The sequence below is a fragment of the Tachyglossus aculeatus genome, chromosome 5 (genome assembly GCF_015852505.1).
Source record: "Tachyglossus aculeatus isolate mTacAcu1 chromosome 5, mTacAcu1.pri, whole genome shotgun sequence".
NCBI classification, from domain to species: Eukaryota; Metazoa; Chordata; class Mammalia; order Monotremata; family Tachyglossidae; genus Tachyglossus; species Tachyglossus aculeatus.
The window spans coordinates 35,542,586-35,686,764 of record NC_052070.1 but is presented as its reverse complement, the minus strand read 5'-3'; the positions used below and the strand labels follow the sequence as shown (position 1 = coordinate 35,686,764).

Below are 144,179 nucleotides of genomic sequence, written 5' to 3'. Positions count from 1 at the left end.
CTGATACCCAACCCCTTTGGGAGAGGAGCCCGGGGCCTCACCTGCAGACTCAGTCTTGCCTCCTGGGAACAGGGCAGAAGCGATAGGAACAGCTTGATGTTGTATTGAATGGGGAGCCCTGGGGGGGCACTGGGCTCTTGCTCCGATCCTGGAATTCCCGGCTGTGAGATCGTGGGCCAGCTGCTGGGCCTCTCCGAGCCTCAATCTCCTCCTGTGACGCTGACCGATAACTGAATGGAGAGAATAAAACATTCAGTCAATCGTTATTATTATCGTAGTGCTATAGACTGTAAGCTTGTCCTCTAGACTATATAATGATGATAATTGTGGTACTTGTTAAGCACTTACTATGTGCCAAGCCCTGCACTAAGTGCTGGAATGGATATAAGCAAATCGGGTTGGATACAGTCCCAGTAATAATAATAATAATAATGGTATTTGTTAAGCGCTTACTGGGTGCCAAGCACTGTTCTAAGTGCTGGGGTAGATACAACCTAATCAGGTTGTCCCACATGGGGCTCACAGTCTTAAATCCTCATTTTACAGATGAAGTCACTGAGGAACAGAGCGGTGAAGTGGCTTGCCCAAGGTCACACAGCAGACAAGTGGTGGAGTGGGAATTAGAACCCATGTCCTCTGATTCCCAAGCCTGTGCTGTTTCCACTACACAAGGCTGCTTCTCCATGTTAAGGTTAGGTAGGAGGGGGAAGCTGATTCATTCATTCAATTGTATTGATTGAGCGCTTACTGTGTGCAGAGCACTGTACCAAGCGCTTGGGAAGTACAAATCGGCAACATATAGAGACGGTCCCTACCCATCAATGGGCTCACAGTCTAGAAGGGGGAGACAGACAGCAAAACAAAACAAGTAGACAGGTGTCAATACCATCAGAATAAATAAAATTATAGCTATATACACATCATTAATAAAATAAATAGAGTAATAAATATATACAAATAGACACAAGTGCTGTGGGGAGGGAAAGGGGTAGGGTAGAGGGAGGGAGGGGAGCAATGAGGAGGGGAGGAAGAGGAGGAGAGAAAAAAGGAGGTCTCAGTCTGGGAAGGCCTCCTGGAGGAGGTGAGCTCTCAGTAAGGCTTTGAAGGGAGGAAGAGGGCTAGCTTGGCGGTTGTGTGGAGGGAGGGCATTCCAGGCCAGGGGGAGGATGTGGACTGGGGTTTAATGGCAGGACAAGTGAGAACGAGGCACAGTGAGGAGGTTAGCGGCAGGGGTGCAGAGGAAGCGGGCTGGGCTGGAGAAGGAGAGAAGGGTGGTGAGGTAAGAACGGGGCGAGGTGATGGAGAGCTTTGAAGCCAAGAGTGAGGAGTTTTTGCATGATTTGAAGGTTGATAGGCAACCATTACAGATTTTTGAGGAGGGGAGTGACATGCCCAGATCGTTTCTGTACAAAGATAATCTGGGCAGCAGAGTGAAGTATAGACTGAAATAGGGAGAGACAGGAGGATGGGAGATCAGAGAGGAGGCTGATGCAGTAATCCAGTCGGGATAGGATGAGAGATTGAACCAGCAAGGTAGCGGTTTGGATGGAGAGGAAAGGGCGGATCCTGGCGATATTGTGGAGGTGAAACAGGCAGGTTCTGGTGGCAGATTGGATGTGTGGGGTGAACGAGAGAGCGGAGTCGAGGATGACACCAAGGTTGCGGGCTTGTGAGATGGGAAAGATGGGAGTGCCGTCTGCAGTGACGGGAAAGTCAGGGAGAGGGCAGGGTTAGGGAGGGAAGATAAGGAGCTCAGTCTTGGACATACTGAGCTTTAGGAGGTGGGTGGACATCCAGGTGGAAATGTCCTGAAGGCAAGAGGAGATACGAGCCTGGAGGGAGGGAGAGAGAACAGGGTGGAGATGTAGATTTGGGTGTCATCAGTGTTGAGATGATAGTTGAAGCCGTGGGAGTGAATGAGTTTACCAAGGGAGTGAGTATAGATGGAGAACAGAAGGGGACCAAGAACTGACCCTTGAGGAACCCCTACAGTAAGGGGATGGGACGGGGAGGAGGAGCCCGTGAAGGAGACTGAGAATGAACGGCAGGAGAGTTAAGAGGAGAACCAGGAGAGGACAGAGCCTGTGAAGCCAAGGTTGGATTGCGTGTTGAGGAGAATGGAGTGGTCCACAGTGTTGAAGGCAGCTGAGAGGTCAAAGAGGATTAGAATAGAGTAGGAGCCATTGGATTTGGCAAGAAAGTGGTCATTGGTGACTTTGAGAGGACAGTTTTGGTGGAGTATAGGGGACGGAAGCCAGATTGGAGGGGGTCTAGGAGAGAGTTGGAGTTGAGGAGTTTGAGGCAGCGAGTGTAGATGACTTGTTCTAGGAGTTGGGAAAGGAAGGGTAGGAGGGAGATAGGGAATAACTAGAAAGGGCAGTGGGATCAAGAAAGGGGTTTTTAGGATGGGGGAGATGTGGGCATGTTTGAAGGCAGAGGTGAAGGAACCAGTGGAGAGTGAGCGGTTGAAGATGGAAGTTAAGGAGAGGAGGAGGGAAAGGCGAGAGTTTTCATAAGATGAGAGGGAATGGGGTCCAAAGCACAGGTGGATGGGGTGGTACTCGAGCGGAGGGAGGAGATCTCACCTGAAGATACTGCTGGGAAGAATGGGAAAGTAGTGGAGAGGGTTGAGAGTGGGGAAGATGGAGAAAGGGGAGGGGTGAGTTTGGGGAGCTCAGATCTGATGGTGTTAATTGAGATTGAGAAGCAGTATTGGTTGGTGGCTAGAGCAGCGATCTGAAAGTCAAAAGTAGAGTGGTTTAGTGGTGAGAGCCCGGGCTTGGGAATCAGAGGACGTGGGTTCCAATCCCGTCTCCACTACTTGTCTGCTGTGTGACCTTGGGCAAATCACTTCACTTCTCTGTGCCTCAGTTACCTCATCTGTAAAATGGGGATTAAGACTGTGAACCAGCTCAATGTGCGTTACGGACTGTGTCCAACCTGTTTAGCTTGTATTTACCCCAGCTCTTAGTAGTGCTTAGCACTTAACAAATACCATAAAAAATAAGAGAACCTTAAAGCCAATGGTAAGGAGATGGAAACCAGGACAGGAATATAGAAAGAGACTGATAATAATAATGGCATCTATTAAGTGCTTACTATGTGCAAAGCACAGTTCTAAGCGCTGGGGAGGTTACAAGGTGATCAGGTTGTCCCATGGGGTGTTCACAGTCTTCATCCCCATTTTCCAGATGAGGGAACTGAGGCCCAGAGAAGTTACGTGACTTGCCCAAAGTCATACAGCTGACAATTGGCAGAGCCAGGATTTGAACCCATGACCTCTGACTCCAGAGCCCATGCTCTTTTCACTGAGCCACGCTGCTTTTCTGACGGAATTAGGGCCAGAGAGACCTAGAGTATGAGAAGACATACTCATGGAGGGAGAGACAGGAAGAGCGGAGAAGGGATTTAAGAATGATAGAGATAGAGGCAGAGACACGGATGCAGAGATGAAGACCAAGAGAAAAAGAAAGCCACTGAGAGGCAGAGAAAGATAGACACACAGAGAGATAGGGAGAGAGGCTGATACTTGGAAACAAGGTCTTAGAACGACAGAATCCAAGAGAAAAAGAGATAAAGACAGAATTAAAGATCAAGAGAGTGAAAGGGACAGAGGCAAAGAAACAATCAGAAACCTAGGAAGACAGAAAAGAAATCTGGTAGGGCAAAATGGAGACAGAGTTGGAGCCATCTTCTGAAAAAGAAGTTGGTCAACTAATAATAATAATAATATTTGCTAAGTCCTTACTACGTGCCAAACACTGCACTAAGCACTGAGGTAGATGCAAGATCATCAGGTTGGACACAGTCCCTGTCCACATTCATTCATTCATTCAATCGTATTTATTGAGCACTTGCTGTGTGCAGAGCACTGTACTAAGTGCTTGGGAAGTACAAGTTGGCAACATATAGAGACGGCCATGGTCTAAGTAGGAGGGAATAGGATTTAATCCCCATTTTACGGATGAGGAAACTGAAGCACGGAAAAGTTAAGTAACTTTCCCAAGGCCCCAAAACAGACAAATGGTGGAGCCAGGATTAGAACCCAGCTGCTCTGACTCTCAAAGAGAGGGAAAGAGAATTTGGGAGAGGCTAAAAGAGATCAATCATTCAGTCATATTTATTGAGCGCTTACTGTGTGCACTGTACTAAGCGCTTGGGAAGTACAAGTTGGCAACATATAGAGACAGTCCCTACCCAACAGTGGGCTCACAGTCTCAAAGGGTGGGGAGGGGATCATCATCATCAATCGTATTTATTGAGCGCTTACTATGTGCAGAGCACTGTACTAAGCACTTGGGAAGTACAAATTGGCAACATATAGAGACAGTCCCTACCCAACAGTGGGCTCACAGTCTCAAAGGATCAAGGAACAGGGAGAGAAATGGAGACAGATGGAGAGGACAGCAAGGAAGCAGAACACAAGATGGAAACAGAAGCAGAAAAAGAAAGAACTGAAGAAGGGTGGGAGGCAGAGAGAATTTGGGGGGGAGGTTGAGAGAGAAAAAACACAGAGATGGAGAGACAAAGAGCAAGAAAGGGGCAGAGAAAAAGACCAAAGGCAGGCAGACAGAGAGATTACACCTACTCCACTCTGAACTCACCCGGTCCAGAGTCCAGAGGAGATGGCGTTGTCACCAGACGGAGAAGCAGAACATGAGCCCTACATGGCGCCCCAGAATGAACCCCCAAACTAGAGGAAGCCAGGGTTTATAGCCTCCTCTCCTGAGGGCTGCCTCAGCAGTAAGTCTCCACCCGGGAGCCCAGGGCTCCCCGAGCCTCCGTCATCACTGACAGCAACATCTCCAGTTCCCGCCCAACGTCTCCCACCCGGCAAGAGACCCTGACTCCCAGGGGTCCCTCCAATCAGCCTCTCTCCGCCTGCCGCTGAAGACCCCCCAACTTCCGTGGATATCCCAGTCTTCCCAGGCTGGGGATCTGTCCCCGCTATCCAGAAGTGACCGGGATCGGGAAAAGGATACAATCCAGGGGGCTGAAGGCCAGGACACCTCAGTTCTAGCCCTGGCTTTTTGTCAATCAGTCAGTCATCAATCAGTGGTATTTGTTGAGTCCTTACTGGGCATGGAGAACTATACTATGCTCTAGATTGTGAGCCCGCTGTTGGGTAGGGACCGTCTCTATATGTTGCCAACTTGCACTTCCCAAGCGCTTAGTACAGTGCTCTGCACACAGTAAGCACTCAATAAATACGACTGAATGAATGAATGAATGAACTATAGTAAACTCTAGGGAAGGTGCAGAACAATGAAGCTGGTAGACAGTAATAATAATAATAATTGTGGTATTTGTTAAGTGCCTACTTTATGCCAAGCCCTGGGGTGGACACAAGCCAGTCGGGGTGAACAGAATTCCTGCCCCACATGGGGCTCACATTCTTAATCCCCATTTTACAGATGAGGTAATTGAGGTCCAGAGAAGTGAAGTCACTTAATAATAATAATAGTAATGGTATTTGTTAAACACTTACTCTATGCCAGGCACTGTACTAAGTCCTGGGGTGGATGCAAGCAAATCGAGTTGGGCACATTCCCTGTCCCACGTGGGTCTCACAGTCTTAACCCCCATTTTACAGATGAGGCAATTGAGGTCCAGAAAAATGAAGTCACTTAAAAATAATAATAGTAATGGTATTTGTTAAACACTTACTATATGCCAGGCACTGTACTAAGCCCTGGGGTGGATGCAAGCAAATTGAGTTGGGCACAGTCCCTGTCCCACGTGGGTCTCACATTCTTAATCCCCATTTTACAGATGAGGTAATTGAGGTCCAGAGAAGTGAAGTCGCTTAATAGTAATAATAGTAATGTTATTTGTTAAACACTTACTATATGCCAGGCACTGTACTAAGTCATGGGGTGGAAGCAAGCAATCGAGTTGGGCACAGTCCCTGTCCCACGTGGGGCTCACAGTCTCAATCCTCATTTTACTGATGAGGTAACTGAGGCCCAGAGAAGTGAAGTGATTGCATTCATTCATTCAATCGCATTTGTTGAGCACTTACTATGTGCAGAGTACTGTTCTAAGCGCTTGGGAAGTCCAAGTTGGCAACATATAGAGATGGTCCCTACCCAACAGCGGGCTCACAATGATGTGCCCAAGGTCACACAGCAGACAAGTGGCAGGGTCAGGATTCAATCAATAAATCAATCAATCGTATTTATTGAGCACTTACTGTGTGCAGAGCACTCTACTAAGTGCTTGGGAAGTACAAGTTGGAAACATATAGAGACAGTCCCTACCCAACAGTGGGCTAACAGTCTAGAAGGGGGAGACAGAGAACAAAATCAAGCACGTTAACAAAATAAAATAAATAGAATAGATATGTACAAGTAAAATAAATAAATAGAGTAATAAAAGTAATATAACCCATGACCTGCTGTCTCCCAGACTCGTGCTCTATTCATTAAGCCGACAGCAGACATGTGGCAGAGCCGGGATTAGAACCCAGGACCTCCTGACCCCCAAGCCTGTACTCTATCCATGAAGTCACGCTGCTTCTCTTGGATTCGATCCCTTTCCGCAAGGAGTTTACAGATCAGAGGGGGAGATTCATTCATTCAGTCAATCGCATTTATTGAGCGCCTACTGTGTGCAGAGCACTGTACTAAGCGCTTGGGAAGTACAAGTTGGCAACATAGAGAGACGGTCCCCTACCCAACAGCGGGCTCACAGTCTAGAATGAATGAATGAGTACAGCCTAGGGAGAGGGACATGGAAATAAACTGAAGATAGAGGAAATGGCAGAGTATAAACACTTTGACTGCAAATCCCATGCAGGACAGGGACTCTGTCCACCAGTGCTCGGCACATTAGTGTTTAACAAATACCATAGTTATTTTAAAGACGTGTACATAAATGCTGTGGGGCTGAGAGTGAGGTAGCAAAGAGCATTTATTAAGCATTTACTATGTGCAGAGCACTGTGCGAAGCCCCGGAAAAAATACCCAGTTGGAAATTAAACATAGTCCTTGTCCCTCGGGGGAGTTAAAATTTAAAAATACCCAGGGGGTCTGAAGCAAGTGCATAGGAGAAGGAGAAGGGAGCAGGGGACGTCAGGAGGATTCATTCATTCACTTATTCAATCATATTTATTGAGCACTTACAGTGTGCAGAGCACTGTATTAAGTGCTTGGAAGAGGACAATATAACAATGAATAGAAACATTCCCTGCCCACTGGAAAATGAGATCATGACAGGAAAAGCACATTGGAAAAATCAAGGAGGGGGATATACATTCCAGGTTGTCCCACGGGGGGCTCACAGTCTTAATCCCCATTTTACAGATGTGGTAACTGAGGCCCAGTGAGGTTAAGTGACTTGCCCAAAGTCACACAGCTGACAAGCAGCGTGGCTCAGTGGAAAGAGCCCGGGCTTTGGAGTTAGAGGTCATGGGTTCAAATTCCGGCTCTGCCAGTTGTCAGCTGTGTGACTTTGGGCAAATCACTTAACTTCTCTGAGCCTCAGTTACCTCATCTGTAAAATGGGGATTCTCAGTTACCTCATCTGTAAAATGGGGATTAAGACTGTGAACCCCCTGTGGGACAACCTGATCACCTTGTAACCTCCCCAGCTCTTAGAACAGTGCTTTGCACAGAGTAAGCGCTTAATAAATGCCATTATTATTATTATTATTATTGTTCAATAGATTTTTTTCCTCCAACCCCTACCCCAAGACAGGTTTTGAGCATTGGTTAGAGAAGCAGCGTGGCTTAGTGGTAAGAACCCAGGCTTGGGAGTCAGAGATCATGGTTCAAATCCCGGCTCTGCCACTAGTCAGCTGTGTGACTTTGGGCAAGTCACTTCACTTCTCCGGGCCTCAGTTACCTCACCTGTATAATGGGGATGAGGACTGTGAGCCCCACGTGGGACAACCTCATCACCTTGTATCTACCCTTGCGCTTAGAACAGTGCTTGACACATAGTAAGCGCTTAACAAACACCATTATTATTATTAAGGGTTCTAATCTGGGCTCCCTCACGTCAGCTGTGTGACTTTAGGCAATAGGCAAGTCACTTCACTTCTCTGTGCCTCAGTTTCTTCATCTGTAAAATAGGGATTAAGCCTGTCAGCCCCACGTGGGACAACCTGATTACCTTGTATCTACCCTAGCGTTTAGAACAGCGCTTGGCACATAGTAAGAGCTTAACAAATGCCAACATTATTACTATTAGGGGCTCTGGAAGTTACTTTGAAGAACTACACTCTTTTCTTTCTCTCTCCCTCTTTTTCTCTCTCTCATTCCAGCCCCTGGAAAGCCTCAGAAACTATGGTAAGGAAAGGAGAGTCCGCTCTCTCTGTGAGGATTTGTCTGGGACTTGGAGATTGGGGGATGGATTAGATGACTGCTTGATAATAATTATTATTATTCAATCGTATTTATTGAGCGCTTACTGGGTGCAGAGCACTGTACTAAGCGCTTGAGAAGTACAAGATGGCAACATATAGAGATGGTCCCTACCCAACAGTGGGCTCACGGTCTAGAAACAGCAGGCTCACAGTTTAGTACGCACTAGAATAGATAGAAGTTAATCAGGTTGGACACAGTCCCTGTCCCACATGGAGTGAGCTCCACTCACTCCACTCTTAATCCCCATTTCACAGATGAGGTAACTGAGGCACAGGGAAGTTAAGTGACTTGCCCAAGGTCACACAGCAGACGTATGGCAGAGCTGGGATTAGAAACCCAGGGCCTTCAGACTTCCAGCCCCCTGTTCTATAATAATAATAATGGTATTTGTTAAGCACTTACTATGTGTCAAGCACTGTTCTAAGCACTGGGGTAGATACAGGGTAATCATCTTGTCCCACATGGGGCTCACACTTTTAATCCCCGTTTTCCAGATGAGGTAACAGAGGCGCAGAGAAGTTAAGTGACTTGCCCAAGATCACACAGCAGACATATGGCAGAGCCGGGATTAGAAACCCAGGGCCTTCTGACTTCCAGCCCCCTGTTCTATAACAATAATAATAATAATAATGGTATTTGTTAAGCACTTACTATGTGCCAAGCACTGGGGTAGATACAGGGTAATCATCTTGTCCCACATGGGGCTCACACTTTTCATCCCCATTTTCCAGATGAGGCACAGAGAAGTTAAGTGAGTTGCCCAAGGTCACACAGCAGACAAGAGACGGAGGCGGAATTAGAACTCACGTTCTCTATCTCCCAAGCCCATGCTCTTTCCGCTAAGCCGCACTGCTTCCCTTTTATCCACTAAGCCACTCTTCAGGCCCAACCATCCCAAGGGCAGCTGACCGGTGCCCCAACTGCGGAAGGGTTTTCCATCTCCAGCCTGGAAAACCACCAACGACCCCATAGCTGAAACCGCCATTCCTTCCTGGAGCTGGAAGTTTCCGGAGCCGGGGGAGTCCCTGAGCGGAGCCCTGAGGGCCTGGAATAGCAGACGGAGTGAGAGGGAATGGGCTTGACGTGGAGCGAGGTGACGAGGGGAATGATTAATTGTCTCCGAGCTGAGCCGAGCGGAAGATCTACCGATTCTCCCGCCAAGAGAGCTCATTACAGCCCGGTCGCCGAGGGGACCAGGAGATCCCAGACGTGGCCCACCTTGGGTCCCCACTGTAATAGTAATAATTGCGGTATTTGTGAAGTGCTTTCCATGTGCCACGCACTAGACTAAGCACTGTGGGAGATACAAGTTAATCAAGCACCGTACTAAGCGCCGGGGTAGATACAAGATCATCAGGTTGGACACTGTCTCTGTCCCACATGGAGCTCACCGTCGAAGTAAGAGGGTGAACGGCGTGGCTCAGGGGAAAGAGCCCGGGCTTTGAAGTCAGAGGTCATGGGTTCAAATCCCGGCACCGCCAAGTGTCAGCTGGGTGACTTTGGGCGAGTCGCTTCACTTCTCTAGGCCTCACTCACCTCATCTGTAAAATGGGGATTAAGACTGTGAGCCCCCTGTGGGAACAACCTGATCACCTTATCTATTTGTATTAATGTCTGTCTCCCCCTCTAGACCGTGAGCTCGTTGTTGGGTAGGGACCGTCTCTATATGTTGCCAACTTGGACTTCCCAAGCGCTTAGTACAGTGCTCCGCACACAGTAAGCGCTCAATAAATACGACTGAATGAATGACTCCCCGCAGCACATATGTATCTATCTGTATATATCTGTAATTGATTGTTTTATCTATTTGTATTAATGTCTGTCTCCCCCTCTAGACCGTGAGCTCCTTGTTGGGTAGGGACCGTCTTTATATGTTTCCAACTTGTACTTCCCAAGCGCTTAGTACAGTACTCCGCACACAGTAACCGCTCAATAAATACGACTGAATGAATGACTCCCCAAAGCACATATGTATCTGTATATATCTGTAATTAATTGTTTTATCTATTTGTATTAATGTCTGTCTCCCCCTCTAGACCGTGAGCTTGTTGTTGGGTAGGGACCGTCTCTATATGTTTCCAACTCGTACTTCCCAAGCGCTTAGTACAGTGCTCCGCACACAGTAAGCGCTCAATAAATACGATTGAATGAAAGTAGGACACAGCCCCTGTCCCACATAGGGATCCTGATCTAAGCTGGAAGGAGAATAATAGTAATAATTGTGGTATTTGTTAAGTGCTTACTATGTGCCAGGCACTGTACTGAGCACTGGGGTGGATACAAGCAAATCAATCAATCAATCGTATTTATTGAGCGCTTACTGTGTGCAGAGCACTGGACTAAGCGCTTGGGAAGTACAAGTTGGCAACATATAGAGACTGTCCCTACCCAACAGTGGGCTCACAGTCTAAAAGGGGGAGACAGAGAACAAAACCAAACATACTAACAAAATAAAATAAATAGAATAGATATGTACAAGTAAAATAAATAAATAAAGTAATAAATATGTACAAACCTGTTCAATCAATCAATCAATCAATCGTGTTTATTGAGCGCTTACTGTGTGCAGAGCACTGGACTAAGCACTTGGGAAGTACAAGTTGGCAACATATAGAGACAGTCTCTACCCAACAGTGGGCTCACAGTCTAAGAGGGGGAGACAGAGAACAAAACCAAACATACTAACAAAATAAAATAAATAGAATAGATATGTACAAGTAAAATAAATAAATAAATAGAGTAATAAATACGTACAAACATATATACATATATACAGGTGCTCTGGGGAAGGGAAGGAGGTAAGATGGGAGGGTTGGAGAGGGTTGGACACGGTCCTTGTCCCACAAGGGGCTCACAGTCCCAATCCCCATTGTACAGACAAGGTAACTGAAGCCCAGAGAAGTAAAGTGAGAGCAGCGTGGCTCAGTGGAAAGAGCCCGGGCTTTGGAGTCAGAGGTCATGGGTTCAAATCCCGGCTCTGCCAATTGTCAGCTGTGTGACTTTGGGTAAATCACTTAACTCTCTGTGCCTCAGTTACCTCATCTGTAAAATGGGGATTAAGACTGTGAGCCCCCCGTGGGACAACCTGATCACCTTGTAACCTCTCCGGCGCTTAGAACAGCGCTTCGCACAGAGTAAGCGCTTAATAAATGCTATCATTAAAGTGATTTCCCCAAGGTCATACGGCAGACTAGGGGCAGAGCTGGGATTAGAACCCACGACCTTCTGACTAGAAGAAAGAAAAGCAGTGTAGCACAGAGGAAAGAGCACGGGCCTGGGAGTAAGAACACTTGGGTTCTAATCTCGGCTCTGCTGCTTGTCTGCTGTGTCACCTCAGGCAAGTCACTTCACTTCTCTGGGCCTCAGTTACCCGGGTTGTAGAATGAGGATTCAATTCTATTCCCTCCTACCTAGTCAATTGTATTTGTTGAGCGCTTACTAGGTGCAGAGCATTGTACTAAGCGTTTGGGAGAGTGCAATACAACAGTATAATAGGCACATTCCCTCCCCACACAATCTTACAGTCTAGAGGGGGAGGAAAACATTAATATAAATAAATAAATTACGGATATGTACGTAAATGCTGAGGGGATAGACTGTGAGCCCCCTATGGGACAGGGACTGTGCCCAATCTCATGACCTTGTATAAATAATAATGTTGGTATTTGTTAAGCGCTTACTATGTGCGAAGCACTGTTCTAAGGGCTGGGAGGGAAGCGGCGTGACTCAGTGGAAAGAGCAAGGACTTTGGAGTCAGAGGTCATGGGTTCAAATCCCAGCTCCGCCAATTGTCAGCTGTGTGACTTTGGGCAAGTCACTTAACTTCTCTGGGCCTCAGTTACCTCATCTGTAAAATGGGGATTAAGACTGTGAGGCCCCCCGTGGGACAACCTGATCATCTTGTAGCCTCCCCAGCGCTTAGAACAGTGCTTTGCACATAGTAAGCACTTAATAAATGCCATTATTATTATTATTATTATTATTACAAGATGATCAGGTTATCCCACATGGGGCTCACAGTCTTAATCCCCATTTTCCAGATGAGGGAACTGAGGCAGAGAGAAGCGACTTGCCCAACATCACACAGCTGACAAGTGGTGGAGCCGGGATTAGAACCCATGACCTCTGACTCCCAAGCCCGGGCTCTTTCCACTGAGCCACGCTGCTTCTCACTGTACTAAGCACTTGGGACCGAAGGGTAGGGACCGTCTCTATATGTTGCCAACTTGTACTTCCCAAACGCTTAGTACAGTGCTCTGCACACAGTAAGTGCTCAATAAATAGACTATTAGCCCCATATGGGACAGGGACTGTGTCCAATCTGATGGCCTTGTATCTACGCCAGAACTTCAAACCGTCCTTGGCACACAGTAAGCTCAATTTTAGTTGCCATTTAAAAAAAAAAAGTATCCTCATTTTACAGCTGAGGATAGTGAGCCAGAGAGATGTGCTCAAGGTCATATGTCACAACTTCTCTGGGCCTCAGTTCCCTCATCTGTAAAATGGGGATGAAGACTGAGAGCCCCCCGTGGGACAACCTGATCACCTTGTAACCTCCCCAGTGCTTAGAGCAGTACTTTGCACATAGTAAGCACTTAATAAATGCCATTATTATTATTATTATTATTATATGGCAGGCAAGTGGCAGAGCCAGGATTAGAACCCAGGTCTCCTTTCTGCCTCCAAATCCAGTGCTTTCCGTTAGGTAGTGCTGCTCTTCTCCGGTCTCGCCCTCAGGCAAGTGGAGGCTCTCAAGACTGGGATTGTAGCCTGTGGACTGACTGGGTGAAAGAGGCTACTCTTATCAATCAATCGCATTTATTGAGCACTCACTTGGTGCATAGCACTGTAATAATAATAATAATAATAATAATAATGGCATTTATTAAGCACTTACTATTTGCAAAGCACTGTTCTAAGCGCTGGGGAGGTTACAAGGTGATCAGGTTGTCCCAAGGGGGGCCTCACAGTCTTAATCCCCATTTTCCAGATGAGGGAACTGAGGCACAGAGAAGTGAAGTGACTTGCCCAAAGTAACACAGCTGACGATTGGCAGAGTCGGGATTTGAACCCATGACCTCTGACTCCAAAACCCGGGCTCTTTCCACGGAGCCACGCTGTTTCTCACTGTACTAAGCACTTGGGACTGAAGGGTAGGGACCGTCTCTATATGTTGCCAACTTGTACTTCCCAAACGCTTAGTACAGTGCTCTGCACACAGTAAGTGCTCAATAAATACGATTAAATGAATGAATGAACAACGATTAGCAGACATGCTCCCTGTCCATGAAGCAGCGGGGCTCAAGTTAATTAGGTCAGACACAGCCCTAATCTCAAATACTAATAATACTGATTAGATTGCCTATATCTACTCCAGGGCTTAGCCCTGTGCTCTGCACATAGAACATGCTTAATAAATATTACCATATTAGTGGTAATAATCACGATAATAATAATAATTGTGGCATTTGTTAAGCCCTTACTTAGCAATGGGGTGGATACAAGAAAATCAGATGGGACACGGTCCCAAACGGAACTCACAGTCTTAATTCCCATTTTACAGATGAGGAAACTGAGGCACAAAGAAGTGAAGTGACTCGCCCAAGGTCACACAGCAGACAAGTGGTGGAGCCGGGATTAGAACCCAGGTCCCATATGTTGCCAACTTGTACTTCCCAAGTGCTTAGTACAGTGCTCTGCACACAGTAAGCGCTCAATAAATATGATTGATTGATTGATTGACTCCCAACAGTGATAGTAGTGGCCATAGCAGCAGCAGATTGTCAGTTTGTTCATTCATTCATTGATTCAATTATATTTATTGAGCACTTACTGTGTGCGGAGCACTGTACTAAGTGCTTGCAAAGTACAATTCAGCAACAAATAGACCACAATGGGCTCACAGTCTAGAATGGGGGAGACAGACATCCAAACAAGTAAACAGGCATCAGAGCACCGTTATAAATAGAATTATAGATCTATACATATCATTAATTAAAAAATAGAATTATAAGAATTTGTACATATATACATAAGTACTGTGGGGCGGGGAGCGGGTAGAGTGAAGGGAACGAGTCGGGGCAATGGGGAGAAGAGGGGGAGCAGAGGAAAAGGGGAGCTTAGTCTGGGAAGGCCTCCTGGAGGAGGTGAGTAGGGCTTGGAAGGGGGAAAGTGTGCTAGTTTGGTGGATTTGAGGAGGGAGGGCATTCCAGGAAAGAAGTAGGATGTGGGCCAGGGGTCGACAGTGGAATAGGCGAGAACGAGGCACGCTGAGAAGGTTAGCATCAGAGGAGTGGAGTGTGTGGGCTGGGATGGAGAAGGAGAGAAGGGAGGTGAGGTAAGAAGGGGGCAAGGTGATGGAAAGCTTTGAAGCCCAGAATGAGGAGTTTTTGCTTGATATGGAGGTTGATAGGCAACCACTGGAGATTTTTGAGGAGGGGAGTAACATGCCGAGAGCATTTCTGCACAGAGATGATCCGGGCAGCAGCGTGAAGTTATAGACTGAAGTGGGGAGAGACAGGAGGATGGGGGATCGGAGAAGAGGCTGATGCAGTAATCCAGTCGGGATAGGATGAGAGATTGAACTAACGTGGTAGAGGTTTGGATGGAGAGGAAAGGGCGGATCTTGGCGATGTTGTGAAGGTGAGACCGGCAGGTTTCGGTGACGGACTGAGTGTGTGGGATGAATGAGAGATCGGAGTCAAGGATGACACCAAGGTTGCGGGCTTGTGAGACGGGAAGGATGGTAGTGCCGTCCACGGTGATGGGAAAGTCAGGGAGAGGGCAGGGTTTGGGAGGGGAGATCAGGAGCTCAGTCATGGACATGCTGAGTTTTAGGGGGCAGGAGGACATCCAGGTGGAGATGTCCTGAAGGCAGGAGGAGATGCGAGCCTGGAGGCGGGGGAGAGAGAACAGGGGAGGAGAACAGTAGTAGTTGTAGCAGAGAAGCAGCGTGGCTCAGTGGAAAGAGCCCCACCTTTGGAGTCAGAGGTCATGGGTTCAAATCCCCGCTCCGCCAACTGTCAGCTGTGTGACTTTGGGCAAGTCACTTAACTTCTCTGTGCCTCAGTTACCTCATCTGTAAAATGGGGATGAAGACTGTGAGCCCCCTGTGGGACAGCCTGATCACCTTGTAACCTCCCCAGTGCTTAGAACAGTGCTTTGCACATAGTAAGCGCTTAACAAATACCATCATTATTAGTAGTAGTAGTAGTAGGGTTAGTAGTCACAGTAGTAGTAATAATAGTAGTAGCAGCAGTGGTATTTGGGACTGTTTACTGTTAAGGGTTGATTTTAGTTCTGCAAAGGTTACATTAGTTCTCCATTCGGGTGTATACACCTAGATTCATAAACATCTCCTTCCAATTAAGAGTCCCATGCCAGGCAGGGACTGTGTCTGACTTGATTAACTTGTATCCACCCCAGGGTTTAAGTACAGTGCTTGGCAGGTAGCAAGTACTTAACAATTAATAGTAGGAGTATTGTTATTATCATTCATTCATTCATTCATTCAAGAGCTTAGTACAGTGCTCTGCACATAGTAAGCGCTCAATAAATACGATTGATGATGATGATTCATTCAGTCGTATTTATTGAGCACTTACTGTGCGCAGAGCACTGTACTAAGCGCTTGGGAAGGACAAGTTGGCAACATATAGAGACGGTCCCTACCCAACAGCGGGCTCACAGTCTAGAAGTCTTCCAATTGTTTGTATTTCCCGACAGGGGCCCTAGGAAGAGTGCAGTTCTGCCCTGGGCATGACTTGGCAGCTGATCCCAATAAGTGGAAACTGAAGAATGTCAACGGATTCCCCAGAAGGGCCATGTCTGAACGCTCCCCTCCCTCCTCGGCCATCCTCGGACTGCCCCTGTATGGTAGTTTCCTCAGGGATGCATCAGAGTCCTTTGGCTGTTAAGAAATGTGAGGGTTTGGATGGGGCTGGTAGGTTCAATGGTCCTGCCCGGCTCTGCAGACTTCTAACATTACAGCATTCCAGTCGATCTTGCTCCTATCAGTATTTTCCAAGCTGTTCTTTCACTTGTTCCAGGAACGTACTGCATGTTCCCAATGTTCCGCCGCTGTGACGCTCCTGCTTTTCCCATTTTTAGGAGCTTCGATTCACACTCGGGGCCAGCTGCTCTGGCTTCAACTCGTCCCTGAGAAATGTTTGTTTCACCAAGCTTCGTCACACGGAAGTATCAGTTTAGCACCCGAGTTCTCCATGATACAACCAGGCTGTGCATCCTGGGGGCCTTTTCCCTATAAACTTCAATGGCATGTATTAAAGAGCCATTCTTGAACCTCAGAAAAGAAATTATTTTCTGTGTTAGAGTGGAAGTTCCTTCAGGACAGGAAAAATGTCACTTCCCAGACCGCAGCACAGTAAACAGTATCGAGTGCACGTTTGAAAAATGCTACTACTACTACTACATTTTGCAGGGATCAACATTACTAAATTATTGTATGATCTTTATTAAAGTTATTCAAAGCATAATAATAATAATAATAGTATTTGTTAAGTGCTTACTATGTGCCAAGCACTGTTCTAAGCACTGGGGGGATACAAGGTGATCAGATTGTCCCACGTGGGGCTCACAGTCTTAATTCCCATTTTACAGATGAGGGAACTGAGGCACAGAGAAGTTAAGTGACTTGCCCAAAGTCACACAGCTGACAGTTGGCAGAGCAGGGATTTGAACCCATGACCTCTGGCTCCAAAGCCCGGGCTTTTTCCACTGGGCCACGCTGCTTCTCTCCTGACATCACAATTACATCACATCACACGATGTTAATTATAATTGTTAATAAACAAATGAATTGACTGAATTGATTCTGTGACTGTGGTAGCAGTTTGCAACTTCAGGGAAGGATTCATTCCACTCAGCTGGAGTTGCAGCCTTCTTCTTTTCTTAAAGCATCTCGTAGCAGTCTAATTCTTTCCCAAATCTCTGCACACCTTCCAGCTCTTCTCTCCACTGACATCTTCTTCCATCGTATTTATAAATTCATCCACTTTCTTGAAAATTGAGTCAACTTTTATGCCCAAGATTTTAGTCAGTGGCAGAGAAAGCCTAGCTCCTTAGTCCATTTTAACATCTTGCTATAACGCATCGGATTTTTGAATTTCGATGAGGTCCTCATTGGATGATGATTCCTCCAAACGCGATGCAGTGAACTCGTCAATATCTGTGCCGTCCATTTCTAAACCAAACTGCCACCCCGGTTCGACAACCTCTTTGGTGATTTTGCTCCAGAGGGTCGCTTCTACGGCTTGAAAATCAGACAAAAGCTGTGGACACATCTTCCTTCGAGATCCATTTGTTGTTCCAGGTAGGGCTCACTCTCTTAATCCCCATTTTATAGTTGAGGTAACTGAGGCCCAGGGAAGTGAAGTGTTTTGCCCAAAGTCACACGGCAGACAGGCGGCCGAGCCGGGATTAGAACCCATGACCTTCTGACTCCCGAGCCTGTGCTCTATCCACTAAGCCCCGCTGTGAATGCCCTCATCTCTTCAGCTTGCATATCTGACTCCCCTGCACCCTCAGGGCAGAGAAGTATCATCTAGGGCAATTCTCTGCTCATAGGAGGGGAATAGGCAGAGGGCTGGGGGTGGCAAAGGAACTTTTAATTGCTGATTCGCTTCCTCTCTATTCCCTCCCCTGCTCCCGGAGCGGCCTTACCAGCCCCAGAGCTCAGGCCTTCACTGTAAACTTTCCACACAGACATTGCCCCCAAAGCCTAATGGGTCTCAAGCGGCTGCTTTCTCCCGGGGCCTCGTTACGCGGCCAGGATAAGTTGTCCCCGTCGGGCCGGGCCCTGCTCGGAGACCATTAGTCGGCTCCAGTACTTGCCACTGGAGAACTGTGTCATGCTCCTAAAAGCCCTGAGATCTCCAGCTTATTTTTGTTCTGCCCCCGAATCCCCAGATTCCCCGCCTCCGGCCAGTTCCTCAGGCCCCACACTGCTCTTCCCTGCTCCCAGTAGATGAAAATTAGACCTCTCCAAGCCTTCAACTGGTCGCGAGCGGAGGTCCGCGGGCCCGGCCAGCTCCGGCTCCGCTTCGGGAGAGGGTCGGGCTACTAGAGGAGCTCGGGGCATTGGGATCTTTTCCACTATGGACAGGGAACTCTAAGACACCCCCTCCAGCCAAAGCACGGACTCCCCACCACTTCTCTCCCCAAGCTACGAACGAAGCCAACGATGCACCAGTCCAAGAATCGACTCTAGACTACGTTGGGGATCGGCGGCTCCTGTGTTCCCATTCTTCGAGCACCTAGGGTCTGTTTCCTTTTAAATGATGGCTTTTATTAAGTGCTTACTCTGTGCAAAGCACTGTTCTAAGCGCTGGGGAGGTTACAAGGTGATCGGGTTGTCCCACGGGGGGCTCACAGTCTTAATCCCCATTTTACAGGTGAGGGAACTGAGGCCCAGAGAAGTGAAGTGACTTGCCCAAAGTCACCCAGCTGACAAGTGGTGGAGCCAGGATTTGAACCCATGACCTCTGACTCCAAAGCCCGGGCTCTTTCCACTGAGCCACGCTGTTAAGTTTTCCATGTGCCAAGCACTGTGCTAATTGCTGAGTTAGATACAAGGTAACCAATTAGGAAACAGTCCCTCTCCCACATGGTGCTCAGACTCTAAAGGGGAGGGAGAACAAATATTGACTCTCCACTTTATAGATGACGGAATTGAGGCACAGGGAAGTTAAGTGACTTGACCAAGGTCACATAAGAGGCAAGTGGCCCAGCTGGGATAGAATCCAGGTCTCCTTATTCCCAATCCCATGTTTATCCCATGCCGACTCCACTTTTGGACATTCGAGATTCAGTGGGCGCCCCCACATTAGGACGGTGTGGATTTGGGGGAGAAACATTTCCACGTTTCCCCTGTCCATCCCCTTCGACTTGAACTTGGGTCAACGTCCCTCTCAGCCTCCATCTTCCCAGGCAGAAGAATGAAAATCACTTCATCCGATTAGAGTCTGTTAATAGTCAGTCTAATTATTGAGCACTCACTAAGAGCTTGGAAGAGTCCAATTATAACAATTTAACGGACACATTCCCTGCTCACAACGAGCTTACAGTCCAGAGAACGAGCTTACGGTCTAGAGAAGGGCAGTGATTGTTCCTGCCATCCAAACGGCATGGCTTTCAAGAAACTGAGGCAGGGAATTGGAGAAAATAACTCATTACCTTCTTCCCTCAGGATCCAAAGTTTTAGCTCCTAGAGACAAGGGACCTGTTTTGAGAACAGAATACACCGGGTGACATGACCCCAATATTTGTTCTAATAATATCAACTGTGACATTTGCTTACTATGTGCCAAGGACTGTATTATCAATCAATCATATTAAGTGCTTGCTTTGGGCAGGGCACTGTACTAAGTGCTTGGGTGAGTACCATGTGAGAGTTGGAAGGCACATTCCCAGCCCACAGTGAGCTTACAGTCTAGAGAGGGAGGCAAACATTAATATAAATAAATTATGGATACGTAATAAGTGCTGTGAGACTGAGGGAGGGGTGAATGAAAATGCAAGGGAGACTCAGAAGGGAGTGGGAGAAGAGGAAATGAGGGCCTAAGTGGGTTATTCCCCTCTAGACTGTAAGTTCATTGTGGGCAGGGACTGTGTCTGTCATATTGTTATATTGTACTCTCCCAAAAGCTTAGAACACAGTAAGGTCTCAATAAATACAACTGAATGATTGACTGACTGGAAGGCCTCTTAGTGGAGATATGCTTTAAATAAGGCTTTGAAGGTGGGGAGAGTGAACGTCTGTTGGATATAATAATAATGGCATTTATTAAGCGCTTACTATGTGCAAAGCACTGTTCTAAGCGCTGGGGAGGTTACAAGGTGATCAGGTTGTCCCACGGGGGGGCTCACGGTCTTCATCCCCATTTAACAGACGAGGGAACTGAGGCGCAGAGAAGTGACTTGCCCAAAGTCACACAGCTGACAAGTAGCGGAGCTGGGGCTTGAACCCACGACCTCTGACTCCAAAGCCCAGGCTCTTTCCACTGAGCCACGCTGCTTCTCTGGCTATGAAGAGGAAGGAAGTTCCAGACCAGAGGAAGGATGTGGGCAAGGTGTCGACAGTGAGATCAATCATATTTATTGAGCGCTTACTGTGTGCAGAGCACTGTACTAAGCGCTTGGGAAGTACAAGAGCCCAGGGTATATGTTTGTACATATTTATTACTCTATTTATTTTATTTTGTTAATATGTTTTGTTCTCTGTCTCCCCCTTCTACACTGTGAGCCCACTGTTGGGTAGGGACCATCTCTATATGCTGCCAACTTGTACTTCCCAAGCGCTTAGTACAGTGCTCTGCACACAGTAAGCGCTCAATAAATACGATTGAATGAAAGGTTAGATCAGGGAGGGAAGGTGGAGGGGCCAAGGTGGCTGAGTGCTTTAAAGCTTACGGAACGGAGTTCTGTTTCGTGCAGAGGTGGATGAGCAACCAGTTTACGTTCTTCAGGAGTAGGGAAACGTGAACTGAACGTTTTGGGAGAGTATAATACAACAGAGCTGGTAGACCTGTTCCTGCTCACAGTCTAGAGGGGAAGACGTATTAGAATAAATTATGGATGTATACATAAGTGCTATGGGTCAGAGGGTGGGGGGAATATCAAATGCTTAAGGGGTACAGATCCAAGTGCATAGGCGACACAGAGGGGAAGGGAGCATAAGGGAATCACTGTTTGTTCATCGAAGGCGCGGACCTAAATGGGACAGATTCGGTGGGCAAGGAGGAGGAAAGAGAGGATGTTGGAAGATCCTACCTGGGAGTCATGTTGGGTATGTATGAAGAGGGAGGGCAAACCAGAGAGCTCACCCTGGCCCTCTCCGGCTAGATACGAACAGTGCTTTGCACACAGTAAGCGCTTAATAAATGCCATCATTATTATATCGATGGGCTCCGTCTCATTCCCTCCTCCTCCTAGACTGTGAGCCCACTGTTGGGTAGGGACCGTCTCTATATGTTGCCAACTTGTACTTCCCAAGTGATTACTACAGTGCTCTGCACACAGTAAGCGCTCAATAAATACGATTGAATGAATGAATGAGTGAGGCCCGGCCCTCCCCAGCTGACACCAGCAAGCCCCCCATCTCTTTCCCTCTTCCTGGGGCTGAGCCCTGACCTTGTCCGGCTGGACAGTATATATGTCTATACATATATGTATATGTATATGTATGTATATATGTTTGTACATTTTTTTTTACTCTATTTATTTATTTATTTTATTTGTACATATCTATTCATTTTATTTTGTTAGTATGTTTGGTTTTGTTCTCTGTCTCCCCCTTTTAGACTGTGAGCCCACTGTTGGGTAGGGACTGTATATGTTGCCAATTTGTACTTCCCAAGCGCTTAGTACAGTGCTCTGCACATAGTAAGCGCTCAATAAATACGATTGATGATGATGACGATGATGACAGTGGACGGGCCCCCCATTTTAATCCCTCCTCTTGGGGCTGAGGCCCGGCTTTCACAGCTGGACATCGACGGACACCCACCTCATTTCCTCCTCTCGGGAGTGAGGAGCTCATCCCGGCCCTCTCCAGCCAGATGTCGAGGCCCCGCTACTCAGCAGCCTTGGGAATTCTGTTCATCCAGCTGGAAGGCAGGCAGGGCGATGGGGAAATGCGTGGATGGCTTTATCAGGCCAGCGTTTGACCTGGAAGGGGTGGACTTTTCCGGCGCACCAGCTGGAGGATGGGAGGCTCAATCCAAGGAGTCACAAGGAGACCAATTCTCTCCAGAGAAGGGGACTGAAGGGAAGAAACAGAGGCAGCCCTAGTTTGGGGATAGTGGGGGAAGGTCTGTTTTCCTGGCACTTATTATTATTATGGTATTTGTAAAGTGCTTACTATGTGCCAGGCACTGTACTTAAGTGCTGGGGTGGATACAAGCAAATCAGGCTGCACACCGTCCCTGTCCCACATGGGGCTCATAGTCTCACTCCCCATTTTACAGAAGAGGTAACAGAGGCACAGAGAACTGAAGTAACTTGCCCAAGTTCACACAGCAGACAAGCGACGGAACCCGAATTAGAATCCATGACCTCCTGTCTTCCAAGCCCGTGCTTTCCTTTTCAAATCCACCAGACCACGGCTCTCCTCATCTTCAAAGCCCTCCTGAAATCCTGGCTCTTCCAGGAGGCCTTTCCCAACTAAGTTCCACCTTCCTAGGTCACATCCATCCAACGGTTGCTCTTACATTTGTACCCCCCTGCACTACTCTTCACTTCGTAGCAACTCACCCATGCGCATCTACCGATACTTTGCGCTCAACATCTTGTAGAGTGCAAGATCCTTCAGGGCAGGAATCGTGTCTAACAACCCTGTTGTAACGTACTTTCCTACTTAGTACAGTGCTCTGCATACATAAGTACTCGATACTATTTATCGATTGATTGGAGACCTATATATCTCATCTGTCTCCCCTGTTAGGACTGCAAGCTCCTGAAGGGCAGAGGCCACGTTCCTTAGCCACCTGTACTCTCCCGAGCCCTTCAGTCTTCTGCGCATAGGCACTCAATAATAATTACTGATTCATTGTAAATAACAATTATTGAATCTTCATAGATCTGCTCTGGAGCCGGTCTGTTGCAGTCATTTCATATCCCACATTACTACAGGACAGGGTAAGCGCTTAATAAATGCCATCATTATTATTATTACCAAAGACAACCCCCGCCCAAAGTCAATTATTCACGTTATCCACGCAATAAGACAGACCCACAAAGAACCCTAAACCCTACTTTGATAACAAAATGGAAACACAAAAAGCGGGCATTATATTCACCGTAAGATTTATTCTGAGCTCAGATTCACATGAGGAGAAGCAGATGGCATCACATTCAGCATTTCCTGCCCCCAAGGAACAGCTGGACTTCCCCTACCACGGCAAATCTTGGAGTCGCTTTAACCCTTGTCTGACGGAAATTCAATCCCGCTGCACTCCATCTCGAAAGGCCTAGTCGAATTACTCGTTGCCAAGACAGAGGCCTGACCTTACAGATGGAGTCCGAGTTACTTCTTCCGTGTTAAATGTAAATTCATACTGTTCAAATGACTGGACGGGGGCGGGGGGCACTTAATTACTGGCTACTTGAAAGAATACTACATCTGGTCTATATAACACTGTGAACTTATAAATGCAGGAATATACATCGTGGTCTTAAAAGGATGATAGGCCTACGGGTCTGTCCGAAGTGTCACGGCACACATTCCTCCAGGAGGGTGGAAGTGGCAGTTGCATCCACCCATCTGAGCTACTTTCGAGCAGAACCCCAAAGCATAAACGGTGCCATCCTGCCATCTGGTCTAGCAGCACTGGCACCCCAGGACTCTCGGAGGAACATTATCACGGTCACCTGCCTTACCATCTATCCTCCCGGCTGGTGATCACGTTCTGACATCGCAAACTTTTTCCTCTAATAAACCCATCGGGGACCGAAACATCCATTTCCCTGCTGGAGAGTAGGTGACGGAGTATCCACCGGGCTTCCCTTCCCGCCAGCTAATTTGTTCTACACGTGAATTCTCTAAGTACTAACAGACTATCCTTCCTTAACTAGGACCATTTCACCACAGGTGGCTATCGAGTGGACTACGAATATTCACAAGCCTCAGTCATTAAGACCGAAATGCGGAGCTGAATCCCCTTCATGCCATCACACCTCAAAGGGAGCAGGGGGAATAACACTGCTTATGACGCCAGTTAACGAGACCCATTGGACGAACAGAAGACGTTTTCCTCTGAAGTGGGCTGGGTGTGATTTAGCTGATTTATTACCCATGCTGAGATTTTCCCGACTTGCCAGGTCCTATCCATTGCCTGGGACTGGCCCCGAGTCAAACGTTGGAAGGAAGGAAACGAACGTGCTACAGAATCAAAGGGTGGGAGTGGGGAGGAGAGCGGGGCCAGGCTTTTATTAGCACCAAACTTCTCAGCCAGGTTCTCCTTCTTCCAGACACCCAGATTGGTTGAGAATGGGTACATCCTCCCCACATACCCGAGACAGAAAAGGAAGGGACTAACAATTAAGGAAGTTATTGGTCCAGCCAGATGCAGGAGCCTGGTTTCCTGCCATTCATTCCCAGGCTAATCGGAGACCGCTTCCCTGAGCAAGATGGGAGTCGGGGGAAAATCCTAGCACGTGGGTTGAAGCCGCTTAGAAGGGCCCTGTTCAGGAACCGTTTCCCTCCACATCGAGATACTTGCGGGATTCCTTTTCCCCAGCAAAATCCTATTCCCAACCCAGCGCCCCTCTGCCTCCTTTAATAGGCTTTCTCCCGCGTGTGAGTTTTTTGGTGCGTAATGAGGTTGGAGCTGTTACTGAAGCCTTTCCCACAGGCGGGGCATTTGTAGGGCCTCTCTCCGGTGTGGGTTCTCTGGTGTATGATAAGAACGGAGCTCCAGCTGAAGCCTTTCCCACAGACCGAACACTTATAGGGCCTCTCGCCGGTGTGGGCTCTCTGGTGCATGGCGAGGAACGAGCCCCGGCTGAAGCTCTTACCACACTGGAGGCACTCGTAGGGTTTCTCGCCCGTGTGCGTCCTCTGGTGCATAGCCAGCTGGGAGCCGCGGCTGAACCTCCGGCCGCACTGAGGGCACCCGTGCGGGCGCTCTCCCGTGTGCGTTCTCTGGTGCCTGAGGAAGTTGGAGCTGTAACTGAAGCTCTCCCCGCACTCCCGGCATTCGTAGGGCTTCTCTCCGGTGTGGACGCCCTGGTGGGCGATCAGGCTGGAGCTCTGGCTGAAGCTCTTGCCGCAGTCGCAGCACTTGTACGGCTTCTCGCCCAGGTGGGTCCGCTCGTGGGTGGTGAGGTTCGAACTGCGGCTGAAGGTCTTGCCGCACTCGCCGCACTGGTAAGGTTTCTCGCCCGTGTGAGTTCTCTGGTGGGTAATAAGTGCCGAGCTCTGACTGAACGAGCGCCCGCAGTCCGGGCATTTATAGGGCTTCTCTCCCGTGTGGGTCCTCTGGTGCCTGATGAAGTTGGAACTGTTGCCGAAGCTTTTCCCGCAGTCCGCACAGTTGTAGTATTTCTCGCCCGTATGAGAGAGCTGGTGTTTCATCAGGTGGGAACTCTGAGTGAAGCTCTTCCCACACTGGGAACATATATAGAGTTGCTCTCCCGTGAAAGTTTCCTGATGAACCGGGAGTTTCCTTCTGTCGCTCTCCTCGGGAGTGGATTTTCCCGGACTCTCCCCCACCAGCATTAACGGCTGACGTTCCGCACCACACTCAGAGTCTTTGCTCCAATAGGAATTCTGAGCAACGTCCCTGGAGGACCTTCCCATTAGCGTCCCGTGCGATTCCATTTCCTCGGAAATGTCCGGCTCTGTACGTTCCTCCTCATTCTCACTCCTGATCTCAAAACCTGAAAGAATTGATTTAAAAAAAATGCAGATATCACCCATCCCCTCTGCTGGAAAGGAATGAACTGCGTTAAGGAGAAACGGAAAAGTTATGATGGGGAATTGTGTCCTGCAAGAAGGGTCATAATTTTAATTTGGAGGAGGTTTGGGGACGGGAGGGGGGGCGAGGGAGAGACTGCCATGTGGAAAGAAGCTGAGGGTGATGCTTGGAGAGAATGGAATGAGTGGGGGAAGAAAAAGAGAAGACATTTCCACAGATAAAGGAGGCAGGGAACTCACGTGTAAATACTTAGACTTGGTGGAGAAGAAATGTGGTTTGTAGCTGAAGGGGGAGGTGCGGGAAAGAAACAGGAACTGGGGAAAAACCAGAGTTTTCAGATCCGTCTGAGTTAAGGGAACAAGTGAGATCAGTGGGAGAGTTGCCTGGTGACAGGAAAATGGGCACGAGCATTTTAAGGGGTCGCCACTACACGAACTGATGAACCCGACCACTAATCGTAAATTCAACAGCAAAACTTTCCATGTGAACTTTAATCCAGGCATGCGGATAAAGACAAACCTACTGGCCATGCCTCTTGTCAAGCCTCCCCATTCTCCAGCTTCCTGCCGACGCAGAGGTAGGGATCAGAGGCCGGCCGATAACGACCGGAGAGTTGGGGGAAGGGAGCGTGCGTGCACCTGTGGGAGCGATCCCCCCCAGCACCCCCTTCCCCATTCCTCCTCTGCTTCCGTAAAAGGCAAAGCAGTGGGAGGGGGCGGGTGGGATGGGAATGTGGCCACTTCAAAAGGGTACCGGGGAAGGAGGAAAGCGGCCATCCCTCTGGGCCCCCAGGGAAAATCTGTTACAGGAGGAATTGGACATCTTGGGTAAGCGGGAACTGGTACTCCTTAGTTTATAGCTTTATTTGCGACACTTTTTTTTTACTCACTCTGACTCGTCATCCAAATGGATTTGTCTCAGAATCATCAGCTTTTCAGATCCTGGTATCCCCGGGGGCCCTGCAGTAAGACCCTATTTAGCTTAGAAATGAGAACTCGGGACAGAGAGCCCAGAAAACTTGTCCACTTGGGAGACTGTAACTTCCTCCACTAGATTGAAAGCTCCTTTCGGGCCGGGAACCAACTCTATTACACTGTACTCTTCCCAAGCGCTCACTTCAGTGCTCCGTACACAGTGGGCACTCAATAAATACGGCTGATTGATTGAGCTCTGGGCCCAGGTGGGAATCCAAAAACACGAATGGGGTATTTAGCATTTGTGATCTGCTGGGGCGGGTCTGGACTCCGGGGAGTGCTGCCAATAGACGCCGACTCCCCAGCTGAGACCTGGGCTGAAATACCCAAATCAGGGTGGATAGGCAGAACGGGAGAGGTCTTGAGATTGTAGGGAGCTATTTCGAGCAATCAAGGAGATGGGGGGGGTGAGGGTGTAGAACTGGAGGAGAGGATGGCTGGGGTGGACAGTTGAACAGCCGAAGTTAGAAAGGAGTGCAGGTGGGAAACGGGTTCGACGGAAAAGGTGAGTTATTATATCGGTGTGATTTGTAAGAGCGGATGAGACCAGGGAAGGAGCAGCAGCAGAACAGGAAAATGACCCCGAAGCCAAGGCTAAGAACAGTCAACCCTCCATCCTGTAGGCCAGAATGACTTTGAGATTTAGGCCAGGGTCCACCACCTTGTTGTTTCTTCAAGAAAATAATCCAACGAAATGGCCTGAATAGACATTTTCCTAGGCAAAATTTGGGCTTGAAAATGCCAGGCGCTAGGAGAACAAAGGCATTTTCAGGTGCACAGACCAGACAGGGGTTCGGGATGTCCAAAGACAATTTGAAAGATCTCCAGAGTTGTGAGAAATTTGAAAGCCACCGATCTGATCTACCAGGAGGCTGCGGGACTGGGTTGGCAAGGAAGCCAACGTGGACTGATGGGATATACAAAGTAGGCAACAATACGTCACTTTGGTTCAAATTTCACTTTTAATGTAGAAATATAGGGTAGCGACCCCTGCATTTGCAACGCCGTGGTTGATGGTGTTTAAAGACTGTCACCAGCTCCTCACCTTTGTGGACTCCTCTCGGAATTTCCTCCTCACCGGAGCTCTGGGAACCCGAGATCCACGGTTCCTCCCCTCGCTCTAGCCAGGAGATCACGCTGGGTTTGGGAACTGTAAATCCTACTCAAGGGGAAGGAAACGGGACAGAGGTTAAAGAAGCGGTGTGGCCTAGTGGACAGAGCTGGGGCACGAGAGTCAAGAAGGACCTGGGTTCTAATCCCGCCTCCATCGTTTGTCTGCTGTGTGACTCTGGGCAAGTCACTTCGCTTCTCTAGGCCTCAGTTCCCTCGTCTGTAAAACGGGGATAAAGACTGGGAAATCCCAAGTGGGAAACCTGATTAGCTTGTACGTACCCCAGTGCTTAGCAAAGTGCCCAGTACTTAATACCATTAAAAAAGCAAAGTGCCCATTCCTTAACAAATACCATTAAAATAAAAAGGGTTAGGGCAAGACTTCTTCAACCCGGAGGTGAGCAAGGCCTCAGAAAAGCAATCAGTCTACTGATCCAAGAACCCCTTGAAGTTCATAAAACCAGTGCCGTTGGAAAGGGCATGTTTCCCTTCAATGCTTCCTTTGAAAAGGCAAAGACCTTCTCCTCATTTCCCATTCCTCCCCTCTGCCTCTGCTCTACTTCCCTTTCACCCCCAATCCCCAGGTCGGGGGGTTTTAGAGCGTGATTCCCAGAGCCAGAAGACAATAACAAGCCTCCTGAAGCCTCCCAGTTTCACGGTGGGGGCACACGGTTCACGATGTGTTAGTAGGTTGGGAATCCGCAATGGGAGCCTTTATCGGGAGCGGAGTTTCTCTGGGCTAATAAACAAGCTTTAAATCGGATCGTTCCTGGGTAAACAGGACCAGAATTCCTTCCATTTCAGCCCCAAAACAACCAGTTCATCATGAATACAGTCGAGTGGCAGCTCAGCTGGGGCTGCTTCAGATTGTGGATAAGAGAAACAGACCCCTGAAACGAGCTGGGAGGCAATTCCTGTGATTTTACCTGCTGAAACTGAAGGGAAGGGCGGGGGAGAATTTACTTCTCCGGTACCCTTATTCTTTACCGTTCAGCCCCTTGGCCCCGCCAACGGAGAGGCCAAGGAATTGGAATGATGGCCTTCAACCCTCTCTCGGGAAGGGAACGGAAAATAAGCCACAATTTGGCATTTATTTCTCTCCTGCCGAGGAAGAGGAACACGTCTCACATCGGCTCCGGGAGTCAATCTCAGAACTTCAAGGCACATTAAGGCACTGACACTCATGGAAGCAGTGAGGCCTAGTGGAAAGAGCACAGGTCTGGGAATCAGAGGATGTGGGTCTTAATCCCGGCTCTGCCACTTGTCTGCTGTGTGACCCTGGGCAAGTCACTTCACTTCTCTGTTTCACTTCTCACTTCAATTCACTTTTCAGTCTCCTCATCTGTAAAATGGGGATTAAGACTATGAGCCCTATGTGGGACAGGGACTGTACCCGACTCAATTATCCTATCAATTATGTGCCTGGCACATAGCAAGCGCTTAAATGCCACTATTATTATTACTATTACTATTATAGATCCCACAGTCTCTAATCTCTAGATGAATCAGTTCTTACCCAAAGTGACATCCCTATAGCAAGTCTTGGAACCGGGATCCAGGCGTCTCCACTCCTCCTGAGAAAGAGAAACACCCCCCAATCTTTAACCTTTAATTCATTCGGTCGTATTTATTGAGCGCTTACTGTGTGAAGAGCACTGTACTAAGCGCTTGAGAGGACACACTATCGCAATGAACAGCGACATTCCCTGCCCACAACGAGCTTGCAGTCTAGCGGGGGAGACAGACAATAATAAATAAATTACAACTATGAACATAAGTGCTGCGGGGTTGGAGGGGTGGGGAGAGGGGAGACACAGAAGGGAGCAGGAGAAGAGGAAAGGGGGGCATAGTCAGGGAAGGCCTCTTGGAGGAGATGTGCCTTCAATAAGGCTTTGAAGGGACGGGGGGAGAGTCACTATCTGCCGGATAGGATAATAAATGTTAGAGCCCTGTATCAAAGCTCCTGCTCAGTACCCGCTCCCCCAAGATGCCTCCTCTGTCCAGCTTAGGGCAGGTTTGTTAGGTCCCAGGAGAGATGTGATGGTGGTGCAATGGGATTGGTGAAGAGAGGTGAGTAGGGGGGAAAGAAAGACATGGACGAAAAGACGTAACCTACGGCATGTCATATTTCCCGGTGAAGAGTGAACTCCAAAGACAAAAGGAGGCATAGGCAAAGCACTGCAGGGAAGAGGGGATGAAACAGAACTTCATTCAGATACCGAGATTTAGGATGGGCACAGAGGGCCCGCAACTCACTTGAGATCTGGCCATAAAAAGGGACGTTGTCATCTCTTGGTCTTGGGCGCGCCTCAGCTTCCGAGGAGCAGGCAGGACTGAGAGAGGAGAAAGGACCCATTAGAGTTTACGGGTTCCTGGCACCATGCGGTTCCCCGAGGGCCAGAAGGGTCCTATCCCTCCCACATGGGTCACAGGGGGGTCCAGGAGAGCCCTTCTCTTACCCACTGTCAGGAAAACGAGACAAACCTATAAACATTGCCATTCTGACTTCACGCAGAGACGGTCTACACCTCACCCTTACCAAGGACCATGGATTTTTTTATGGTCTGTGTTAAGCCTTGCTACGTGCCAGGCACTGAGTAAGCACTGGGGTAGATACAAGATAATCAGGTTGGACACAAAGTCTGTCCCACGTGGGGCTCACGGTATTAATCTCCATTTTACAGGTGAGGGAACTGAGGCACAGAGAAGTTAAGTGACTTGTCTAAGGCCACACAGCAGACATACGACGGAGCCGGGATTAGGACCCAGGTCCTTCTGATGCGCAGGCCCATGCTCGATTCATCAGGCCCCACTGTTTCTCTACAGTCTCTGCAGAACTGCCCCCAGTCACGTCTCTATCGTGGGTCTACACTGCTAAATAGGTTGGCTTGTGGGCTGGGTTCGGCCCAGACAGAGGATAGGTGATGACAGCGAGTGTGACGGGTGTGACGTCCCATAGGCAACGCCTTGCAAATTTACACGCTACAAATTCCAGAAAGAGGCAGGGACAAACACACGCCCCAACCCTCTCCTCCCATCTCTCCGCAAAATCAGATAATAATAATGATGGCATTTGTAAAGCGCTTACTATATGTCAAGCACTGTTCTAAGCGCCAGGGTAGATACAGGCTAATCGGGCTGGATACAGTCCCTGTCCTAGGCTCATAGTCTTAATCCCCATTTACAGATGAGGTAACTGAGGACCAGAAAAGTTAGGTGACTTGTCCAAAGTCACACAGCAGACACACGGTGGAGCCGGGATTAAAATCCAGGGCCTTCCAAGGCCCGTGCTCTGTGTACTGGGCCGCGCTTCATAGTCAGCCCACGCCGACCGAAAGGATAATCAGTCTTGGGTCAGACAGGGGGGCTGGGTCCCCCAGATTTCAGCTCACGTGGGGTCCTGGAGGGCCCATCTTCTTGGAACTGCCTTTCCGAGCCTGAACCGAACCCCCCCCGTCTCCTCCTAGGGCTCTAGGCTCCTCACCGCTGTCCTCTTCCACCAGGGTCACCACCTCGTCGCTGCTCTCCGGACGGTGCTCCCGGATCCAGGTCTGGATCTCCGCAGGGAGGACGGTCAATAGCTGCTCCCGGGTGTGCATCTCCGGCCTGAGCCAGCGCCGACAGAGTTCCCGGAGCCGGCTGAGCGCCTCCCGGGGTCCGGCTGCCTCCCGGGAGCAGCCGGGGGCCGGGCCGCCCCCCTGCAAGAGGGAGTCCCGCTCACAGTCAGAGTCGCCGTCCTCCTCCGGCGTCGCGGCCGGTAGCTCTTCGTTCTCCCGCGGGGCTGTGGCGGCCACCTTCTGCTCTGTATCCATCTCCAGCTGACGCGAAGATCTGGGCTCGGGCGGGCAAATGCTCCTCTCCCTTGGGCATCCTCTTCCAGACCCAGGGAACGGAGAGGGGACTCTCCCTTGGAGCCCTGGGGAAAGGAAAGCTACACGAGAGTACGTGAAAATGCGGCTGGAGCACCAGAGGTGAGTACGCAAATTTAATTGGGTTTGCAGAGGACATCATTTCTAGTCCCACTCCTGGACGAGCCCAAATCAGCGAGGACAAATCCAGAAGACTCAATCGAAGGCATTCATTCAGGGCTGTAGGCAGAGCACTGAACTGAGCGCTTGGGAGAGAACGGTATAACAGGGTTGATAGACGCCATCCCTGCCCACAAGGACCTCTTTTAGACTGTGAGCCCACTGTTGGGTAGGGACCGTCTCTATATGTTGCCAGTTTGTACTTCCCAAGCGCTTAGTAAAGTGCTCTGCACATACTAAGCGCTCAATAAATACGATTGATGATGAAGGACCCTAGCGGGGGAGACAGACATTAAGCCGTCAGCTGTGTGACTTTGGACAAGTCACTTAACTTCTCTGGGCCTCAGTTCCCTCACCTGGAAAATGGGGATTAAGACCGTGAGCCCCCCGTGGGACAACCTGATCACCTTGTAACCTCCCCAGCGCTTAGAACGGTGCTTTGCACATAGTAAGCGCTTAATAACTGCCATTATTATTATTATTATTATTTAAAGGAATTACTGATATGTACATAAGTACTATGGGACTGTGGGGGGTGGATAAAGGGTACAAATCCAAGTGCAGGAAACGAAGGTACAAGAGATCCAGTCCCCCACCCCACAATTTTCACCAAATGATGCTCCTCTCCCTGTTCAGAGTCCTCCTACAAAGATACAGCCTTTTGCGGTATTTCCGGGGTGATCGCCACTCTCCTGGTCATACCATCATCATCATCAATCGTATTTATTGAGCGCTTACGGTGTGCAGAGCACTGTACTAAGCGCTTGGGAAGTACAAGTCGGCAACATATAGAGACAGTCCCTACCCAGCAGTGGGCTCACAGTCTAAAAGGGGGAGACAGAGAACGAAACCAAACGTACTAACAAAATAAAATAAATAGAATAGATATGCACCACCCAATCACCTCAGCACTCATATTTACCGGCCTATTTATTTATTCATTTACCTATTAATATCAAGCTCCTTACTGTAACTATGGAATACTGCTTCATTTATGTCCGTCTTCCCCGTTATACTGTAAGCTATTTGAGGGTGGGGATGATGATGTTGATGATAACGATAACGTTTGTTAAATGCTTAGCACGGGCCACATATTGTACTAAGTACTGAAATAGATACAAGGTAATCAGGTCACGCCGTCCCTGCCCTCCTTGGGGCTCATAGTCTAAGTGAGAGAACATCATCATCATCATCAATCGTATTTATTGAGCGCTTCCTGTGTGCAGAGCACTGTACTAAGCGCTTGGGAAGTACAAGTTGGCAACATATAGAGACAGTCCCTACCCAACAGTGGGCTCACAGTCTAAAAGGGGGAGAACAGGTATTTAACCTCACTTTACAGAAGAGGAAATTGACATAGACGGCCAATAGCCAGGCCAGAACTAGAACCCAGGTCCTCTGCCACCCGGGCCCATGCTCTTTCCACTGGGTCATACTACTTTTATTTCTCCTGAACGTCCCCTGAGCACCTATTACAGTGTTCAGCACTTGATAGGCGCTCAATAAATACTGTTGATATTTATCCCTACCTCAGGGGTCTTGGAGAAAGGGGAAAATGGCCCCCTAGCCATCTTCTGACATGTAAATCCAGTGCTCTGCCTGACCCCTCTCCATCGTCTCCCAAAGAAGGATGTTATCATCAACATTTTAAAGATTTTGCCTTCAAAAATCTGAAATGGTGAGCCAGCCAACTTTGGTTTTAGTACTGCAATCTCCCCTATTTTCAGGAGTAGCTAAAAGGGGAAGAACTGCATCAAGAAGTCGCCTCTCCCTAAACACCTCTCCCTCCTAGAGGATCAGTGGTTGGAAATATTATTTTATAAGTCCTAGCGTCCTGAGACGTTTACCCAGATCATGTCAGGGTTTGGGTGAGTCTTCTCTTTTTTATGGTATTTGCTAAGTGCTATGTTCCAGGCACTGCTGTGTGACCTTGGGCAAGTCACTTAACTTCTCTGAGCCTCAGTTCCCTCATCTGTAAAATGGGGATGAAGACTCAGCCCCACGTGGGACAACCTGATCACCTCGTATCCCCCTCAGCGCTTAGAACAGTGCTTTGCACAGAGTTAGCGCTTAACAAATGCCATCATTATTATCACCTGTCTACATGTTTTATTTTGTTGTCTGTCTCCCCCTTCTAGACTGTGAGCCCGCTGTTGGGTAGGGACCGTCTCTATATGTTGCCGACTCGTACTTCCCAAGCGCTTAGTACAGTGCTCTGCACACAGTAAGCACTCAATAAATATGATTGAATGAATTAATTAATGAGTACAAACTAATCAGGCTGGACACAGTCCAACATGGGCCTCACAGTCTTAATCCCCATTTTACAGATGAGGTAACTGAGGGGCTGAGAATCAATCAATCGTGATTATTGAGCACTTTGCGCAGCGCACTGTACTAAGTGCTTGGGAGAGCACAATACAACAGAATTGGCAGGCACACTCCCTGCCCACAACAAACTTACAGTCTAGAGGGGGAGACAGACATTAATAAGTAATCTATAACACATAATTTAAGGATATGTACACAAGACAAGTGAAGTCACTTGCCTAAGATCTCAGAGCAGACCAGTAGTGGGGCGGAATTGGAACCCGGGACCTTCTGACTCCCAAGCCTGAGCTCTAACCACTACGCCATGTTGCTCTTTCTCCCTTCAGTGTCCCACGCTTGGCTGTGAGCCCACTGTTGGGTAGGGACTGTCTCTATATGTTGCCAACTTGTACTTCCCAAGCGCTTAGTACAGTGCTCTGCACACAGTAAGCGCTCAATAAATACTACGGATTGATTGATTGACTGTCCAAATGTTCTCTGCTTTCTCTGAGATAGTTTAGGAGAGATTGTAGTGGCACAGATCCCTCCCTGGACAAGTTTAGATCAGTAAACCAAGACTCAACCTCCTTTTCCTCTCCTCATGGGTTTGTTCCCCCCTCTCACCACTTAATCATTTAAGAAAAAAAAAATCTGTTGGAGCCTCTCAGATTAAATGGCAGCACTCAAAAACACACCTCTGTTTCAAACTTGAGCAAAAAAGAATCCACAACAATATTTATTCAAAATTTGTCGAACTGAAAAAATATTTGGTTTGTTGAGAGGTCTAATTATACTGTGGGAAGAAGGGTATCCCCCAATCCCCACTGCTGCCGGCGCTTAGACTTGAGCCCAATATGGAACACGGATTGTGCCCACCCTCATTATCGTGTACCTATTCTGGAGCTTAGTACAGCGCTGGGCACAAAGTAAGCGCTTAACAAATAGCATTGCTATTATATTAACATATTAGCATCATTAGTAGAAGCAGCGCGGCTCAGTGGAAAGAGCACGGGCTTTGGAGTCAGAGTTCATGAGTTCAAATCCCGGCTCTGCCAATTAATAATAATAATAGCATTTATTAAGCGCTTACTACGTGCAAAGCACTGTTCTAAGCGCTGGGTTGTCAGCTGTGTGACTTTGGGCAAGTCACTTAACTGCTCTGGGCCTCAGTTCCCTCATCTGTAAAATGGGGATTAAGACTGTGAGCCCCCCCATGGGACAACCTGATCACCTTGTAACCTCCCCAGCGCTTAGAAGAGTGCTCTGCACATAGTAAGTGCTTAATAAATGCCATTATTATTATTATTCCCAAGTGCTTAGTACAGTGCTCTGCACACAGTAAGTGCTCAATTCATTCATTCATTCATTCAATCGTATTTATTGAGCGCTTACTGCGTGCAGAGCACTGTACTAAGCGCTTGGGAAGTACAAGTTGGCAACAGGTAGGGACAGTCCCTACTCAACAGTGGGCTCACAGTCATTCAATCATAGCTATTGAGCACCAGAGCTTAGAAGAGTGCTGTGCACATAGTAAGCACTCAATAAATGCCATCATTTATTTGCACACAGTAAGCGCTCGATAAATACGATTGAATGAATGAATAGTAGTCGTACTGCAAAAACAGGAAAAGTGATTTGGGATGCATCCAGCTAAAAGAGATTTGGCTATCACAAATCTGAGCACTATAAAATGACAAAATACGCTCTCAGCTCAAAGAGGGTTTATAATAAGGTGTTCAGTCCGCCAAGCTAGCTCTCTTCCTCCCTTCAAGGCCCTGCTGAGAGCTCACCTCCTCCAGGAGGCCTTCCCACACTGAGCCCCTTCCTTCCTCTCCCCCTCGTCCCCCTCTCCATCCCCCCCTTCTTACCTCCGTCCCTTCCCCACAGCACCTGTATGTATGCATATATGTTTGTACATATTTATTACTCTATTTATTTATTTATTTTACTTGTACATATCTATTCTATTTATTTTATTTTGTTAGTATGTTTGGTTTTGTTCTCTGTCTTCCCCTTTTAGACTGTGAGCCCACTGTTGGGTAGGGACTGTCTCTATATGTTGCCAATTTGTACTTCCCAAGCGCTTAGTACAGTGCTCTGCACATAGTAAGCGCTCAATAAATACGATTGATGATGATGATAAGGGCAGTTTAATAAGCTCTGGATTGCCTCCATCAGGTTTTCAAAGTAGTATGTTCCTGGGAGGAATTCTGGCTCCGGGCTACTGCGTCTGTTCATTCATTCATTCAGTCGTATCTATTGAGCGCTTACTGTGTGCAGAGCACTGTCCTAAGCGCTTGAGAAGTACAAGTTGGCAACAGATAGAGACGGTCCCTACCCGACAGTGGGCTCAGAGGCTCACAATCTGTTCTCTTGATCTTATGCCACGAGGCGCTTGGGAAGGAAGCAGCATAGCTTGGAACAATTTAAGGCTTTCGTGGGTCTTTAGTCCAAAGGGACTTCGCCATTCCCAAGAGTGATTCTTCCCTACTGTACTGGGAACATCTAGATCATCATCATCATCATCAATCGTATTTATTGAGCGCTTACTGTGTGCACAGCACTGGACTAAGCGCTTGGGAAGTCCAAGCTGGCAACACATAGAGACAACAGTGGGCTCACAGTCTAAAAGGGGGAGACAGAGAACAAAACCAAACATACTAACAAAATAAAATAAATAGAATAGATATGTACAAGTAAAATATATAGAGTAATAAATATGTACAAACATATATACATATATACAGGTGGTGTGGGGAAGGGAAGGAGGTAAGATGGGGGGATGGGGAGGGGGACGATGCCCGGCCCGAGCTGGGCACACGACTGTCTCTCCATCATCATCATCATCATCAATCGTATTTATTGAGCACTTACTGTGTGCAAAGCACTGTACTAAGCGCTTAGGAAGTACAAATTGGCAACATATAGAGACAGTCCCTACCCAACAGTGGGCTCACCAGTATCGCCAGGGGCTATGTTTAGTAGGAAGAGGCAGAGACAGCAGCAGGAGGGGCAGAAGCTGTGTTTGTGTGTGTATGTGTGTGTGTATGTGTGTGTAATAATAATAATAATAATAATGAGGGCATTTATTAAGGGCTTACTATGTGCAAAGCACTGTTCTAAGCGCTGGGGAGGTTACAAGGTGATCAGGTTGTCCCACGGGGGGCTCACGGTCTTCATCCCCATATTCCAGATGAGGTCACTGAGGCCCAGAGAAGTGAAGTGACTTGCCCAAAGTCACACAGCTGACAATTGGCAGAGCCGGGATTTGAACCCATGACCTCTGACTCCAAAGCCCGGGCTCTTTCCCACTGAGCCACGCTGCTTCTCTGTACTGGGGAAGGGGGTTCTCTGAAGATGACGGACTCCAGGAAAGCAGCGGCGCCTAGTGAATAAATCGTGGGTTCTAATCCCAGCTCTGCCGCTTGTCAGCTGTGTGACTGTGGGCAAGTCACTTCACTTCTCTGGGCCTCAGCTCCCTCATCTGGGAAATGGGGATGAAGACTGTGAGCCGCACATGGGACAACCTGATCGCCTTGTATCCTCCCCGGCGCTTAGAACAGTGCTTTGCACATAGCACTTAACAAATGCCATCATTATTATTATTAATAATCAATCAATCAATCGTATTTATTGAGCGCTTACTGTGTGCAGAACACTGTACTAAGCGCTTGGGAAGTACAATATGGCAACATATAGAGACAGTCCCTACCCAACAGTGGGCTCACAGTCTAAAAGTTCCCTCATCTGTAAAATGGGGATGAAGACTGTGAGCCCCTCGTGGGACAACCTGATTACCTTGTACCTACCCCAGCGCTTAGAACAGGGCTTTGCACATAGTAAGCGCTTAACAAATACCAACATTATTATTATTATTATTATTAAAAGGGCCTAGGAGCTAGAGGACCTGGGTTCTAATCCCAGCTTTGCTACTTACCGACTGCGTGACCTCGGGCAAGTCACTTAACTTCTCTGTGCCTCAATTTCCTCGACGGCAAAATGGGAATTCAGTACCTCTTCTCTCTTCTAGAGGATGGAAACTGTACCTGGCCTGACCTGTCTCTACAGTGCCTGACACGTAGTAAGTGCTTACCAAATACCATTTAAAAAATTAGGTAAATGCCCCGTTTGCTTAATGAACAGGGCAGTCCTAAGGGGTGCATCCTTTTTTTTTTTTAATGATGGGCGGTGGGGTGCCTAAGGGCGATCAGCAAATTTTACTTATACATATTTATTCTATTTATTTTATTCTGTTAATACGTTTTGTTTTGTTCTCTGTCTCCCCCTTCTAGACTGTGAGCCCGTTGTTGGGTAGGGACCGTCTCTATATGTTGCCAAATTGTACTTCCCAAGCGCTTAGTACAGTGCTCTGCACACAGTAAGCGCTCAATAAATACGAATGAATGAATGAATGAACCACCCCCCACTCATGCAAGGCTCGAGTCAAGGGCCACCGACGAAACTACGAGAGAAGCAGAATGGTGCGGTGGTTAGAGCACGGGCCTGGGAGTGCGAAGGTCACCCTCTAGACTGTGAGCTTGTTGTGGGCAGGGCATGTGTTTGATGTTATACTGTACTCTCCCAAGTGCTTAGTACAGTGCTTTGCACACAGTAAGCACTCAATATATATAAACAATAATAATAATGGGTTCTATTCCCGGCCTGCCACTTATCTGCTGCATGACCTTAGGCAAATTCATTCATTCAATCGTATTTACTGAGCACTTACTGTGTGCAGAGGACTTCCCAAGCGCTTAGTCCAGTGCTCTGCACACAGTAAGCGCTCAATAAATACGATTGAATGAATGAATGAATGCAGAACGCTGTACTAAGTGCTTGGGAAGTCCAAGTTGGCAACATCTAGAGACGGTCCCTACCCAACAGTGGGCTCACAGTCTAGAAGGGGGAGACAGAGAAGAAAACAAAACATATTAACCAAATAAAATAAATAGAATAAATATGTACAAATAAAACAGAGCAATAAATATGTACAAACATATATACATATATACAGGTGCTGTGGGGAGGGGAAGGTGGTAAGGTGGGGGGGAGGGGGAGGGAGCTCAGTCTGAAAATCATTTCACTTCTCTGTGCCTCGGTGACCTCATCTGTAAATTGGGGATTGCGACTGTGAGCCCCATGAGGGACAGGGACTGTATCCAACCTGATTTGCTTGTATTCACCCCAGCGCTTAGAACAGTGCCTGGCACAAAGTAAGCACTTAATAAATACCACTATCATCATTATTATTATTCACTACCATCATCATCATCATCATCATTATTATTATTAGAGAAGCAGTGTGGTATAGTAGGTAGAGCAGGGGCCTAATCCCGCCTCCGCCACTTATCTGCTGAGTGACCTTCTCTGGGCCTCAGTTCCCTCATCTGTAAAATGAGAATTAAGGCTGTGAGCCCCATGTGGGACAACCTGATCACCTTGTATCTACCCCCCGCCCTTATTCATTCAATCGTATTTATTGAGCGCTTACCGCGTGCAGAGCGCTGTACTAAGCGCTTGGAAAGTACAAGTTGGCAACATATAGAGACGGTCCCTACCCAACAGCGGGCTCACAGTCTAGAACAGCTTAAAACAGTGCTTGGCACATAGTAAGCGCTTCACAATGATCATAATTATTATTATTGCTCTTCGGCAGGCAGTTCTCGGCCAGCGCGGAAAATTGAGATTAGAGCTGAGGCCTCTGGAATAAGACCAGGAACAGGAAGGTCAGGAGAGAGGGAGAGGGAGGAAAGGCCAGCCTGGACCTCTCGGGAGGGAATTCGCAAGAGGTCTGGAGGAAGGGGGGATTTTTCTTTCAGTCATTCATTCATTAAGGCTTACTGGAAAGAGCACGTGCTTGGGAGTCAGAGGCCATGGGTTCTAATCCCAGCTCCATCACTTGTCTGCTGTGTGACCTTAGGCAAGTCACTTCACTTCTCTGTGCCTCAGTCCCCTCCTCCACGCTGTCCCTGCCCACCCCGGGCTTGCGGTCTAGAAGGCGGGGGGAAGACAGACGTCAGAACAGGTCAACGGGCATCAATATAGTGCTCTGCACACAGTGGGTGCTCAATAAATATGATGAGATAGATGAATGGATGGATAGACAGATGATAGATAATAATAATAATGGCATTTGTTATGCACTTACTATGTGCAAAGCACTGTTCTAAGCGCTGGGGGGGATACAAGGTGATGAGGTTGTCCCAGGTGGGGCTCATAGTCTTAATCCCCATTTTCCAGATGAGGTGGCTGAGGCCCAGAGAAGTGAAGTGACTTGCCTAAAGTCACACAGCTGACAAGTGGCAGAGCTGGGATTAGAACCCATGACCTCTGGCTCCCAAGCCCGTGCTCTTGCCACTGAGCCATGCTGCTTCTCAGATAATACAGATAATAGACAATATAGGTAGATAGATGATAGGTAGAGAGATTAGATAGATTAGACAGATAAATTTGATTGATTGATAGATATGTGATAGACAGATGATAGGTAGATTAGATAGATAGATGACAGAATAATAATAATAATAATGGCATTTATTAAGTGTTTACTATGTGCCAAGCACTGTTCTAAGCGCTGGGGAGATTACAAGGTGATCAGATGGTCCCACGGGGGGCTCACAGTCTTCATCCCCATTTTACAGATGAGGTAACTGAGGCGCAGAGAAGTGAAGTGACTTGCCCAAAGTCACACGGCTGACAATTGGCAGAGCCGGGATTTGAACCCCTGACCTCTGACTCCCAAGCCCGGGCTCTTTCCACTCAGGCACACTGCTTCTCCAATAGATATATAGATGGATGGATAGATGGATAGACTAGGATAGGATAGATAGGTGATAGAATAGACAGATAGATGATAGATAGATAAAATAGGTAGATGATAGATGAGATAGACATATATAGATTAGATAGATTGATTGATTGATTAGCGATAGGTGATAGATTAGATAGGTAGGTGATAGATAAGATAGATAGAGATAGATTAGAGATGGATTAGATAGATGATAGATAGGTGATAGATTAGATGATAGGTGATAGATTAGATAGATGATAGAATAGATAGATGATAGATGAGACCGACAGAGACAGATGAGATAGCTATAGATTAGATATATAGATTATATAGATTGATAGATTATAGATAGGTGATAGATTAGCTAGATAGATGATAGATAAAATAGATAGGTAAAATATAGAGTAGAAAGATGATGGAGAGGTGATAGATTAGATAGATAATTAGAACGATAGGTATATACAAATCAAAACCAGCAAGCAGACACAATCCCACCCAAGACAGACAGAGTGGGCGATAGATATAGATAGGTGATAGATTGGCCAGATAGATGATAGATAAAATAGATAGGTGATGGGTAGGTGATAGATTAGATAGATAGATGACAGATAGAACGATAGGTATATACAAATCGAAACAAGTAAGCAGACAATAGAGTAGACAGACGATAGATAGGTGATAGATTAGATAGATGACAGATAGAACAATAGGTATATACAAATCAAGTAACCAGACAGATTCCCACCCAAGACAGAGTGGGCGATGGATTATAGATAGGTGATAGATTGGCTAGATAGATAAAATAGATGATGGATAGATAGATTAGATAGATAGATGATAGATAGAACGATAGGTATATACAAATCAAAACCAGTAAGCAGACACATTCCCCCCAAGACAGACAGAATGGTCGATGGATTATAGATAAGTGATAGATTAGCTAGATACATAAAATAGAGTAGATGGATGATGGATAGGTGATAGATCAGATACAGATGATAGAATGATATATACAAATCCAAACCAGTAAGCAGACACATTCCCCCCCAAGACAGAATGGTCAATGGATTATAGATAGGTGACAGATTAGCTAGATAGATAAAACAGAGTAGATGGATGATGGATAGGTGATAGATTAGATAGATACATGATAGATAGAACGATATATACAAATCAAAACCAGTAAGCAGACACATTCCCCCCAAGACAGACAGAATGGTCGATGGATTATAGATAGGTGATAGATTCCCAGACTGAGCCCCTTCCTTCCTCTCCCCCTTGTCCCCCTCTCCATCCCCCTGATCTTACCTCCTTTCCTTCCCCACAGCACCTGTATATATGTACATATGTTTGTACATATTTATTACTCTATTTATTTATTTTGCTTGTACATATCTATTCTATTTATTTCATTTTGTTAATATGTTTGGTTTTGTTCTCTGTCTCCCCCTTCTAGACTGTGAGCCCACTGTTGGGTAGGGACTGTCTCTATATGTTGCCAATTGTACTTCCCAAGCGCCTAGTCCAGTGCTCTGCACACAGTCAGTGCTCAATAAATACGATTGACTGATTGATTGATTAGCTAGATAGATAAAATAGAGTAGATGGATGATGGATAGGTGATAGATTAGATAGATGGATGATAGATAGAATGATATATACAAATCCAAACCAGTAAGCAGACACATTCCCCCCCACGTCAGACAGAATGGTCGATGGATTATAGATAGGTGATAGATTAGCTAGAGTAGATGGATGATGGATAGGTGATAGATTAGATAGACAGATGATAGCTAGAACGATAGGTATATACAAATCCAAACCAGTTGGCAGACACATTCCCCCCCAAGACAGACAGAATGGTCGATGGATTATAGATAGGTGATAGATTAGCTAGATAGATAAAATAGAGTAGATGGATGATGGATAGGTGATAGATAGATGATAAATAGGACGGTATATACAAATCCAAACCAGTAAGCAGACACACTGCCCCCCCCAAGACAGACAGAATGGTCGATGGATTATAGATAGGTCATAGATTAGCTAGCTAGATAAAACAGAGTAGATGAATGATGGGTAATAGATTAGATAGATGATAGAACGATAGGTATACACAAATCCAAACCAGTAAGCAGATACATTACCCCCCAAGACAGACAGAATGGTCGATGGATTATAGATAGGTGATAGATTAGCTAGAGAGATAAAATAGAGTAGATGGATGATGGATAGGTGATAGATAGATGATAGAACGATAGGTATATACATACAGAAGCAGCGTGGCTCAGTGGAAAGAGCACGGGCTTTGGAGTCTAGAGGTTATGGGTTCAAATCCCAGCAAGTCACTTAACTTCTCTGTGTGACCTTGGACAAGTCACTTAACTTCTTTGAGCCTCAGTTACCTCATCTGTAAAATGGGGATTAAGACTGTGAGCCCCCCGTGGGACAAACTGATCACCTTGTATCCCCCTCAGCGCTTAGAACAGTGCTTTGCACATAGTAGGCGCTTAACAAATGCCATCATTATTATTATTATAATTATTATTATTATTATTATTATTATTCTCTGGGCCTCAGTGACCTCACCTGGAAAATGGGATTAAGACAGTGAGCCCCACGGGGGACAATCTGATCACCTTGTAACCTCCCCAGCGCTTAGAACAGTGCTTTGCACATAGTAAGCACTTAATAAATGTCATTATTATTATTCCCCCCCAAGACAGACAGAATGGTCGATGGATTATAGATAGGTGATAGATTAGCCAGCTAGATAAAATAGAGTAGATGGATAGGTGATAGATTAGATAGATAGATGATAGATAGGACGATATATACAAATCCAAACCAGTAAGCAGACACATTCACCCCCAAGACAGAATGGTCGATGGATTATAGATAGGTGATAGATTAGCTAAATAGATCAATCAATCAATCGTATTTATGGAGCGCTTACTGTGTGCAGAGCACTGGACTAAGCGCTTGGGAAGTCCAAGTTGGCAACATATAGAGACGGTCCCTACCCAACAGTGGGCTCACAGTCTAACAGATAGATAAAATAGAGTAGATGGATGATGGATAGGTGATAGATTAGATAGACAGATGATAGATAGAATGAAAGGTGGATACAAATCCAAACCAGTAAGCAAACACATTCCCCCCGCCCAAGACAGAATGGTCGATGGATTATAGATAGGTGATAGATTCATTCATTCATTCATTCCATCGTATTTATTGAGCGCTTACTGTGTGCAGAGCACTGTACTAAGCGCTTGGGAAGTACAATTTGGCAACATCTAGAGACGGTCCCTACCCAACAGTGGGCTCACAGTCTAGAAGGGGGAGACAGAGAACAAAACAAATTAACAGAATAAAATAGAATAAATATGTACAAGTAAAATAAATATGCACAAACATATATACATATGTACAGGTGCTGTGGGGAAGGAGGTAAGGCGGGGGGGGATGGAGAGGGGGAGGAGGGGGAGAGGAAGGAGGGGGCTCAGTCTGGGAATCTAATCAGATTAGCTAGATAGATCAATCAATCAATCGTATTTATCGAGCGCTTACTGTGTGCAGAGCACCGTACTAAGCGCTTGGGAAGTCCAAGTTGGCAACATCTAGAGGCAGTCCCTACCCAACAGTGGGCTCACAGGCCTCCCCACCCATCATCATCAATCGTATTTACTGAGCGCTCACTATGTGCAGAGCACTGTACTGGGCGCTTGGGAAGTACAAATTGACGTTTGTCAGCTGTGTGACCCTGGGCAGGTCACTTCCCTTCCCTGTGCCTCACTCCCCTCACCTGTAAAACGGGGATGAAGACTGCGAGCCCCCACCGTGGGCCAGCCTCATCCCCTTGCACTCCCCCCAGTCTTCATCCCCATTTTACAGATGAGGTCCCTGAGGCCCAGAGGCGAATAATAACAATAACAATTGTCGTTAGTATCATTATTAGTATTATTATTTATTATTATTATAAAATAGAGTAGATGGATGATGGATAGGTGATGGATAGATGATAAATAGGACGATATATACAAATCCAAAGTAAGCAGACATAATCCACCCCACCAAGACAAGAGAGTGGGCAGCTCTGAGGCGAAACCTCGCCACCTTCATCCTCGCGCGAGAGTTGGGGGGCTAGTGGGGGGCGGGGCGGGGTCGCCTCAGGCTGAGGGGTGGGGGGGGCGGCCTGCGGGGCCACCTGAGGGGCGAGTGGGCGACTAATTGTGGCGGGAAAACGGGGTGGGAGGGAGGGGGGGGGAGGGAACGGCCTGCGCGCGCTTCTCCCCTCAGCGCCTCACTCACCTCGCCCGCCGGGCCGCCGCTCCAATCCCCCACAATCCCCCGCTCCCCGCCGCAGGCCCCGCCCCTCCCCCGCCTCCATTGGCTCGCGCCCTCCCGCCCGGAGGGGGACCCTCCCCGCCTATTGGCTGGCGGCGCCCACGGATTCCCCCCCACCCGGCGGTCGGCTGAGGGGAGGCGGAGCGGGGCATTGTGGGAGTTGTAGTCCCCGCCCTGGGGCCGCATGGCGTCCCGCGCCGGGGGGCGGACTCGGATTCCCAGGGTGCCCTTCGCGGACGCGCGGGGCTAACGGTCTGAGAAGATGGGGGCGGGGGGGGGGAGGGGGATTAATCCTGAGGGACGGAACCTCCTCCCCCCGCCATCGCCACCACCATCACCAAAGTCTCCAGCTGTGGAGGCCGTTATAATAATAATAATGATAATAATAATGATAGTAATAATAATAATAATAAAATGATGGCATTTGTTAAGCGCCTACTGTGTGCAAAGCACCGTTCTAAACGCTTGAATGAGGTTGTCCCACGGGGGGCTCACAGTCTTCATCCCCATTTTGCAGATGAGGTCACTGAGGCCCTGAGAATAATAATAATAATAATAATAATAATAAAATAGTTAGTAGTAGTAGTAGTGATGGTAGTAGTAGTAGTAGTTTGGTCCTGAGGGACGGAATCTCCTCCCCCCGCCATCACCACCACCATGACCAAAGTCTCCAGCTGCGGAGGCCGTTATAATAATAACAATGATAATAATAATGATAGTAATAATAATAATAATAAAATGATGGCATTTGTTAAGCGCTTACTGTGTGCAAAGCACTGTTCTAAACGCTTGGATGAGGTTGTCCCACGGGGGGCTCACAGTCTTCACTCCCATTTTGCAGATGAGGTCACTGAGGCCCTGAGAATAATAATAATAATAATAATAATAATAATAATAATAATAATAATAATAATAATGATAGTTAGTAGTAGTAGTAGTGATGGTAGTAGTAGTAGTAGTTTGGTCCTGAGGGACGGAATCTCCTCCCCCCGCCATCACCACCACCATGACCAAAGTCTCCAGCTGCGGAGGCCGTTATAATAATAATAATGATAATAATAATAATAATAATAAAATGATGGCATTTGTTAAGCGCTTACTGTGTGCAAAGCACCGTTCTAAACGCTTGAATGAGGTTGTCCCACGGGGGGGCTCACAGTCTTCATCCCCATTTTACAGATGAGGTCACTGAGGCCCTGAGAATAATAATAATAATAATGATAGTTATTAGTAGTAGTAGTAGTATTTTGGCCCTGAGGGACGGAACCTCCTCCCCCCGCCATCACCACCACCATGACCAAAGTCTCCAGCTGTGGAGGCCGTTATAATAATAATAATGATAATAATAATAATAATAATAAAATGATGGCATTTGTTAAGCGCTTACTGTCTGCAAAGCACTGTTCTAAACGCTGACCCAGAGAATAATAATAATAATAGATTATGATTATTATTATTATTTTGGTCCTGAGGGAAGGAACCTCCTCCCCCCGCCATCACCACCACCATGACCAAAATCTCCAGCTGTGGAGGCCGTTATAATAATAATAATGATGATGATAATAATAATAATATGATGGCATTTGTTAAGCGCTTACTGTGTGCAAAGCACCGTTCTAAACGCTGGGGAGGTTTCAGGGTGATGAGGTTGTCCCACGGGGGGCTCACAGTCTTCATCCCCATTTTACAGATGAGGTCACTGAGGCCCAGAGAATAATAATAATAATAATTAGTAGTAGTAGTAGCTGTAGTAGTAGTAGTATTTTGGTCCTGAGGGACGGAACCTCCTCCCCCCGCCATCACCACCACCATGACCAAAGTCTCCAGCTGTGGAGGCCGTTATAATAATAATAATGATGGTAATAATAATAATAATAATAAAATGATGGCATTTGTTAAGCGCTTACTGTGTGCAAAGCACTGTTCTAAACGCTGGCCCAGAGAATAATAATAATAATAATAGTTATTATTATTATTTGTTATTATTGTTATTATTTTGGTCCTGAGGGACGGAACCTCCTCCCCCCGCCATCACCACCACCATGACCAAAGTCTCCAGCTGTGGGGGCAGTTATAATAATAATAATGATAATAATCATAATCATAATAAAATGATGGCATTTGTTAAGTGCTTACTGTGTGCAAAGCACTGTTCTAAACGCTGTCCCAGAGAATAATAATAATAATAACAGTTATTATGATTATTATTATTATTTTGGTCCTGAGGGACGGAACCTCCTCCCCCCGCCATCACCACCACCATAACCAAAGTCTCCAGCTGTGGAGGCCGTTATAAGAATAATAATAATAATAATAAACGATGGCATTTGTTAAGCGCTTACTGTGTGCAGTGCACTGTTCTAAACGCTGGCCCAGAGAATAATAATAATAATAGTAGTTATTATTATTATCATTATTATTATTTTGGTCCTAAGGGACGGAACCTCCTCCCCGCGCCATCACCACCACCAAAGTCTCCAGCTGTGGAGGCCGTTATAATAATAATAATGATGATGATGATAATAATAATAATAATAAAATGATGGCATTTCTTAAGCTCTTACTGTGTGGGAAGCACTGTTCTAAACGCTGGGGAGGTTTCAGTGTGATGAGGGTGTCCCACGGGGGGCTCACAGTCTTCATCCCCATTTTACAGATGAGGTCACTGAGGCCCAGAGAATAATAATAATAATAATAGTTAGTAGTAGTAGTATTTTGGTCCTGAGGGACGGAACCTCCTCCCCCCGCCATCACCACCACCATGACCAAAGTCTCCAGCTGTGGAGGCCGTTATAATAACAATAATGATAATAATCATAATCATAATAAAATGATGGCATTTGTTAAGCGCTTACTGTGTGCAAAGCACCGTTCTAAACGGTGGCCAAAAGAATAATAATAATAGTTATTATTATTATTATTTTGGTCCTGAGAGATGAAACCTCCTCCCCCCGCCATCACCACCACCATGACCAAAGTCTCCAGCTGTGGAGGCCGTTATAATAATAGTAATGATAATCATAATAATGAAATGATGGCATTTATTAAGCGCTTACTGTGTGCAAAGCACTGTTCTAAACGCTGGTCCAGAGAATAATAATAATAATAGTTGTTATTATTATTATTATTATTTTGGTCCTGAGGGACTGAACCTCCTCCCCCCGCCATCACCACCACCATGACCAAAGTCTCCAGCTGTGGAGGCCGTTATAATAATAATAATGATGATGATAATAATAATAAAATGATGGCATTTATTAAGCACTTACTGTGTGCAAAGCACTGTTTTAAACGCTGGGGAGGTTTCAGGGTGATGAGGTTGTCCCACGGGGGGCTCACAGTCTCCATCCCCATTTTACAGATGAGGTCACTGAGGCCCAGAGAATAATAATTAATACTTGTTATTATTATTATTATTTTGGTCCTGAGGGACGGAACTTCCTTCCCCCACCATCACCTCACCATGACCAAAATCTCCAGCTGTGGAGGCCGTTATAATAATAATAATGATAATAATAATAATAATAATAAAATGATGGCATTTGTTAAGTGCTTACTGTGTGCAAAGCACTGTTCTAAACGCTGGCCCAGAGAATATTATTATTATTATTATTATTATTATTATTATTAATTATTTTGATCCTGAGGGACGGAACCTCCTCCCCCCGCCATCACCACCACCATGACCAAAATCTCCAGCTGTGGAGGCCGTTATAATAATAATAATAATGATAATAATAATAATAATAATAATAATAATAATAATAAAATGATGGCGTTTGTTAAGCACTTACTGTGTTCAAAGCACTGTTCTAAGCCCTGGGGGGATACAAGGTGATCAGGTTGTCCCACAGTGGGCTCACAGTCTTCACCCCCATTTTACAGATGAGGGAACTGAGGCCCAGAGCATAATAATAATAATAATAATAATAATAATAATAATAATAAAATGATGGCATTTGTTAAGCGCTTACTGTGTGCAAAGCACTGTTATAAACACTGGGGAGCTTTCAGGGTGATGAGGTTGTCCCACAGGGGGGCTCACAGTCTTCATCCCCATTTTACAGATGAGGTAACTGAGGCACAGAGAATAATAATTGTTATTATTATAATAGTTATTATTATTTTGGTCCTGAGGGACAGAACCTCCTCCCCCTGCCATCACCACGACCATGACCAAAATCTCCAGCTGTGCAGGCCATTATAATAATAATGATGATGATGATGATGATAATAATAATAATAATAATAATAATAATAATAATAATAATAATAAAATGATGGCATTTGTTAAGTGCTGTGTTGAAAGCACTGTTCTAAGCGCTAGGGGTATACAAGGTGATCAGTTTGTCCCACAGGGGGCTCACAGTCTTCGCCCTCATTTTACAGATGAGGGAACTGAGGCCCAGAGAATAATAATGGTGGCATTTGTTAAATGCCTATTACGTGCCAAGCACTGTTCTAAGCGCTGGGGAAGATACAAGGCGATGAGGTTGTCCCACGGGGGGCTCACAGTCTTCACCCCCATTTTACAGATGAGGGAACTGAGGCCCAGAGAATGATAATGGTGGCATTTGTTAAATGCCTATAATAATAATAATAATGATAGCATTTATTAAACACTTACTATGTGCAAAGCACTGTTCTAAGCGCTGGGGGTTACAAGGTGATCAGGTTGTCCCACGGGGGGCTCCCGGTCTTCATCCCCATTTTGCAGATGAGGGAACTGAGGCCCAGAGAAGTGAAGTGACTTGCCCAAAGTCACCCAGCTGACAGTTGGCGGAGCCGGGATTTGAACCCATGACCTCTGACTCCAAAGCCCGGGCTCTTTCCACTGAGCCATGCTGCTTCTCCGTAGGCCGGACCCCAAAATCCTGATCACCTGGTGGTCACCTGATCACAAATAGACAAGCAGCGTGGCTTAATAATAATAATGATGGCATTTGTTAAGAGCTTACTATGTGCCAAGCACTGTTCTAAGCGCTGGTGGCAGGAGGGGGGGCATACAAGGTAATCAAGGTTGTCCTACGTGGGGCTCCCAGTCTTCATCCCCATTTTACAGATGAGGGAACTGAGACCCAGAGAAGTTAAGTGACCTGCCCAAAGTCAGACTGTAAGCCCGTTGTTAGGGACCGTCTCTATATGTTGCCAACTTGTACTTCCCAAGCGCTTAGTACAGTGCTCTGCACACAGTAAGCGCTCAATAAATACGATTGAATGAATGAGAATCCATGACCTCTGACTCCCAAGCCCGGGCTCTTTCCACTGAGCCACACTGCTGCTCCATCTGTAGCTGATCTGTAAGCGCTTAGTGAGCAGCGTGGCTCAGTGGAAAGAGCCCGGGCTTTGGAGTCAGAGGTCATGGGTTCGAATCCCGACTCCACCGCATGTCTGCTGTGTGATCTTGGGCAAGTCACTTCACTTCTCTGGGCCTCAGTTACCTCATCTGTAAAATGGGGATTAAGACTGTGAGCCCCCCGTGGGACAACCTGATCACCCTGTATCCTCCCCAGCGCTTAGAACAGTGCTTTGCACATAGTAAGCGCTTAACAAATGCCAATTATTATTATTATTATTCACTGCTCTGGTCCCTCAGTGACCTCATCTGGAAAATGGGGATGAAGACTGTGAGCCAACCTGATTACCTTGCGCTTAGAACAGTGCTTGGCACATTCATTCATTCAATCGTATTTATTAAGCGCTTACTGTGTGCAGAGCACTGTACTAAGCGCTTGGGAAGTACAAGTTGGCAACATATATAGACGGTCCCTACCCAACAACAGGCTCACAGTCTAGAAATGGTGGGGCTCACTAGCTTTTAAAAATCCACATTTATAACGTTGAAAATTTGAGAAACCTAGTTTTTTTTTTTCTTTTGCTATAAACGTTCTTTTTCAGGTTTAGTACAAAATCCAATCAACCCTAAGAAAACCTTGAAACACATGGATTAATCCACTTTCAAAAAATGCTCCATATTTTCTGTACAAGGTTTCACACTCAGGAACGTCGGGTGTAATTCAAAGGAATTTCTCTGCTTACCCTCCTCTTGTCTGAAACCCTCAGAAGCAGATGACTCCGGAAATTTTTTTTCAAACATTTACTATATTGTCTTCATCACAATTAATTTTCCAGGGTGAGTTCATTCATTCATTCATTCATTTGTATTTATTGAGCGCTTACTGTGTGCAGAGCACTGTACTAAGCGCTTGGGAAGTACAAGTTGGCAACATATAGAGACGGTCCCTACCCAACAACGGGCTCACAGTCTAGAAGGTGGGGGCTCACTAACTTTTAAAAATCCACTTTTATAACCTTGAAAATTTGAGTAACCTAGTTTTTTTTTTCTTTTGCTATAAACATTCTTTTTCAGGTTTAGTACAAAATCCAATCAACCCCAAGAAAACCTTGAAACACATGGATTAATCCACTTTCAAAAAATGCTCCATATTTTCTGTACAGGGTTTCACACTCAGGAACGTCAGGTATAATTCAAAGGAATTTCTCTGCTTACCCTCCTCTTGTCTGAAACCCTCAGAAGCAGGTGACTCCTGAAATTTTTTAAAAAACATTTACTATATTCAATTAATCAATCAATCGTATTTATTGAGCGCTTACTGTGTGCAGAGCACTGTATTAAGCGCTTGGGAAGTACAAGTTGGCAACATATAGAGACAGTCCCTACCCAACAGTGGGCTCACAGTCTAAAAGAGCCTTCATCACAATTAATTTTCCAGGGTGAGTTCATTCATTCATTCATTCGTATTTATTGAGCGCTTACTGTGTGCAGAGCACTGTACTAAGCGCTTGGGAAGTCCAAGTTGGCAACATCTAGAGCCCAACAGTGGGCTTATAGTCTAGAAGGGGGAGACAGACAACAAAACCAAACATATTAACAAAATATGAGGGAAATGAAATGGTGTAGAGACCCCAAGGAGGTAGGGAGATAGAGCTAGGTCAGTCGATCAATCAATGGCATTTATTGAGCAACTTACTGTGGGCTAAGCACTGTACTAGACTCTTGGGAGAGTACAGTATAATGGGGTTAGTAAACGTGAGCCCAGCCCTTAAGGAGCACAAGCCCACAAATCAATGGGGGAGACACAATTTCAAATAAATTACAGATAGGGGAGATGGATACGCACAAAATAATAATAATAATGGCATTTATTAAGCGCTTCCTATGTGCAAAGCACTGTTCTAAGCGCTGGGGAGGTTACCAGGTGATCAGGTTGTCCCATGGAGGGCTCCCAGTCTTCATCCCCATTTTCCAGATGAGGGAACTGAGGCCCAGAGGAGTGAAGCGACTTGCCCAAAGTCACACAGCTGACAGGCGGCGGAGCCGGGATTTGAACCCACGACCTCTGACTCCAAAGCCCGGGCTCTTTCCACTGAGCCACGCTGGGTACTGGTGTGAATACCAAGCGTTTAAGTGGTACAGATGTAAATACAGAGGGGAAGAGGGAAACATGGGTTGAGTTAGGGAAAGTTATTTTGTAATAATACTAATAATAATGATGGCATTTATTAAGTGCTTACTATGTGCAAAGCACTGTTCTAAGCGCTGGGGAGGTGACAAGGTGATCAGGTTGCCCCACGTGGGGCTCACAGTCTTAATCCCCATTTTACAGATGAGGTAACCGAGGCACAGAGAAGTGAAGTGACTTGCCCAAAGTCACACAGCTGACAATTGGTGGAGCCAATTGTAGGGGGTGTAGTTTTAAATAGAGCTTTGAAGGTGGAAAGAGAGGTGGTCTGTCGGACACGAAGAGAGAGGCAGTGAAGAGCTATACTTAATGGACGCTGAATAGTAAGCACTTAACAAATCCCATTATTATTATTATTGTTATTAGAGAAGCAGCGTGGCTCAGTGGAAAGAGCCCGGGCTTTGGAGTCAGAGGTCACGGGTTCAAATCCCAGCTCCGCCAATTGTCAGCTGTGTGACTTTGGGCAAATCACTTAACTTCTCTGGGCCTCAGTGGCCTCATCTGTAAAATGGGGATTAAGACTGTGAGCCCCACGTGGGACAACCTGATCACCTTGTATTCCCCCCCCCCAGTGCTTAGAACAGTGCTTGGCACAGAGTAAGTGCTTAACAAATACCATTATTATTATTATTATTATTATTATTGAAGACATTGTGGGCAGAACACTGTACTAAGTGCTTGGAAAGTACAGTTCAGCAGAAAAGAGGAACAATCCCTCCCCACACCAGGCTTACGGTCTAGAAGAGCAGCGTGGCTCAGTGGAAAGAGCATGGGTTTTGGAGTCAGAGGTCATGGGTTCAAATCCTGGCTCCGCCAATTGTCAGCTGTGTGACTTTGGGCAAGTCACTTCACTTCTCTGTGCCTCAGTTACCTCATCTGGAAAATGGGGATTAAGACTGTGAGCCCCACGTGGGAAAACCTGATCACCTTGTATCTCCCCCCCCCCCCCCAGTGCTTAGAACAGTGCTTGGCACAGAGTAAGCGCTTAACAAATACCATTATTATTATTATTATTATTATTATTATTATTGAAGACACTGTGGGCAGAACACTGTACTAAGCGCTTGGAAAGTACAATTCAGGAGAAAAGAGGCACAATCCCTCCCCACACCAGGTTTACGGTCTAGAAGAGCAGTGTGGCTCAGTGGAAAGAGCATGGGTTTTGGAGTCAGAGGTCATGGGTTCAAATCCTGGCTCTGCCACTTAACTGTGTGACTTTGGGCAAGTCACTTCACTTCTCTGTGCCTCAGTTCCCTCATCTGTAAAATGGGGATTAAGACTGTGAGCCCCCCGTGGGACAACCTGATGATGATGGTGGTATTTGTTAAGCACTTACTATGTGCAAAGCACTGTTCTAGGCGCTGGGGAGATTACAAGGTGATTGGGTTGACCCACATGGGGCTCACAGTATTAATCCCCGTTTTACAGATGAGGTAACTGAGGCCCAGAGAAGTGAAGTGACTTGTCCAAAGTCACACAGCTGACAATTGGCGGAGCCGGGATTTGAACCCATGACCTCTGACTCCAAAGCCCGGGCTCTTTCCACTGAGCCACGCTGCTTCTCTGATCACCTTGTAACCTCCCCAGCGCTTAGAACAGTGCTTTGCACATAGTAAGCGCTCTATAAATGCCATTATTATTATTAGAAGCGGGGGAGACAGACATCAAAACAAGTCAACCGGCATCATTATAGTGCTCTGCACACAGCAGGTGCTCAATAAATACGATTGAGAAGCAGCGTGACTCAGTGGGAAGAGCCCGGGCTCGGGAGTCAGAGGTCATGGGTTCTAATCCCACCCCACCCACTTAGCTGTGGGACTTTGGGCAAGTCACTTCACTTCTCTGGGCCTCAGTGGCCTCATCTGTCAAATGGGGATGAAGGCTGTGAGCTCCATGCGGGACAACCTGATCACCTGGTATCTACCCCTTGGCACATAGTACGTGCTTAACAAAGACTATCATTATTAGTATTAAATACCAACAATATTATTATTATTTAAAAGCTCATGCTGCTCACGATTGAAAATTAAAAGGAATAGAAGGTGGGAAGCTAGGGAGGCTCCCAGCTGACAGTCCGGGAAGAAGGAGAAGGCCCTGGGTTCTAATCCCCCATCTGCCACTTGTCTGCTATGTGACCTCAGTCAAGTCACTTAATAATACTAATGATGGCGTTTGTTAAGCGCTTACTATGTGCCAAGCACTGTTCTAAGCACTGGAGGAGATACAAAGTCATCAGGTTGTCCCATGCGGGACTCACAGTCTTCATCGCCATTTTGCAGATTCCTTCATTCATTCAATCGTATTTATTGAGCGCTTCCTGTGTGCAGAGCACTGTACTAAGCGCTTGGGAAGTCCAAGTTGGCAACATACAGAGATGGTCCCTACCCTGCAGCAGGCTCATAGTCTAGAAGGGGGAGGCGGACGACAAAACCTATTAACCAGATGAGGTCACTGAGGCACAGGGAAGTGAAGTGACTCGCCCAAGGTCACACAGCTGATCAGTGGCAGAGCCGGGATTAGAACCCACGACCTCTGACTTCCAAGCCCGGGCTCTTGTCACTAGGCCATGCTGCTTCTCGCTTCACTTCTCTGGGCTTCAGTCATCTCATCTGTAAAATGGGGATTAAAGCTTGTGAAGCCCAAAGGGGACAGGGACTGTGTCCATGCTGATTAGCTTCTACCTACCCCAGTGCTGAATACAGTGCCTGGCACATAGTAAGCGCTTAAATACCGCATTTTTTAAAAAAGGAGAGGGACACGGGGAAGGGAAAGGACAAGAGAAAAAGGCAACACTGGGTACCTGTTGAGGAGAAGCTCCGGGGCAGGATTCCGGGTGGGATTAGAGCAGGGACCAAGAGCAGGTGGGCCGCGGTTTTCCTCCTTTCCACATTCCCCGTCGCTGCTCCGAGACAGCCGGGATGGAGGCTGTAGGTAGCCGTAGGTGGATCCCGCCCTGGATGGGATTTTAGACTGTGAGCCCACTGTTGGGTAGGGACTGTCTCTGTATGTTGCCAATTTGTACTTCCCAAGCGCTTAGTACAGTGCTCTGCGCATAGTAAGCGCTCAATAAATACGATTGATGATGATGATGACGGTAGGCGAGGGCACCCACAGACCCAACTGGCTTCATAAAAGCCAGTATTAGACTGTGAGCCCACTGTTGGGTAGGGACTGTCTCTATACGTTGCCAACTTGGACTTCCCAAGCGCTTAGTACAGTGCTCTGCACACAGTAAGTGCTCAATAAATACGACTGATTGATTGATTGATTGATAAAAGAGCTGGATTCCAGAAGAGCAAATCCCAACCCTACAAATTATGGTATTTGTTAAGTACTTACTATGGGGGAGCACTTCCCCCCCGCCTTACGTCCTTCCCTTCCCGACAGCACCTGTATATATGTACATATGTGTGGCTCAGTGGAAAGGGCCTGGGCTTTGGAGTCAGAGGTCATGGGTTCAAATCCCAGCTCTGCCAAATGTCTGCTGTGTGACTTTGGGCAAGTCACTTAACTTCTCTGTGCCTCAGTTGCCTCATCTGTAAAATGGGGATTAAGATTGTGGGCCCCGCGTGGGACAGCCTGATCACCTTGTAACTTCCCCAGCACTTGGAACAGTGCTTTGCACATGGTAAGCGCTTAACAAATACCAACATTATTATTATTTATTACTCTATTTATTTTACTTGTACATATCTATTCTATTTATTTTATTTTGTTAATATATGTTTGGTTTTGTTCTCTCTCTCCCCCTTCTAGAGTGTGAGCCCACTGTTGGGTAGGGACCGTCTCTATATGTTGCCAACTTGGACTTCCCAAGCGCTTAGTACAGTGCTCTGCACACAGTAAGCGCTCAATAAATACGATTGACTGACTGATTGAGCACTTCCCCTCCGCCTTACCTCCTTCCCTTCCCCACAGCACCTGTATATATGTATATATGTTTGTATGGATTTATTACTCTATTTATTTATTTATCTTACTTGTACATATCTATTCTATTTATTTCATTTTGTTAGTATGTTTGGTTTGTTCTCTATCTCCCCTTCTAGACTGCGAGCCCACTGTTGGGTAGGGACCATCTCTATATGTTGCCAACTTGTATTTCCCAAGCGCTTAGTACAGTGCTCTGCACACAGTAAGCGCTCAATAAATACGACTGATTGATTGATTGATTGTCAGGCACTGTACTAAGACCTGAGGTGGATACAAGCAAATCAGGTTGGACACAGTCCCTGCCCCACACAGGGCTCCCAGTGAAGCAGCGTGGCTCGGTGGAAAGAGCCCGGGCTTTGGAGTCGGAGGTCATGGGTTCAAATCCCGACTTTGCCAATTGTCAACTGTGTGACAACTTCTCTGTGCGTCATTTTCCAAATGAGGATGAAGACTGTGAGCCCCCCATGGGACAACCTGATCACCTTGTAACCTCCCCAGCGCTTAGAACAGTGTTTTGCACATAGCAAGCCCTTAATAAATGCCATTATTATTATTATTTTCCAGATGAGGTGACTGAGGCACAGAGAAGTGACTTGCCCAAGGCCACACGACAGACAGGAGGTGGAGCCAGGATGAGAGCCCACGACCTCCTGATTTCCAGGCTTGTGTTCAAAGCGGAGGGAAAAGGCAAGCATGGCCTGTGTACCCAAATATCTGGCTTCCAGGTGAGAATGAGGCGCCAGGTTTTTAAAGCCCTTTCTGGGGAAGGAACTGTTGCCGTCTGTGGTGTGGACCCCAGGGCAAAGATGACCTTAGTAATAATAATAATAATAATGATGGTGTTTGTTAAGCACTTACTATGTGCAAAGCACTGTTCTAAGCGCTGGGGGGGGATACAATGTGATCAAGTTGCCCCACGTGGGGCTCCCAGTCTTAATCCCCATTTTTAAAGATGAGGTAATGGGCTCAGAGAAGTTAAGTGACTTGCCCAAGGTCACACAGCAGACTTGTGGTGGGGCCAGGATTCGAACCCATGACCTCTGACTCCAAAGCCCGTGCTCTTTCCACCGAGCCACGCTGCTTCACTGGGAGCAGCGTGACAAACACTTCTTAGTGGAATTCCACAGGGCAGGTTGGTCTTCCTATTGAAATGAAAGCTCCTTAATAATAATAATAATGGCATTTATTAAGTGCTTACTATGTGCAAAGCACTGTTCTAAGCGCCGGGGAGGTTACCAGGTGATCAGGTTGTCCCTCGGGGGGCTCACAGTCTTAATCCCCATTTTCCAGATGAGGGAACTGAGGCCCAGAGAAGTGAAGTGACTTGCCCAAAGTCACCCAGCTGACAATTGGCGGAGCCGGGATTTGAACCCATGACCTCTGACTCCAAAGCCCGGGCTCTTTCCACTGAGCTATGCCGCTCCTTCTGGGCAAGGAGCATCCCCCTCTAGACCGTTAGCTGGTTGCGGGCAGGGAACGTGTCTACCAACTCTGTTATATTATACTTTCCCAAGCTCTTAGTACAGTGCTCCGCACACAGTAGGAGCTCGATAAATATTTTTGATTGACAAGCGTGGCTCAGTGGAACGAGCCCGGGCTTTGGAGTCGGAGGTCACGGGTTCAAATCCCAGCTCCACCACTTGTCAGCTGGGTGACTTTGGGCAAGTCGCTTCACTTCTCTGGGCCTCAGTGACCTCATCTGTAAAATGGGGATGAAGACTGTGAACCCCCAGGGGGACAGCCTGATCACCTTGTAACCTTCCCAGCACTTAGAACAGTGCTTTGCACATAGTAAGTGCTTAATAAAGGCCATCATTGTTGTTGTTACTTCCAAGCTCCTTATAACACGCATTGCTCACAGTGGGTCCTCAGTAAAAACCACTACTTCAACTACTCCCTTTTTTTTAAGGAGGGGAAAGGAAGGTCTCCCCCTATAATAATTTATAATTTAATTTTGGTATTTGTTAACCGCTTACTATGTGCAAAGCACTGTTCTAAGCGCTGGAGGGGGATACAAGGTGACCAGGTTGTCCCATATGGGGCCTACAATCTTAATCCCCATTTTACAGATGAGGTAACTGAGGCCCAGAGAAGCAAAGTGACTTGCCCAAAGTCACCCAGCTGAAAAGCGGCGGAGCCGGGATTTGAACCCATGACCTCTGACTCCCAAGCCCGGGCTCTCTTCCACTGAGCCACACTGCTTCTTCCCCTCTGGACTGTAAGCTCGTCGTGGGCAGAGAATGGGCCTACCAACTCTGTGATATTGTTCGTTCATTCGTTAATTCATTCAGTCGCATTTATTGAGCACCTACTGTCTACCGAGCACTTGGGAGAGTATAACAATTGACACATTCCCTGCCCACAATGAGCTTACAGTCTAGAGGGGGAGACAGACATTAATATAAATTACAGATATGTACATTACAGATATGTACATAAGTGCTGTGGGGCTGGAAGGGGGGATGAATAAAGGGGGTATTCTGCACATAGTAAGCACTCAATTAATAATAATAATAATAATAATAATAATAATAATAATAATAATGGCATTTGTTAAGCGCTTACTATGTGCAGAGCACTGTTCTGAGCGCTGGGGGGGATCAAGTTGTCCCACGTGGGGCTCACAGTCTTAATCCCCATTTTACAGATGAGGTCACTGAGGCTCAGACTTGCCCAAGGTCACACAGCAGACGTGAATACGGCTGATTGATCTCCTCGGTCTTCACTTCTACATCCCCAATCTTGACTCTGATCCCTTTTTTCTCTAACGTGAATTTTGGATCCAAGCACCGCCCATCCTGTTTTGAGTCAAAGCCAGCAAAGGGGGAATCCTAGGAGTCACGTGATGGGTCAGAAATGGGAGCCAGATCAATCAATCAATCGTATTTATTGAGGGCTTACTATGTGCAGAGCACTGTACTAAGCGCTTGGGAAGTATAAGTTGGCAACATATAGGGACAGTCCCTACCCAACAGTGGGCTCACAGTCTAAAAGACTCGGGTCTTCTCGGGTCAAACTCGGGTTTAAAAAGAAGGCCAAAGGTCTTCTGGGTCTCCCTCCCAACTCCAGTTTCAAAAAAAACCTCTTCCTTCAAATCTCTTGCACATCCTGATTTTTAATAATAATAATAATAATGGCATTTATTAAGCACTTACTATGTGCAAAGCACTGTTCTAAGCGCTGGGGAGGTTACAAGGTGATCAGGTTGTCCCACGGGGGGCTCACACTTTAAATCGCCATTTTACAGATGAGGTAACTGAGGCCCGGAGAAGTGAAGTGACTTGCCCAAGGTCACCCAGCTGACAATTGGCGGAGCCGGGATTTGAACCCATGACCTCTGTCTCCAAAGCCCGGGCTCTTTCCACCGAGCCACGCTGTGGCATTTCAATCAATCAATCAATCATTTTTATTGAGTGCTTACTGTGTGCAGAGCACTGTACTAAGTGCTTGGGAAGTACAAGATGGCAATAGAGTAATAAATAATAAGAGAGTAACAGTACAGTGCTCTGCAGTATTTCATTCATTCAATCGTATTTATTGAGCGCTTACTGTGTGCAGAGCACTGTACTAAGCGCTTGGGAGGTCCAAGTTGGCACCATGTAGAGACGTTCCCTACCCGACGGCGGGCTCACAGTCTAGAAGGGGGAGACGGACAACCAAACAAAACATAGTAACAAAATAAAATAATTAGAATAAAGATGTACAAATAGAGTAATAAATAATAATAAATAGAGTAATAGTACAGTGCTCTGCACACAGTGAGCGCTCAATAGATACCGCCAACAGGTAGAAAATGGCCAGCCTGCCACTTTTATTCACCTACTGCATTTGTTAAGTGCTATGTGCAAAGCACTGTTCTAAGCAATAGTAAATGAATATGGTCAATCAGTGGCAGAGCACTATCCTAAGCCCTTGGGAGAGTACGCTACAACAGAGTCGGTAGACGTGTTCCCTGTCCACCAGGAGTTTACAGTCTAGAGGGGGAGACGGACATTAAAATCAATTAAGGGAGATGAAGGCTTAATTGGGTAGCACCTCTTGGTTGAGGATGTGATTTTAAAAAGGCTTTGGAAGTAGGAAGAGGGGGGGGTCTGTGTGGATGTACTAATAATCGTACTAATAATTGTGGTATCTGTTAAACGCTTCCCCACAGCACCTGTATATATGTTTGTACATATTTATTACTCTATTTATTTGACTTGTACCTATCTATTCTATTTATTTTATTTTGTTAGTATGTTTGGTTTTGTTCTCTGTCTCCCCCTTTTAGACTGTGAGCCCACTGTTGGGTAGGGACCGTCTCTATATGTTGCCAACTTGTACTTCCCAAGCGCTTAGTACAGTGCTCTGCACACAGTGAGCGCTCAATAAATGCGATTGATTGATTGATTGGTCATTAAAATAAAAACTAGGATCCATTTCCATTGGATTTCTTTTACTCTGAGGGAACTTTAATGTTTGTTGGCATTCCTGCCTCTGTTTGGAGGGGTCTTTCTACTTTGCCTCTGCTCTAGTAATTTAACTAGAAGCTTCAGGTTTTTAAAGTCCTTTTGGAGACTTAAAGGGACTTGATGATGATGATGGCATTTAAGCGCTTACTATGTGCAAAGCACTGTAGCACTCAACTCTAATTAACTTTGATTTCAGTGAAAGGTGCAGGCTGCAGCCTCCAATACTGGTTGCATTTGACAGAGACTTCATCATCATCATCAATCGTATTTATTGAGCGCTTACTATGTGCAGAGCACTGTACTAAGCGCTTGGGAAGTACAAATTGGCAACATATAGAGAGTCCCTATCCAACAGTGGGCTCACAGTCTAAAAGGGGGAGACAGAGAACAAAACCAAACATACTTCCTTTTATTTCTGGGTGGGCTATGCCTAAGCACTACGTCCCCCCACCACACTGAAGACATTTCAATGACTTAATAATGATGGCATTTATTAAGCGCTTACTGTGTGCCAAGCACTGTTCTAAGCGCTGGGGAGTTTACAAGGTGATCAGGTTGTCCCACGTGGGGCTCACAGTCTTCATCCCCATTTTACAGGTGAGGGAACTGAGGCACGGGGAAGTGAAGTGGCTTGCCCAAAGTCACACAGCTGACAAGTGGCGGAGCCGGGATTTGAACCGATGACCTCGGACTCCGAAGTCCGTGCTCTTTCCACTGAGCCACGCTGCTTCCAGTGTGGCCTCTAATGATATATAATGATAATGATATCATTATATGATCTAATATATATATATATCTATTATATATAGTATATATATATAAGCTATATACTATATATTATATATAGTATATATATAATAGATATATATCTAATGATGATATATATCATTCTGTATATATGTATATGTTTGTACATATTACTCTATTTATTTTACTTGTACATATCTATTCTATTTATTTTGTTAGTATGTTTGGTTTTGTTCTCTGTCTCCCCCTTTCAGACTGTGAGCCCACTATTGGGTAGGGACTGTCTCTATATGTTGCCAACTTGGACTTCCCAAGCGCTTAGTACAGTGCTTTGCACACAGTAATCGCTCAATAAATACGATTGATTGATTCTGCCCTACCGTATCACTTTCTCTCCAGGGGCTCCCTGTCCTCTCCCCCTGTGAGACTTATAAATGCTAGAAGACTGCAAGGTTTCCTTTTAGTCGTTGAATCCTTCCCCCCGCCCCATCAGCGCTCTTCCACAAACCCCTCTGTTCATTCATTCATTCAATCGTATTTATTGAGCGCGTACTGTGTGCAGAGCACCGTACTAAGCGCTTGGGAAGTACAAGTTGCCCCCGAGTCTGTGGTAACCCTACCTATAAACGAAGAAGGCTGTGGCTTTGGGTAACAAATCTTCGGTTGGCCATTCAACCGAAGGCAGATTCCGAATTTCCATTCATCAACAACCTCACTGACGAGAGTACACTCAGCCGGAGATGTATTCATTCATTCATTCATTCATTCAATCATATTTATTGAGCGCTTACTATGTGCAGAGCACTGTACTAAGCGCTTGGGAAGTACAAGTTGGCAACATATAGAGATGGTCCCTACCCAACAACAGGCTCACAGTCTAGAAGGGGGAGACAGACAACGAAACAAAAGATATAAACCAAATTGAATAAATATGTGTTCTCCAGACTGGGGTGGCTGCAACACAATTAAACCCACCCCTTCCGAGGGATTTTGTCTGATTTATGTAACTGTCTCCCTTGATCTACCATGCCCACCGTCCTCAAAATGCTGTGGGAAGAAGCAAGAGCCAAATTTAGGTTTTTGCCACAGTGAGGCCCATTCAGAAACGCCACCGATATTCCGAGTAAAGGGGTGAGATTTCGGTCAGAAAGCGACACTTCCCTAGGAGACATTCCTCTACTTGCCCAGCCAGGAATAGAACCCAGGCCTCCTGATTCCTAGACTCGTGCTCTTTTGCTGGACCTACAGAAGTGTAGGAAGAGGTGACTGGAGGGATGAATTATCTTCCCATTCCGAGTATCTCATTTTAGAGGTCTCCAATCCAGGGTTACCTTAACTTTTCATGGTATTTGTTAAAGGGCTTACCATTGTGGGACAACTTGATCACCTTGTATCCCCACCAGCGCTTAGAACAGTGCTCTGCACATAGTAAGTGCTTGACAAATGCCATCATTATTTATCATTATTTATTTATTTATTGTGTCAAGCACTGTTCTAAGCACTGGGATAGATATAAATCAATCAGATGGGACACAGTCCCTGTCCACGGTCTAAGTAAGAGGGAGAACAGGCATTAATTAGACTGTGAGCCCACTGTTAGGTAGGGACTGTCTCTATATGTTGCCAATTTGTACTTCCCAAGCGCTTAGTACAGTGCTCTGCACATAGTAAGCGCTCAATAAATACGATTGATGATTAAATCCCCATTTTGCAGTTGAGGAAACAGAGGCAGAGAGAAGCTGTGACTTACCCGAGATCCCACAGCAGGCAAATGGAAGAGTCAGGATTAGAACCCAGGTCCTCTGACTCCAAAGCAGGGGCTCTTTCCGCAAGGCTACACTACGTCCCCACGCTGCTTTGATTTCAAAGCAATAAGCCACGTTGATTTTGAAACCGAGCCCGTACCTACCGCTCCAAACTCTGTTCCCCTGAAGCCCTCACGATGCTTGCTGAGTTAGGAACGGATCCCCGAGGAGGCCAGCAGAGATTCCAGGATTGAGGAAGAGGGCATGAGAGTCAAAATGGGCTCTCCTGCAGCCCTTGTTCCACCCTACCTTCTCGAATCCCACTCCCCACCCTCATCCGTGGGACTTACAGGACAAGACAGGAGAACCAAACAGTATTTATTAAAGAACAACAGAAGAGAGTAATTGGTACTACCAGCATCTTAAGACCTGAGTGCATGCTCAGACGCAACTCAGCATTTCCCACCGCCCGGCCCAGGCAGCCTCGGGGCTCCTGGGAGCCGAGATCCTATCCAGGCAGAATTCCCCAAGGCAGAGACAGGGAGCAGGGAGCCTGGAAGGGGTCAGATGTGTCGGGCTCAGCCACTTTAGACCCCAGAAATGAAGACTCGTACCTAGTCCCGACAGATCCAGTCAGGCCCGCCTCGCTCCTGAGGGGATGTCCCGGCTGTGAGCCCGTGCTCGGCTCTGCCGGCGGCTTGGACGGGATACCCACGTAGGCGCTGTTTCCGTGCTCCCCTAGTACCTCACCCGAAGCTCCGGTTCCCGCCTGCCACGGAAGCCGTTTTAGGGCAGTCCGGTCACCGCCTCCGGGCCCATTAGGGACCCTTCGACCTTGACTTCCCGGACGGAGGCTGGACTCGACTCAGAGTCGACGGAATTCTCATCACGGATCTGTGGAAAAGCTAGTCTGTCAATGCGAGAAGGGGCCCGGTCGGGTGCCCACCCGGTGTGGCCCGTGAATAGAAAGTGGTCACAACTCCCTCCATCAAGTGGGACTACACCTCCACAGGACCCATGACCCACCTGGACGATAAACTGCCACGCTTCTTGAATTCCAATAACATCATTTACATCAAACCCCATCTCCCCTCTCTCTCTCCACTCAAAATCAGCCCCCGCTTCAGCAGAGGCTTAAGAACTGTGGTTAGACAACAGCGGGGAAACCCCCCAGCCTGGGCCTGCCTAACTGATCGAGCCTGCATCTCAAGATCCTCAAGAAAAACCTCCTTGAGCCCTCAGGAAGATTTCCAGGCACTTTCCCCACCCTTGAATAAGGCCCGATTGGGGGTTTAAAACCTAATTTGGACAAGTAACCTTTGGGGAAAAATATAATTTGGATTTTTTTTTAAGGTAGGGGGTGTTTTTAAGCTCCCAAAGGGGGAATGAGAGAGGAGGTGGGACAAGTGAGGGAGTCTCCTGCCAGAACACAAGATTTGGGGACCAAGACCCTACGTGAAGGAACTGATTATGGTGGGACAGGTTTGCTCAGTGATCCTCACCCGGGACGGTCCCTGCTTAATTGTGCTCACACTGGGGCACGGAACACAACAAGCAAACGTGTCTGGGTGCGCCACGCTGTGAAGTACACTCAGGACTCACAGGCAGCCCAAGTGACCCGGACAGACAGTCAACGCCATAGCGCTCTGACCCAGCGCTAGCCACTACGGTCTCCATCACCGCCCCCGTCTCACCCATGTACTTTTCATGACGTCCGTTGGGTCTGTCCACCTCGGGAAACACCTTCAGAGTGGCTCTTTGATCAGAAACCTCCAGCGCTGACGGCCTCGCCCCCGCGGGCATTTCCCGCCTTGCTAGAGCCCAGGCCTCCGATTCCCAGTGCCGGACTCTTTCCGCCAAGCCGAAAACGAGATTGGAGAGTCGCTCCGAGACAGGAGCAGCAGAAAAAGAGCCAGGGGCCCTAAACCTTGCAACCCTGCTACAGCAGCAGATGGTCTCCGCCTGCCCGCCGCCCGAGGCTTGCTCCTGTTGGCTCAGCCTTCGAGGTGGGAGGAAAGGGGAGAAGGAAAAAAAGAGGTGGGAGGGGGTAAGGGCGACCGGGAGGAGGAGGGGGCGAGGGAAGAAGGTGGGGCGGCGAGGCAAAGAGCAAAAAGCGAACAGAGCTCAAGGAAGTTCTGTGGTTAGAGGTATGATCAAGATGGGTTTGGGTTTAACCTGGTCGGTTAAAAAAAATGAATCAGGGGTAGAAGTCTGTGTAAAATCGCGTCAAACCTAAAAAAATCCATCCTCTACACCTACAGAGTGATGCACCCTAACTATCCAACATGCAGGCACTCCCGAACAATGTATTTCCCCTATCCCTAATCTATTTTCACATCTGTCTCCCGCCGTAGACGGTAAGCTCCTTGTCGGCAGGGATCGCGTCTACCAACTCTGTTGCGCTGCGCTTTCTCCCAAGCACTGAGTACAGTGCTCTGCACGCAGTGAGCGCTCAATAAATACCACTGATTGCTTAAAGTGGGCCCAGTGAACACACGACCTCCGCATACAGGTGCAGGAACTTCCCAGAAGCCTCTTCCTCCAATTTCCAAGAGCCAGCCAAAAAAAAGTCCGGGACTGGGCTAGGATCGGGTCTGGGACTCAGGCCAGGAGGCCGGGCCAGGCAGAGCTTGGTACTTTTTTCCTCTACGAAGTCCTAACGGGACACCAGAAATCCTTCGGCCGTTCGCCCTCCTCCCTCCCGCCCCTCCCAGGAGACCCAATTTGAAACCGTCTCCCCTCGACGTGGTTCTTCCCAACATCCCGTCGCCGCCTCCCCTCCGGCCTCCGAGGGTCCCCACTCCCGGAATGCGCCGGGAGTGCCGGGCGGGGGATGAAAGCCGCTTCCGTGCGCTCTCGGACCCTCCGGTCGCCGCCGAGAAGAAGCGCGGCGGTAACTGCCGCCTTCCCTCCCGTCGTCGAGGGTCCCCGCTCCCGACTCGGTCCCGCAGCCTCTCGGGCTCCTCCCCGAGCGCCGAGACTTGGGAAGCCCATCGCCCGGCTTCATCTGTGTTGCAGTTGAATGTTTCACCGCTCCTGATGCGTCTGCCTCCAGCCCCTCCTCTCCCCGTTTGAACTTTTCGACCGTCAGCCCCGCGAGGGACGGGGACCTTGCTTAATCCCCGCTGGGAATCCTCTCCCAGCACTTCGCACGGTGCTCCGCCTCCAGTAAGTGCTTAATAAATACTCCGTGAGCCCAGTTCTCTACTGGAAACTGAGGAATGCACCACACTGCCCCCGCGACGAGCAAAAAGAATGAAGGAGCCCAAAAGCACAGGGATCCGAACGGTACCGAGCCCCCAGTACCGGTCTCTGACCTTTCTCCAAGGAGCCCAAGACGTGACGGCCTGGTCTCCGGCCTCTTCCGCCTGGGAGAGCTCAGGGAGAGGCGGGGAGCTTTCGACTTGGAACCGAGGAGAAATCTAAGGCACAAAAAAGAGAGCGGGCTTCCAGAAACGAGGAAGGGCCCTCTCGAGCCTACCGGGGCCCCACAGTTTGCGAGTCGGGTTTAACCTCCAGGAAGCGGAGGGAAGAGCCCCGGTAAGCAATCCCTTCGCTGAGCGGCCGTCTCGATGAGGTAGGATGTGGATTTTCCCGCCGGTCCCTCTTCCCTTCACTTGGGAGCTCGGTAGGGCCTCTCGCTCGAGTGGGTCCTCTGGTGCCGGATGAGGTTGGAGCTCCGAGAGAAGTGCTTCCCGCACTCGGAGCACTTATAGGGCTTCTCCCCGGTGTGAGTCCGCTGGTGGGCCCCGAAGTTGGAGATGTCGCTGAAGGCCCGCCCGCACTCGTTGCACTTGTAGGGCCTCTCTCCGGTGTGGGTTCTGTGGTGCACCCCGAAGCTGGAGCTGTTGTTGAAGCTCTTGCCGCACTCGTAGCAGATGTAGCGGGCGGTATCCGTGTGGGTCCGCTGATGCATGGCCAGGGCCGAGCTCAGGCTGAAGCTCTTCTGACACACGCCGCAGCTGAACGGTTTCTCCTTCAGGTGGGTGCGCTGATGCAGGGTCAGGTCGGACCGCTGGCCGAAGCTCCTCTGACACTTGGAACAGCGGTAGCTCTTCTCCTCCAGGTGCGTCTTCTGGTGCCTGATGAGGTTGGAGCTGCGCGAGAAGCCCTGGCCGCACTCGGAGCACTTGTAAGGTCTCTCTCCCATGTGGATCCGCTGGTGGGTTCGCAGGTTGGAGGTGTTGGCGAACCTCTTGCCGCACTCGGGACAGGCGAACGGTTTTTCGGCCGGCGGGGGTGTCGGGCGGGCTAGCTGGTCCTCCGGGCCTCTTTCCTGAAGCAGCTTCTCCCATTTCTCCGCCGGGAGCACGCCCCACGGCCTTTCGGACCGGCTCTTTCTGTCGCGCTCGGCTTCCTTCTCAGAACGCTGGGGCGCATCCCCTTCGAACATGCCCCAGAGCATGCTGGGCAATTCCATCTCCTCCGAGATGACGTGCTTCGGGCTCTCCTCCGCCCCGCTCCACGTGTCCCAGCCTGAGAGGATGAACGGAAACAGCCAGCGTTAGCCATTTCCCGGCTCTAATCCCGGCTCCGCCGCGGGTGGTTCATTCATTCGTTCGTTCAATCGTATTCATTGAGCGCTTACTGTGCGCAGAGCACTGTACTAAGCGCTTGGGAAGTACACGTTGGCAACATATAGGGACGGTCCCTACCCAACAGTGGGCTCACAGTCTAGAAGTCCGGGTGGTTCTCCAGGCTTCGGTTGCCTCATCTGTAAACTGAGAACCCAGACAACCTTTGTTTCTACCCCAGTGCTTGATACAGAGCTGGGCACACAGAACATGTCTCCCCCTTTTAGACTGTGAGCCCACTGTTGGGTAGGGACTGTCTCTATATGTTGCCAATTTGTACTTCCCAAGCGCTTAGTACAGTGCTCTGCACATAGTAAGCGCTCAATAAATACGATTGATGATGATGATGCTGAACAATGGCATTTGTTCAGCACTTACTATGCGCCGGGCACTGTACTAAGCGCTGGGGGAGATACAAGGTAATTAGGTTGTCCCACATGGAGCTCACAGTCTTAATCCCCATTTTACAGAGGAGGTAAGTGAGGCACAGAAAAGTGAAGTCACTTGCCCACGGTCACGCAGCAGACAAGTGGTGGAGCCAGGCCTAGAACCCAGGTCCTTCTGACGCCCAGGCCGGCGGCTCTATCCGCTAGGCCACGCTGCTTTCCCGATACCCCGAATGTTATTCCCATGACGGAGAGGGAGAAAATCCCAGGAGAGAAAATCCCGGGAGGGAGAAGCCCAAGTTAAAGGACTAAGCTTTCACCCTGACAAATCTTCACGTCCTAGGGCTGACCTCCTAGGGAGCCCACTTGGTCCTCACCCGAGTGGACGCTGATCAGGCTCGCCTCCTTCTCGGAGTCCGGACGATCCGAGTCCCACTGCTCTTCCTCCGGCTTCACGAAGGCTGTGTCGTCATCCGGCCTGGGACTCGGAATTCGACTCCTGGGGACGGACACAGAGGAACGCTGTGGCTCTGGCCGGTTAGGGTGGCTCTCCCCAAGTTCAGAGGGAAAGGTGAACGGGACAAATCAATCAATCAATCGCATTTATTGAGCACTTACTGCGTGCAGGGCACTGTACTAAGTGCTTGGGAAGTACAAGCTGGCAAAGCAAGGACTCTCCAGAAGCCGAGGAGCTGCGAAATCCTCGCTGAAGAGGTTGGGCTGTCGTGTCCCTTCGGTGACTAGGAGTTGGGGGGACTGGGGAGCTTGTGGGGGACAACTGACCCAGCAGGGCCTAACGGCAACAATTCCACGATCCCGCGCGATCTCTCACTGAAGCGGGCTCTCCGGTGTCTACCGAGTTTTGAGCTACGATAGCAATTGACACACTTCTGCCCCCCGGGATCCCACAAAAGGAACGCGATTCTTATTTCCAGGGCCAGGGACCTGGTGTGAGTTTCCTAGGCCCGCGGGGGAGGGCTGAAGGGAGGAGAGGAAGGTGGGTGGTTGGGGAGGGAGCGAGGGGAGAAAAAAATGGGGAAAAAGGGAGGGAGGGGACAGATGGGAGAGCTCCGACAGAGTTTCCCCACAGCTTTCGAGGCTCAAACGGACTGAAGCCCGGCTCCGCCTGTCAGAAACCCAAGGACTTCTAATATGCTTACCCCAGGGGGCCAGGTTCTTGGAATTCAAATCCAACACTCCACTGTGGACTGTTTCCCGAGCCAGATCCAGACTCTGCCGCTCCTTCTGGGCAGAAGACTTGACCACACCTGCCCATATCGTCAATGTCTACAATGACAGTGAAGCACAAACTCTGACAACGAGGAATTGCAACGGACTTCGGAAATCACATCTCCTCTGGGAAGGCCTTCCCCGATTCGCTTCCCGTTTCCCCGTCCTTATTTCACGCTCTCAGCACCTCCGTATCACCCGAGGGCTTGAAATCTCACTCCCCCATCCCGATAGCCCTTCTGTACCCATCTTTATACTCTGTTGTTTTCCCTCACTTGTAGTAGTAGTGCCTGTCTCCCTGTTTAGATGAAAAGATCCTGAGGGCAGGAATCGTGCCTACTCTACTGTAAGCACTCAGTACATCGATCGGCTGATTGAGCTAACTGCAAAGCCATTCTGAAGCGGGGCGGCTCTTTTCACACAAAGCCGTGGGGAAATTCCCGAGAGCGACAGGAGGGATCCGAACAGAGTCAGGCTCCGCCACGGCAAACGCGACGGCACAGGAAAAGACAATCCTCGTGCGTGCCCCGTTCGGAAAGGGTCACGGGGGAGCCTCCGCGGGCGTATCCACACACCCGGATCAGATCCGCCCGCAGCTGGCACGTCCTCTTCGGACGCGGAGGACGAAGGGCGGCTGAACAAAAACACGGGATTAGTGACCGTTGTGCCAGAGGTGATTCCTCCACTCTGTCCCGAGAAAGAGCGGAAGCGGCAGTACGGAGAGGAACGGGGGTAGTCGGGCGGGAGGGACAGGGCTGTGCCAATCAACGAGCTTCCACCCCATCCCTGGTATCCGGTGGGAATCAGTCACGGCCCCTCGCACCCCTCCACTGAACACTCTAAAGCGGTAGGAGGCAAATACAAGCCACGGGCCAGATATGCCCCAACGACGATTCAATCCGGGCCGGTCCCTGAGCCTTCCGCTTCCGTCCCCAGCGGCTCCTACCCTGCTCTGTTCAGGGGGTTAGGACTCTCTCGGCCCGCCGTGACCCCGAGCTCGGGGGCGGGTGGGGTTTCGAACCGTCCACGGCCGGCTCGGAATCGGGAAGGATATCTCGGGGGTCAGAACCAGGGGCTGGCACCTCCGCAACCCCGCTCGTCCCCACTGGCCGGCTCCCAGCCCGTCGTTTATAAAAAAAAAAACGGTAAGTGGTCCACGGACCAGAGCAGTCGGCCATTCCCGGTCCCAGCCCGCTTCCCTCTTCCTTTCCCCGATCCGGGAAGCCGCTGGGGTGCCCTCCGTCGCCCACCTCTCCCCTCCGCCCGCCCCCCGGGGTCGTTTCCTGCTCCTCACCATCCTCCTCCTGTAGGATCTGGGGCAAATCCTCCACCACGGCGACCGCCTCCTCGCCGCTCAAGGGCCACTGCTCCCGGACGCAAGCCTGCAGCTTCCCGGGCAGGATGGTGAGGAACTGCTCGAGGACCAGCAGCTCCAGGATCTCGGCCTTGGTGTGCTTCTCGGGCCTCAGCCACTGACAGCAGAGCACGCGGAGCTGGCTCAGGGCCTCGTGGGGCCCCGCCAGCTCCCGGTAGCGCAGCTGTCGGAAGCGCAGGCGGGCGGCCTCCGGGCTAAGATCGTCCCACTCCCGGTCGGACTCCTGGTCCTCGGGGAGGCCCTCCATCAGGGCCCCGTGCCGGAGACCCCAAGCCGCAGCCTCTCCGAGGACGGCCGCCATGGCTCCGCGAAGGGATCGCCGGCAGATCCACGCAAGTCTGGGCTGGGAATTCCGGGAACGGCCCTTCCGCCTCTTCTCGCTGGGCACCGGGGCAACCTAGGGACGGACACAGACGTGACAGTGTAAACGGAACCGTGGCCTTCACTCCCTCCCCACGATGCCTCCCATCGCCATCAAACCTCGTTTTTTATTGTTGCTTTTTTAATCTAGTATGTCACGATGGGCCAGGAACTGTTTAAGGCGTTGGGGTAGTATAGGTTGGACACAGTCCCCATCCCACATGCGGCTCACAGTCTGAATCCCCATTTTACAGAGATGAGGGAACTGAGGCACAGAGAAGTGAAGTGACTGGCCCGGGGTCACACAGGAGGCGAGTGGCGGAGCCGAATTTGAAGCCGGCTCCTTCCTACTCCCAGGCCCGTGTTCCATCACCTAGGCCACGTTGCTTCTCGCTGTGGGCAGGGAGCGTGTCTACTCTCCCAAGCGCTTAGTTCAGTGCTCTGCACACAGTAAACGCTCAGTACATACCCCTAATTGACTGAGCGCCACTGGCAGTTTCTGGAGCACCAACTGTGGACACGAGGTGTTTGAGAATAATAATAACAATGATGATGGCATTTATTAAGCGCTTACTATGTGCAAAGCACTGTTCTAAGCGCTGGGGAGGTTACAAGGTGAGCAGATCATCCCACAGGGGGCTCACAGTCTAAATCCCCACGACGGACGCCTCCCAATGCCATTAAAGCTCGTTTTTTATTGTTTTACAGATGAGGGAACTGAGGCCCAGAGAAGTGAAGTGACTTGCCCAAAGTCACACAGCTGACAGTTGGCGGAGCCGGGATTTGAACCCATGACCCGACTCCAAAGCCCGGGCTCTTTCCACTGAGCCACGCTGCTTCTGCATGATAAAGGGAAAAAAAAGACACCAGCCCTGTCTTCGAGGAGCTTACGATCCAACGGAGGGGACAAAAAGAACCAAATTCACAATAGCCATCATATAAAGACAGGCATGGCCTAATGGAAAGAGCCCGGGCCTCTGAGTCCGATGACCTGGGTTCTCAGCCCAGCTCTGCCCCTTGCCTGCTGTGTGACCTCGGTCAAGTCACTTCACTTCTCTGGGCCTCAACTACCTCATCTGTAAAAATGGGGATTAAAGTCTCTTCTTTCTGAATTAGTCCAGCGCTTAGAACAGTGCTCCAGCGCTTAGAACAGTGCTCTGCACATAGTAAGCGCTTAACAAATGCCATCATTATTATTATTATTGCAGACCGGGAATCCCAAGTGGGACCAACTGTGTCCAACTTGATCCTCTTGTACCTATCCGAAGGCTCAGTTCAGAACTTTGCACAGAGAAAGCATTTAACAAGTACCATGAAAAACAGAGCGCTAACGGTAAAACAATTCACCGAGTGCTTACTATGGGCAGAGCGCTGTTCTAAGCGCTTGGGAAAGCCAGCCAGTCGAATTATCGAGCGCTTCCTGTGTGCAGAGCACTGTAATAAGCGCTGGGGAGACTACGACAATAAACAGACACATTCCCTGCCCTCAGCAAGCTTACGGTCTAGAGGGGGAGATGGACGTTAATAGAAATAAATACATTACAGATGTGTACGGGAGTGCTGTGGGGCTGGGAGGGGGGATGAATAGAGGGAAGAGTCAGACCGACGGAGAAGGGAGTGGAAGGAAAGGAAATGAGGGAAATGAGGGAAAGTCCCACATACCAGAGTGGGTAGACGTGATCCCTTGCCCACAAGGAGAAGTCTACAGACAAGTGAAGGATAAATCACGGAATACCTTTTGGAGGAGGTGAGAAAGGATGGGCCTTGGCAGATTGAAGCAGGGGAAAGGTGTGAGCAATGGATAATTGGCAGGAGCCAGGCGCGGTTGGGTGGTTTGTTTGGGAGGTGAGAGTCCAAACTGGGCCGTCCTTTGAAAAAGAGGAAGGAAAGAAATGACAGCCAATGGAGACCTTTGAAATTAATGGTTTCCCAGGCCCCAATCACATCTGTTGACATCAAATGATACTTATCTGGTCGCCTTTACTGTGGGGGGAAAAGAAAAATGAGGAAGGGTGGGTCCAAGATCTGGTTCCCAGGATGAGGATGAGATGGATGATGGTGGAATGAGCACAAAGCGTCGTAGGGAGTTAACTTCTAGCGGCAGCTCCTGAGGCAGACCAACCCTCGATTTCACCTATCTCACCGCCGACCTCTAGCCCACATCCTACCTCTGGCCTGGGATGCCCTCCCTCCTCAATCAATCAATCAATCAATCAATCGTATTTATTGAGCGCTTACTGTGTGCAGAGCACTGGACTAAGCGCTTGGGAAGTCCAAGTTGGCAACATATAGAGACAGTCCCAATCACAGTCTAAAAGGGGGATATCTGTCATATCTGACAGATAATTGCACTCCACCACTTCAAAGTCTCACTGAAGACACATCTCCTCCAAGAAGCTTTCCCCTCCCGCTCCTCAATCCCCGCTCCTCTTGGCCCCCTTCCCAACTTTCCCATCCTTCCCAGCAGTATCTCCAGAGGAGATCTCCTGCCTCCTCTCAAGTGCCACCCCCTCCACATGAGCATCGGACCCCATTCCTTCGCACCTTATAAAAACCCTCACCCTTCCTTAACTACCATCTTCAACCGCTCACTCTCCGATGGCTTCTTCCCCACTGCCTTCAAACATGCCCACAACTCCCCCATACTAAAAAAGCCCTCCCTTGACCCCACAGCCCCATCCAGTTATCGCCCCCATCTCCCTCCTACCCTTCCGCTCCAAATTCCTTGAGCAAGTCACCTACATTCACTGCCTCCAATTCCTCTTCTCCAACTCTTCTGTAGCCCCTCCAATCTGACTTCTGTCCCCTTCACTCCATTAAAACCACCCTCTCAAAGGTCACCAATGACCTCCTTCTTGCCAAAGCCAACGGCTCCTACTCCATCCTAATCCTCCTCAACCGCCTTCGACACTGTGGCCCACCCCCTTCTCCTCAACACGTTAATCCAACCTCGGCTTCACTGCCTCCGTCCTCTCCTGGTCCTCCTCTTATCTCTCCGGCCCTTCATTCTCAGTCTCCTTCGCGGGCTTCTCCTTCCCTTCCCACCTCCTAACTTTAGGGGTTCCTCAAGGGTCAGTTCTTGGTCCCCTTCTAGTCTCCATCTCCATTGGAGAACTCATTTGCTCCCACGGCTTCGACTATCATCCCTACGCGGATGACACCCAAGTCTACATGTCCGCCCCTGTTGTCCCTCCCTCCAGGCTCGCATCTCCTCCTGCCTTCAGGACGTCTCCACCTGGATGTCCTCCCGCCACTTAAAACTCAACATGTCCAAGACTGAGCTCCTTATCGTCCGTCCTCTCCCAAACTTTCCCGTCACCGTAGACGGCACAACCATCCTTCCCGTCTCCTTGACCCTCATCCTTGACTCCGCTCTCTCATTCACCCCACACATCCAATCCGTCACCAAATCCCGTCGGTCCCCCCTTCACGACGTCGCCAAGATCCGCCCTTTCCTCTCCATCCAAACCACTACCAACTGGATTACTGTACCAGACTCCTTTCTGACCTCCCAACCTCCCGCCTCTCCCCACTTCAGTCCATCCTTTACTCCGCTGCCGGGATTATCTTTCTACAGAAACGTTCAGGGAACGTCCCTTCTCCTCAAAAATCTTCAGCGGTTGCCTATCAACCACCATATCAAACAAAAACTCCTCACTATATTGCTTTAAAGCTCTCCATCACCTTGCCCCTTCTTACTCACCTCCCTTCTCTCCTACATCCCGCACACTTGGCTCCTCCGGTGCTAACCTTCTCCCCGTGCCTCGAACTCGCCGCCGGCCCCCGGCCCACGTCCTGCCTCTGTCCCGGAATTCCCTCCCTCCTCAAATCTTCCCGACCATCCCACTTCCCCCCTTCAAAGCCCTACTGAAGGCGCACTTCCTCCAGGAAGCCTTCCCAGACTAAGCCCCCTTTTCCTCAGCTCCTTCCTTTCAGAGGTGAATTGTGTGCACAGCACTGTATTAAGCGTTTGGGAGGGCCCAAGGCGACAATAAACAGGGACATTCCCTGTCCGCAATGAGCTTACAGTCTATTTATTTATTTATTTTACTTGTATGTACCTATTCTATTTTATTTTGCTAGCATGTTTGTTTTTGTACGTATTTATCACTCTATTTATTTTACTTGTACATATTTATTCTATTTTATTTATTTATTTTATTAGGTTTATATGTTTGGTTTTGTTCTCTGTCTCCCCCTTTTAGACTGTGAGCCCACTGTTGGGTAGGGACCGTCTCTAGATGTTGCCAGCTTGGACTTCCCAAGCGCTTAGTACAGTGCTCTGCACACAGGAAGCGCTCAATAAATACGATTGATTGATTGATTGATTAGAAGGGAGGAGAAAGACGCCAATACAAGTAATTAACATAAAATGGACTCTCCCAAGCGCTTAGTACAGTGCTCTGCACACGGGAAGCGCTCCATAAACCCCATGAATCCATTGTGGGCAGGAATGTGCCTGTCATATTGTTATACTGTAATAATAACAATAATAATGGCATTTATTAAGCGCTTACTATGTGCAAAGCGCTGTTCTAAGCGCTGGGGAGGTTACAAAGTGATCAGGTACTCTCCCAAGCGCTTAGCACAGTGCTCTGCACATCGGAAGCGCTCCATACACCCCATGAGCCCGTTGAGGACAGGAACGTGTCTGTCATATTGTTATACTGTAATAATAATAATAATGAGGCATTTATTAAGCACTTACTATGTGCAAAGCGCTGCTCTAAGCGCTGGGGAGGTTACAGAGTGATCAGGTGCTCTCCCAAGCGCTTAGCACAGTGCTCTGCACATCGGAAGCGCTCCATACACCCCATGAGCCCGTTGGGGGCAGGAATGTGTCTGCTATAGCGCACTCTCCCAAGCGCTTAGCACAGTGCTCTGCACACGGGAAGCGCTCCATAAACCCCATGAGCCCGTTGAGGGCAGGAATGTGCCTGTCATATTGTCATACTGTAATAATAACAATAATAATGAGGCATTTATTAAGCGCTTACTATGTGCAAAGCGCTGTTCTAAGCGCTGGGGAGGTTACAGAGTGATCAGGTGCTCTCCCAAGCGCTTAGCACAGTGCTCTGCACATCGGAAGCGCTCCATACACCCCATGAGCCCGTTGAGGGCAGGAATGTGTCTGTCATATTGTTATACTGTAATAACAACAATAATAATAATGAGGCATTTATTAAGTGCTTACTATGTGCAAAGCGCTGTTCTAAGCGCTGGGGAGGTTACAAAGTGATCAGGTGCTCTCCCAAGCGCTTAGCACAGTGCTCTGCACATCGGAAGCGCTCCATACACCCCATGAGCCCGTTGGGGGCAGGAATGTGTCTGCTATAGCGCACTCTCCCAAGCGCTTAGCACAGTGCTCTGCACACGGGAAGCGCTCCATAAACCCCATGAGCCCGTTGAGGGCAGGAATGTGCCTGTCATATTGTCATACTGTAATAATAATAATAATAATGAGGCATTTATTAAGCGCTTACTATGTGCAAAGCGCTGCTCTAAGCGCTGGGGAGGTTACAAAGTGATCAGGGGCTCTCCCAAGCGCTTAGCACAGTGCTGTGCACATCGGAAGCGCTCCATACCCCCCAGGAGCTATAGTGGACTCTCCCAAGGGCTTAGCACAGCGCTCTGCTCACCGCAAGTGCTCCACAAACCCCAGGGAGCCCATATTGTGGGCAGGGATGTGTCTGCTACACTGTCCCCTCCGGAGCGCTTAGCACAGTGCTCTGCACACTGGAAGCGCTCCACAAACCCCGGGAGCTCCAGTGGACTCTCCCAAGCGCTTAGCACAGCGCTCTGCACACAAACCCCAGGCGCTATAGTGGACTCTCCCGAGCGCTTAGCACAGTGCTCTGCACACCAGGGAAGCGCTCCACAAACCCCAGGAGCTCTAGTGGACTCTCCCCAGCGCTTAGCACAGCACTCTGCACACCGGAAGCGCTCCACAAACCCCGGGAGCTAGAGTAGACTCTCCCAAGCGCTTAGCACAGCGCTCTGCACACAAACCCCAGGAGCTCTAGTGGACTGTCCCAAGCGCTCTGCACACCGGGGAAGCGCTCCACAATCCCCCTGAGCTCGAGTGGACTCTCCCAAGCGCTTAGCACAGCGCTCTGCACAGCAGGGAAGCGCTCCACACACCCCAGGAGCTGTAGTGGACTCTCCCAAGCGCTCAGCACAGCGCTCTGCACACCGGGGAAGCGCTCCACAAACCTCAGGAGCTCCCTTGTCCTCTCCCAAGCGCTTAGCACAGCGCTGTGCACACCGGAAGCGCTCCACACACCCCAGGAGCTGTAGTGGACTCTCCCAAGCGCTCAGCACAGCGCTCTGCACACCAGGGAAGCGCTCCACAAACCCCAGGAGCTAGAGTGGACTCTCCCGAGCGCTTAGCACAGCAGGGAAGCGCTCCACAAACCCCATGAGCTCCCTTGTCCTCTCCCAAGCGCTTAGCACAGTGCTGTGCACACCGGAAGCGCTCCACAAACCCCAGGAGCTGTAGTGGACTCTCCCCAGCGCTCAGCACAGCGCTCTGCACACCAGGGAAGCGCTCCACACACCCCATAAGCTCTAGTGGACTCTCCCAAGCGCTTAGCACAGCAGGGAAGCGCTCCACAAACCCCAGGAGCTACCCTGTCCTCTCCCAAGCGCTTAGCACAGTGCTGTGCACACCGGAAACACTCCACAAACCCCAGGAGCTAGAGTGGACTCTCCCAAGCGCTTAGCACAGCGCTCTGCACACCAGGGAAGCGCTCCAATCAATCAATCAATCAATCGTATTTACTGAGCTATTATAGTGGACGGTCCCAAGCGCTTAGCACAGCGGTGTGCACGCCGTAAGCGCTCCACAAACCCCAGGAGCTGTAGTGGACTCTTCCAAGCGCTTAGCACAGCGCTCTGCACACCGGGGAAGCGCTCCACAAACCCCAGGAGCTGTAGTGGACTCTTCCAAGCGCTTAGCACAGCGCTCTGCACACCGGGGAAGCGCTCCACAAACCCCAGGAGCTGTAGTGGACTCTTCCAAGCGCTTAGCACAGCGCTCTGCACACCGGGGAAGCGCTCCACAAACCCCAGGAGCTCTAGTGGACTCTTCCAAGCGCTTAGCACAGTGCTATGCACACCGGGGAAGCGCTCCACAAACCCCAGGGGCTATAGTGGACTCTCCCGAGCGCTTAGCACAGCGCTCTGCACTCCAGGGAAGCGCTCCAATCAATCAATCGTATTTATTGAGCGCCTATAGTGGACTCTCCCAAGCGCTTAGCACAGCGCTCTGCACACCGGGGAAGTGCTCCACAAACCCAAGGAGCTATAGCGGACTCTCCCAAGCGCTTAGCACAGCGCTCTGCACACAAACCCCAGGAGCTGTAGTGGACTCTCCCAAGCGCTTAGCACAGCGCTCTGCACACCACGGAAGCGCTCCACACACCCCAGGAGCTGTAGTGGACTCTCCCAAGCGCTTAGCACAGCGCTCTGCACACCGGGGAAGCGCTCCACAAACCCCAGGAGCTCGAGTGGACTCTCCCAAGCGCTTAGCACAGCGCTCTGCACACAAACCCCAGGAGCTGGAGTGGACTCTCCCAGGCGCTTAGCACAATGCTCTGCACACAAACCCCAGGAGCTAGTGTGGACTCTCCCAAGCGCTTAGCACAGCGCTCTGCACACCGGGGAAGCGCTCCACAAACCCCAGGAGCTTCCTTGTCCTCTCCCAAGCGCTTAGCACAGCGCTCTGCACAGCAGGGAAGCGCTCCACAAACCCCATAAGCTCTAGTGGACTCTCCCAAGCGCTTAGCACAGCAGGGAAGCGCTCCACAAACCCCACGAGGTCTAGTGGACTGTCCCAAGCGCTTAGCACAGCGCTGTGCACACCGGAAGCGCTCCACACACCCCGTGAGCTGTAGTGGACTCTCCCAAGCGCTTAGCACAGTGCTGTGCACACCGGAAGCGCTCCACACACCCCAGGAGCTCCCTTGTCCTCTCCCCAGCGCTTAGCACAGTGCTGTGCACACCGGAAGCGCTCCACACACCCCGGGAGCTGTAGTGGACTCTCCCCAGCGCTCAGCACAGCGCTCTGCACAGCAGGGAAGCGCTCCACACACCCCAGGAGCTGTAGTGGACTCTCCCAAGCGCTTAGCACAGCACTCTGCACACAAACCCCAGGAGCTGTAGTGGACTCTCCCCAGCGCTCAGCACAGCGCTCTGCACAGCAGGGAAGCGCTCCACACACCCCAGGAGCTCCCTTGTCCTCTCCCCAGCGCTTAGCACAGTGCTGTGCACACCGGAAACACTCCACAAACCCCAGGAGCTGTAGTGGACTCTCCCAAGCGCTTAGCACAGCGCTCTGCACACCAGGGAAGCGCTCCACAAACCCCAGGAGCTGTAGTGGACTCTCCCAAGCGCTTAGCACAGTGCTGTGCACACCGGAAGCGCTCCACACACCCCAGGAGCTGTAGTGGACTCTCCCCAGCGCTCAGCACAGCGCTCTGCACAGCAGGGAAGCGCTCCACAAACCCCAGGAGCTACACTGTCCTCTCCCAAGCGCTTAGCACAGTGCTGTGCACACCGAAAGCGCTTCACAAACCCCAGGAGCTGTAGTGGACTCTCCCCAGCGCTTAGCACAGCGCTCTGCACACTAGGGAAGCGCTCCACAAACCCCAGGAGCTACACTGTCCTCTCCCAAGCACTTAGCACAGTGCTCTGCACACCAGGGAAGCGCTCCACACACCCCAGGAGCTCCCCTGTCCTCTCCCAAGCGCTCAGCACAGTGCTGTGCACACCGGAAGCGCTCCACACACCCCAGGAGCTGTAGTGGACTCTCCCCAGCGCTTAGCACAGCACTCTGCACAGCAGGGAAGCGCTCCACACACCCCAGGAGCTCCCTTGTCCTCTCCCCAACGCTCAGCACAGTGCTGTGCACACCGGAAGCGCTCCACACACCCCAGGAGCTATAGTGGACTCTCCCAAGCGCTTAGCACAGCGCTCTGCACAGCAGGGAAGCGCTCCACACACCCCAGGAGCTGTAGTGGACTCTCCCAAGCGCTTAGCACAGCGCTCTGCACACAAACCCCAGGGGCTGTAGTGGACTCTCCCCAGCGCTCAGCACAGCGCTCTGCACAGCAGGGAAGCGCTCCACACACCCCAGGAGCTCCCTTGTCCTCTCCCCAGCGCTTAGCACAGCGCTGTGCACACCAGGGAAGCGCTCCACACACCCCAGGAGCTATAGTGGACTCTCCCAAGCGCTTAGCACAGCGCTCTGCACAGCAGGGAAGCGCTCCACACACCCCAGGAGCTGTAGTGGACTCTCCCAAGCGCTCAGCACAGCGCTCTGCACAGCAGGGAAGCGCTCCACACACCCCAGGAGCTGTAATGGACTCTCCCCAGCGCTTAGCACAGCGCTCTGCACAGCAGGGAAGCGCTCCACACACCCCAGGAGCTGTAGTGGACTCTCCCAAGCGCTTAGCACAGCGCTCTGCACACAAACCCCAGGGGCTGTAGTGGACTCTCCCCAGCGCTCAGCACAGCGCTCTGCACAGCAGGGAAGCGCTCCACACACCCCAGGAGTTCCCTTGTCCTCTCCCCAGCGCTTAGCACAGCGCTCTGCACAGCAGGGAAGCGCTCCACACACCCCAGGAGCTGTAGTGGACTCTCCCAAGCGCTTAGCACAGCGCTCTGCACACAAACCCCAGGGGCTGTAGTGGACTCTCCCCAGCGCTCAGCACAGCGCTCTGCACAGCAGGGAAGCGCTCCACAAACCCCAGGAGCTACACTGTCCTCTCCCAAGCGCTTAGCACAGTGCTGTGCACACCGAAAGCGCTTCACAAACCCCAGGAGCTGTAGTGGACTCTCCCCAGCGCTTAGCACAGCGCTCTGCACACTAGGGAAGCGCTCCACAAACCCCAGGAGCTACACTGTCGTCTCCCAAGCGCTTAGCACAGTGCTCTGCACACCAGGGAAGCGCTCCACACACCCCAGGAGCTCCCCTGTCCTCTCCCAAGCGCTTAGCACAGTGCTGTGCACACCGGAAGCGCTCCACACACCCCAGGAGCTGTAGTGGACTCTCCCCAGCGCTTAGCACAGCACTCTGCACAGCAGGGAAGCGCTCCACACACCCCAGGAGCTCCCTTGTCCTCTCCCCAACGCTCAGCACAGTGCTGTGCACACCGGAAGCGCTCCACACACCCCAGGAGCTATAGTGGACTCTCCCAAGCGCTTAGCACAGCGCTCTGCACAGCAGGGAAGCGCTCCACACACCCCAGGAGCTGTAGTGGACCCTCCCAAGCGCTTAGCACAGCGCTCTGCACACACACCCCAGGGGCTGTAGTGGACTCTCCCCAGCGCTCAGCACAGCGCTCTGCACAGCAGGGAAGCGCTCCACACACCCCAGGAGCTCCCTTGTCCTCTCCCCAGCGCTTAGCACAGTGCTGTGCACACCGGAAACACTCCACAAACCCCAGGAGCTGTAGTGGACTCTCCCAAGCGCTTAGCACAGCGCTCTGCACACCAAGGAAGCGCTCCACAAACCCCAGGAGCTGTAGTGGACTCTCCCAAGCGCTTAGCACAGTGCTGTGCACACCGGAAGCGCTCCACACACCCCAGGAGCTGTAGTGGACTCTCCCCAGCGCTCAGCACAGCGCTCTGCACAGCAGGGAAGCGCTCCACACACCCCAGGAGCTCCCTTGTCCTCTCCCCAGCGCTTAGCACAGCGCTGTGCACACCGGAAGCGCTCCACAAACCCCAGGAGCTGTAGTGGACTCTCCCAAGCGCTTAGCACAGCGCTCTGCACACAAACCCCAGGGGCTGTAGTGGACTCTCCCCAGCGCTCAGCACAGCGCTCTGCACAGCAGGGAAGCGCTCCACACACCCCAGGAGCTCCCTTGTCCTCTCCCCAGCGCTTAGCACAGCGCTGTGCACACCGGAAGCGCTCCACACACCCCAGGAGCTGTAGTGGCCTCTCCCGAGCGCTTAGCACAGCGCTCTGCACACCGGAAGTGCTCCAGAAACACGACTGGAGGGATGGAGAGGATGGATGGAGGGATGGAGGGATGATTGATTGATGGGTCGTGGAGGGGGGGGAGGGGGGTGGGTAAGGACCACTCCCGCCCCTCCCCCCTCCCCCTCCGCGCGCACGCGCACAGCGCCTCGCGCAGCGCTCCGCGCAGCAGCTTAGCGCACTCACCGCAGGCGCCGCTCCTCCCGGAGACCGGACCAGCCCCGCCCCGAGGAAGAGCCCGCCCCTCCCCGCGCCCATTGGGCCGCGGCCGCGCGGGCGGGAGAGCCCCTCTCTCCCATTGGCCGCGGGGCCCGTCCGTCAGGCGGGGGGCGCCGCCGGGCGGCCAATCGGGTCCCGGTGACGTCAGGCGGAGGGCCGCCGCGGGGACTTCCGGCCCGGGGGACCCCGCTGCGCCCTCTAGCGGACCCCGCCGGCTTTTCCTGGGGGTTTTAACGGTATTAAGCGCTTACCGTTATCAATCAATCAATCGTATTTATTGAGCGCCTACTGTGTGCAGAGCACTGGACTAAGCGCTTGGGAAGTCCAAGTTGGCAACATAGAGAGACAGTCCCTACCCAACAGTGGGCTCACAGTCTAAAAGAGGGAGACAGAGAACAAAACCAAACATATTGTATTTATTGAGCGCTTACTGTTATCAATCAATCAATCGTATTTATTGAGCGCTTACTGTGTGCAGAGCACTGGACTAAGCGCTTGGGAAGTACAAGTTGGCAACATCTAGAGACAGTCCCTACCCAACAGTGGGCTCACAGTCTAAAAGAGGGAGACAGAGAACAAAACCAAACATATTGTATTTATTGAGCGCTTACTGTGTGCAGAGCACTGGACTAAGCGCTTGGGAAAGTCCAAGTTGGCAACATCTAGAGGCAGTCCCTACCCAACAGTGGGCTCACAGTCTAAAAGAGGGAGACGGAGAACAAAACCAAACATATTATATTTATTGAGCGCTTACTGTGTGCAGAGCACTGGACTAAGCGCTTGGGAAGTCCAAGTTGGCAACATACAGAGACAGTCCCTACCCAACAGTGGGCTCACAGTCTAAAAGGGGGAGACAGAGAACAAATCCAAACATATCGTATTCATTGAGCGCTTACTGTGTGCAGAGCACTGGACTAAGCGCTTGGGAAGTCCAAGTTGGCAACATATACAGACGGTCCCTACCCAACAGTGGGCTCACAGTCTAAAAGGGGGGAGACAGAGAACAAAACCAAACATACTAACAAAATAAAATGAATAGAATAGATAGGTACAAGTAAAATAAATGAATAAATAGAGTAATAAATCTGTACAAACATATATACATCTATACAGGTGCTGTGGGGAAGGGAAGGAGGTAAGATGGGGCGATGGAGAGGGGGACGAGGGGGAGAGGAAGGAAGCTTTATATGTTTATATAAACATATGTTTATATGTATATATGTTTGTGCATATTTGTTACTCTATTTATTTTACTTGTTTATTTTACTCGTACATATCTATTCTATTTATTTTATTTTGTTAGTACGTTTGGTTTTGTTCTCTGTCTCCCCCTTTTAGACTGTGAGCCCACTGTTGGGTAGGGACTGTCTCTAGATGTTGCCGACTTGGACTTCCCAAGTGCTTAGTCCAGTGCTCTGCACACAGTTAAGCGCTCGATAAATACGATTGATGATGATGATGAAGGGGTCCGTTAATAATAATAATGGACCCCGCCGGCTTTTTCTGGGTTTTTTAATGGTATTAAGCACTTACCGTTAATAATAATGATAATAATGATGATGGCATTTGTTAAGCGCTTACTATGTGCAGAGCGCTGCTCTATTGTTCATACATTCAACCGTATTTACTGAGCGCTTACTGTGTGCGGAGCACTGGACTAAACACTTGGGAAGTACAAGCTGGCAACATATAGAGATGGTCCCTACCCATCATTCGTTTATGCATTCATTCATTAATTCAATCGTATTTATTGAGCGCTTACTGTGTGCGGAGCACTGGACTAAGCGCTTGGGAAGTACAAGTTGGCAACATATAGAGATGGTCCCTACCCAACATTCATTTATTCATTCATTCAATCGTATTTACTGTGCACTTACTGTGTGCGGAGCACTGGACTAAACGCTTGGGAAGTACAAGTTGGCAACATATAGAGACGGTCCCTGCCCAACATTCATTTATTCATTCATTCATTCATTCATTTAATCGTATTTACTGAGCACTTACTGTGTGCAGAGCACTGGACTAAACGCTTGGGAAGTACAAGTTGGCAACATATAGAGATGGTCCCTACCCAACATTCATTTATTCATTCATTCATTCATTCATTCAATCAATCAATCAATCGTATTTATTGAGCGCTTACTGTGTGCAGAGCACTGGACTAAGCGCTTGGGAAGTACAAGCTGGCAACATATAGAGACAGTCCCTACCCAACAGTGGGCTCACAGTCTAGAAGGGGGAGATATTTATTGAGCACTTACTTTGTGCAGCGCACTGGACTAAACGCTTGGGAAGTGCAAGTTGGCACCATATAGAGATGGTCCCTACTCAACATTCATTTATTCATTCATTCATTCATTCATTCATTCAATCGTATTTACTGAGCGCTTACTGTGTGCAGAGCACTGTACTAAGCACTTGGGAAGTACAAGCTGGCAACATATAGAGACAGTCCCTACCCAACAGTGGGCTCACAGTCTAGAAGGGGGAGACAGACAACAAAACCAAACACATTAACAAAATAAAATAAATAGAATAGATAGGTACAAGTAAAATAAATAAATAAATAGAGTAATAAATATGTACAAACATATGTACATATATACAGATGCTCAGCATTCATTCAATCGTATTTATTGAGCGCTTACTGTATGCAGAGCACTGGACTAAGCGCTTGGGAAGTACAAGTTGGCAACATCCAGAGAAGGGGGAATCCGTGATCTGAAGACCGTGTCATCAAAGATAACACAGCATAGAGAAGAAAAACACAAATATTGTAATAGGAGGTGGAGGAAATTAGGGTGGGAATGAGCATTTCCAAGGCCACTAAGGGACATTTATTCATTCATTCAATCGTATTTATTGAGCGCTTACTGTGTGCGGAGCACTGGACTAAGCCCTTGGGAAGTACGAGTCGGCAACATCTAGAGATGGTCCCTACTCAACATTCATTTATTCATTCATTCATTCCATCGTATTTATTGAGCGCTTACTGTGTGCAGAGCACTGGACTAAGCACTTGAAAAGTACTAGTTGGCGACATTTAGAGACGGTCCCTACCCAACATCCATTTACTCATTCAATCATATTTATTGAGCGTTTACTGTGTGCGGAGCACTGGACTAAGCGCTTGGGAAGTATGAGTCGGCAACATATAGAGATGGTCCCTACCCAACATTCATTTATTCATTCATTCATTCAGTTGTATTTATTGAGCGCTTACTGTGTGCGGAGCACTGTACTAAGCGCTTGAAAAGGACAAGTTGGCAACATCTAGACACAGTCCTCACACAACATTCATTCATTCAATCGTATTTATTGAGTGCTTACTGTGTGCAGAGCACTGGACTAAGCGCTTGAAAAGTACAAGTTGGCAACATTTAGAGACAGTCCTTACACAACATTCATTCATTCAATCCTATTTATTGAGCGCTTACTGTGTGCAGAGCACTGGACTAAGAGCTTGGCAAGTACTTGTTGGCAACATATAGAGACGGTCCCTACCCAACATTCATTCATTCATTCATTCATTCATTCAATCGTATTTATTGAGCACTTACTGTGTGCAGAGCACTGGACTAAGCGCTGGGAAGTACAAGTTGGCAACATATGGAGACTGTCCCTACTCAACATTCATTCAATCGTATTTATTGAGCACTTACTGTGTGCAGAGCACTGTACTAAGCGCTTGGGAAGTACAAGTTGGCAACAGCTAGAGACGGTCCCTACCCAACATTCATTCATTCATTCATTCATTCATTCTATCGTATTTATTGAGCGCTTACTGTGTGCACAGCACTGTACTAAGCGCTTGGCAAGTACGAGTTGGCAACATATAGAGATGGTCCCTACCCAACATTCATTCAATCGTATTTATTGAGCGCTTACTGTGTGCAGAGCACTGTACTAAGCGCTAGGGAAGTACAAGTTGGCAACATATAGAGATGGTCCCTACCCAACATTCATTCATTCATTCATTCAATCGTATTTATTGAGCGCTGACTGTGTGCAGAGCACTGTCCTAAGCACTTGGAAAGTACAGTTGAGCATCAGAGACAATCCCTGCCCGCATTCCAATCCCGGCTCTGCCACTGGTCTGCTGTGTGACCTTGGGCAAGTCACTTCACTTCTCTGGGGCTCAGTTACTTCACCTGTACAATGGGGATTGAGACCGTGGGCCCCACGTGGGACAAAGACTGTGTCCAACTTGATGAAGCAGCGTGGTTCAGTGGAAAGAGCACGGGCTTGGGAGTCACGGGTCATGGGTTCGTATCCCGCCTCCCCCACATGTCTGCTGTGTGACCCTGGGCAAGTCACTTCACTTCTCTGTGCCTCAGTTCCCCCATCTGTAAAATGGGGATTAAGACTGTGAGCCCCACATGGGACAACCTCATCTCCTTGTATTCCCCCCAGTGCTTAGAATAGTTCTTTGCACGTAGTAAGCGCTTAACAAATACCAACATTATTATTATTATTTGCTTGTATCTGCCTCAGCGTTTAGTACAGTGCCTTTCACATAGTAAACACTTACCAAATACTATTATTATTATTATTATCATTACTTCTCCGGGTCTCAGTTCCCTCATCTGTAAAATGGGGATTGAGACTGTGAGGCCCCTAAGGGACATTTATTCATTCATTCAAGTGTATTTATTGAGCGCTTACTGTGTACAGAGCACTGCACCAATCAATCAATCAATCAATCGTATTTATTGAGCGCTTACTGTGTGCAGAGCACTGTACCAAGCACTTGGGAAGTACAAGTCGACAACATCTAGAGATGGTGCCTACCCACCAACGGGCTCACAGTCTAGAAGGGGGAGACAGACAACAAAACAAAACATGTGGACAGGTGTCAAGTCGTCAGAACAAATAGAATTAAAGCTAAATGTGCATCATTAACAAAATAAATAGCATAGTCAATATGTACAAGTAAAATGGAGTAATAAATCTGTACAAGCATATATACAGGTGCTGTGGGGAGGGGAAGGAGGTAGGGCGGGGGGCATGGGGAGGAGGAAAGGAAAAAGGGGGCTCAATCTGGGAAGGCCTCCTGGAGGAGGTGAGCTGGAGAAGGAGAGAAGGGAGGTGAGGTAGGAGGGGGCGAGGGGATGGACACCCTTGAAGCCCAGGGTGAGGAGTATTTGTTTGATGCGGAGTCTTTTCGACCGTGAGCCCACTGTTGGGTAGGGTCTGTCTCTATATTTTGCCAACTTGGACTTCCCAAGCGCTTAGTACAGTGCTCTGCACACAGTAAGCGCTCAATAAATACGATTGATTGATTGATTGATTGATTGACGGGCAGCCACTGGAGATTTTTGAGGAGGGGAGTGACATGCCCAGAGCATAGACTGTGTCCAACCCAATTTCCTTGCATACACCAGAGCACTTTTAGTAGAGTGCCTGGCACATAGTAAGCGCTTAACAAACAGCACAATTATTCTCACAATCATTATTATTATCATCAATCGTATTTATTGAGCGCTTACTGTGTGCAGAGCACTGTACTAAGCGCTTGGTATTATTACCCACAAGGATCTCATAGTCTAGAGGGGGAGGCATTAATGTAAATAAATCATGGATATGTACACAAGTGCTGTGGGGCTGAGGGGACTGGGTGAATAGAGAAGCAGCGTGGCTCAGTGGAAAGAGCCCGGGCTTTGGAGTCAGAGGTCATGGGTTCAAATCCCGGCTCCGCCGACTGTCAGCTGGGTGACTTTGGGCAAGTCACTTCACTTCTCTGGGCCTCTGTTACCTCATCTGGAAAATGGGGATGAAGACTGTGAGCCCCCCGTGGGACAACCTGTACCCTGTAACCTCCGCAGCACTTAGAACAGTGCTTGGGGAAGCAGTGTGGCTCAGTGGAAAGAGCCCGGGCTTTGGAGTCAGAGGTCATGGGTTCAAATCCCGGCTCCGCCAACTGTCAGCTGTGTGACTTTGGGCAAGTCACTTCACTTCTCTGGGCCTCAGTTCCCCCATCTGTAAAATGGGGATGAAGACTGTGAGCCCCCCATGGGACAACCTGATCACCTTGTAACCTCCCCAGTGCTTAGAACAGTGCTTGGGGAAGCAGCGTGGCTCAGTGGAAAGAGCCCAGGCTTTGGAGTCAGAGGTCAGGGGTTCAAATCCTGGCTCTGTCAGCTGTGTGACTTTGGGCAAGTCACTTCACTTCTCTGGGCCTCAGTTTCCTCATCTGTAAAATGGGGATGAAGACTGTGAGCCCCCCGTGGGACAACCTGATCACCTTGTAACCTCCCCAGAGCTTAGAACAGTGCTTTAGAACAGTGCTTTGCACATAGTAAGCGCTTAAAAAATACCGTCATTTTATTATTATTATTATTTATAGCCCCATCTGCTCCAAACTTCAAACCAAGACCAGTCGCTCAGATTTTGCCAAGAGCAGTCACTCTGTTTGTACGGAGAGAAATGAAGACAGAAAGAAAAGATTTGCTTGCGGTCAACTAACGAACTAAGGACCGGCAACCCCATCTAGGACAATCCTGTTTTGGTTTTAGGAGAGGAATAAGGAAGCAGCGTGGCTCAGTGGAAAGAGCCCGGGCTTTGGAGTCGGTGGTCACGGGTTCAAATCCTGCCTCCACCGATTGTCAGCTGTGTGACTTCGGGCAAGTCACAGTTATCTCATCTGTAAAATGGGGATGAAGACTGTGAGCCCCCCGTGGGACAACCTGATCACCTTGTAACCTCCCCAGCGCTTAGAACAGTGCTTTGCACATAGTATGTGCTTAATAAATGCCATTATTGTTATTATTATTTAACTTCTCTGTGTCTCAGTTACCTCATCTGTAAAATGGAGATGAAGACTGTGAACGCCCCGTGGGACAACCTGATCACCTTGCAACCTCCCCAGCGCTTAGAACAGTGCTTTGCACATAGTAAGCACTTAATAAATACCATTATTATTATTATTATTACTTAACTTCTCTGTGTCTCAGTTCCCTCATCTGTAAAATGTGGATGAAGACTGTGAACGCCCCGTGGGACATCCTGATCACCTTGTAACCTCCCCTTTGCACATAGTAAGCGCTTAATAAATACCATTATTATTATTACTTAACTTCTCTGTGTCTCAGTTCCCTCTTCTGTAAAATGGGGATGAAGACTGTGAACGCCCCGTGGGACACCCTGATCACCTTGTAACCTCCCCAGCGCTTAGAACAGTGCTTTGCACATAGTAAGCGCTTCATAAAGACCATTATTATTATTATTATTACTTAACTTCTCTGTGTCTCAGTTCCCTCATCTGTAAAATGGGGATGAAGACTGTGAACGCCCCGTGGGACAACCTGATCCCCTTGTCACCTCCCCAGCGCTTACATATTTATTGCTCTATTTATTTTACATGTACCTATCTATTCTATTTATTTTATTTTGTTAATATGTTTGGTTTTGTTCTCCGTCTCCCCCTTCTAGACTGTGAGCCCACTGTTGGGTAGGGACCGTCTCTAGATGTTGCCAACTTGGACTTCCCCAGCGCTTAGTCCAGTGCTCTGCACACAGTAAGCGCTCAATAAGTACGATTGATTGATTGATTGCTTTGCACATAGTAAGCGCTTAATAAATGCCATCATTATTATTATTATTAAAGCAGGGTGATATGAAAGGGAGTGAGAGAAGAGGAAAGGAGGGCTTAGTCAGGGAAGGCCTCTTGGAGGAGATAATAATAATATGGGCTGGTGGATCGAGCACTGGCCCGGGCATCAGAAGGACCCGGGTTCTAATCCCGGCTCTGCCACTTGTCTGCTGTGTGACCTCGGGCGAGTCAATTTCTCTGTGCCTCAGTTCCCCCATCTGTCAAATGGGGATGAAGACGGTGAGCTCCACGTGGAAGCTGGACTGCTGTTGTATGGCAAGATGGATGAGATGGCGGGACGGTGAGAAGGTTGGGCATCAGGGGAGCGAAGTGAGCATCATCAATTATTCATTCAATCGTATTTATTAAGCGCTTACTGTGTGCAGAGCACTGTGCTAAGCGCTTGGGAAGTACCAATCCATGGTCTTTATAAAGCACTTACTGTGTACAGAGGAGGGAAGCAGCATGGCTTAGTGGCAAGAGCTTGGGTCATGGGTTTGAATTCCGGCTCCGCCGCTTATCAGCTGTGTGACTTTAGGCTCTACCAATTGTCAGCTGTGTGACTTTGGGCAAGTCACTTCACTTCTCTGGGCCTCAGTTACCTCATCTGTAAAATGGGGATTAAGACTGTGGGACAACCTAATCACCTTGTAACCTCCCCAGCTCTTAGAACAGTGCTTTGCACACAGTAAGCGCTTAATAAATGCCATTATTATTTAGAGAAGCAGCGTGGCTCAGTGGAAAGAGCAGGGGCTTGGGAGTCAGAGGTCATGGGTTCAAATCCCGGCTCTGCTGCTTGTCAGCTGTGTGACTTTGGGCAAGTCATTTAACTTCTCTGGGACTCAGTGACCTCATCTGTAAAATGGGGATTGATTGTGAGCCCCACATGGGACAGCCTGATGACCGTGTATCCTCCCCAGTGCTTAGAACAGTGCTTTGCACATAGTAAGCGCTTAACAAATACCAAAATTATTATTATTATTATCTGTAAAATGGGGATTAAGACTGTGAGCCCCACATGGGACAACCTGATCACCTTGTATCCCCCCCCAGCACTTAGAACAGTGCTTTGCATGTAGTAAGCGCTTAACAAATACCAAAATTATTATTATTATTATCTGTAAAATGGGGATTAAGACTGTGAGCCCCCCATGGGACAACCTGATCACCTTGTATCCCCCCACCAGCCCTTAGAACAGTGCTTTGCACATAGTAAGCGCTTAACAAATGCCAAAATTATTATTACTATTATCTGTAAAATGGGGATTAAGACTGTGAGCCCCACATGGGACAACCTGATCACCTTGTATCCCCCCACCAGCCCTTAGAACAGTGCTTTGCACATAGTAAGCGCTTAACAAATACCAAAATTATTATTATTATTATCTGTAAAATGGGGATGAAGACTGTGAGCCCCACATGGGACAACCTGATCACCTTGTATTCCCCCCCAGCACTTAGAACAGTGCTTTGCACGTAGTAAGCGCTTAACATATACCAAAATTACTATTATTCTTATCTGTAAAATGGGGATTAAGACTGTGAGCCCCACATGGGACAACCTGATCACCTTGTATCCCCCCCAGCGCTTAGAACAGTGCTTTGCACATACTGCCCAGTTCATTCATTCATTCCATTGTATTTATTGAGCACTTACTGTGTGCAGAGCACTGTACTAAGCGCTTGGGAAGTACAAGTCAGCAACATATAGAGACGGTCCCTACCCACCAGCGGGCTCACAGGCCCTTTTGCCACTGAAGTCACCCATCAGCCAACCAGCAGAACGTCCATCTCCTGGAGAATGGAGATTCACAGGCGAGGGACTTCGGATAACATCAAATAATAATAATAATAACATTTATTAAGCGCTTACTATGTGCAAAGCACTGTTCTAAGCGCTGTGGGGGGATACAAGGTGAGCAGGTTGTCCCACGGGGGGCTCACAGTCTTCATCCCCACTTTCCAGATGAGGCAACTGAGGCCCAGAGAAGTGAAGTGACTTGCCCACAGCCACCCACCTGACAGGTGGCGGAGCCGGGATTTGAACCCATGACCTCTGGCTCCAAAGCCCGGGCTCTTTCCATTGAGCCACGCTGCTTCCCCATCAAAGTGTCAGCTTTATTATTGCTAGGAGAGAGAATTAATAATAATTAATAATTAATGAGAGAGCACGAGCCTGCGAGTCAGGAGGAGTTGGGTTCTAATCCCGGCTCTGCCTCCTGCCAGTTTGTGACCTTGGGCAAGTCACTTCACTTCTCCGGGCTTCAGTTTCCTCAACTGTAAAATGGGAATTAAATACCTGTCTTCTCTCCTACTTTTGGACTGTGAGCCCCACGTGGGACAGGGACTAATTAACTTGTACCTATCCCAGCACTTAGAACAGTGTTTGACACAGGGTAAGCACTTAATAAATGCCACCAAAAAAAAGAAAATGAGACAAAACAGGTCATAGAGAATATAAAAAATGGAACCGAGTTGGGTGATAAAAGAATGAAAAAGAAGGGAATGAAATCTTCCACATTTTCCAAATAGTTTGAATAATACCAATAATAATTGTGGTATTTGTTTGGGAAGCAGTGTGGCTTAGTGGAAAGAGCCCGGGCTTGGGAGTCAGAGGTCATGGGTTCTAATCCTGGCTCCGCCGCTTGTCAGCTGGGTGACTTTGGGCAAGTCACTTCACTTCTCTGGGCCTCAGTTCCCTCATCTGTAAAACGGGGATGAAGACTGTGAGCCCCTCATGGGACAACCTGATTACCTTGTATCTCCCCCAGTGCTTAGAACAGTGCTTGGCACATAGAAAACTCTTAACAAATACCATCATTATTATTATTATTATTATGGCATTTGTTAAGCACTTACTATGTGCAAAGCACTGTTCTAGTCAGTGCTTAGAAGAGTGCATTGCACATAGTAAGTGCTTAACAAATGCTATTATTATTATTATTACAAGGTGATCAGGTTGTCCCACGTGGGGCTCACAGTCTTAAATCCCCGTTTTACAGATGAGGGAACTGAGGCTCAGAGAAGTTAAGTGACGAGCCCAAGGTCACACAGCAGACATGTGGTGGAGCTGGGATTTGAACCCATGACCTCTGACTCCAAAGCCCATGCTCTTTCCACTGAGCCACGCTGCTTCTCTATTATTATTAAGTATTTACTATGTGCCAGGCATTGCACTAAGCTCAAGCAACTCGGGTTGGACACAATTTCTGTCCCTCATGGGGTTCCCAGTCTCGATCCCAACCCTGCCACTCGCCTGGTGTGTGACCTCGGGCAAGTCATTTCTCCGGGCCTCAGCTTCCTCATCCATAAATTGGGGATTCCCTCTCCCCATCCCCCCCCGCCTTACCTCCTTCCCCTCCCCACAGCACCTGTATATATGTATATATGTTTGTACGTATTTATTACTCTATTTATTTTATTTGTACATATTTCTTCTATTTATTTTATTTTGTTAATATGTTTTGTTTTGTTATCTGTCTCCCCCTTCTAGACTGTGAGCCCGCTGTTGGGTAGGGACCGTCTCTATATGTTGCCAACTTGTACTTCCCAAGTGCTTTGTACAGTGTTCTGCACTTAGTAAGCGCTCAATAAATACAGGTGAATGAATGAATGAATGATCCCCGTTTCACAGGAGAGGTAACTGAGGCTAACTGAGGCGCAGAGAAGTGAAGTGATTTGACCAAGAATTGAAATAGAAGGGGTCTCTACTACAACTTTCCTTACCCCACCTCCTCCAGATCCCCTAAATTAGCAGGGGCTATGCCCTCTCCATGCTGAACTGGTGTGTTGCTGATCACCGGAATACATATTGATACACGCAGCTCGCGTTAGGCAGGGAACGTATCTACCAACTCCGTTAAACCGTCCTCTCCCAAGGGTTAAGTACAGGGCTCTTCCTCCTTTATTCATCCCCGCTCCCAGCCCCAGAGCACTTATGGACATATCTGTCATTTACTTATTTATATTAATGTCTGTCCCCCCTCAAGACCGTAAGCTCGCTGTGGGCAGGGAACGTGTCTGTTTATTGTTGCGTTGTATTCTCCCAAGTGCTTAGTGCAGTGTTGTCAATAAATACGCTCTCACAATATTGTGCTCACAATAAGCACTCAATAAATATAGTTGATTGATCGATTGATTGAAGGCCGTCGGATGCTGCCCCAGACCAAATCAGTTTCTCCCAGAGTTTCTAGGGGGACTTTTTCCACTCCTGAAAACCGAAAGACCAGTGTCTGTCTCCTTTATTGCTCTGAAATCTTTAGCAGAAGAGAGGGATGCTGGCTGAGGCGTGCTGATCTATTGAAATTTCTGCAGCCACACTCCTAAAACCTTGCTTTGGAATCTCGGGAATATATAAGTGGTTCTTCCAGCATTTGGTAATAATAATAATAATAATGATGGTACTTGTTAAGCGCTTACTATGTGCAAAGCCCTGTTCTAAGTGCTGGGGGGAATACAAGGTGATCAGGTTGTCCCACGGGGGGCTCACGGTCTTAATCCCCATTTTACAGATGAGGGAACTGGGGCACGGAGAAGTGAAGTGACTTGCCCAAAGTCACACAGCTGACAATTGGTGGAGCCGGGATTTGAACCCATGACCTCTAACTCCAAAGCCCAGGCCCTTTCCACTGAGCCACACTGCTTCGTAAGCTGCTGCTTTGGTAAGCTCCCTGTGGGCAGAGAACTGTCTACCAACTCTATTGTACTGTAATAATATCAACAATAATAATAATAATAATAATGGTATTTGTTAAGCACTTACTATGTGCCAAAGGAGGGGAAAGTCTATTAGAGTATCGATTCCATATAAATATGTATAGGTCTATACTTCTATTGACGCTATTGTTCTATTGACGCTATTGTTGCCTGCTTACTTGTTTTGTTTTGTTGCCTGTCTCCCCGCCTTTCTAGACTGTGAGCCCGTTGTTGGGAAGGGATTGTCTCTATTCGTTGCTGAATTGTACTTTTCAAGCGCTTAGTACAGTGCTCTGCACACAGTAAGCGCTCAATAAACACAATTGAATGAATGAATGAAGCACTGTTCTAAGCGCTGGGGTAGTTAATCAGGTTGTCTCACATGGGACTGTCCCACAGTCTTAATCCCCATTTTACCGACGAGGTAACTGAGGCACAGAGAATTTAAGTACTTATACTCTCCCAAGCACTTAGTACAGTGCTCTGCACACAGTAAGCGCTCAGTAAATACCACTGGCTTGATTGTCTTGTAACCCGGTTTCTGCGGAATTTATTAGCCTATATCCTTTCAGTCCCCAGATATTTCTAGCCGCTAATTTTTATGTCTGGGATGGCTACATTACTTGTTAGGAGAGGTCACTTCTAATCCATATTCATTCAGTCATATTTATTGAGCGCTTACTGTGTGCAGAGCACTGTACTAAGTGCTTGGGAAGTACGAGTACAAGTATATATAATCCATATATAATGAAGAGATGCAGAGGAAAGTCAAATGAGTCTGATTTTGGTCCTTTGGGAAAGCAACATTTTGAAAATGTACACATTTAATTTCATACAAAAATAGAATACGTCTTAGCAGTTCTGCATTTGATCTTAACTCAGCATTGAAAATAACCACTCGCCCAGGGGGAAAGTAACAATCGAATCCGGGCAAGAGTAGAGAAAACTGATGTCATGTAGTTGAGGGAAGGGAAGAGGGGATGTGGGCTGAAAATCTTGTGAGCTAAAATTTGCCCAGTTGGTTGGGGGTCTTGTCTTCTAGTCTGTCCTAGAAACAAAAGAGGTGGTAGAAAATGCTGCTGCCAACTTGTACTTCCCAAGCGCCAACTTGTACTTCCCAAGCGCTTAGTACAGTGCTCTGCACACAGTAAGTGCTCAATAAATACGATTGATTGATTGATTGATTGATAGAAAATACAGAAAAGTGCCACTAGCTGGAGTGAGCTAGCAGCCACGGCGATTTCAAGCTGAGATCTAGGATCTTCTGGGCAATTAAAACCTTGTTTGTAAGTTGGTCGAGGGAGGAGGGAGCACTTGGACTCATGGGGTGTTTGTCTGTGGAAGGAAACCCCTTTACACTGACTTTAGCCGTGGAAAGGCCAGACACCACCCAGTAAGCACTCAATAAATACAATCGATTGATTGATTGATTGATAGAAAATACAGAAAAGGGCCACTAGCTGGAGTGAGCTAGCGGCCACGGCGATTTCAAGCTGAGATCTAGGATCTTCTGGGCAATTAAAACCTTGGTTGCAAGTTGGTCGAGGGAGGAGGGAGCCCTTGGACTCATGGGGTGTTTGCCTGTGGAAGGAAACCCCTTCAGACTGACTTTAGCCGTGGAAAGGCCAGACACCACCCAGTCACCGCTAATCTCCAAAACTCTTTCTCTGAGTTATTCATTTGGGGCCCTGGGTGACCCCCACATATCCCTCCTGCCTCTTCCAGGAGAGGAAGACTTTCCCGAGCTGGTTTCCATTCACCCAGGAGTCGGGTCCCTGAACAACATTCCCGCAACTCTTGCCATGGGGCGAAGGGAAGCGTGAGCTGAGATCATTCAGCCTGGAGAGGCTTCAGTCTTTAGCTGCCTTTCCTCAGAGGTGCCTATTCCCAGATAAGAGAAAGAGACTGTCTCAGGGGCGGTTGGGCTCCTCCTTCTTGGCACTGGGGCTTGCGATGGGCTAGAGGAAGGTCAGAATCAATCAATCGTATTTATTGAGCGCTTACCGTGTGCAGAGCACTGGACTAAGCGCTTGGGAAGTCCAAGTTGGCAACATATAGAGACGGTCCCTACCCAACAGCGGGCTCGCCGTCTAGAAGGAGGACAAGGAGCGATCGTTCCCCTAAAAGGACGGGGCCCTGAAACCCTGCAGGGCCGGAGCGACGTCAGAGGGCCAAGAAAGGATCATATCCTTGAGCGGATATTGATCTGGCGTCGGGCGAGGACGGGCTAATGGTCCGTTGGTCCCCAGAGATACCTTCTTTTCCATCGCCCGGGGGGCTTCCGGGGACGGGCTGGGCCCTTTGGCAAGTTCCCCAGACTCCCGGGACACGGGGCAGATGATCAGAGGAGCTGCGTTTTTGCCCTCGTCGTGAAGACAAGGCTCAAAGAAAGGGCGGAGAGGCCCGGAGAAGGGGTAGGTAAACGTGTAGATGTGAGTCTCGTCGGTCACGTTGTAAAAGGAGACCACCCCAGCTTCGTAGTCCAGGAAAATTCCCACCCGGCGGGGAGGATTCTTGAGGCGGAAAGGAGTCTGGGGGGAGGTGAGGGCCTCGTATTCGTTCCCGCGGCTCAGCCGCACAACCCAGTGCCCCGTCAGGGGGGATGCGGTGATCTTCCCCTTCCTGCTCACGGATTCACTGCACACTCCGAGAATCCATTTCGTCTTGTTGCCCACGTGCACCTCCCAGTAGTGGCTCCCCGCAGTGAAGCGCTGAGAGCCCAGGACGCTGACCACGTAATCGAACCTCTCGGGGTTGTCGGGCACGTCGCGCCGGTGGTCTCCGTGTTTCACCCGTCGCCGGTCTTCAGATAGGACGAGCTTGGGATGGGCCGTGTCCGGATCGAGAGTCACGTCCACTGCAAAAGACAGTCACGGGGAGATGGCGATGATGATCGCTGATGGCGACGGAAAAACGCTCCGGTAGCCGGGGCCTAGCGGAAAGAGCACAGCCTTGGGAGTCAGCAGGAGACCTGCGTTCTCATCCCGGCTCTGCCGCTTTTCTTTTGTATGACCTTGGGCGAGTCACTTATCTTTACTGTGCCTCAGTTACCTCATCTGGAAAATGGGGATTAAGACTGTGAAGGCTATGTAGAAGAGGAACTGTGTCCAGCCTGATTATTTCATTCATTCGATCATATTTGTTGAGCGCTTACTGTGTGCAGAGCACTGTACTAATAATAATAATAATAATAATGATGGCATTTATTAAGCACTTACTATGTGCAAAGCACTGTTCTAAGTGCTGGGGAGGTAACAAGGTGATCAGGTTGTCCCATGGGGGGCTCACAGTCTTAATCCCCATTTTACAGATGAGGTAACTGAGGCACAGGGAAGTGAAGTGACTTGCCCAAAGTCACACAGCTGACAATTGGCAGAGCTGGGATTTGAACCCATGACCTCTGACTCCAAAGCCCAGGCTTTTCCCACTGAGCCACGCTGCTTCCCTGAGCATAAGCTTAGTAAGCGCTGCTTACTAAGCGCTTGGGAAGTACAAGTTGGCAACATCTAGAGACGGTCCCTACCCAACAGTGGGCTCACAGTCTAGAAGGGGGAGACGGAGAACTAAACCAAACATATTAACAAAATAAAATAAATAGAATAGATATGTACAAGTAAAATAAATAAATAAGTAGAGTAATAAATATGTACAAACATATATACGTATATACAGGTGCTGTGGGGAAGGGAAGGAGGTAAGGCGGGGGGATGGAGAGGGGGACGAGGGGGAGAGGAAGGAGGGGGCTCAGTCTGGGAAGGCCTCCTGGAGGAGGTGAGCTCTCAGTAGGGCCAGCCTGATAATCAGTGTCCAGCCTGATTATTTTATTCATTCAATCGTATTTATTGAGCGCTTACTGTGTGCAGAGCACTGTACTAAGCGCTTGGGAAGTACAAGTTGGCCACATCTAGAGACGGTCCCTACCCAACAGCGGGCTCATGTAGCTTAGCAGAGTGCTTAGTACAGTGTCTGGCACAGAGTAGGTGCTTAGGGATTGTCTCTGTTGCCGACTTGTATTCATGCATTCATTCATTCATTCAATCGTATTTATTGAGCACTTACTGTGTGCAGAGCACGGTACTAAGCGCTTGGAAAGTACGATTCGGCAACATATAGAGACAAGTTCCTACCCAACAACGGGCTCACACTCTAGAAGGGGATTTTTAAGTGCTTACTATGCGCCAGGCACCGTATTAAGAGCTGGGATGGATATAAGCGTTTAGTAGTGCTCTGCACACAGTAGGCACTCAATAAATACAAATGAATGAATGAATGAATAATAAGTACCACAGTTAGTAATAATAATGATGGCATTTATTAAGCGCTTACTATGTGCAAAGCACTGTTCTAAGCACTGGGGAGGTTACAAGGTAATCAGGTTGTCCCACGGGGGGTTCACAGTCTTCATCCCCATTTTACAGATGAGGGAACTGCGGCACAGAGAAGTTAAGTGACTTGCCCAAAGTCACTCAGCTGACAATTGGTGGAGTCGTTATTATTACTACATGGTGGAGTAGCTAGAGCCCGGGCCTGGGAATCAGAAGGTCATGGGTTCTAATCCCGGCTCTGCCACTTATCTGCTGTGTGACTCTCAGCAAGTCACTTCACTTCTCTGGGCCTCAGTTCCCTCTTCTGTAAAATGGGGATTGCGACTGTGAGCCCCTCATGGGACAGGGATTGTATCCAACTCGATTTGCTTGTATCCACCCCAGCGCTTAGTACAGTGCCTGGTGCATAGTAAGCATTTAACAAATGTCATCATTATTGCTATAATTACTAGAATTATTGCAAAAATGTTCCCTAGTCCTGCTGTCATGTTCTAGTCAAAGCATGTACTCAAAACACACACTCTAGGAGTGTGACTGTAATTTTGGTTGCGATTCGGCACGGTAGGACTCAAGCCTTAGAGAAAGAGTGTGGCTTAGTGGGTAGGGCAAGGTCCTGGAAATCAGGAGGCCCTGGGTTCAAATCCTGCCTTGGCCTGCTGTGTGACCTTGGGCAAGTCACTTTACTTCTCTGTGCCTCAGTTCCCCCACCTGCAAAATGGGGATTAAGACTGTGACCCTCATGTGGGTCAGGGAGCGTGCCCAACCTGATTTACGGCCCACGTGCCTGGAACACAGTAAGCGCCTAACAAATACCACGACTTTTTTTTTTACAATAAAGCAGAGTTGAGGGCGAGAGACCCAAGGCACTCAGTCACCTGGCTCAGTGGAAAGAGCCCGGGCTTTGGAGTCAGAGGTCATGGGTTCAAATCCCAACTCCGCCAACTGTCAGCTGGGTGACTTTGGGCGAGTCACTTCACTTCTCTGGGCCCCAGTTCCCTCATCTGTAAAATGGGGATTAAGACTGTGAGCCCCCCTTGGGACAACCTGATCGCCTTGTAACCTCCCCGGCACTTAGAACAGTGCTTTGCACATAGTAAGCACTTAAATACCATTATTATTATTATTATTATTATTACCTCACCACTCTCCTCTCCTACTAAAACCCAGACCGCACACTTGGCTCCTCTGATGCTAACCTTCTCACGGCACTTCCATCTCGCCTACCTCGCCGCCGACCTCTTGCCCTCGTCCCGCCTCTGGCCCTCTTCATTTCCGACGACCGATTCCTCTCATCATCATCAATCGTATTTATTGAGCGCTTACTGTGTGCAGAGCACTGTACTAAGCGCTTGGGAAGTACAAATTGGCAACATATAGAGACAGTCCCTACCCAACAGTGGGCTCACAGTCTCAAAGTCCAATCGAAGGCGCATCTCCTCCAAGAGGCCTTCCCTGACTAAGCCTTCCTTTCCTCTTCTCCCACCCACTTCTGCGTCGCCCTGACTTGCTCCCTTAATTCCTCCCCTTCCCAGCCCCGCAGCACTTAAGTACATATTTGTAATTTGATTTATTTTAACATCTAGCTCCCCTTCTAGACCGTAAGCTCACTGTGGGCAGGGAATGTGTCTGTTTTATTTTACTCTCCCAAGCACTTAGTCCAATGTTCTGCATACGGTAAGCGCTCAATAAATACGACTGACTGACTTAAGTCTGAAACGTGGGCCAGAAGTCAATGTCACTTACCAGGGTGCAACCTGGCCCTTCTCCAGCCTGCAAAGGAACAAGGGGAAGATGACGGTTAGCGGTGCCAGGAAAGAATTCATTCAATCGTATTTATTGAGCGCTTACTGTGTGCAGAGCACTGTACTAAGCACTTGGGAAGTCCAAGCCGGCAACAGATAGGGACGGTCCCTACCCAACAACGGGCTCACGGTCTGGAAGAGGGGAGACAGACAACAAAACACGGAGACAGGTGTCAAAATCGTCAGAACAAATAGGACGTCAGAAGCAAGGTCTTGTCCAAGTGCAGGAAATGGGAGCAGTACTCGATTTACTTGCAACCACCCCAGCGCTTAGTACAGTGCTTGGCACATAGTATAAGCGCTTAACAAATCCCACGATCAGTATTATTATTATCCCTACTGACCTGCGTTTGCTGCTGCTCTTTTCAACTCTGCAACGAAACAAACAAGGTTGGAACTGCCGCCTGGAAACCCGAGGTCAGCAGGAGGCCAGTTGACACGGAAGTTTATAAGGAAACATGGAACTTACTGAGCTCTCCCCGGAGTTTCTCTGAAACACAAACCAAAATGAAAGATCGGAAGGGGGTTTTTAGTTCCGGGGCACGGCGTGGCGGGAATCTTCCTCAGCCAACCCCATTCCTAGTATGACTTCCCAGGGTCCCTATTATTAGTAACAGTTTAAGACAATTAGAGACAGCTTAACGTTTAGAGACGATTAACGGTTGTGCGTGGGAAGCAGCGTGGCCTAGAGGGGAGGGCATGGGTCTGGGATTAAGAGGAGTTGGGTTCTAATTCCGGTTCCACCACTCGTCTCCTTGGATCTTGGAGAGGTCATTTAATAGACTTGTGCCTCAGTTTCCTTATCTGTGAAATGGGGATTAAAGCCTACTCCCACCTAGTTAGGCTGTTATCCCCGTGAAGGACAGGGACTGTGTCCAAATGTGATTATCTTGTAGCCGCCCCAGGACTTAGTCCAACCAATTACCCCCTGTTGGGTAGAGACTGTCTCTATGTGTTGCCGACTTGTACTTCCCAAGCGCTTAGTACAGTGCTCTGCACACGATTGATTGATAATACGATTATCAATAAATACGATTGATTGATTGATTGATTGAGTTGGATTTAATGAGCACTTCCTGTGTGCAGAGCACTTGGGAGAGTGCAATACGACAATATAACAGACCCATTCCCCGCCCACAGTGAGCTTACAGTGTTTAGGAAAAAGCAAGTTCTTAGAGAAGCAGTATGGCAGAGTGGACAGAGCACGGGCTTGGGAGTCAAAAGGTCATGGGTTCTAATTCCGTCTCCTCCACTTGTCCTTTGGATGACCTTGGGCAACTCCACTTCTCTAGGGCTCAGTTGCCTCATCTGTAAAATGGGGATTGAGACTGTAAGCCCCTGGTAGGACAGGGACTGTGCCCAACCCTACTTCACCATCATCATCAATCGTATTTATTGAGCGCTTACTATGTGCAGAGCACTGTACTAAGCGCTTGGGAAGTACAAATTGGCAACATATAGAGACAGTCCCTACCCAACAGTGGGCTCACAGTCTAAAAGGGGGAGACGGAGAACAAAACCAAACATACTAACAAAATAAAATGAATACTACTTGCTTGTATCTGCCCCAGTGCTGGCACAAAGTGAGCGCTTAGCAAATTCCACAATTATCAACCAGTACCACAGTTTTATCTCAGAGATTCAGCCACTGGGCCTAGCTCGGACAAGCTGCAGTTTGAAAAAAATACAAAGAATCTGAGCGGGTACCGGGTGCAGTTTGAAAGCACTTAGGTTTCAAATCAAATAAAGGAAAATTTGTCACTGGGCTTTTTCTGGGTTCCTATTCAGGCCGCTCCCCCTTGGAATTGCCAAGGGGGGCTCATGGGAGGCAAGTCTACAATCAATCAATCGTATTTATTGAGCGCTTACTGTGTGCAGAGCACTGTACTAAGCGCTTGGGAGGTACAAGTTGGCAACATATAGAGACAGTCCCCACAGTCTAGAAGACTACAGATCCATGGTAAGGGCTTCCCATGATCACATGAGATCACATGATGTAAAATCTGCTCTCTCCAGGTACTACAAGTGGGCAGCTTCCCATCCTAAGGTTTGTCACTGGCCTGCAGGAATCCTGGGGACCACCTTGAAGTGACAGGATCCGTGACAAAGAAAAGGAACAGGATCGGGGGCCTAGAAAAACCAGAAACATTATCTGTGAATCGGGGAGAAGGGACGTCAAAATCCCTGGAACGGGCTCGGAGACGAAACGAGTAGGGCGTGCCTTCCTAATGACGTCTACATAGTCCAGAGGAAATGAGGGTGAGTCAAGGATTGGGCTCACCCCACGAGGAATTGGGTCAAGTGGAATTTGGGGCAGAAAAATTCATCTGCAAATAATACCAGCTCCTGAGCTAGACCCCCCCGGTAAATCCCAGCTCCCAAGACCCAAATAAACATTTACTCAGACCCTCCAGAGCGTAGGAATTGAAATGGAGAAATAGAGAATTTTCACAAAACATAACACCTTCAGGGGTAATATTTGCCAGAGTTTTTGAGGAGAAATAAAAACTTACTGATTGTCCTGTGGAGTTTCCCTAAAATTCAAAGAGAAGCAGAGAAAGAAATAAGAATGGGATAGGGGCGGGGGTAGGGGAGAAAAGAACTCATAAAATTACAGATGGCCTAATGCCCAGTTGGTCCCATTCCCCAAGGAACCCCAAACTCTTCCTTTGTTATTTCTTTCCCTCTGTCCGAGGAGACGCTCTCCCAGTTTCACACATAGTCAAACTTCCCAAAGCCTGGAGTTTGACACTCCAATTATGCTACTCTACTCATGCTATTTTGGATGTCGAAGGGGAAAGGGCCATGATTAGTCATTTCAGTGTCTGTGACGAGGTGTAATAACCCATCCCTCCCACCCTCCCGGTGTTGTTTTGAACACTATATTGCCCGGCTGGCCAGAAACATATTCATCACTCGGGAATGGGAAGGGAAAGGGGAGGGTTGGGAAAGACAGGGGAGCATGGATGTGCTGATGGGAAAAACATCTTGAACATTCCCCTCTCCCCCACTTTTTTTAGGCAACCCAATTTCCAGATTGGCAGTAGTGGCAGCAGAAACTTTGCTGACCATAATGGGAATCTGTACGACCTCTTCTAGACTGTGAGCCCGCTGTTTGGTAGGGTAGGGACCGTCTCTATATGTTGCCAACTTGTACTTCCCAAGCGCTTAGTACAGTGCTCTGCACACAGTAAGCGCTCAATAAATACGACTGAATGAATGAATGAAATTGACTGTCCACGCCAAGCAGCAGAAGAGGTGGGGTATGACAGGTGAGACAGGGCCCCAACCCAAATTCGTTCATTCATTCATTCAATCGTATTTATTGAGCGCTTACTGTGTGCGGAGCACTGTACTAAGCGCGTGGGAAGTACAAGTTGGCAACATATAGAGACGGTCCCTACCCAACAGCGGGCTCACAGTCTAGAAGGGGGAGACAGACAACAAAGCAAGTAGACAGGCATCAATAGCATCAAAATAGATTAATAGAATTATAGATTCATTCATTCAATCGTATTTATTGAGCACTTACTGTGTGCAGAGCACTGTACTAAGCGCTTGGGAAGTACAAGTTGGCAACATATAGAGACGGTCCCTACCCAACAGCGGGTTCACAGTCTAGAAGGGGGAGACAGACAACAAAACAAAACATATTAACCAAATAAATAGGGAAGCAGCATGGCGTAGTGGCTAGAGCCCAGGCCTGGGAATCAGAGGACCTGGATTCTAATCCTGGTTCCACCCCTTGTCTTCTATGTGACCTTGGACAAGTCATTGCACTTCTCTCTGCCAAATGGGGATTTAATACCTGTTCTCCCTCCTACTTAGACCGTCAGCCCCACGTGGGACCTGATTATCCTGTCTGTACCCCAGTACTTAGTACAGTGCTTGGCACACAGTAGGCATTTAATGAACACCACAATTATTATTATACAAAATAATCACTATGAATGGGAAGGTAGGGGAGGAGAGAGAAAGCTCTTGGCTCTGAGTTCTAACTGTGGCCATCCTTTAAGCCATTTCTCCCCATGTTCTCAAAGTCTTTCCTTAATCTGTTCACCCCTGACAATTCAATCAAGTACCATTAATGGAACCATCGCCTAGATGGGATAAGGCATTGTACTGAATGATTTCTACAAGAAAAATGTCTGTGGACGAGCATGTTTTAGGAGGAGAAACAGGAATATGGCATTTTATTCCCAACCGCTTTTCTACCCCAGATATTTACCTTTCTCTTTCCTGTGGTCAGAGAGAAGTTCCTCTAGAGGCAAGAATGGAAAAAAGAAATGATATTATTTTTATCCTCCTATTTACTGACCACAGTCCTAATATAGTCAGTTCTCCTACAACGTGGGGATTGTATTCCCGAAGGACCTCGTTTTGAGAAAGACTGGTGTTTTAATACTCACCCCCATATCCGACGCTTGCGTGTAATACACACAACTGTTTCTTCCAAGACTGTGTCAAAATCTATCCAAATAGATGTGTGTTTTTGGATCATCGATCAATCAATCAATCAATCAATCACATTTATTGAGCGCTTACTGTGTGCAGAGCACTGCACTAAGCGCTTGGGAAGTCCAAGTTGGCAACATATAGAGACGGTCCCTACCCAACAGTGGGCTCACAGTCTAGAAGAGTCATCATCATCATTAACAACAACAGCAATGGTATTTACTGAGCGCTTACTATGTGCAGAGTACTGTAGTAAGCGCTTGGGCAAGTAGAATACAACAGAGTCGGTAGACCCTTTCCCTGCCCACAACGAACTTACAGTCTAGAGGGGGAGACAGACATTAATATAAATAAATAATTTATACTGTATAATTCATAGATATGTTCAACAGTGTTTTGTCAGCTGTGTGACTTTGGGCAAGTCACTTAACTTCTCTGTGCCTCAGTTACCTCATCTGTAAAATGGGGGTGAAGACTGTGAGCCCCCCGTGGGACAACCTGATCACCTTGTAACCTCCCCAGTGCTTAGAACAGTGCTTTGCACATAGTAAGCGCTTAATAAATGCTATCGTTATTATTATTATTATTATTGAGGAATTGAGGGTTTGGTGAATATCAAATGCTGTGTGGCCTTGGGCAAGTCACTTCACTTCTCTGAGTCTGTTACCTCATCTGTAAAATGGGGATTAGGACTGTGGGCCCCACGTGGGACAACTTGATCACCTTGTGTCCCCCCCAGCGCTTAGAACAGTGCTTTGCTCATAGTAAGTGCTCAACAAAATGCCATCATTTATTTATTTAACTTGTACTTCCCAAGCGCTTAGTACAGTGCTCTGTACACAGCGCTCAATAGATACGATTGAATGAATGAATATTCTATTTATTTATTTTATTTGTACATATTTATTCTATTTATTTTATTTTGTTAATATGTTTGGTTTTGTTCTGTCTCCCCCTTCTAGACTGTGAGCCCACTGTTGGGTAGGGACCGTCTCTATATGTTGCCATCTTGGACTTCCCAAGCGCTTAGTACAGTGCTCTGCACACAGCAAGCACTCAATAAATACGATTGGATAAAATGCCGAAGGGTCCCAGATCCAAATGCGTAGATGATACAAAAGGGAGTGGAAGCCGGGGAAAAGAAGGTTTATTCAGGGAAGAATGTTTTTGGAAGAATGCTTCCCTAATTCTGCTGTCACGTTCTTTCTAAACCAGATAGGGAAAACACATGTTTTGGGCGGAGCTGAAGAATAAATAGTACAGTACTATCCTTGGACTTCGATCTCAGAAGAGACAAAACTTGACGGAGTGGACCCAGGGAGAATGGATGCTCAGAACCAAGTGGAAAAATACCTGCTGGGAATCAGAAACAGGTGACTGTGGAGTTCTTTCCATTACCAAAGAACTGCTTTCCCACGTTAGTTAAGAATGTTTGCACATATTTATTACTCTATTTATTTTACTTGTACATATCTATTCTATTTATTTTATTTTGTTAGTATATTTGATTTTGTTCTCTGTCTCCCCCTTTTAGACTGTGAGCCCACTGTTGGGTAGGGACCGTCTCTATATGTTGCCAACTTGGACTTCCCAAGTGCTTAGTACAGTGCTCTGCACACAGTAAGCGCTCAATAAATACGATTGATAGACTGTGAGCCCACTGTTGGGTAGGGACTGTCTCTATATGTTGCCAATTTGTACTTCCCAAGCGCTTAGTCCAGTGCTCTGCACACAGTAAGCGCTCAATAAATACGATTGATAGACTGTGAGCCCACTGTTGGGTAGGGACTGTCTCTATATGTTGCCAATTTGTACTTCCCAAGCGCTTAGTCCAGTGCTCTGCACACAGTAAGCGCTCAATAAATACGATTGATTGATTGATTGATTAGGTAAGCAGTGTGGTCTAGTGGAAAGAGCACGGGCCTGGGTTCTAATCCCGGCTCTGCCTGCTGGGTGTCTTGGAGCAAGCTACTTAATTTCTCTGGGCCTCAGTTTCCTCAACGGTAAAATGGCGATTCATTGGTGGTTTTCCCTCCTATTTAGACTGTGGGACCCATGTAGAGCAGGGACTATGTCTGACCTAACTATCTCGTATCTACCCCAGTGTTGAGGTATATTGCTTGGCACATAGTTAGCACTTATCGAGTACCACAATTATTATCGACGGCGATCAAGCCTAATACCCACAGCGCCGGCAAACACCTTCAAGTTGACAAGCCAACAGTCCCCCTTTTAGACTGTGAGCCCACTGTTGGGTAGGGACTGTCTCTATATGTTGCCAATTTGTACTTCCCAAGCGCTTAGTACAGTGCTCTGCACATAGTAAGCGCTCGATAAATACGATTGATGATGATGATGATGACAGGCAAGAGGGCTTTGGAATGGGCTCTGCCAGGCCCAGCCTGGGGAGATGGAGACATGGCCTCCTCCATTTGGCGGCTGAGTTTCAGCACTGAGAGCGGAAGGGAGAAAACGTCGGTATCTCCCTCTTCCCTTCCTCCTCGGACACTTACCGATCTCTAACACCTGTTGATAAAGAAGCATCTCTAGAGGGAGGAAAGGAGAAGAGTATAAGGTTCAGACTTTTGCGGCGGTTTTTATTTGCTACATGAAATGATGAGTAGGTTCAAAACAAATAAAATGCGACCCTTCTCTCAGTGGAGGGTGAATATGTGACGTTCATTACCATTAAAAGAGATACCGGCTGGGACAAATCCAAAAATGAGAGTACACAGTAGCTTACTAGAAGTACCGTGGCCTAGCAAAGGAGTCAAATGATCTGGGTTTGAATCCCAGCTTTTCCACTTACCTGCTGTGTGACCTTGGGCAAGCACTTGACATCTCTGTGTAGCAGAGTCAAAGGATCTGGGTTTGAATCCTGGCTTTGCCACTTACCTGCTGTGTGACCTTGGGCAAGCACTTGACATCTCTGTGTAGCAGAGTCAAAGGATCTGGGTTCGAATCCCAGCTTTGCCACTTACCTGCTGTGTGGCCTTGGGCAAGCACTTGACATCTCTGTGTAGCAGAGTCAAAGGATCTGGGTTCGAATCCCAGCTTTGCCACTTACCTGCTGTGTGACCTTGGGCAAGCACTTGACATCTCTGTGTATCTCTCCCCCTCCTCCCCCTCTCCATCCTCCGACCTTACCTCTTTCCCTTCCCCACAGCACCTGTATATATGTATATATGTTTGTACATATTTTGTTTGTACATCTTTTAGACTGTGAGCCCACTGTTGGGTAGGGACTGTTTCTATATGTTGCCAATTTTAACTTCCCAAGCGCTTAGTACAGTGCTCTGCACATAGTAAGCGCTCAATAAATACGATTGATGATGATATTTATTACTCTATTTATTTATCTTCCTTGTACATATCTATTCTATTTATTTTATTTCGTTAACATGTTTGGTTTTGTTCTCTGTCTCCCCCTTCTAGACTGTGAGCCCACTGTTGGGTAGGGACCGTCTCTATATGTTGCCGACTTGTCCTTCCCAAGCGCTTAGTACAGTGCTCTGCACACAGTAAGCGCTCAATAAATACGATTGATTGATTAATTGATCAGTTACCTCACCTATAAAATGGGTATTCCATACCTGTTCTCCCACCTTCTTAGACTGTGAATCTCATATGGGACCTGATGATCTCGTATCTACCAGAATACTTAGTACTGTGCTCGGCACGTAATAAATCCTTAACTAATACCACAATTATTAGTATTATTATATTATTCTTACATCCCTAAGCATTAAAAGAGATGTCAGAGAGAGGACAGCCATCAGGCTGTTCCATCACCCGTATCTGTCGCTACTGTCAGCGACTGACCCAGTGATGACACTGCTTATGTTCTTACCACAGTTATAAAGAGACTGAAAAGCAAGAGAAGCAGCGTGGCTCAGTGGAAACAGCCCAGGTTTTGGAGTCAGAGGTCATGGGTTCAAATTCCGGCTCCGCCACCTTTTCATTCATTCATTTGGGCCTCAGTTCCCTCATCTGGAAAATGGGGATGAAGACTGGGAGCCCCCCGTGGGACAACCTGATCACCTTGTATCTACCCCAGCGCTTAGAACAGTGCTTTGCACATAGTAAGCGCTTAACAAATGCCACCATAATAATAATAATAATAATTCATTCAATCGTATTTATTGAGCGCTTACTGTGTGCAGAGCTGGGTGACTTTGGGTAAGTCACTTAATTTCTCTGGGCCTCAGTTACCCCATCTGTAAAATGGGGATGAAGACTGTGAGCCCCCAGTGGGACAACCTGATCATGTTATAAACTCCCCAGAGCTTAAAACAGTGCTTTGCACATAGTAAGCACTTAATAAATGCCACCAGGGGAAAGGAAGGAGGGGGCTCAGTCTGGGAAGGCCTCCTGGAGGAGGTGTTCTGTTTTGTTTTGTTCTCTGTCTCCCCCTTCTAGATTGTAAGCCCCCTGTTGGGTAGGAACTGTCTGTATATGTTGCCAACTTGTACTTCCCAAGCGCTTAGTACAGTGCTCTGCACACAGTAAGCGCTCAATAAATATGATCGAATTGATTGAATTGAATCATTATTATTATTCTTAAGAGATAAACATCATTTCCAGGGAGACCAGGACACAGGTCTCCCGTGGTCAGTTGGCTTCTCTCTTTTTTTGTGTTATTCAATCGCAGCTTCACTTTATTCTTGAAAATCTCTCCCTCAGTCTCTCCTCCTCAGGAACTTCCCCTCCCTACTGCCGTGAAGTGCTAATGTTTGGCAACGCCCGCTCTGCCGGAGTCTCCGAGGACAGCCTCCATCACAGTCAGTGTCCCTTTTAGACCAAGAAATGGAATTTATATATTGGTTACCTTTTGATTTGTGTTGTTGCCAGAGGACATAAATACCCACGGCTATCAGCAGACCCAGGGCCGGCAGGATCACAGCCAGAGCCATGGCTGAGGGAGACAGTCTTGAGGAAACGGGAACTGGAACAGAAACCCAAAGCAACCACATTCCATCAATCAATCAATCAATCAATGGTATTAGCTGAGCGCTTACCGTGCGCAGAGCAATGTACTAAGTACTGGAGAGAGTACAATATAACAGAGTTGGTCTGCCCTCGACGAGTTTACAGCATGGCCTACTGGATAGAACACAGGCTGAAAGTCATCATCATCATCATCATCATCAATCGTATCTATTGAGCGCTTACTATGTGCAGAGCACTGTACTAAGCGCTTGGGAAGTACTAAGCGCTGGAGAGAGTACAATATAACAGAGTTGGTCTGCCCTCGACGAGTTTACAGCATGGCCTACTGGATAGAACACAGGCTGAAAGTCATCATCATCATCATCATCATCAATCGTATTTATTGAGCGCTTACTATGTGCAGAGCACATAGTACAAATTGGCAATATATAGAGACAGCCTGATCCCAACTCTACCACTTGCCTTCTGTGTGACCTTGGGTAAGTCACTTCACTCGTCTGGGCCTCAGTTATCTCATCAACAGTGGGGATGAATCAATCAATCAATTGTATTTATTGACGCTTACCGTGTGCAGAGCACTGGACTAAGCGCTTGGGAAGTACAAGTTGGCAACATATAGAGACGGATGAAGACTGCGAGCCCCATGTGGGGCAGGGACTGTGTCCAGGACGATCTGCACGTATCCATCCCAGCGCTTAGAAGGGTGGCTGGCACATAGTAAGCGCTTAACAAATACCACAGTTGTTATTATTACAGTCCATAAGAGAGACTCGGCTTCTCCGGACAAATGGCCTGCTCTCTCCAGAGCTAGGGACAGAAACTTTCTGGCTGTTTTTGCTGCCTTTCCACTGAGACTCCCGGGGTCCCTGGCTTCTCCCCCAAGGGGCAGCCATGCTGCTACCCCGGCAGCCAGCCCGGGCTCTCCTCCTCCACATCATGGAGTAGTCTCAATAATAATAATAATAATAATAATAATGATGATGGCATTTATTAAGTGCTTACTATGTGCAAAGCACTGTTATAAGCGCTGGGGAGGTTACAAGGTGATCAGGTTGTCCCAGGGGGGCTCATAGTCTTATCCCCATCTTACAGATGAGGTAACTGAGGCCCAGAGAAGTTAAGTGACTTGCCCAAAGTCACCCAGCTGACAATTGGCAGAGCCAGGGTTTGAACCCATGACCTCTGACTCCAAAGCCCAGGCTCTTTCCGCTGCTCCACGCTGGAGCCACGCTGCTCCATCCCATCCTGCCTTGCCCGGCATCTACCTTACCATCCTTACCGATCCTTACCATCGGATCTAAGGTACTTACTCAGCTCTCCTTCTCCTGACTTTCCTTGCTGATCTCTTATTACAATCCAACCCACACATCCCACTCCTCAATGCCAACCCACTCACTGCCCCTCTACCTCATCTTTCTCTCTACTGACCTCTTGCCCATCTCCTCCCTCTGACGGGGAACTCACTCCCCACTCCTATCTGACAATCTACCTCTCTCTCCCCCACCTTAAAGTCCTCCTAATAATAATAATAATAGTAATTATGGTATTTGTTAAGCGCTTTCTATGTGACAGGAACTGTACTAAGCGCCGGAGTGGATACAAGCAAATAGGGTTGGACACAGTCCCTGTCCCGTGTGGGGCTTACAATCTCAGTCCCCATTTTACAGACGAGATAACTGAGGGCCAGAGATGTGAAGTGACTTGCCTGAGGACACACAGACAAGTGGCAGAGCCGGGATTAGAACCCATGACCTTTCGACCCCCAGGCCCTTGCTCTATCCACTAGGCCGTGCCGCTTCTCTAAGCTCATATAGCCTCCAAGAGGCCTTGATTAATTCCTTACTTCCCCTATATGGCCTCTATTATACATCATCACCTATACACTTGGGTCTGTACCCCTTAAGCACTTTGATTTTCCCCCCTCCTCCGCGACACGTTTGTACATATTTATTACTCTATTTATTTATCTAACTTGTACATATCTATTCTATTTATTTTATTTTGTTAGTAAGTTTGGTTTTGTCTCCCCCTTTTAGACTGTGAGCCCACTGTTGGGTAGGGACTGTCTCTATGTGTTGCCAATTTGTACTTCCCAAGCGCTTGGTACAGTGCTCTGCACACAGTAAGCGCTCAATAAATACGATTGATGATGATGATGACACCTATGTACACATCCAGCTCTAATTTATTTTAACGTCTGTCTCCTCCTTGACTCTGTAAGCTCCTTGTGGGCAAGGATGATGCCAACCAACTCTTTCAATCAGTCAGTGGTTCCTACTGGGTGCTTACTGGGTGCCCACCACTGTACTAAGTACTTGGGAAAGAGCAATTCAATGGAGTTGATATATGCATCCCCTGCCCACAAGGAGCTCAGGGTCTGGTGGGGGAGTCAGAAATTAAAATAAATTACTGATGGGGGAATGGAAGATTTCAAGAACGTACTAAGCGCTTAGTACAGTGCTCTGCACATAGTAAGCGCTCAATAAATGCGATTGATGAAGAATATGCATTGGGCTCGGGGTGGGGTGCATATCAAGTTCCTAAGGTGTACAGATCTAACGCTATACAATGCCAGAGCTAGAGAAGCAGCGTGGCTCAGTGGGAAGAGCGTGGGCTTGGGAGTCAGAGGTCATGGGTTCGAATCCCGACTCTGCCACTTGTCAGCTGTGTGACCTTGGGCAAGCCACTTCACCTCTCTGTGCCTCAGTTACCTCATCTGTAAAACGGGGATGAAGACTGTGAGCCCCAGGTGGGACAACCTGATCACCTTGTATCCCCCCCGGCGCTTAGAACAGTGCTTCAATAAACAGGCCCATTCCCTGCCCACAATGAGCTTACAGTCTAAAAGGGGAGACAGACGTTACGAATACCATTCGTACCATTGATTTGTACTTCCCAAGCACTTAGTCCAGTGCTCTGCACACAGTACGATTGATTGAATAAATAAATATAGGCTTTGCCCCACTTCTAACTGCCTTCTGGTTTCCCAAGGGCCAACTTCTAGACTGTGAGCCCACTGTTGGGTAGGGGCCGTCTCTAGGTGTTGCCAACTTGGACTTCCCAAGCGCTTAGTCCAGTGCTCTGCACACAGTAAGCGCTCAATAAATACGATTGAATGAATGAATGCTTCGCACATAGTAAGCGCTTATCAAATACTATCATCAGCCTTCTCTCTGATCTCCCATCCTCGTGTCTCTCTCCACTTCAATCCATACTTCATGCTGCTGCCCGGATTGTCTTTGTCCAGAAACGCTCTGGGCATGTCACTCCCCTCCTCAAAAATCTCCAGTGGCTACCAATCAATCTGCGCATCGGCAGAAACTCCTCACCCTGCGCTTCAAGGCTGCCCATCCATCCCCTCGCCCCCTCCTACCTCACCTCCCTTCTGTCCTTCTCCAGCCCAGCCCGCACCCTCCGCTCCTCCACCGCTGATCTCCTCACCGTACCTCGCTCTCGCCTGTCCCGCCATCGACCCCCGGCCCACGTCCTCCCCCGGGCCTGGAATGCCCTCCCTCTGCCCATCCGCCAAGCTCGCTCTCTTCCTCCCTTCAAGGCCCTCCCTTCAAGGCTCACCTCCTCCAGGAGGCCTTCCCACACTGAGCCCCTTCCTTCCTCTCCCCCTCGTCCCCCTCTCCATCCCCCCATCTTACCTCCTTCCCTTCCCCACAGCACCTGTATATATGTATATATGTTTGTACATATTTTTTTTACTCTATTTATTTATTTATTTTATTTGTACATATCTATTCTATTTATTTTATTTTGTTAGTACGTTTGGTTTTGTTCTCTGTCTCCCCCTTTTAGACTGTGAGCCCACTGTTGGGTAGGGACTGTCTCTATATGTTGCCAATTTGTACTTCCCAAGTGCTTAGTACAGTGCTCTGCACATAGTAAGCGCTCAATAAATATGATTGATGATTGATGATGATTATTATTATTATTACAGTTATGGTAGTGGATCCATAGCGTTTCCTTGGTTAAAATATGGAAGCGGTTGACCATTTACTGCCTCCTTCCGCGCAGTAAACCTGAGTTTCCGCCCTCGACTCTCTCCCTTGCCGCTGCTGCCCAGCACGGGGGAGTTTTGCCCGCCACTCGCGAGCCGCTGCCCGAGCTAGGAACAGAACGGGTAGGCCTCCGCTTGACTCTCCGTCCCATTGTTGAGACTGGCAAAATGCTGGAAACTCTCCAGGTGTGACCCTGAGAGGTGCCAAACTGATTAGCTTGTACCAATCCCAGTGCTAAGTATAGTGCCCGGCACAGATACCATAAAAAAAAACAAATCTCGCACTCAAACCCGAGATTTGGGCCACCCACTACCTTCACGTACACCCACCAATCAGTCGTATTTATTCATTCATTCATTCAATCGTATTTATTGAGCGCTTACTGTGTGCAGAGCACTGTACTAAGCGCTTGGGAAGTACAAGTTGGAAACGTACAGAGACGGTCCCTACCCAACAACTGGCTCACAGTCTAGAAGGGGGAGACGGACAACGAAAGAAAACATATTAACAAAAGAAAATAAATGGAATAGTAAATATGTACAAGATGTATGTAAATATCTACTAGGCCACGCTGCTTCTATCACGCTATCTATCCTGTCTATCATGCTACTTTACAGTGGAAAAAAAACCATTAGTTGCCGGTGATGGGAGTATAGATGCAGTTACATGCACTTTGTTTTCTTCCTATGTGCGTGAGTAATCCACTGGCTGTCTTAAACACTGAGCTACAGCTTGCAGCAAGACGCAAATATCTATATCTTCATAGGCATAAACATTTGAGTGCCATTTTAGGGGGCACCACCACCTAGCCCTGTGATCGTCTGAGGGGCAAGACCCGGAGAGCGAGTGGTTCAGCCGCATGGTGTGCACCGTCGGATTCAATCCGTACGCGTGTGTTGATGACAAGAATCATCATCATCATCAATCGTATTTATTGAGCGCTTACTGTGTGCAGAGCACTGTACTAAGGAGCTTGGGAAGTACCAGTTGGCAGTGCCCTGGTTTTTCCTTTGAGCGGTGTTTTCCCACCGCGCCGGGGATGCCCCAAGGATCATCATCATCATCATCAATCGTATTTATTGAGCGCTTACTGTGTGCAGAGCACTGGACTAAGCGCTTGGGAAGTACAAATTGGCATCATATAGAGACAGTCCCTACCCAACAGTGGGCTCACAGTCTCAAAGGGGGAGACAGAGAACAAAACCAAACATACTAACAAAATAAAATAAATAGAATGGATATGTACAAATAAAATAAATAAAATAGAGTAAAAAAATCTGTACAAACGTATATACATATATACAGGTGCTGTGGGGAAGGGAAGGAGGTAAGATGGGGGGGATGGAGAGGGGGACGAGGGGGAGAGGAAGGAAGGGGCTCAGTCTGGGAAGGCCTCCTGGAGGAGGTGAGCTCTCAGCAGGGCCTTGAAGGGAGGAAGAGAGCTAGCTTGGCGGGTCATCATCATCAATCGTATTTATTGAGCGCTTACTGTGTGCAGAGCACTGGACTAAGCGCTTGGGAAGTACAAATTGGCATCACATAGAGACAGTCCCTACCCAACAGTGGGCTCACAGTCTAAAAGCGGGAAACAGTGGGTCGGGAAACGCCGGCTTAGAGTCACTCACCGCACGCCCTTTTGAACGGCCTTTCCAACCCAGGATGGTCCTCACTGTCTTCGTGCGGTGGTCTACCCGCTGTGGCCATGATTGCCATCTTCCCCTGGCTCGGGGCAACGTTTCGGATGTGGCAAGAAATGATCCCCGGGGAGCTAGCTCGGACGGTGACCGACGTCTCCGTATGGAAGAGCCCGGCTCCGTCCCGGGCCTGGCACCTTGACGGGATCAATCAGTCAATCAATCGTATTTATTGAGCGCTTACCGTGTGCAGAGCGCTTGGGAAGGACAAGTTGGCAACATATAGACTGTGAGCCCACTGTTGGGTAGGGACTGGCTCTATATGTTGCCAATTTGTACTTCCCAAGCGCTTAGTACAGTGCTCTGCACACAGTAAGCGCTCAATAAATACGATTGATGATGATATAGATGGTCTCTACCCAACAGTGGGCTCACAGTCTCGGTACCGGCTCCCCTTCCGTGCCTCTCCGCCGCACCCGGGGCTCAGGGAGCCATCCGCATGACCTGCAGACCAGCCGGATCCATCCGGACTCAGAACCCTCCAGGAGGATGGCGGGATCCGAACCCAGTGCTGGGGGAGGGGAGAGATTTGCCTCAACTCGGGGTGCCGGGGTAGGGGGGTCTCATACGGTTCACGTTCGCCCACGGGAAGCGGTACGGCCTAGTGGCAAGAGCCCGGCCTTGGGCGTCACAGGATGTGGGTTCTAATCCCGGCTCTGCCATTGGTCTGCTGGGTGACCTTGGGCAAGTCACTTCGCTTCTCCGTGCCTCACTTACCTCATCTGTAAAATGGGGATTAATATGTATATAATCATATAATGTGATTATATATAATATATATAATCATATAATATGATTATATATAATATATAACCATATAATATGATTATATATAATATATATAATCATATAATATGATTGTATATAATATATATAATCATATAATATGATTATATATAATATATAATCATATAATGCAATTATATATAATATATAATCATGTGTATGTTAATCATATTAATATATAATCACATATTAACATGACTAATGTGTATATATGTACATGTAGATTTATATATGTATTTATGTTTGTACATATTTATTACTCTATTTTTTTTTACTTGTACATATTTATTCTATTTATTTGATTTTGTTAATATGTTTGGTTTTGTTGTCTGTCTCCCCCTTCTAGACTGTGAGCCCGCTGTTGGGTAGGGACCGTCTCTAGATGTTGCCAACTTGTGCTTCCCAAGCGCTTAGTACAGTGCTCTGCACACAGTAAGCGCTCAATAAATACGATTGAAGGAATGAATGAATGAATGAATGAATGAAGACTGTGATCCCCTCTTGGGACAAGGACTGTGTCCAGCCTGACTATTTCGTATGGGTTCAAGTCCCGGCTCCGCCAACTGTCAGCTGTGTGACTTTGGGCAAGTCACTTCACTTCTCTGTGCTTCAGTTACCTCATCTGGAAAATGGGGGATTAAGATTGTGAGCCCCCCATGGGACAACTTGATCACCTTGTAACCTCCCCAGCGCTTAGAACAGTGCTTTGCACATAGTAAGCACTTAATAAATGCCATTATTATTATTATTATTACCCCAGTACTTAGAATGGTGCTTGGCACATAGTAAGCACTTAGTAAATACCGCAATTATTATTATTATAAACTCCTGAGGAAATTGAGCCTTCAGCTTGGCCTCAGAGATTTAAGATGGCCCACGATTATGTTTTTTATCAGTCCGCATGTAGCGGCCTTTTGCTGGGCTCCGTACTATCAACGGTAATTGTGGTTTTTGTGCTTACTAGCCATCAAATACTGTACTAAGCACTGGGTTAGGAATAAGAGAATCAGGTCCCACGGGGGGCTCACAATCTAAAAAGGAGGAAGAACAGATATTAAATCCCCACTTTACAGATGAGGGAACTGAGGCACGGAGAAGGGAAGTGACTGGCCCATGGTCACACAGCAGAAAAATGACAGAGCTGGGATTAGAACCCAGGTCCTCTGACTTCCCCCCCTGTGCTCTATTCACTAGACCACGCTGCTTCTCACTAAAGGGGCCCCTTGGGAGTTTACTAGTGTAAAGCCTGCAGTGCTTTGCACATAGTAAGCACTTAATAAATGCCTTCATTATCATTCACAGTGTTTTGAGCACAGTAATAATAATAATAATAATAATAATAATGGCATTTGTTAAGCGCTTACTATGTGCAAAGCGCTGTTCTAAGCGCTGGGGGGCTACAAGATGATCAGGTTGTCCCACGCCGGGGTTCACAGTCTTAATCCCCATTTTACAGATGAGGGAACTGAGGCTGAGAGAAGTGAAGTGACTTGCCCAAGGTCACACAGCAGACATGTGGCGGAGCCGGGATTCGAACCCATGACCTCTGACTCCAAAACCTGCGCTCTTTCCACTGAGCCATGCTGCTTCTCAATAATAATAATTATAATGGCATTTATTAATCAATCAATCGTATTTATTGAGCGCTTACTATGTGCAGAGCACTGTACTAAGCGCTTGGGAAGTACAAATTGGCATCACATAGAGACAGTCCCTACCCAACAGTGGGCTCACAGTCTAAAAGGGGGAGACAGAGAACAGAACCAAACATACCAACAAAATAAAATAAGTAGGATAGAAATGTACAAGTAAAATAAATAACTAAATAAATAGAGTGATAAATATGTACAACCATATATAAGCGCTTACTATATGCAAAGCACTGTTCTAAGAGTGGGCTCACAGTCTTAATCCCCATTTTTCAGATGAGGTCACTGAGGCCCAGAGAAGTAAAGTGACTTGCCCAAAGTCGCACAGCTGACAAGCGGGGGAACCGGGATTTGAACCCTTGACCTCTGACTCCAAAGCCCGGGCTCTTTCCACTGAGCCACGCTGCTTCGCTCAATAAATACAATTGAATGGATGGATGAATTCAGATATTAAGGGAGGAGTTTTTCCCAACCCAAGGGGGAAGGAAATAGATTTTTCAAAGATTTTGCCAAGACCAGTCACTCTGTTTGTACGGAGAGAAATGAAGACGGAAAGAAAAGATTTGCTTGCGGTCAGTCTGTCTCCCCCTTCTAGACCGTAAGCCCGCTGTTGGGTAGGGACCGTCTCTAGGTGTTGCCGACTTGGACTTCCCAAGCGCTTAGTACAGTGCTCTGCACACAGTAGGCGCTCAATAAATACGATTGAGTGAGTGAACTAAGGAACTAAGGACCAGCCACCCCATCTAGAGATCAAGAGAAGCAGCGTGGCTCAGTGGAAAGAGCCCGGGCTTTGGAGTCAGAGGTCATGGGTTCAAATCCCAGCTCTGCCAATTGTCAGCTGTGTGACTTTGGGCACTTCACTTCTCTGGGCCTCAGTTCCCTCATCTGTAAAATGGGGATTAAGACTGTGAGCCCCCCGTGGGACAACCTGATCACCTGGTAACCTCCTCAGCGCTTAGAAGAGTGCTTTGCACATAGTATGCGCTTAATAAATGCTATCATTATTATTATTATCTAGGACAATCCTGTTTAGGTTTTAGGAGAGGAATAAGGAAGCAGCGTGGCTCAGTGGAAAGAGCCCGGGCTTTGGAGTCAGTGGTCACGGGTTCAAATCCCGGCTCCACCGATTGTCAGCTGGGTGACTTTGGGCAAGTCACTTCTCTGTGCCTCAGTTACCTCACCTGGAAAACGGGGATTGACTGTGAGCCCCCCGTGGGACAACCCGATCACCTTGTAGCCTCCCCAGCGCTTAGAACAGTGCTTTGCACATAGTAAGTGCTTAATAAATGCCATCATTATATTATTATTATTATTATTATTGTTATTATTATTATTATTATTATTATGATTATTATAAGGAAGGAGAACAAGAACGGAGCAGGGGGAAAGGGAACCACCTGGATCCAGAGTAAATGGCTTAGAAGGGCAAAGCGGGAGAACTGGCTACTCCCATGACCTGCTGGGCAACTTGGAACCGGTCTTCAGCTTCTTCATCTGAAAAATGGGGAGAAAAATCCTGGTCTCGGGAATATCACGAAAATAATGAGATACGTGACATAAAAGTCTTCTGAAAAAAATTAAGAAGCAGCTTGGCCTAGTGGAAAGGTTACAGGTCTGAGTGTCAAAGGGCCCGGGTTCTACTTTGCACATAGTAAGCACTTAACAAATGCCATAATAATAATAATCATAATATATTATCGTTACATTAATATAATAATGAATATAATATATTAATATAATATAATAATAATATTAGGAGGAGCAGCGTGGCTCAGTGGAAAGAGCCCGGGTTTTGGAGTTAGAGGTCATGGGTTCGAATCCCGGCTCCACCACATGTCTGCTGTGTGACCTTGGACAAGTCACTTCACTTCTCTGAGCCTCAGTTACCTCATCTGTAAAATGGGGTTTAAGACTGTGAGCCCCACGTGGGACAACTTGATCGCCTTGTAACCGCCCCCAGCGCTTAGAACAGGGTTTGGCACATAGTAAGCGCTTAATAAATGCCATTATTATTATTAACAAATACCACAGTTGTTATTATCATTACCCCAGGTGACCTGAGTGAGATTTATAGAAGCAGCGTGGCTCAGTGGAAAGAGCCCGGGCTTTGGAGTCAGAGGTCATGGGTTCAAATCCTGGCTCCGTCAGCTGTGTGACTTTGGGCAAGTCACTTCACTTCTCTGGGCCTCAGTTCCCTCATCTGCTCTGCACATAGTAAGCGCTTAACAAATGCCATTATTATTATTATTATTATCCTGATTCTGCCCCTCGTCTGTTGTGTGACCGCAGGGGCGAGTCATTTCACTTTTCTGCGCCTCAGTTTCCTCACCCGTAAAATGGGGATTAAGACTGTGAGCCCCATGTGGTATAGTGACCATGTACAACTTGATTATCTCGTATCTACCCCAGAGCTTTGTGCGGTGTCTGGCACGTAGTAAGCGCTTAACAAATAGCATAAATTTTTTTTTACAAAAAATCTAAGTTGGGTTGTTCGGGTGAGCTCAGGCAAAGGACCTTTTGGATAGAGCGGCCCAGAGGAAAGAGGATGGGCCTGGGAGCCCGAGGGCCTGAGTTCTAATCCCGGCTCTGCCACTTATCTGCTGTGTGATCTTGGGAAGTCACTTAACTGCTCTGTGCCTCAGTTTCCCCGTATGCAAAATGGGCATTCGCTAACATGTTCTCCCTCCTGTTGGGACTGTGAACCCTATAGGCGACAGGGACTACATCCGACCTGATAACCTTTTATCTACCCCAGCCTTAGAACAGTGCTTGGCACATAGTAAGCGCTTAACTAATACCACAATGATCACTATTATTGGCATTACTATAGTTATAATTATTATTATCACTATTGCGGAATAAAGAACTGACAACCTTTCCCTCACCTAACCCCTCACTTAGCTGGGGTCCGGAGTGAAAGAAATTGGCTGTTTGACCATTCATTCACTCATTCAATCATATTTATTGAGCGCTTACTGTGTGCAGAGCACTGTACTAAGCGCTTGGAAAGTACAATTCAGCAACAAAGAGAGACAGTCTCTGCCACCCCTTCACTCTATAAAGAAGGTAATCAAAGGCAGAGAAGCAGTGTGGGGTAGTGGATAGAGCCCGGGCCTGGGAATCAGAAGGTCATGGGTTCTAATCCTGGCTCCGCCACTTGTCTGCTGTGTGATCTTGGGAAGTCCCTTAACTGCTCTGTGCCTCAGTTTCCTCGTATGCAAAATGGGCATTCGCTAACATGTTCTCCCTCCTGTTGGGACTGTGAACCCTATAGGCGACAGGGACTACATCCGACCTGATAACCTTTTATCTACCCCAGCCTTAGAACAGTGCTTGGCACATAGTAAGCGCTTAACTAATACCACAATGATCACTATTATTGGCATTACTATAGTTATAATTATTATTATCACTATTGCGGAATAAAGAACTGACAACCTTTCCCTCACCTAACCCCTCACTTAGCTGGGGTCCGGAGTGAAAGAAATTGGCTGTTTGACCATTCATTCACTCATTCAATCATATTTATTGAGCGCTTACTGTGTGCAGAGCACTGTACTAAGCGCTTGGAAAGTACAATTCAGCAACAAAGAGAGACAATCTCTGCCACCCCTTCACTCTATAAAGAAGGAAATCAAAGGCAGAGAAGCAGCGTGGGGTGGTGGCTAGAGCCCGGGCCTGGGAATCAGAAGGTCATGGGTTCTAATCCCGGCTCCGCCACTTGTCTGCTGTGTGATCTTGGGAAAGTCACTTAACTGCTCTGTGCCTCAGTTTCCTCGTATGCAAAATGGGCATTTGCTAACATGTTCTCCCTCCTGTTAGGACCGTGAACCCTATAGGCGACAGGGACTACATCCGACCTGATAACCTTTTATCTACCCCAGCCTTAGAACAGTGCTTGGCACATAGTAAGCGCTTAACAAATACCACAGTGATCACTATTATTGGCATTACTATAGTTATAATTATTATTATCACTATTGCGGAATAAAGAACTGGCAGCCTTTCCCTCACCGAACCCCTCACTTAGCTGGGGTCCTGAGTGAAAGAAATTGGCTGTTTGACCATTCATTCATTCATTCAATCATATTTATTGAGCGCTTACTGTGTGCAGAGCACTGTACTAAGCGCTTGGAAAGTACAATTCAGCAACAAAGAGAGACAGTCTCTGCCACCCCTTCACTCTATAAAGAAGGTAATCAAAGGCAGAGAAGCAGTGTGGGGTAGTGGATAGAGCCCGGGCCTGGGAATCAGAAGGTCATGGGTTCTAATCCTGGCTCCGCCACTTGTCTGCTGTGTGATCTTGGGAAGTCCCTTAACTACTCTGTGCCTCAGTTTCCTCGTATGCAAAATGGGCGTTCGCTAACATGTTCTCCCTCCTGTTGGGACTGTGAACCCTATAGGCGACAGGGATTACATCCGACCTAATAACCTTTTATCTACCCCAGCCTTAGAACAGTGCTTGGCACATAGTAAGCGCTTAACTAATACCACAGTGATCACTATTATTGGCATTACTATAGTTATAATTATTATTATCACTATTGCGGAATAAAGAACTGACAGCCTTTCCCTCACCGAACCCCTCACTTAGCTGGGGTCCTGAGTGAAAGAAATTGGCTGTTTGACCATTCATTCATTCATTCAATCATATTTATTGAGCGCTTACTGTGTGCAGAGCACTGTACTAAGCGCTTGGAAAGTACAATTCAGCAACAAAGAGAGACAGTCTCTGCCACCCCTTCACTCTATAAAGAAGGTAATCAAAGGCAGAGAAGCAGCGTGGGGTGGTGGGTAGAGCCCGGGCCTGGGAATCAGAAGGTCATGGGTTCTAATCCCGGCTCCGCCACTTGTCTGCTGTGTGACCTTGGGCGAGTCGCTTCGCTTCCCTGTGCCCCAGTTCCCTCATCTGTAAAATGGGTATTGAGACTGTGAGCCCCTTGTGGGACAGGGACTGTGTCCGATCCAATTTGCTCGTATCCGTCCCAGCGCTCAGTACAGTGCCTGGAACGTAATAAAGGCTTAACAAATACCACAGTTCATCATCATCAATCGTATTTATTGAGCGCTTACTATGTGCAGAGCACTGTACTAAGCGCTTGGGAAGTATAAATTGGCAACATACAGTTGTTATTATCATTAACCCAGGTGACCTGAGTGAGATTTATAGAAGCAGCACGGCTCAGTGGAAAGAGCCCGGGCTTTGGACGGTGCTTTGCACGTAGTAAGCGCTTAACAAATGCCATCATTGTTATTATTATTATTTAGAGTCAGAGGTCATGGGTTCGAATCCCGGCTCCACCACATGTCTGCTGTGTGACCTTGGGCAAGTCACTGAACTTCTCTGAGCCTCAGTTACCTCATCTGTAAAATGGGGATTAAGACTGTGAGGCCCCACGTGGGACAACCTTTTCACCTTGTATCTCCCCAGTGCTTAGAACAGAGCTTTGCGCATAGTAAGTGCTTAATAAAAGCCATTATTATTATTATGATGATGATGATGATGATGAACAAATTCCACAGTTGTTATTATCATTACCCCAGGTGACCTGAGTGAGATTTATAGAAGCAGCGTGGCTCAGTGGAAAGAGCCCGGGCTTTAGAGTCAGAGGTCATGGGTTCAAATCCCTGCTCCGCCAACTGTCAGCTGTGTGACTTTGGGCAAGTCACTTCACTTCTCTGGGCCTCAGTTCCCTCATCTGGAAAACGGGGATGAAACTGTGAGCCCCCCCGTGGGACAACCTGATCACCTTGTAACCTCCCCAGCACTTAGAAAGGTGCTTTACACATAGTAAGCGCTTAATAAATGCCATTATTATTATTAACAAATACCACAGTTGTTATTATCATTACCCCAGGTGACCTGAGTGAGATTTATAGAAGCAGCGTGGCTCAGTGGAAAGAGCCCGGGCTTTGGAGTCAGAGGTCAGGGGTTCAAAGCCTGGCTCCGCTGTGTGACTTTGGGCAAGTCACTTCACTTCTCTGGGCCTGTTCCCTCATCTGGAAAACGGGGATGAAGACTGTGAGCCCCCCGTGGGACAACCTCATCACCTTGTAACCTCCCCAGCGCTTAGAACAGTGTTTTGCACAGAGTAAGAGCTTACTACCATCAATATTATTATTATTATTATTATTCCAGCGCTTAGAACAGTGATTTGCACATAGTAAGCGCTTACTACCATTATTATTATTATTATTATTATTCCAGCGCTTAGAACAGCGCTTTGCACATAGTAAGCGCTTACTACCGTCATTATTATTATTATTATTCCAGCGCTTAGAACAGTGCTTTGCACATAGTAAGCGCTTACTACCGTCATTATTATTATTATTATTATTATTATTCCAGCACTTCGAACAGTGCTTTGCACATAGTAAGTGCTTACTACCGTCATTATTATTATTATTATTATTCCAGCACTTAGAACAGTGCTTTGCACATAGTAAGCGCTTACTACCATTATTATTATTATTATTATTATTATTCCAGCACTTAGAACAGTGCTTTGCACATAGTAAGTGCTTATTACCATCATTATTATTATTATTATTCCAGTGCTTAGAACAGTGCTTTGCACATAGTAAGTGCTTACTACCGTCATTATTATTATTATTATTATTATTCCAGCACTTAGAACAGTGCTTTGCACATAGTAAGTGCTTACTACCATCATTATTATTATTATTATTATTATTATTATTCCAGCACTTAGAACAGTGCTTTGCACATAGTAAGTGCTTATTACCGTCATTATTATTATTATTATTCCAGTGCTTAGAACAGTGCTTTGCACATAGTAAGTGCTTACTACCATCATTATTATTATTATTATTATTATTATTATTATTATTATTATTATTATTATTATTCCAGCGCTTAGAACAGTGCTTTGCACATAGTAAGCGCTTACTACCATCATTATTATTATTATTATTATTCCAGCACTTAGAACAGTCCTTTTAGACTGTGAGCCCACTGCTGGGTAGGGACTGTCTCTATATGTTGCCAATTTGTACTTCCCAAGCGCTTAGTACAGTGCTCTGCACATAGTAAGCGCTCAATAAATACAATTGATGATGATGATGATGAACAGTGCTTTGCACATAGTAAGCGCTTACTACCATCATTATTATTATTATTATTATTATTATTATTATTATTATTATTATTATTCCAGCGCCTAGAACAGTGCTTTGCGCACAGTAAGCGCTTAACAAATGCCAATTAAATATTATTGACAGCCCCATCTGCCCCAAACTTCAAACCGACCTGCCACCTCCAGGGCCACCGTGGCGTTCTGCGGGTTCGCGGAGTCAACTTGAAGGAGACACCGGTACTCCCCTCGGTCGGAGAGCCGGAGATGGCGAATCCGGAGGGTGACGTTCCCCTCGAGGAGACCGTCCTTCTCCAGCGCCGTTCTCCCTCTGTACTCGGGCCCCTGCTCTCCCTCCTGGTCCTGCCCGTCCCGGAAAACGTGCACGACCCGAGAGGTCCGGGCCCGCAGCCACGTCACCTCGGCTTCTTCGGGATCCACCGGAGCGGGAAGATGGCAGGAGAGCCCGGCTTCTCCTCCCAGGAAGGCCAGGACGGGAGACGCGGCCCTCAGGCTGCCGAGTGGCCCTGTGTCGTGACCAAGGAATCAAAGATAGACGGGCTGAACGGGACCGGGAGGATGGATTCACTTGAGGCCTGGGCCCGGGACAGGAGAAGCAGTGGGGCCTAGTAGATAGACCTCAGGCCTGGGAATCAGAAAGGCCCGAGTTCCAACCACCGCCACCATAATGATAATAACGCTGGCATTTATGAAGCGCTTACTATGTGCAAAGCATCATCATCATCATCAATCGTTTTTATTGAGCGCTTACTACGTGCAGAGCACTGGACTAAGCGCCTGGGAAGTACAAATTGGGAACATATAGAGACAGTCATCATCATCATCAATCGTATTTATTGAGCGCTTACTACGTGCAGAGCACTGGACTAAGCGCTTGGGAAGTACAAATTGGGAACATAGAGAGACAGTCCCTACCCAACAGTGGGCTCGCAGTCTAAAAGGGGGAGACGGAGAACAAAACCAAACATACTCACAAAATAAAATGAATAGATGTGTACAAGTAAAATAAATAGAGTAATAAATATGTACAAACATATATACATATATACAGGTGCTGTGGGGAAGGGAAGGAGGTAAGATGGCGGGGATGGAGAGGGGGGCGAGGGGGAGAGGAAGGAAGGGGCTCAGTGTGGGAAGGCCTCCTGGAGGAGGTGAGCTCTCAGTAGGGCCTTGAAGGGAGGAAGAGAGCGAGCTTGGCGGATGGGCAGAGGGATTGGGGGCATTCCAGGCCCGGGGGAGGACGTGGGCCGGGGGTCGATGGTGGGACAGGCGAGAACGAGGCCTAACGGTGAGGAGATTAGCGGCGGAGGAGCAGAGGGTGCGGGCTGGGCTGGAGAAGGAGAGAAGGGAGGTGAGGTAGGAGGGGGCAAGGTGATAGACAGCCTGGAAGCCCAGGGGGAGGAAAGCACCGTTCTAAACGCTGGGGAGGTTACAAGGTGATCAGGTTGTCCCACGGGGGGCTCGCAGTCTTCATCCCCTTTTTACAGGTGAGAGAACTGAGGCCCAGAGAATCAATCAATCGATCGGATTTATTGAGCGCTTACTGTGTGCAGAGCACTGTACTAAGCGCTTGGGAAGTACAAGTTGTTGGGCAGGGAACGTGACTGCTCTAATTCTGGTGCATTGTACTCTCCCAAGTGCTTAGTACAGTGCTCTGCACATAGTAAGCATTCAATAAATGCCATTGATTGATGGATTGATTGATAGTAAAGCCGGGTGGGGGGGCGGAGGGACAAGGCTGACTTTCTCCACCCTAATAATAATTAATCAATCAATCAATCAATCGTATTTATTGAGCGCTTACTGTGTGCAAAGCACTGTACTAAGCACTTGGGAAGTAAAGTTGGCAACACGTGGAGACGGTCCCTACCCAACAGTGGGCTCACAGTCTAGAAGGGGGAAGTTAAGGGAGTTGTTAAGTGACTTGCCCAAAGTCACACAGCTGACAATTGGTAGAGCCGGGGTTCGAACCCATGACCTCTGACCGTGCCTGCTGTGTGACCGAGTCGCTTCACTCCTCTGGGCCTCGGTTACCTCGTCTGTAAAATGGGAATTAAGAGTGGGAGCCCTATGTGGGACAGGGACTGTGTCCACCCTGATTAACTATTCTGTTAAATTATTTTGTTAATATGTTTGGTTTTGTTCTCTTCTAGACTGTGAGCCCGCTGTTGGGTAGGAACTGTCTCTATATGTTGCCAACTTGTACTTCCCAAGCGCTTAGTACAGTGCTCTGCACACAGTAAGCGCTCAATAAATACAATTGATTGATTGATTGATTGATTAACTGGTATCTACCCCAGAGCTTAACACGGTGTTTGGCACATAGCAAGTGCTTAACAAGTACTGTGATTATTATTACTATTGTTATATATGTATATATGTTTGTACATATTTATTACTCTATTTATTTATGTATTTATTTTACTTGTACATATCTATTCTATTTATTGTATTTTGTTAGTATGTTTGGTTTTGTTCTCTCCCCCTTTTAGACTGTGAGCCCACTGTTGGGTAGGGACCGTCTCTAGATGTTGCCAACTTGTACTTCCCAAGCGCTCAGTACAGTGCTCTGCACACAGTAAGCGCTCAATAAATACGATTGATTGATTGATTGATTGATTATTATTAGGGTGGAGAAAGTCAGCCTTGTCCCTCCGCCCCCCCCACCCAACTTTACTATCAATCAATCCATCAATCAATGGCACTTATTGAATGCTTACTATGTGCAGAGCACTGTACTAAGCGCTTGGGAGAGTACAATACACCAGAATTAGAGCAGTCACGTTCCCTGCCCATCAACTTGTACTTCCCAAGCGCTTAGTACAGTGCTCTGCACACAGTAAGCGCTCAATAAATACGATTGATTGATAATGAGCTTACAGTCCAGAGGGGGACACAGACATTCACACACATAAGTAATTTATAAGTAATTTATAAGTATTAAATAAGTAATAATAACCATATCATTGGACTTCTGGGGGCTGCCTGATTCCTCGGTCCTCTTGCCCAACACCTCAGGAGTGTTATACAGATTTATTACTCTATTTATTTTACTTGTACATATTTATTATTCAATTTATTTTGTTAATGATGTGCATCTAGCTTTATTTCTATCTGTTCTGACGACTTGACACCTGTCCACGTGTTTTGTTTTGTTGTCTGTCTCCCCCTTCTAGACTGTGAGCCTGTTGGTGGGTAGGGACCGTCTCTATATGTTGCCAACTTGGACTTCCCAAGCACTTAGTACAGTGCTCTGCACACAGTAAGCACTCAATAAATACGACTGAATGAATGAATGCATAATAATAAGTAATTTATAAGTATAAGTAATTTATAATATATAATCTAAAGATATATACCTAACTTCTGTGGGGTTGAGGGTGGGATTTATTATCATTCATTCAATCGTGTTTCTTGAGCACTTACTGTGTGCAGAGCATGCATACTTGCATACTTGCATGCATAAGTAAATTATTAGTATTAAATAAGTAATTATAAGTAATTTCTAAGTATACGTAATTTATAATATATAATTTAAAGATATATACATAACTTCTGTGGGGTTGAGTGGGATTTATTATCATTCATTCAATTGTATTTCTTGAGCGCTTACTGGGTGCAGAGCATGCATACTTGCATACTTGCATGCATAAGTAATTTATAAGTATTAACTAAGTAATAAGTAATTTCTAAGTATAAGTAATTTATAATATATAATTTAAAGATATATACATAACGTCTGTGGGGTTGAGTGGGATTTATTATCATTCATTCAATCGTATCTCTTGAGCGCTTACTGAATGCAGAGCATGCATACTTGCATGCATAAGTAATTTATTAGTAATTTCTAAGTATTAAATAAGTAATAATAAGTAATTTCTAAGTATAAGTAATTTATAATATATAATTTAAAGATATATACCTAACTTCTGTGGGGTTGAGAGTGGGATTTATTATCATTCATTCAATCGTATTTCTTGAGCACTTACTGTGTGTGGAGCATGCATACTTGCATACTTGCATGCATAAGTAATTTATAAGATATATAAGGTATATAAGATATATACCTAACTTCAGTGGGGTTGAGAGTGGGATTTATTATCATTCATTCAGTCGTATTTCTTGAGCACTTACTGTGTGCAGAACATGCATACTTGCATGTATAAGTAAATTATAAGTAATTCATAAGTATTAAATAAGTAATAAGTAATTTATAAGTATAAGTACTTTATAATATATAATTTAAAGATATTTACATAACTTCTGTGGGGTTGAGAGTGGGTTTTATTACCATTCATTCAATCGTATTTCTTGAGCAAGCAGCATGGCTCAATGGAAAAGAGCCCGGGCTTTGGAGTCAGAGGTCCTGGGTTCAAATCCCGGCTCCGCCAATTGTCAGCTGCGGGACTTTGGGCCAGTCACTTAACTTCTCTGGGCCTCAGTTCCCTCATCTGGAAAATGGGGATGAAGACTGGGAGCCCCCCGTGGGACAACCTGATCACCTTGTAACCTCCCCAGTGCTTTGCACATAGTAAGCGCTTAATAAATGCCATCATCATTATTATTATTATTGAGCACTGTACTAAGCACTTGGGAGAGTGTCTGCTGGGTGACCTTGGGCAAGCCACTTCACTTCTCTGAGCTCAGTTACCTCATCTGGAAAATGGGGATGAAGACTGTGAGCCCCACATGGGACAACCTGATCACCTTGTATCCCCCCCCAGCACTAAGAGCAGTGCTTGGCACATAGTAAGCGCTTAACAAATGCCATCATCGTTATTATTATTATGACATCACAACAATAAACAGAGGCTTTCCCTGCCCGCAACGAGCTGACAGTCTAGAGGACGAGAGAAACCCAAGAAACAGAAAAGGGGGAGACAAACTCACCTGCGCCCAGAGTAGGGAGCTGGGGGAGAAGGAGAAAGATGAGGTAACCGAGGGGAGAACAGCCTGAGGATCTTCCCATCTCCAAAAGCACTGCGGAAGAGACAAAGAACAATGATCGTGAGGCAGGAAACTCAGGATAGCGGAATCTGAGGGAAAGTGAGACACAGGCACGGTCAGAAAATGGTGTCACCAATCAATCAATCAATCAATCAATCGTATTTATTGAGCGCTTACTGTGTGCAGAGCACTGGACTAAGCGCTTGGGAAGTCCAAGTTGGCAACATGTAGAGACAGTCCCTACCCAACAGTGGGCTCACAGTCTAAAAGCAGTTCCTCTCTTTTTTTAAATAGCATTTATTAAGCGCTTACTATGTGCCAGGCACTATACTAAATGCCTGGAGAGATACAAGATGCAATCAGATCGGACACAGCCCGTGTGCCGCTTGGGGCTCATGTTTTACAGCTCCATTTTAAAGATGAGGGAACTGAGGCACAGAGAGGCGAAGTGACTTGGGCAAGGTCACACCGCAGACAAGTGGTTTTTAGCCTGTGAGCCCGCTGTTGGGTAGGGACCGTCTCTATATGTTACCAACTTGTACTTCCCAAGCACTTAGTGCTCTGCACACAGTAAGCGCTCAATAAATACGATTGATTGATTGATTGATTGATTGATTGGTGGACTTGTGTGAACGACTCTGTGTTCACTTTCATTCATTCATTCAGTCGTATTTATTGAGCGCTTACTGTGTGCAGCGCACTGTACTAAGCACTTGGCAAGTACAATTCGGCAACAGATAGAGACGATCCCTACCTAACCACTTGTCAGCTGGGTGACCTTGGGCAAGCCACTTAGCTTCTCTGTGCCTCAGTTCCCTCATCTGTAAAATGGGGATGAAGACTGTGAGCCCCACGTGGGACAACCTCATCATCTTGTATCCCACTCCAGCGCTTAGAACAGTGCTTTGCACATAGTAAGCGCTTAACAAATACCATCATTATTATTATTATTATTATTATTATTAGAAGGGGGAGACAGTCAACCAAACAAAAACATACACCCTTAAAACCATACCGGTGTGGGCAGGAACGCATCTGTTTGCTGTTATATTGCACTCTCCCAAGTGCTTAGTACAGTGCTTTGCACACAGTAAACGCTCAATGAATACGATTGAATGAACACACTGACAAAAACAGATTGAGCTCTAGTATCTTTCATTCATTCAATCGTATTTATTGAGCACTTACTGTGTGCAGAGCACTGTACTAAGCGCTTGGGAAGTACAAGTTGGCAACATCTAGAGACGGTCCCTACCCAACAGCGGGCTCTGCCACCGACCATACGACCTCACACAATTTGCTGGCAATGGTTTAAAATAAATACGAGCAGTATTATTCATTCATTCAATCGTATTTATTGAGCGCTTACTGTGTGCGGAGCACTATACTAAGCGCTTGGGAAGTCCAAGCTGGCAACATATAGAGACGGTCCCTACCCAACAGCGGGCTCACAGTCTAGATGGGGGAGACAGAGAACAAAACAAAACATATTAACAAAATAAAATAAATAGGATAGATATGTACAAGTAAAATAGAGTAATAAATCTGTACAAACATCCACAACTCTGCTGTGTGACCTTGGGCAAGTCACTTAACTTCTCTGAGCCTCAGTTCCCTCATCTGTAAAAATGGGGATTAAGACTGTGAACCCCATGTGGGACAACTTGATCACATTGTATCCCCCCCAGCGCTTAGAACAGTGCTTTGCACATAGTAAGCGCTTAACAAATGCCATCATCATCATCATCATCATATATACAGGTGCTGTGGGGAAGGGAAGGAGGCAAGACGAGGGGGATGGAGAGGGGGACGAGGGGGAGAGGAAGGAGGGGGCTCAGTTTGGGAAGGCCTTCATTCATTCATTCATTCAATCATATCTATTGAGCGCTTACTGTGTGCGGAGCACTGTACTAAGCGCTTGGGAAGTCCAAGTTGGCAACATCTAGAGACGGTCCCTACCCAACAGCGGGCTCACAGTCTAGAAGGGGGGGGACAGACAACAAAACAAAACATATTAACAAAATAAAATAAATAGAATAAATATGTACAAGTAAAATACATAAACAGAGTAATAAATCTGTACAAACATATATACATATATACAGGTGCTGTGGGGAGGGGAAGGAGGTAAGGCGGGGGGGATAGAGATGGGGAGAGGAAGGAGGGGGCTCAGTCTGGGGCAAGCCCTTACTGCGTGTCAAGTACTGTTCTAAGGATTGGGGTAGATACAAAATAGAAAACCAGTGTAGCTTAGGGATAGAAAGAATGATAATAATAATAATAATAATAATAATAATAATAGATAGATCCCAGGGCCAGAGAGTCAGAAGGATTAGGGTTCCAATTCCAATTCCGCCACTCGCCTACTGTGACTATGGGCCTGTCACTTCACTGCGTCCCGGTCATTCATTCATTCATTCATTCAATCGTATTTATTGAGCGCTTACTGTGTGCAGAGCACTGGACTAAGCACTTGGGAAGTACAAGTTGGCAACATAATAGAGACGGTCCCTACCCAACAGCGGGCTCACAGTCTGGAAGGGGGAGACAGACAACAAAACATATAAGCCAAATAAAATAAATGGAATAAACACGTACAAGTAAAATAAATAAATAAATAGAGTAATAAATAAATAAAAGGCTGGGACGAACCCTTAGTTAGAAGTGGAATCCCTGCTACAGTCCTAGAATCTGTAAACTGCCAGGGTCCCATGGGAGGAACTGAAATTAGGCACCTCAAACAATAATATGACATTAGTTAGAGTGTGAGCCCACTGTTGGGTAGGGACTGTCTCTATATGTTGCCAACTTGTACTTCCCAAGCGCTTAGTACAGTGCTCTGCACACAGTAAGCAGTCAATAAATACGACAGATTGATTGATTGATTGATTAGATAGAGCTTCCCTTCCTTCCCTCCATGCCAAATTTTCTGTGGCTGATTTCATACGATTTCTAGCCGGTGGATAATCTGATGGTTAATTCCCATGAGCAAAAACTATTTTCATTATTACTCTATTTATTTATTTATTTATTTTACTTGTACATATCTATCCTATTTATTTTATTTTGTTAGTATGTTTGGTTTTGTTCTCTGTCTCCCCCTTTTAGACTGTGAGCCCACTGTTGGGTAGGGACTGTCTCTAGATGTTGCCAATTTGTACTTCCCAAGCGCTTAGTACAGTGCTCTGCACATAGTAAGCGCTCAATAAATACGATTGATGATGATGATGATTTTCTCACCCTAGCGGGACTGCTGGAGGGCTAATATCCGCCAACGGTAACCGTGTAAATCTCAAAATAAACCTTAATGGGGAGGCTAAGCTACAGAACAGGGGGGACTAGTAGGAAACTGAGGTGACAAGCTTGGTGCGGCAAACGTTCCTCAGAGCTCGAGTCAACACGGTCACACCTCGCGGAGAGAAAAATTCAATCTGAAATTCGGTTTACGTCGGATACAGTGCTTCAGTGCGTCCTACGGTGTCTTGGCACATAAAAAGGGCTTAACGAATATCACTGTTATTGTTAGCATTATTGTGGTGGTCTGTGATTTCCTCTTCCCAACATCTTCCCGGCCCTCCCCCTGCCAGGAGATTTCTCATCTGTAAAATGGGGATCAGCCCGTGAGCCCCACGTGGGATATTAGCAGTCGGAATATTTATTAAGCGCTTAGTACAGTGCTCTGCACACAGTAAGCGCTCAATAAATACGATTGATTGATTAAGCACTTGCTAGTCAGAAGGGTCTGCGTTCTAATCCCGGCTCCACCACGCTTCTGCTGCGTGGCCTTGGGTTAGTCGCTTAACTTCTCTGGGCCTCAGTTACCTCATCCATAAAATGAGGATTAATAATAATAATAATAAAAATAATGATGGCGTTTGTTAAGTGCTTACTATGTGCAAAGCACTGAGCCCACTGTTGGGTAGGGACTGTCTCTATATGTTGCCAACTTGGACTTCCCAAGCGCTTAGTACAGTGCTCTGCACACAGTAAGCGCTCAATAAATACGATTGATGATGTTCTAAGCGCTGGGGAGGATACAAGGCGATGATGATGATGATGATGGCATTTATTAAGCGCTTACTATGTGCAAAGCACTGTTCTAAGCGCTGGGGAGGTTACAAGGTGATCAGGTTGTCCCTCGGGGGGCTCACAGTCTTCGTCCCCGTTTTACAGATGAGGGAACTGTGGCACAGAGAAGTTAAATAAATAGAGTAATAAATATGTACAATCAATCAATCAATCAATTGTATGTATTGAGCGCTTACTGTGTGCAGAGCACTGGACTAAGCACTTGGGAAGTACAAGTTGGCAACGTATAGAGACAGTCCCTACCCAACAGTGGGCTCACAGTCTAAAAGGGGGAGACAGAGAACAAAACCAAACATACTAACAAAATAAAATAAATAGAATAGATACGTACAAGTTAGATAAATAGAGTAATAAATATGTACAAACATATATACAGGTGGAAAGGAGAGAGAAAGGAGATTGGGGGTTGGAGTTGGGGGGGAAACGGGACTTCTCAGATTGTCCCATGTGGGGCTCACATCCCCATTTTACAGATGAGGTAACTGAGGCACAGAGAAGCTAAGTGACTTGCCCAAAGTCACACAACGACAGTTGGCGGAGCCGGGATTTGAACCCATGACCTCTGACTCCCAAATCCGGGCTCTTTCCATTGAGCCACGCTGTGAGCCCCATGTGGGGCACCTGATTAGCTGCCATCTACTTCAGCGTTTAGGACAATGCCCGGCACATAGTAGGCGCTTAGTAAAAACAGTAAAAAAAAAAACCCCATAATGTGAGCAGAGCATAGTAGCAAACGCTGGGAAAATACACACAAGTGGGAATTGGAAACTCTGTCTTCTTTCCCGCCGGTAATCGGGAAAGAGGGAAAATGGAGCGAGATGGAGGCTTTTTGAACCAACAGAGAGGAAGTGGAGCTGGAATTTGGTGGAATAATAGCTCTACCACAGAAGCGTTATATGACCCTTAGTGCAGTGCTTAATAAGCGCTTAGTACAGTGCTCTGCACATAGTAAGCGCTCAATAAATACGATTGATGATGACCCTCCCCGAACTCACCTTCTTACTCCAAAATTTCCCTTTTTAGCATCCCTGAGTGCTCTACTATTTGGGGGGGCCCCTTTTAAGCTCCAGGAATTTGTCATTCTAAATCTCCGACTCCCGACTGTGTACTCTTCCTCAGCGTTTAGTACAGCTCTCTGCACCCAGGAAGTGCATAATAATAATAATAATAATAATAATAATAATAATAATGGCATTTATTAAGCGCTTACTATGTGCAAAGCACTGTTCTTAAAAAGAGAAGCGGTGTGGTCTAATGGATAGAGACCGGGCTTGGGAGTCAGAGGTCACAGGTTCTAATCCCGGCTCCGCCACTTGTCGGCTGTGTGACTTAGGGCAAGTCACTTCACTTCTCTGAGCCTCCGTCCCCTCATCAGGAAAATGGGGATAATAATAATAATAATGGTATTTATTAAGCGCTTATTATTCAATCGTTCATTCAATCGTATTTATTGAGCGCTTACTGTGTACAGAGCACTGTACTAAGCGCTTGGGAAGAACAAGTTATGTGCGAAACACCTTTCTAAGCGCTGGGGAGGTTACAAGGTGATCAGGTTGCCCCACGCGGGGCTCACAGTCTTAATCCCCATTTTACAGATGAGGTAACTGAGGCCCAGAGAAGTGAAGTGACTTGCCCAAAGTCCCACAGCTGACAATTGGAGGAGCCGGGATTTGAACCCATGACCTCGGACTCCAAAGCCCGGGCTCTTTCCACTGAGCCACGCTGTACATATCTATTCTATTTGTTTTATTTTGTTAGTATGTTTGGTTTTGTTCTCTGTCTCTCCCTTTTAGACTGTGAGCCCACTGTTGGGTAGGGACTGTCTCTATATGTTGCCAACTTGGACTTCCCAAGCGCTTAGTCCAGTGCTCTGCACACAGTAAGCGCTCAATAAATACGATTGATGATGATGATGATGATGCTTCTCTAAGCAGGATGAAGACTGTGAGCCCCACGTGGGCCAACCCGATCACCTCGCATCCCTCCCAGCGCTTAGAACGGTGCTCCGCACATAGTAAGCGCTGAACAAATGCCATCATCACCATTATTATTATTATTAGTCACTTCTCTGTGCCTCAGTCACCTCCCCTGTAAAATGGAGATGAAGACTGTGATTCCCCTCATTTAAACCCCAGCGCTTAACACAGCGCCTGGTCCATAGGAAGAGCTTCACAGAGACCATTAATCATCAGAGAAGCAGCGTGGCTCAGTGGAAAGAGTCCGGGCTCTGGAGTCCGAGGTCATGGGTTCAAATCCCGGCTCCGCCACTTAGCTGTGTGACTTTGGGCAAGTCACTTAACTTCTCTGGGCCTCAGTTCCCTCATCTGGAAAATGGGGATGAAGACCGTGAGCCCCCCGTGGGACAACCTGATCACCTTGCAACCTCCCCAGCGCTTAGAACAGTGCTTTGCACATAGTAAGCGCTTAGTAAATGCCATTATTATTATTATTATTATCACCATCAATCGTATTTATTGAGCGCTTAGTATGCGTAGAGCGCCGCACTGAGCGCTTGGGAAGTACAAATTGGCAACACGTAGAGACGGTCCCTACCCAACAGTGGGCTCACAGTCTAAAAGGGGGAGACAGAGAACAAAACCAAACATACTAACAGAATAAAATAATTAATCGTAATTAAATAACCATTAATAAGGACATAAATAAATGCTGTTGCTACCGGGGCTAAATCAAAACCCCAAAGAACTGAAATTAGGGCTGCGGAGGTGACAGAAGGACGGGGTCTCTGTTCCTTATCAATCGTGCCGCAGACTGGAGTCCCTGAATCCTGCCGCAACTGATAAACTTGGGAGACTAGAGCTGGGTGTTGGGTGGTAAAAGAGGTAATTCCAAGAAAGTTTCTTCCAAGTTTGGATATGGGGCGGTTACGGCACTTTTTAAGCCTTTATTAGGTACCAAACACTGTACTGAGCACTGGGGTAGACACAAGCTCATCGCGTTGGACCCGCTCTACGTCCCACACAGGCCTCAGGGCTTTAATTTAATTTAATTTCATTTATTTATTTATTTTACTTGTACATATAATAATAATAATGGCCTTTATTAAGCGCTTACTATGCGCAAAGCACTGTTCTAAGCACAGGGGAGGTTACGAAATAATAATAATAATGGCATTTATTAAGCGCTTGCTACGTGCAAAGCACTGTTTTAAGCGCAGGGGAGGTTATGAAATAATAATAATAATAATGGCATTGATTGAGCGCTTACTATGTGCAAAGCACTGTTCTAAGCGCAGGGGAGGTTACGAAATAATAATAATAATGGCATTTATTAAGCGCTTACTATGCGCAAAGCACTGTTCTAAGTGCAGGGGAGGTTACAAAATAATAATAATAATAATGGCATTTATTAAGCGCTTACTATGTGCAAAGCACTGTTCTAAGCGCAGGGGAGGTTACGAAACAATAATAATAATAATGGCATTTATTAAGCGCTTACTATGTGCAAAGCACTGTTCTAAGCGCAGGGGAGGTGACGAAATAATAATAATAATGGCATTTATTAAGCGCTTATTATGTGCAAAGCACTGTTCTAAGCGCAGGGGAGGTGACGAAATAATAATAATAATGGCATTTATTAAGCGTTTACTATGCGCAAAGCACTGTTCTAAGCGCAGGGGAGGTTACAAAATAATAATAATAATGGCATTTATTAAGCGCTTGCTATGTGCAAAGCACTGTTCTAAGCGCAGGGGAGGTTACGAAATAATAATAATAATGGCATTTATTAAGCGCTTACTTTGTGCAAAGCACTGTTCTAAGCGCAGGGGAGGTTATGAAATAATAATAATAATGGCATTTATTAAGCGCTTACTATGTGCAAAGCACTGTTCTAAGTGCAGGGGAGGTTACAAAATAATAATAATAATAATGGCATTTATTAAGCGCTTACTACGCGCAAAGCACTGTTCTAAGCGCAGGGGAGGTTACGAAATAATAATAATAATGGCATTTATTAAGCGCTTACTATGTGCAAAGCACTGTTCTAAGCGCAGGGGAGGTGACGAAATAATAATAATAATGGCATTTATTAAGCGCTTATGTGCAAAGCACTGTTCTAAGCGCAGGGGAGGTGACGAAATAATAATAATAATGGCCTTTATTAAGCGCTTACTATGCGCAAAGCACTGTTCTAAGCGCAGGGGAGGTTACAAAATAATAATAATAATAATGGCATTTATTAAGCGCTTGCTATGAGCAAAGCACTGTTCTAAGCGCAGGGGAGGTTACAAAATAATAATAATAATAATGGCATTTATTAAGCGCTTACTATGTGCAAAGCACTGTTCTAAGCGCAGGGGAGGTGACGAAATAATAATAATAATGGCATTTATTAAGCGCTTACTATGCGCAAAGCACTGTTCTAAGCGCAGGGGAGGTGACAAAATAATAATAATAATAATGGCATTGATTAAGCGCTTACTATGTGCAAAGCACTGTTCTAAGCGCAGGGGAGGTTACGAAATAATAATAATAATGGCATTTATTAAGCGCTTGCTATGTGCAAAGCACTGTTCTAAGCGCAGGGGAGGTTACGAAATAATAATAATAATGGCATTTATTAAGCGCTTACTATGTGCAAAGCACTGTTCTAAGCGCAGGGGAGGTTACAAAATAATAATAATAATAATGGCATTTATTAAGCGCTTACTATGTGCAAAGCACTGCTCTAAGCGCAGGGGAGGTTACGAAATAATAATAATAATGGCATTTATTAAGCACTTACTATGTGCAAAGCACTGTTCTAAGCGCAGGGGAGGTTACAAAATAATAATAATAATGGCATTTATTAAGCGCTTGCTATGTGCAAAGCACTGTTCTAAGCGCAGGGGAGGTGACAAAATAATAATAATAATAATGGCATTGATTAAGCGCTTACTATGTGCAAAGCACTGTTCTAAGCGCAGGGGAGGTTACAAAATAATAATAATAATGGCATTTATTAAGCGCTTATTATGTGCAAAGCACTGTTCTAAGTGCAGGGGAGGTTACAAAATAATAATAATAATAATGGCATTTATTAAGCGCTTACTATGTGCAAAGCACTGTTCTAAGCGCAGGGGAGGTTACAAAATAATAATAATAATGGCATTTATTAAGCGCTTGCTATGTGCAAAGCACTGTTCTAAGCGCAGGGGAGGTTACAAGGTGATGAGGTTGTCCCACGGGGCGCTCACAGTCTTCATCCCCATTTTACAGATGAGGGAACTGAGGCCCAGAGAAGTGAAGTGACTTGCCCAAAGTCCCACAGCTGACATTTGGCGGAGCCGGGATTTGAACCCATGGCCTCTGACTCGAAAGCCCGCTGAGCCACGCTGCTATTTATTTTATTTGGTGAATACGTTTTGTCTTGTTCTCCGTCTCCCCCTTCTAGACTGTGAGCCCGCTGTTGGGTAGGGACCGTCTCTAGATGTTGCCAACTTGGACTTCCCAAGCGCTTAGGACAGTGCTCTGCACACAGTAAGCGCTCAATATATTTGATTGATTGATCCCCATTTTGCAGATGAGGGGACTGAGGCACAGGAAAGTAAAGCGGCTTGCCCAAGGTCACCCACAGCAGACAGGCGGAGGAGCCGGGCCTTCGCCTCTCCGTCACGGCGGTTGATTTAGGTGAAAAAAACGACTTTTAGACTGTGAGCCCACTGTTGGGTTGGGACCGTCTCTATATGTTGCCAACTTGGACTTCCCAAGCGCTTAGTACAGTGCTCTGCACACAGTAAGCGCTCAATAAATGATGATGATGATGATGGGCATGACACAGTCAGGCCCACGGCAGACCCTGAACTCATGAACTCTGCGGCCATGGTTAAGGGAAAGCCGAGGTACAGAGGATAAACTAAACCATTCTGTAAAATAAAAAAGGGAAATTGCCACGGCCTTAAATGCCAAATGATTTTATACAATTCCGCGTTACTTTCAAATATTCCCTTAAATTGCAGTAAAATCTAGTTATTCCTTAGTTATTGTGGCAAGGCAAATATGCTGATGAATTTATATGGAAGCAGTATAGCCTGGTGGAAAAAAAATGAGCCCCAGGAGCAGGGGACCTGGGTTCTAAACCCGGCACTGCCACTTGCCTGCTGTGGGGCCTTGGGTAAGTCACTAGACTTGGCTAGGCCTCAGTTTCCTCATCTGCAAAATGGGGATTCAATACCTGTTCTTTTTCCTTAGACAAATGGGACAGGGACCATGTCTGATCTGATCGTATTGCACCTACCGTAGGACAGTCCTTGGCGCATCAGAAATATGCCCCTTCCTTCCTCTCCCCCTCGTCCCCCTCTCCATCCCTCCATCTTACCTCCTTCCCTTCCCCACAGCACCTGTATATATGTATATATGTTTGTACATATTTATTACTCTATTTATTTATTTATTTATTTTATTTGTACGTATCTATTCTATTTATTTTATTTTGTTAGTATGTTTGGTTTTGTTCTCTGTCTCCCCCTTTTAGACTGTGAGCCCACTGTTGGGTAGGGACTGTCTCTATATGTTGCCAATTTGTACTTCCCAAGCGCTTAGTACAGTGCTCTGCACATAGTAAGCGCTCAATAAATACGATTGATGATGATGATGATGATGATGTCCTTTAATGTGCTTAACAAATAACAAATAACATAACAAATATGTGCTTCTAGACTGTGAGCCCACTGTTGCGTAGGGACTGTCTCTATAGGTTGCCAACTTGGAGTTCCCAAGAGCTCAGTACAGTGCTCTGCACACAGTAAGCGCTCAATAAATATGACTGAATGAATGAATGCTTAACAAATATAGCATAATGATTCACACTTGTTTGCCAACTTCTACTTCCCAAGCACTCAGTACAGTGCTCTGCACACAGTAAGCGCTCAATAAATACGACTGAATGAATGAGTGCTTAACAAATATAGCATAATGATTCACACTTGTGTGAGCCCGGGCTTTGGAGTCAGAGGTCATGGGTTCGAATCCCGGCTCCGCCAATTGTCAGCTGTGGGACTTTGGGCAAGTCACTTCACTTCTCTGGGCCTGAGTTCCCTCATCTGGAAAATGGGGATGAAGACTGGGAGCCCCCCCGTGGGACAACCTGATCACCTTGTAACCTCCACAGCGCTTAGAACAGCGCTTTGCACATAGTAAGTGCTTAATAAATGCCCTCATTACTATTATTATTATTATTACTCGTACCATGGTTCATGTTAAGGCTTCCATTTTGAAGGATTGTGGAGCCTTTACCAGAGAATGTTTTTCCTCACCGCCTCTGTCCTTGGGCCTCTCTCCCTTTCCGTGCCCCAGAAGCTCGCTCCTGCTCAGCTCTGGGTTGGCCCACTGATATCAATCAATCAATCAATCAATCAATCGTATTTATTGAGCGCTTACTGTGTGCAGAGCACTGTACTAAGTGCTTGGGAAGTCCAAGTTGGCAACATATAGAGACAGTCCCTACCCAACAGTGGGCTCACAGGCTAAAAGGGGGAGACAGAGAACAAAACCAAACATACTATCAATCAATCAATCAATCAATTAATCAATCAATCGTATTTATTGAGCACTTACTGAATGCAGAGCACTGTACTAAGCGCTTGGGAAGTCCAAGTTGGCAACATCTAGAGACAGTCCCTACCCAACAGTGGGCTCACAGGCTAAAAGGGGGAGACAGAGAACAAAACCAAACAATCAATCAATCAATCAATCATATTTATTGAGCACTTACTGTGTGCAGAGCACTGTACTAAGCGCTTGGGAAGTCCAAGTTGGCAACATCTAGAGACGGTCCCTACCCAACAGTGGGCTCACAGGCTAAAAGGGAGAGACAGAGAACAAAACCAAACATACTATCAATCAATCAATCAATCAATCAATCAATCGTATTTATTGAGCGCTTACTGTGTGCAGAGCACTGTACTCAGCGCTTGGGAAGTCCAAGTTGGCAACACATAGAGACGGTCCCTACCCAACAGTGGGCTCACAGGCTAAAAGGGGGAGACAGAGAACAAAACCAAACATACTAACAAAATAAAATAAATAGAATAGATATTTCGACCCCGATCTACTCGTGAAAACTTGAAGAATGGAAGTGAAGCTTTCGATCTACGAAACACTGAAAAAAAATGTCCTCTCTGCTGCCGGACCTGAAGGTGAAGGAGGACATCTGTGAGGCTCTGTCTGGCAAATCCTTACCGGGACCGTTGAGAACCGCACCGAAATCCTCCACTATCATGTCTGCAGCGTGGCTCAGTGGAAAGAGCCCGGGCTTTGGAGTCAGAGGTCACGGGTTCAAATCCCGGTTCCGCCACTTGTCAGCTGTGTGACTTTGGGCAACTCACTTAACTTCTCTGGGCCTCAGTTCCCTCATCTATAAAACAGGGATGAAGACTGTGAGAGCCCCATGTGGGACAACCTGATTACCTTGTATCTACCCCAGAGCTTAGAACAGTGCTTTGCACATAGTAAGTGCTTAACAAATACCAACATTATTATTATTATTATTATTATTATTATTATGTCTGCCCATCCGTCCTTTCAACTGCCCCCTTAAACACTGCACGGAAATTGGGCTGCTCTCCTCTCCTCCAAGCCCGGGGCCGGAGATCTCTTTAAGCAGAGGAAAAGGGGATGGTTTCTCCCCTCTCCTCCAAGCCCAGAGGTAAAGAGGGCTTCTCCCCTCTCCTACAAACCCAGGGCCAGAGATCCCTTTATTCATTCATTCATTCATTCATTCATTCATTCATTCATTAAATCAGTTGCATTTATATTTATTTATTTATTTATTTTACTTGTACATATCTATTCTATTTATTTTATTTTGTTAGGCTGTTTGGTTTTGTTCTCATTCATTCGTTAATTCATTCATTCATTCAATCAGTTGTATTTATATTTATTTATTCATTTATTTTACTTGTGCATATCTATTCTATTTATTTTATTTTGTTAGTAGGTTTGGTTTTGTTCTCTGTCTCCCCTTTTTAGACTGTGAGCCCAATGTTGGGTAGGGACCGTCTCTATATGTTGCCAATTTGTACTTCCCAAGTGCTTAGTACAGTGCTCTGCACATAGTAAGCGCTCAATGAATATTTATATTTATTTATTCATTTATTTTACTTGTGCATATCTATTCTATTTATTTTATTTTGTTAGTAGGTTTGGTTTTGTTCTCTGTCTCCCCCTTTTAGACTGTGAGCCCACTGTTGGGTAGGGACCGTCTCTAGATGTTGCCAACTTGGACT

General features: G+C 47.4%; 3 protein-coding genes across 3 annotated transcripts; all 3 read right to left on the bottom strand.

Annotated features, from left to right (window-relative positions):
• Nucleotides 1-23,175: 23,175 nt before the first annotated feature.
• On the bottom strand, nt 23,176-73,490 carry LOC119928475 (zinc finger protein 436-like). The gene is made up of 7 exons (XM_038746782.1): nt 73,384-73,490; nt 71,208-71,685; nt 69,844-69,970; nt 69,061-69,182; nt 67,349-68,199; nt 26,889-26,897; nt 23,176-25,494 (listed from the first exon to the last, which is right to left on the bottom strand). The coding sequence occupies exons 2-7, from the start codon at nt 71,587-71,589 to the stop codon at nt 24,664-24,666; spliced, it is 2,322 nt and encodes a 773-aa protein (XP_038602710.1). The 5' UTR covers nt 71,590-71,685; nt 73,384-73,490; the 3' UTR covers nt 23,176-24,663.
• Nucleotides 27,724-31,998, bottom strand: LOC119928474 (zinc finger protein 394-like). Its single transcript, XM_038746781.1, has 4 exons — nt 31,373-31,998; nt 30,145-30,221; nt 29,405-29,462; nt 27,724-27,937 (listed from the first exon to the last, which is right to left on the bottom strand). Exons 1-4 carry the CDS (start codon nt 31,698-31,700, stop codon nt 27,741-27,743), a joined length of 660 nt encoding a protein of 219 aa, XP_038602709.1. The 5' UTR covers nt 31,701-31,998; the 3' UTR covers nt 27,724-27,740.
• A 23,755-nt stretch (nt 73,491-97,245) lies between the features above and the next one.
• Nucleotides 97,246-143,173, bottom strand: LOC119928757 (erythroblast membrane associated protein (Scianna blood group)). The gene is made up of 13 exons (XM_038747272.1): nt 143,134-143,173; nt 130,811-130,900; nt 126,076-126,426; nt 116,746-116,881; nt 116,302-116,513; nt 110,548-110,664; nt 108,233-108,265; nt 105,493-105,525; nt 103,778-103,798; nt 101,734-101,754; nt 101,609-101,635; nt 101,206-101,232; nt 97,246-97,994 (listed from the first exon to the last, which is right to left on the bottom strand). The coding sequence occupies exons 1-13, from the start codon at nt 143,171-143,173 to the stop codon at nt 97,258-97,260; spliced, it is 1,845 nt and encodes a 614-aa protein (XP_038603200.1). The 3' UTR covers nt 97,246-97,257.
• Nucleotides 143,174-144,179: the final 1,006 nt, after the last annotated feature.

Excerpts from the sequence above, each read along its gene's own strand:
- LOC119928474 (XM_038746781.1), bottom strand. The coding sequence starts at position 31,700 with ATGGATACAGAGCAGAAGGTGGCCGCCACAGCCCCGCGGGAGAACGAA. Across the intron at positions 30,222-31,372 it reads CCTGGTGGAAGAGGACAGCG|TCCTGCCTGCTCCTCGGAAG; the intron begins GTGAGGAGCCTA and ends CTCCTCTCTCAG. Across the intron at positions 29,463-30,144 it reads TTTTTATGGCCAGATCTCAA|GAGGAGTGGAGACGCCTGGA; the intron begins GTGAGTTGCGGG and ends TCTCTTTCTCAG.
- LOC119928475 (XM_038746782.1), bottom strand. The coding sequence starts at position 71,589 with ATGGCGGCCGTCCTCGGAGAGGCTGCGGCTTGGGGTCTCCGGCACGGG. Across the intron at positions 69,971-71,207 it reads GATCCTACAGGAGGAGGATG|ACATTGACGATATGGGCAGG; the intron begins GTGAGGAGCAGG and ends CTGTCATTGTAG. Across the intron at positions 68,200-69,060 it reads CCTGATCAGCGTCCACTCGG|GCTGGGACACGTGGAGCGGG; the intron begins GTGAGGACCAAG and ends TCATCCTCTCAG.
- LOC119928757 (XM_038747272.1), bottom strand. The coding sequence starts at position 143,173 with ATGATAGTGGAGGATTTCGGTGCGGTTCTCAACGGTCCCG. Across the intron at positions 126,427-130,810 it reads GCTCCCTACTCTGGGCGCAG|GGCCACTCGGCAGCCTGAGG; the intron begins GTGAGTTTGTCT and ends GTCACGACACAG. Across the intron at positions 103,799-105,492 it reads TGACCACAGGAAAGAGAAAG|GGAAACTCCACAGGACAATC; the intron begins GTAAATATCTGG and ends TTTGAATTTTAG.